At 47.5% G+C, this 105,720-nt stretch overlaps 1 protein-coding gene across 10 annotated transcripts; it reads left to right on the top strand.

Annotated features, from left to right (window-relative positions):
* The first annotated feature begins 8,978 nt into the window (after positions 1-8,978).
* LOC124015294 (rho GTPase-activating protein 23-like) lies at positions 8,979-101,288 on the top strand. Of its 10 annotated transcripts, XM_046330448.1 has the most exons (25): positions 56,547-57,941; positions 67,448-67,645; positions 70,857-70,881; positions 71,245-71,331; positions 72,163-72,241; positions 79,126-79,186; positions 80,983-82,594; positions 92,251-92,406; positions 93,154-93,268; positions 93,405-93,444; positions 93,733-93,870; positions 94,006-94,314; positions 94,533-94,594; positions 94,712-94,830; positions 94,935-95,053; positions 95,255-95,407; positions 95,663-95,741; positions 95,878-95,951; positions 96,277-96,366; positions 96,617-96,742; positions 96,896-96,937; positions 97,291-97,384; positions 97,712-97,736; positions 99,089-99,120; positions 99,370-99,511. In XM_046330448.1, exons 1-24 carry the CDS (start codon positions 57,669-57,671, stop codon positions 99,102-99,104), a joined length of 4,092 nt encoding a protein of 1,363 aa, XP_046186404.1. In that variant the 5' UTR covers positions 56,547-57,668; the 3' UTR covers positions 99,105-99,120; positions 99,370-99,511. The 10 variants fall into 10 exon arrangements, with proteins under 10 accessions (XP_046186402.1, XP_046186399.1, XP_046186400.1 ...); XM_046330446.1 differs by lacking the exons at positions 56,547-57,941; positions 97,712-97,736 and adding an exon at positions 8,979-9,407 and having other exon boundaries at positions 99,370-101,288; XM_046330443.1 differs by lacking the exons at positions 56,547-57,941; positions 97,712-97,736 and adding an exon at positions 28,939-29,213 and having other exon boundaries at positions 99,370-101,288.
* The last annotated feature ends 4,432 nt before the right edge of the window (positions 101,289-105,720 follow it).

The following is a 105,720-nucleotide window of genomic DNA, read 5'->3' as shown; positions in this document are numbered from 1 at the left end:
TGTTAAATGTAGGCGTGCCTATGGTGCTGAGGATGAGAAGTGTCCGGTGACAGAGAGGCAGGTTGCGGGTTACCAGGGTTAGAGTGGTGCAGAGGGTGTCCGATGCTGAGGCAGTGGAGAAAGTAGAGGACAATTGGTCAAAGGCGAGAGATCCTGAGAGGACCCGTGTGAGCAGCAGATCTGTGTCAGCACAGAGGTATAGGCCAACGAGTGATATAAGTTTGGCATCTTAGCGTTTAGAGCAATGGTTGGTAAACTGTACCGCGGGGATGGAACGTAAAATCGCTGAAAATGTAGGTTGTGGTGGCAGCCGCAGAGAAGTGTTTGGGTGAAGGAGATTTGAGCTGGCCTGGGCTAAGAACAGATAGGGTTAAATATTGGAATTGAGTTATTAATGAGTGTAGGGTTAGATGGCAGGGTCGTTTTTATACTTATATCATTTTTGTTGTTGTTTGGCTTGTGGTAATGCTGGAGCAGAATCATTTGGAACGGTATCAAATACAGTAAACACATAGTTTCCATGTATTTTATGCCGTTCCATTTGCTCCTGTGCGACCATTATTAGCCGTCCACTGGTGTTAGCACTCACTGTCAATCTGGAAACACTGGATAGGAGCCCAGTCCAGGAGCGCGTTCAGTTTGATTAAACGTTTGCCACTTTGCGTGACTGTTTATACTGAGCGAAACGTTTCCCCAAAACGTTCAACCCACAACCCAATCCCCTCCCCCATTTTTCAACTGATCATTTAGAACAGTACCACTTCCATTTAATTTAACGTTTCACACCGTTTCTTCATACTTAACGCAGCCCCGAATAGACGTGTGTGTTCGACCTCTTGGTCCTCCCCTGAGCATGCTGCACCCCATCCCACTTTATACATCATCACATTTATAGCAATTGCTGCCTAAAATGCTGTGGTACCTGCTTGCGCTTACTAACACAGACGTTGCATGAATCAACCAATGGTTGCGTGCCACGTCATCGACTGTGCTATCGACTGACAGATTCCTATAACATGTGATGTGGTTAGCTGATACGTAACATACCTGTCCAGGCTTCATAAGATCTGTAAGGCGTCAGCAACGCCTGGGCAGAGGAACGCGCCCAGTAGGAGAGGTTGTGGTAGACCTGAGCCATCACAGGTGAATTCACAGCTCATTCACTCTGGGTATCAATATCAATGATCCCCCCCCCCCTCCTTCAAAAGGACCATCAATACCCAGAGTTTTACAAGACTATTTAGATCATCAACTAGACATTTCAACAGCCTGGCCCTCAATAAAGACCTGGACATATATTGTTTTACCTGGCCACTGTTTCAAATGCTAACTTTTTAGCATTTGTGGCATGAAGTCAATAGTAGAGGACGTTAGCATTTTTGCGCTTCATGTTCAAATTATCCTAAAGTGTTAAAGTATTGTAGCGTTCCGCACTATATGAGCGACATTACATTTCCGACCAAGTGGGTTAACCCTATTGGCCCGATGCGTAGGATGTTGACGTTTCACGCCAGCAACCCAGATTCACTTCCTTGCCCCGTAGTTTGCTACAATGGTGTCAGAAGTGGGGTAGCGGGCATGTTAGGGGGCTGACTAGTTGAAGCATGGGGACTTGCTTTCCTGTTCGGAAAGGGGCAGTGTAGGGATCATCCCTATATGAACCAGGTTACAATTCTCACAAAGTGGATTAACGTCATTGGAACGATGTATAGGGTGTTTACCTTTCACGCTAGCGACCCGGGTTCACTCCACAGCCCTGCTGTTTGCCTCAGTATCTAAACATGTATTGTGTAACTCAACAAAGTTACTTACAGACTATAAAGCTTTGATTGCTGTCATACCTTGTCCAAAGACTGCTTACAAGATAAGGAAACCAATTTGTCATTTTACAATATGGGTGAACTATCCCTTTAATGTTATTTAGGCTGTCCAGTTTTCGTGAAGGAAATCACATTTCAACTTTAACAAACAATAAGCACATTTATCATCCCCTTTTCCCACCCACTTATCTCCCTCATCCGTCCGTTTTAATGGCATTGGCACTCAAGGTTTATCAGAACTGGTAGACAGACAGACAGACAGACAGACAGACAGACAGACAGACAGACAGACAGACAGACAGACAGACAGACAGACAGACAGACAGACAGACAGACAGACAGACAGACAGACAGACAGACAGACAGACAGACAGACAGACAGACAGACAGACAGACAGACAGACAGACAGACAGACAGACAGACAGACAGACTACATAATAGCAGTATACTATAGATGATATACGGTCCTCAAATCCAAATTGGGACCTTGAAGCCAGTTCTACTGCTTCTTTTCATTCTTCCCCTCTAATTTTGGACTGGTTTAAATCTGGGACACCATATGGGTGCAATTCATTATCAGTTAATGAGTAAACCAGCAGTATTCCGGACCTCATAGGCCAGGGTCTGGGAATGAGGGATTATCATTCAATGTGTGGGATACATCCCAATAGTCTTATAGTGGCCTTCTCTCTTTGTCTCCTCTCCTTAATTTGTACTGATCTGAAAACACAGGACAGGTAGCATCAACTTGGTGGATGTGAATTTGTTCTCACCTATCTAGGCATTTCACACAGGCATTGTGTGAGCTGAGATGCTGCACAGTTAATGACGATAGATCCTGCCACGTAGGCAGTGTAACTGTTATTTGTGGTGCTGGCGACATCTTGTGGTTAGCTCATGTAAATCCAATCGCAACCGCAATATAAACACAATATGTAAAGTGTTGGTCCCATGTTTCATGAGCTGAAATAAAAGATCACACAAATTGATAAGAATTTCATATGAAATTTACTTCACCAATCAGGCCTTTATTGTAGAGTGGCCAGACGTAAGCCACTCCTCAGTAAAAGGCATGTGACAGCCCAATTGGAGTTTGCCAAAAGGCACCTAAAGGAGAAACACGATTCTCTGGTCTGATTAAACCAAGATTGAACTCTTTGGCCTGAATGCCAAGCGTCACATCTGGAGGAAACCTGGCACCATCCCTAAAGATAAACGGAGCAAAGTACAGAGATCCTTGATGAAAACCTGATCCAGAGCACTCACGACCTCAGACTGGGGTGAAGGTTCACCATCCAACAGGATAACGACCCTAAGCACACAGCCAAGACAGCGCGGGAGTGGAAAATATATTTGAGATGAGATTTTTCAAAGTAGCCACCTTTTGCCTTGATGACAGCTTTGCACACTCTTGGCATTCTCTCAACCAGCTTCACCTGGAATGCTTTCCTAACAGTCTTGAAGGAGTTCCCACATATACTGAGCACTTGTTGGCTGCTTTTACTTCACAAATTGGTCCAACTCATCCCAAACCATTTCAATTGGGTTGAGGTCGGGTGATTGTGGAGGCCAGGTCATCTGATGCAGCACTCCATCACTCTCCTTCTTGGTCAAATAGCCCTTACACAGCCGGAGGTGTGTTGAGTCATTGTTCTGTTGAAAAACAATTGCTAGTCCCAATAAGCGCAAACCAGATGAGATGGCGCAAAATGCTGTGGTAGCCATGCTGGTTAAGTGTGCCTTGAATTCTAAATAAATCACAGACCGTGTCACCAGCAAAGCACCCCCACACCATCACACCACCTCCTCCATGCTTCACGGTGGGAACCACACATGCGGAGATCATCCGTTCACCTACTCTGCGTCTCGAAAGGCACAACGGTTAGAACCATAAATCTCAAATTTGGACTCATAAGACCAAAGGACAGTTTCCCACTGGTCTAATGTCCATTGCTCATGTTTCTTGGCCCAAGCAAGTCTCTTCTTATTATTGGTGTCCTTTAGTAGTGGTTTCCTTGCAGCAATTTGACCATGAAGGCCTGAGTCATGCAGTCTCCTTTGAACAGTTGATGTTGAGATGTGTCTGTGAAGCATTTACTTGGGCTGCAATCTGAGGTGCAATTAACTCCAATGGACTTATCCTCTGCAGCAGAGGTATACTCTGGGTCTTCCTTTCCTGTGGCGGTCCTCATGAGAGCTAGTTTCGTCATAGCGCTTGATGATTTTTGCGGCTGCACTTGAAGAAACTGAAAGTTCTGGAAATGTTCGTGATTGACTGACCTTCCTGTCTTAAAGTAATGATGGACTGTCGTTTCTCTTCTTTTGTTTGACCTATTCTTGCCATAATCTGTATACCACCCCTACCTTGTCACAACACAACTGATTGGTTCAAATGCATTAAGAAGGAAAGAAATTCCACAAATTAACTTTTAATCAGACACACCTGTTAATTGAAATGCATTCCAGTGACTACGTCATGAAGCTGGTCCATTGAGACCCAGCAAAGCTGTCATCAAGGCAAAGAGTGCCTCCATTGAAGAATTTCAAATATCAAATATATTTTGATTTGTTTAATTAACACTTTTTTGGTAACCACATGATTCCATGTGTATTATTTCATAGTTTTGTACAATGTACAATGTAGAAAATAGTAAAGATATAGAAAAATCCATGAATGAATATGTATCCAAACTTTTGACTTGTACTGTATGCAAATGTGATATTTCATTTTTGATATATATTTTTTTGTAAATGTGCACATGTCTCTAAAAACCTGCTTTCGATTTGTCATTATGGGGTATTGTGTTCAGATTGATGAGGGGGGAAAACGATATAATCAATTTTAGAATAAGGCTGTAACGCAACAAAATGTGGAAAAAGTCAACGAGAGTGACAATGGCACCCAAGATGATAATACTATATCCGGATACATTTCAAATGCAATGTTAAACCAGAATGTATATTCAGATACTGAAGAAATTCGATAGATTGGGCTTTTTTATGTCAACAACCCGAATTATAGGCCCATATAAAAACAATTTAGTTCAACATTCACCACCTAGACAGGTTTAATGCAATACCCGAAGTATCCACTAGGTGTCACGCTATTCTCAGATAATACATAACCATACAAATCGAAGTCAATGTAACCATAGATCATTATTCCATGATAATACTGCGTCTGTTAGAGCCAATTGAAAACTATGAGTATGTCAAAGAGGTCTAGGAAGATCAAAATTCCCCTGCTCTGATGCCATATTTTTCTACTGTAATTCAATCTTTTGATTGGTGGTAACATTATTGCTTAATGGCATTGGTGCTTCTATTTCCCAATTTGAACACAATCATTACATAATTATAACTCTTGTTGAAGGAAGGTAATATTATCTTGGTTGTTGTAGCTCTAATTTTATCCGTCTATTCAACAGATGATGGTGACGGTCAGAAATCACCCCACAGGACTGAGAGTCTCTAGAATCTTCCTCCCTAGAATCGTCGTCCCTAATTTTACACAAGGTCAATGAGTTTTAAAGGTTGTATTGTTGCATATTGAGGGGGTATAATACATTTCCATTCGATTATAATCTTGGATATTTATTAGCATTTTTTTCTGGATGGTTTGAACCCTTGTCTTCCTCTCAAACTACATGATCAGCTTTTAGTCCAATAAAGGTACGTTTTTTGCCCTGGTGCCCCCCCACACTGCCTCCTCAGCCAGTACTAAAGTTTCTCCCTGACATGTCCATGCCCAGCCAGTCCCTCTCTTGTCAAATATTCTGCATTCCACCGCTGATAATATAATCTAGCACTCTCACTGCAACAATACCCCCCGCTGTTCTATCTAAGAAAGGCTGGAGCTCACACACACACTTCTCAGTTCAAACAGGAATATTGGAATGGCAAGATCAAATGAAATTGAGGCTCTACAAACACTGCGGATGTTGTTCAGGGGGATAAAGGAGGTAGAGAGAGAGAGAGAGAGAGAGAAAGCATTACAGACAATCCACCCTTCCATACAAAGACAAATAACCAAGACAAATAAAAAGTCGGCCCCATCTTTTTAAAATGCTGTTTGATGCCCCCAATCGTTGTCTCCCCTACTCTCACCCCCTAGTCCCCTAATCTCACCCCCTAGTCCCCTACTCTCACCCCATAGTCCCCTACTCTCACCCCTAGTCCCCTCGGCTCACCCCCTAGTCCCCTACTCTCACCCCCTAGTCTCCTACTCTCACCCCTAGTCCCCTCGGCTCACCCCCTAGTCCCCTACTCTCACCCCCTAGTCCCCTACTCTCACCCCTAGTCCCCTCGGCTCACCCCCTAGTCCCCTACTCTCACTCCCTAGTCCCCTACTCTCACCCCCTAGTCCCCTACTCTCACCCACTAGCCTCTCGGCTCACCCCCTAGTCCCCTACTCTCACCCCCTAGTCCCCTACTCTCACCCCCTAGTCCCCTACTCTCCACCCCTAGTCCCCTACTCTCACCCACTAGTCCACTCGGCTCACCCCCTAGTCCCTGACTCTCACCCCCTAGTCAGCTACTCTCACCCCTAGTCCCCTACTCTCCACCCCTAGTCCCCTACTCTCACCCACTAGTCCACTCGGCTCACCCCCTAGTCCCCGACTCTCACCCCTAGTCAGCTACTCTCACCCCCTAGTCCCCTACTCTCACCCACTAGTCCCCTCGGCTCACCCACTAGTCCCCTCGGCTCACCCCCTAGTCCCCTACTCTCACCCACTAGTCCCCTCGGCTCACCCCCTAGTCCCCTCGGCTCACCCCCTAATCCGCTACTCTCACCCCCTAGTCCCCTCGGCTCACCCCCTAGTCCCCTACTCTCACCCCCTTGTCCCTTACTCTCACCCACTAGTCCCCTCGGCACTCACCCCCTAGTCCCCTACTCTCACCCCTAGTCCCCTCGGCTCACCCCCTAGTCCCCTACTCTCACCCCCTAGTCCCCTACTCTCACCCCCTAGTCCCCTCGGCTCACCCCCTAGCCCCTACTCTCACCCACTAGTCCCCTCGGCTCACCCCTAGTCCCCTACTCTCACCCACTAGTCCCCTCAGCTCACCAACTAGTCCCCTACTCTCACACCCTAGTCCCCTCGACTCACCCCCTAGTCCCCTACTCTCACCCCCTAGTCCCCTCGGCTCACCCCTTAGTCCTCTACTCTCACCCCCTAGTCCCCTACTCTCACCCCCTAGTCCCCTACTCTCACCCCCTAGTCCCCTCGGCTCACCCCTAGTCCCCTCGGCTCACCCCCTAGTCCCCTACTCTCACCCCTAGTCCCCTACTCTCACCCCCTAGTCCCCTCGGCTCACCCCCTAGTCCCCTACTCTCACCCCCTAGTCCCCTACTCTCACCCCCTAGTCCCCTCGGCTCACCCCCCCTAGTCCCCTACTCTCACCCACTAGTCCCCTCGGCTCACCCCTAGTCCCCTATTCTCACCCACTAGTCCCCTCAGTTCACCCCCTAGTCCCCTACTCTCACCCCCTAGTCCCCTACTCTCACACCCTAGTCCCCTCGGCTCACCCCCTAGTCCCCTACTCTCACCCCTAGTCCCTCGGCTCACCCCCTAGTCCCCTCGGCTCACCCCCTAGTCCCCTCGGCTCACCCCCTAGTCCCCTACACTCACCCCCTAGTCCCCTACTCTCACCCCTAGTCCCCTCGGCTCACCCCCTAGTCCCCTCGGCTCACCCCCTAGTCCCCTACCCTCACCCCCTAGTCCCCTACTCTCACCCCCTAGTCCCCTACTCTCACCCCCTAGTCCCCTACTCTCACCCCTAGTCTCCTACTCACCCCCTAGTCCCCTACTCTCACCCCCTAGTCCCCTCGGCTCACCCCCTAGTCCCCTCGGCTCACCCCTAGCTAGCATAATACCTATCACACAGTAACCCAGGCAGCATGTCACAGCTATGTTATGTGTCAGTTGAATCAGAATAAGCCAGAACAGGTGGCGGTTTTGTTTTTCAGATGTGGACAGACCGTGGATTCCCCCTGCTTACCAGATTAGCCCATGGTGTTTTTATGTGTAGGATGATTGAGTGGGCTATACGTGTGTTTCATGCAGTGTTGTGGCTGATAGAGAAAATGTGGAGTTTGGCATACAAATTGATGCATGGTATGATCACAAGAGAGACAGAGAGAGAGAGAGAGAGAGAGAGAACTTTTGTTCATTCAGTTTAAATGTTTTATTGTTTATGTCACTTTTGTTTATTATCTACTTCACTTGCTTTGGCAATGTTGACATATGTCTCCCATGCCTATAAAGCCCTTGAATTGAATTGAGAGAGGAGGGTGAGGGGTGGGGGGATAAAGCAGCGGGGGGAAGAGGAGGAGGGAGTGGTAAATACAATAGGGGAGAGGGAAGGGGAGGGAGCTAGACAGAGGATAGACAGAGCAGAGAAAGAGAAAGAAGTAGAGAAGAAAGGAGAGAGAGAGAGAGAGAGAGAGAGCGCGTTTGTGTTTAAGTTTAGCCATAGCCTTCGGTGAGTTGTCCAGTTCCTGTTGTTGGCGGGTGGTGGGGGGAGTTTCCCTCAGCACAGGCTGAGAGGGGAGGGAAACTATAGAAGATGTGTTTTTCCTGACTGACCAAGAATGACCGTGTTTGCCTCTGTGTTTACATGTTTGTGTATATTCACATGTCCTGTAGAATAACAGTTGACCCTTTACTCCCTGTATCACTTTCCCTTGTCTGTATGTGGCAATGCATCACCAAACATTTGTGAGGGAAGCACCATGAAAAACATGCATTCCTTAAAGGGGCACAGGGATCCCTGTAGCCCTCCCCTGCTCTCCCCTTTCCCCCAATCACGGTACCAGGACTACATGTCCCAGCATGCCTCCCCCTTGCAGTGGGTCATAAATCCTGCCAATGGTTTTGTACCAGGAGACCTCTGGTTGGTGTATTCTATAGCAACTTTGGTTTTCACAGAGGCATTAGCCGGACAGCTGGCAGAGGGTTCCTCAGACCTCTACCGGGAGTCACATGGTTTGGCCGGACCAACCCCTTTTCCTCACTCCTCTCTCGCCCCCCTCCCTCCTACTCTCTCATTTGCTCATTCTGGATCTGTGTCGCGCTACAGCGAGAGGGGGAGGGGAGATGGGAAGGAGGAGGGAAGTGGAGAGAAAGAGGAGGGAGGGAAGAGGAGGAAGGGGGCAGCAACAGAGGGGGAGTCGAGGCGAGTGAAAGAGAGAAAGAGAGCGGGAGACCTCTCCCTGTGCAATTCTGCTATCCGTGAGAGAGGTGAAGATTCCACACACGCCCTGTTTCCCCCCGCAGCTCCACGGAAACAAGCAGAACGACAGAAGACCGAGGAAGGACAAGAGAGGAGAGACTGGCAGGATAAGCACAGGCTGTCAGAGCCACAGAGAGGAGGGAGAAGGAGCGGGGTATAGACGGGGAGAATCATGCCTCTCCAGAGGGTCGCCGCCGCCCGCTGCTTGGCTGCCTTGCCTATTTGAGGAGAGGAGGATCGCAGTTGGGAATACTGAGCCAAGAACGCCGAAGGGGAGCCAAGGAGACGCCGGTGATTCTGTACCATGAGCGGGAACAGGAGGAGGGAGGAGGCTCGCTGAAAACATGGACCAGGTGAGGAGAGGAAGAGAGGAGAAAGGAGGAGCAGAGGGACAGGGAAACGCCGCGTAGTACCTACACACACAATACACGTACCTTACACACACTAAACACACAGTAGACCCTCCGATTCATTCATGACATCCACCCCACCTATTTCCGGTCCCAACACCCCCGGCCTCCGGGTAAAAACAAACAGCACAGCATGCTTCTTCTCTGCTGCTACTACCATATCTGCCCCCCCCCCCCCCCCCCCCGATACTGCTGCCTGTCTCCATCAGGCTGAGGGGCGGTGGGGTGCCGTGCCGGGGGGGAGGGAGCCACCGGGTGTGCCTGTCGTCAAACAGCCACCACCAGCATCCAGGCCTCTAGAGGGTTGACAATACCACTCAATACTATGCATTTTCTCCCAGATATGTACTGGGATCAACAATACACAGAGGAGAGCGATGACTTGCGTTGGCAGTGTAAACATATGTTTGCCGCGCCAATGAAGCCCTTTTGGATTGAATGGGAGGGAGAGAGAGACAGGGGTGTGGCTGTGGTTAAGCAGAGGCATCCTTGATGATCTCTCTTCACCCAGATCCCTGTAATTAGCGCCGTGTCACATTATCATTTAGCATGGAGGAGGATTGCAACGCTAATCAGGGCCTGACTACGGTTGTGTGCGTCACTGTGTGTGTGTGTGTGTGTGTGTGTGTAACCCATGGACTTTAAAGGAGGGTGTCACTGTGAGGACGCCATGCAACAGGGGCTCTCTGAGGAGGATGCTCAGACAGAGTGGAGTAGAGAGTAGATGGATAGAGATGAGCAAACGCTTTCTCTGAGCTATCCAACCAGGACCGCAAGTTCACTCATAAAAAAAAGAGTTGACTCCCTTGTTTTCCTACATTATTGTCCTAACAAATCACCCGAATGTCCTGAAAAGGTAGGAAAACAATAACCTTCTTGAAGAGTCGGGTCTTTTTTCAGGTCTTGAATTTGTTCAAATGCTCTTTTAAGCTTAAGGGTTACGTTTAGCGGTGAGGGTTTTGGGGGCTAGGGTAGAGGTTACGGGGTGGGGTTACGTTTAGCGGTGAGGGTTTTGGGGGCTAGGGTAGAGGTTACGGGGTGGGGTTACGTTTAGCGGTGAGGGTTTTGGGGGCTAGGGTAGAGGTTATGGGGTGGGGTTACGTTTAGCGGTGAGGGTTTTGGGGGCTAGGGTAGAGGTTACGGGGTGGGGTTACGTTTAGCGGTGAGGGTTTTGGTGGCTAGGGTAGAGGTTACGGGGTGGGGTTACGTTTAGCGGTGAGGGTTTTGGTGGCTAGGGTAGAGGTTACGGGGTGGGGTTACGTTTAGCGGTGAGGGTTTTGGTGGCTAGGGTAGAGGTTACGGGGTGGGGTTACGTTTAGCGGTGAGGGTTTTGGTGGCTAGGGTAGAGGTTACGGGGTAGGGTTACGGAAAATATGATTTTTAACGGTTAAACATTTTGACACCCCCAAAAAGTCCTACAATTTCATGAAAACAAAGCTGCGTGCACGCGTGTGTGTGTGTGTGCGTGTGTAATCTATTCATCCTGTCTATGGGGTCATCATGGTGCATGCATGGTCTGTGACAGTGTGCTTCTATCTGTGTCAGCTGCCCTATGACAGTTTGTGTGCCATCAGCCTTATAGGTGTCTGTGCATCACCTGTTCCTGTGCTCTCTCCTCTTGTTTCTCTTCCACTCCATAGGGATGTTGTGAGAATGAGACATAGGGAGGAACCCAATTAATTACTTAAAAATCATGGATCTTTGTTTTAGATTCCGTCTCTCACAGTTGAAGTGTACCTATGATAAAAATGACAGACCTCTACATGCTTTGTAAGTAGGAAATCTGCAAAATCAGCAGTGTATCAAATACTTGTTCTCCCCACTGTACACTGAGTGTACAAAACATTATCAACACCTGCTCTTTCCATGACATAGACCAGGTGAAAGCTATGATCCCATATTGATGTCACTTGATCAATCCACTTCAGTCAGTGTAAATGAAGGCAAGGAGACAGGTTAAAGAAGGATTTTTAAGCTACGAGACAACTGAGACATGGATTGTGTATGTGTGCCATTCAGAGATTGAATAGGCAAGGCAAAACAAAACATGAACAGGGTACAGTAGTCTGTGCCAGGGGCACTGGTTTGTGTCAAGAATGTTAACACTGCTAGGTTTCTCTCGCTGAACAGCTTACCATGTGTATCAAGAACGGTCCACCACCCAAAGGACACGCAGCCAACTTGACACAACTGTGGAGTCAACATGGGCCAGCATCCCTGTGGAACGCTTTCGACGCCTTGTAGAGTCCATGCCCCGGCGATTTGAGGCTGTACTGAGGGCGAAAGGGGGGAGGGGTTCTTAAATGTAGGGTAGCCTAGTGGTTAGAGTGTTGGACTAGTAACCGCAAGGTTGCAAGTTCAAACCCCCGAGCTGACAAGGTACAAATCTGTCAGTCTGCCCCTGAACAGGCAGTTAACCCACTGTTCCTAGGCTGTCATTGAAAATACGAATTTGTTCTTAACTGACTTGCCTGGTTAAATAAAGGTTCAAAAAAAGAAAATGTTCTGGTACGCTCAGTGTACCTGCTTGTGTGATGCTATCTTTTCTGCTGGCATTCACACATTTAGAGGCGTTTTACATTAGCTGTCATCTGTTTTCATCCATGCCTTAATGACCTGAGGGTGGACGGAGCAGTAGAAATCAGGGAAAGGGCCACCTATGACCCAGCCTTTACCTTGTCATCAGGTAGCCTCCATCACCCCATTAGGGCTTACAGTATAGTCACCTCATACACTTCTATGGCCCTGTCTCTGTCCCTGTCCAGTTGGGGCCTGTGCTTGGACTCTGTAGTCTGGTTGTATCTAATGTTAGGCTGGACTCTGTAGTCTGGTTGTATCTAATGTTAGGCTGGACTCTGTAGTCTGGTTGTATCTAATGTTAGGCTGGACTTTGTAGTCTGGTTGTATCTAATGTTAGGCTGGACTCTGTAGTCTGGTTGTTTCTAATGTTAGGCTGGACTTTGTAGTCTGGTTGTATCTAATGTTAGGCTGGACTCTGTAGTCTGGTTGTATCTGATGTTAGGCTGGACTCTGTAGTTTGGTTGTATCTGATGTTAGGCTGGACTCTGTAGTCTGGTTGTATCTGATGTTAGGCTGGACTCTAGTCTGATTGTATCTGATGTTAGGCTGGACTCTGTAGTCTGGTTGTATCTGATGTTAGGCTGGACTCTGTAGTCTGGTTGTATCTGATGTCACATTTATTTATAAAGCCCTTCTTACATCTGCTGATGTCACAAAGTGCTATACAGAAACCCAGCCTTAAACCCCAAACAACAAGCAATGCAGGTGTAGAAGCACGGTGGCTAGGAAAAACTCCCTAGAAAGGCCAGAACCTAGGAAGAAACCTAGAGAGGAACCAGGCAATAAGGGGTGGCCAGTCCTCTTCTGGCTGTGCCGGGTGGAGATTATAACAGAACATGGCCAAGATGTTCAAATGTTCATAGATGACCAACAGGGTCAAATAATAATAATCACACAACTAAGGGTTCCATAGTTGCAGGCAGAACAGTTGAACCTGGAGCAGCAGCACAACCAGGTGGACTGGGGACAGCAAGGAGTCATCAGACCAGGTAGTCCTGAGGCATGGTCCTAGGGCTCAGGTCCTCAGAGAGAGAAAGAAAGAAAGAAAGAATTGGAGATAGTATACTTAAATTCACACAGGACACCAGATAAGACAGGATAAATACTCCAGATATAACAGACTGACCCTAGCCCCCTGACACATAAACTACTGCAGCATAAATACTGGAGGCTGAGACAGGAGGGGTCGGGAGACACTGTGGCCCTGTCCGACGATACCCCCGGACAGGGCCAAACAGGCAGGATATAACCCCACCCACAGCCGCCACACGACTAGAGGGATATCTTCAACCACCAATTTACCCTCCTGAGACAAGGCCGAGTATAGCCCACAAAGATCTCCCCCACAGCACAACCCAGGGGGGGGGGCGCCAACCTGGACAGGAAGATCACGTCAGTGACTCAACCCACTCAAGTGACGCACCCCTCCTATGGAAGAGCACCAGTAAGCCAGTGACTCAGCCCCTGTAATAGGGTTTGAGGCAGAGAATCCCAGTGGAGAGAGGGGAACCGGCCAGGCAGAGACAGCAAGGGCGGTTCGTTGCTCCAGTGCTTTTCCGTTCACCTTCACACTCCTGGGCCAGACTACACTCGAGTTTGTGTCTCTCACGTGGATAGGCAGACCATTCCATAAAAAATGGAGCTCTATAGGAGAAAGCCCTGCCTCCAGGTGTTTGCTTAGAAATTCTAGGGACAGTAAGAAGGCTTGCGCCTTGTGACCGTAGCGTACGTGTAGGTATGTACGGCAGGACCAAATCGGAAAGATAGGTAGGAGCAAGCCCATGTAATGCTGTGAAGGTTAGCAGTAAAACCTTGAACCTTGTATCTAATGTTAGGCTGGACTCTGTATTCTGGTTGTATCTAATGTTAGGCTGGAGGCAGCCCAGGGACACAGCAGACTAGCTGCTAGGACCTGAAAGGGTGCTGAATGAGTAGGAGGAGAGGAGAGCTGTCTGGGAGATGGCAAGGAGCACAGGCACAAGTCCCTACTCTTCTCTCCCCCAGACAGTGTATTCCCCTGGTCATTGATTACCTCATCCCCCATTCTGCCCCTCCTCTCCCGAGGTGGTGTGTGTGGTTGTAAACAACATGTTTTAGGGTGGCTACTCCTCACCCCCTCCTCAAGTCAGGGTGAATGATTCATAGGGACCACTGGGGGACAACTGCACTGCGTCTCAAATGGCACCCTATTCCCTATATAGTGCACTATTTGTGACCCAAACTCATTGGGCCCTGGTTAAAAGTAGTGCACTATAAAGGGAATAGGATGCCATTTGGGATGCTGCCGTGGTGTACTTTCCATGCCCATCCTGTCAGTCTGCCAAGGTGACGCTAGCCCCCCACTCAAGTAGAGGTGACATCATCACTGCCAGCCAGCATCCGTGTATGTGTGTGCGTGCAAGCGTCCAATTTAATTGAATGTGTGTGTGTGTGCCTTCCATTTGTTAGCCTAGTTTCTCATTTCAGAGATTGGCCTGGGGCAATCACACAGCATGCTTCTGTACTGTGTCCCACGCAGCAGAGGGAGCTTCTCGTTGTACTTTACATGTACAACAACAGAGCTTACTACTACAGTGTTTGCATCAGTGGCAGGGGGTAACTTACACTACCACAATGAAGCAAACAGGAAACAATACTTTTTCTAAGAGTCTAAACTGAGAAATGCTGACATGACATGGCCTTGGTGTGGAGCTCGGCTCTGATGTCATTGTCATGGATAGTCTGTTTTCTGATTTAATTCAATGATGTGTCAATTCTATTTCTACATTCTACCTGTACTTTTCTTTGTGATGGGCTGTCTCTTCAGTTGCATGGGTGTGGACTCTTTGAGATGACATTGGACATTTTAGAGTTTCCAGAGGAGTCATTTGATCTCGCCGATGGTTGTGTCCCGCTTCAAAGTTGGGGAACACGTTGGACCCATCACGACTTCTACCGAAGTCGATGCCTCTCCTTGTTCGGGCGGTGTTTGGCGGTCGACGTGGCCGGTCTTCGAGCCTTCGCCAATCCATTTTTCATTTTCCATTTGTTTTGTCTCGTTTTCCCACACACCTGGTTCTAATTACCCTCATTATGTGTTGTTTATTTAACCCTCTGTTTCCCCCCCATGTCTTTGTGTGGTATTGTTTGTTGTAAGTGCTTGTGCACATTTGTTTAACTGGTGCGCGTCGGGGTATTGTGCCCATACTTTGTATTTCTTATGCCGTTGGTTTTGCTATTAAACTGCTCCAGCTATTATCAAGTTCTGCTCTCCTGCGTCTGACTTCCCTGCCACCAGATATGCATCCCTTACAGGACCCTTAAAATAGGAAGAACATCGGAGAAGCTGTACCCACGTTTGTCAATATAAACAGTGGCGTGATGGAAATATAAACAAACGTCAACATGTGTTTACTATGGAGCCTCAGTGGAATGACACGTAAGTCACATTACTGTGGTCTCCTTTTCTGTTTTTCTCTCTCACACACACACACACACACACACACACACACACACACACACACACACACACACACACACACACACACACACACACACACACACACACACACACACACACACACACACACACACACACACACACACACACTCGAAGAAAAACACACACACATACATACACACACACTCGAAGAAAAACACACACACACACACTCGAAAAAAACACACACTCGAAAAAACACACACACACACACACACACATACACACTCGTACACACGCGCGTACACACATTTCCATGAGTGAGTGATAAGGAGGGTAGTGGCCCACAGAGGGACAGGAAGAGGCTGGTTATATAAAGAGTGTGTGTGAATAGATCGTGGACAGGCAGCAGTGAAGGGCTAGGGCAACACTCCTCCCTCCCCGGCAGGAGGAGACCTATCTGTGTTTGATGTTTTGCCCCGAGAGCAGAGGCCACACAGGACACTTTACCGCGTACACACATCTCGTCGGTGCTCCTCGGTAAGTGTGTGTGTGCATGTGTGTGTGTGCCTGTATGCACGTGTGTAAAGTGTACTCTCTTTACTCTGCACGCTCTGCACTGAGAATGAGAACCCTGCCTGGGGGCACGCTGCTGCACAGCCAGACCCACTGTAATGCACCGTTGGTAGGGAATCAATAGTCATTGAGGGAGACCTCAGTAAACCCTGTGGGCTCTGCTCAGCTCCGCTCAGGTCTGATCAGGGTTGTGACTGTGCATGTCAATCCCAGCTCAACCGGCCCTCAGAGTTGAAGCTGGTTCAGACTGCTCGTAACAGCCTCCGCTCTTCTGGGAAGGCTTTCATCTAGATGTTGGAACATTGCTGCGGGGACTTGCTTCCATTCAGTCATGAGCATTATTGAGGTCGGGCACTGATGTTGGGTAATTAGGCGTTGAGGTTCTGCACAAAGCTCTGTGCAGGCCAGTCAAGTTCTTTCACACCGACCTCGACAGACCATTTCTGTATGTTTCTCGCTTTGTGCACGGGGGCATTGTCATGCTGAAACAGGAAAGGGCCTTCCCCAAACTGTTACCACAAAGTTGGAAACACAGAATCGTCTATAATGTCATTGTATGCTGTAGCGTTAAGATTTCCCTTCAATGGAACTTGGAGGCCTAGCCCGAACCATGGAAAACAGCCCCAGACCATTAGTCCTACTCCACCAAACATTACAGTTGGCATTATGTATTGGGGAAGGTAGCGTTCATCTGGCATCCACCAAACCCAGATTTGTCCGTCGGACTGCCAATTGGTGAAACGTAATTCATCACTTTTCCTCTACTCCAGAGTCAAATGGTGGCGAGCTTTACACCACTCCAGCCGACGCTTGGTATTGTGCATGGTGATCTTAGGCTTGTGTGCGGCTGCTCGGCCTTGGAAACCCATTTCATGAAGCTCACGACAAAAAATTATTGTGCTGACGTTGTTTCCAGAGGCAGAATGGTGAGTGTTGCAACTGAGGACAGGCGATCTTTACGCACTACACGGTGAGTAGTGCGTAGTGCTGAGCCCTTGTTGCTCCTAGACGTTTCCACTTCACAATACAGCACTTACAGTTGACGTGGCAGCTCTATCAGGGCGGAGATTTGACGAACTGACTTGTTGGAAAGGTGGCATCCTATGTCGGTGCCACGTTGAAAGTCACTGAGCTCTTCAGTAAGGCCTTTTTACTGCCAATGTTTGTCTATGGAGATTGCATGGCTATGTGCTCAATTTTATACAGGTGTGGCTGAAATAGCCACTAATCCACTCATTTGAAGGAGTGTCCACATACTTGTGTGTATGTATGTGCATGAGCCAGTTGCAGACACTCCTAATATGTCCTGTAGATACATGGAATGGAATGTATGAAGACCCACACCATCTTATAAACAAGACTGAGGCTCTGTAAAGGACATACAGGACATACAGTATGTCCTTTACAGAGCCTCAGTCTTGTTTATAAGATGGTGTGGGTCTTCATACATTACATTCCATGTAAGCACAGATAGAAAGAGAATGTGGCTAGGGTGTAGGGAGGGAGTTCCCTCCTGGCCCAGGTACTGTTATTGCTGTGCCAAAATGGATATACTAAGGCGGCGTCCCAAATGCCACCCTATTCCCAACATAGTGGAGTCCATCGGGCTCTTGTTAAAGGTAGTGCACTATGTAGGAAATAGGGTGTCATTTGGGATGCACTCTAGCTCTGTGTTTACTCCTCGGTCTGTACACCACTCCCTGGAGGCCGGCTTTTAGACACAAGGTGACACGTGTGTGTGTGTGTGTGTGTGTGTGTGTGTGTGTGTGTGTGTGTGTGTGTGTGTGTGTGTGTGTGTGTGTGTGTGTGTGTGTGTGTGTGTGTGTGTGTGTGTGTGTGTGTGTGTGTGTGTGTGTGTGTGTGTGTGTGTGTTTCTGTCTTTATGTGTGCTGCGGCCCTCTGCCAAAGTTATCTGGCAGATTGTTTTGTCTGTTTCCCATAGATGGAATGCAGTCAGTTTGGAGCTAGGCAGCCAGACTGAAAGGGGTGAGATTGAGGGAGAGAAGACAAGAGTGGGTAGTTTATAAAAAGATAATAAGAGAGAGCGAAAGAATGAGAAGGGGAGAGAGCGTGATAAAGGGAGGGAATGAGTGTGTGTTTTCCACAGTGGAACAGGTGGTCTAATCTAACCCTACCAGGCAACCCCCCCCCCCCCCCCCCAATCTCTGCAGTGTTAGGAATTTCTCACTCCTCCTTTTGGGCCATAGAGAGAGATGAGTGCTGTTACTGTTCTGGAGTGTGTGTTTTTATAACAGAGATATACATTGTGTATAGGCCTATTTTGTGTGTGTGTGTGTGTGTGTGTGTGTGTGTGTGTGTGTGTGTGTGTGTGTGTGTGTGTGTGTGTGTGTGTGTGTGTGTGTGTGTGTGTGTGTGTGTGTGTGTGTGTGTGTGTGTGTGTGTGTGTGTGTGTGTGTGTGTGTGTGTGTGTCTTTACCGGGCTGGGCTGGAGAGAGTGAGATCAGCCTCAATTCATTGGGGCATGGACTCTACAAGGTGTCAAGCGTTCCACAGGGATGTTGGCCCATATTGACTCTAAAGCTTCCCACAGTTGTGTAAAGTTGGATGGGTGTCCCTTGGGGGGTGGACCCATCTTGATACACACAGGAAACTGTTGAGCATGAAAAACCCAGCAGCGTTGCCGTTTTTGACACACTCAAACAGTTGCGCCTGGAACCTACTACCATACCCCCTTCAAAGGTACTTCAATATTATTTGTTTAAGCCTCAATTGTCTCGAGGCTTAAAAATCCTTTTAACCTTTCTCCTCCCCTTCATCTACACTGATTTGAAGTGGATTTAACAGGTGACATCAGTAAGGGATCATAGCTTTCACCTGGATTCACCTGGTCAAGTCTATAACATGGAAAGGACAGGTGTTCTTAATGTTTTGTACACTCGGTGTATATGAATCTAGTGTTGTCGGTGAACAGTGTGGCCTGATCAGTGCGCTGTGTGAAGGATGTCAGTCTGCAATGAGCAGCTGCTGCTTCATTACTGTGATCATTCTTGAGGCCAAGTAGCAGCCCTGGCTTCTCTGAGGGCCGGACAGAGGCACCACAGCTGCATCCTATCCTAGGTGTACATACCACTAACCTCCTGGCCCAATTACTGAACCACCGAAGGCTAACGATGCTCTCATTACCAAGGAAATGGGGATACTTCATACAACCAGTGTGTGCTATAGTGTTCTTGAAGTTATCTTGAGTAGTGTGTGTGTGTGTGTGTGTGTGTGTGTGTGTGTGTGTGTGTGTGTGTGTGTGTGTGTGTGTGTGTGTGTGTGTGTGTGTGTGTGTGTGTGTGTGTGTGTGTGTGTGTGTGTGTGTGTGTGTGTGTGTGTGTGTGTGAGAGTCTGGGCTGCGTTGGAGATGGTTGAATGTCCACCTGCACTCATCACTCCTCTCCAGTATGTCTCCTCTCCCTCCATACATCACTATAATGACTCATTAGGCTGATCGTTACGCTGGTCCTTTAAGCATGGCTCAAGCTCTGTCTGCTCTGTGCTCTGGTTCATATGCTCTGGACTAGTACATATCTACTGTGTCTTTACAGCTCTGGGTAGCAATTGCCCAGATCTATGATCAGTTTACCCTCCCCAAATCCTAACCATTAGGGGGAAATGCTAAACTGACCCAATATCAATGTTTAGGGGCAACTTTATCCAACTTTCTTTGTCTTTACATGCTAAGTGCCTACTAGTTTCCCTCTCTTTTCTGTGCTTCACCAGCCCTGCATGCGCCCTCCGGTGGCCATATGGTGAAATGAAACTCAATGAATTTCCATGTTGAAGGGATTATTCAAAAAAAAAAAATTTTTACCTTTAACTAGGCAAATCAGTTAGTAACAAATTCTTATTTACAATGACGGCCCACCCCGGCCAAACCTGGACGACGCTGGGCCAACCTATGGGACTCCCAATCACAGCCGGATGTGATGCAGCCTGGATGGATGATATATTTAGGGGAATTCTCCCTACTGTGTTGTAACTGAACAGATGGCCTTCCTTTTTATTAATCTCCACGCCAACACAAGGCAGATGTTTATTTATGTGGATTTATCTACTTGAATTCTATTTTGCCCGTTTGTGTTAAATCCAAGATCATTTCTAATCTGTCCCAGTGGGGCTGGTTCTTTGTTTCAGTGTTGATCACAGCTATTGGGTGGCTCGGGTAAAGTTCATCACAAATGAATAAACTGTTGTTACTGAACTGAATGTTAAATATTGCCTGGTTTAACATACAGAGGGGTCTAGGACTACGCTGTTTTATGGCCCCTTGTTTAATCCGTGTAACTTTTATTCGTATAATTCGCTAGCAGGACAAGCATACAAGACATGGTAAGGGATGTCTGTGTTTGGAAGGGAGGAGATATCTCCATGAGATAAGACCCCCTACACCAATCTCCCTCATGCCCCCCTTCTCCCTTCTCCCTTCCCCAAACCCAAGGAGTGAGTCCCTCTTCTAAGCCCCGGTCTAGACAAGCTGTCCCCCTCTGTTATTAGGAAAGGGGACACTGGGGAAATGCCAGGATTAGGATATGATGACCCTCTGACAGAGATACAGTATTTTAACACACATGTTCAATTGTTTGTACAGTATAATCCTTCTTCTGCTGTCAAGATGTCTTTAATCCTTGACATTCTAATAAAAAAAATATATAATATCTGGTCCATTATTAGTGAATAGCAGGAAATGGGGTCAGTGGAAGGTCTTTTATGATTAGGGACGTGAACAGACTATATTTGTACTACGGTCAAATCATGACTGTGATATTTCATTTTAGATCCACAGCTACCTAACGGATGCCATTACTCAGCCTGGCAAACAGAAATAGAATCTGACGACCAGAGTGAATAAAACAGGCAGAAGCGACAGAAACGGTTTACCGTATATGGGTCACTCATCTCTGGGTCCTTAGCAGGGCGATTTCTATAACCTACCTTTTACTCATGACTCCTACGTGTATATGCACTTGCATATAGGTCTGAGGGTCAGCAGCGTGAGTAGGTTTTCCATTGTCTCTAGCTCCAGGAAGTAACATCAGAGACAGGAAGCAGAGCGGTGGAGGTAAAGGGGGCAGCAGACATATGTGCATGTGAAGTGACCGGCAGAGGAAGGAAACAGGGGACCTACTGGAACTGTGAGCCCCTGTTTACCCCCCCCCCTGTCTGTCTCCCAGATTGGGGGTAGAGTGCTGGGAAGAGGAGGGGTGGAGGGTGCAGCACAGTGGGTATGTCTTCTTGCTGAGGAATGTGTACCACTGCCAAGCAGTTATAGCAACAGTTGAATTACCTGGATGTGATGCACATGTTCCGGCTCAGTATATCGGAGGGGGGGGGGGTCTCATATTTTCCTTATTATTCACACACGTAAGAGGTAGGAGCCACACTGGAAACAAAGTGGATATGACTGTGAATTGATTACCAATTGTGACACTTGACACCCCTCTAATCAGCAGCCAGTGTGTAAAGGCCATGCATTTATGTATCTCAGGTAATGGGGAATTGATATGTATGTGCATTTATACAACCTCAGATTGTGGTGTGTGTGTGTGTGTGTGTGTGTGTGTGTGTGTGTGTGTGTGTGTGTGTGTGTGTGTGTGTGTGTGTGTGTGTGTGTGTGTGTGTGTGTGTGTGTGTGTGTGTGTGTGTGTGTGTGTGTGTGTGTGTGTACACATTCTCTGGACTAATGCCAATGTGACGTACCTTGGCAGGGGTGTGCCGGTCCACCACGCCCAGTGCAGGGTACACAAGCTGGTGACACTGCTGGAGGCCCTGAACCATGATCCAGTGAGTCACTCTCTCTAGAGTCACACCGCAGCCAGCCAAACGCCCCCCACAGCCTCAAACTTGACCTTAGCCTCAGCCCCAGACACAGTCTCAGCCTCAGCCCTAGACACAGTCTCAGCCCCAGACACAGTCTCAGCCCCAGACACAGTCTCAGCCCCAGACACAGCCTCAGCCTTAGCCCCAGACACAGTCTCAGCCCCAGACACAGTCTCAGCCTCAGCCCCAGACACAGTCTCAGCCTCAGCCCCAGACACAGTCTCAGCCTCAGCCCCAGACACAGTCTCAGCCTCAGCCCCAGCCCCAGACACAGTCTCAGCCTCAGCCCCAGACACAGTCTCAGCCTCAGCCCCAGCCCCAGACACAGTCTCAGACTCAGCCCCAGACACAGTCTCAGCCCCAGACACAGTCTCAGCCTCAGCCCCAGACACAGTCTCAGCCTCAGCCCCAGACACAGTCTCAGCCTCAGCCCCAGACACAGTCTCAGCCTCAGCCCCAGCCCCAGACACAGTCTCAGCCTCAGCCCCAGACACAGTCTCAGCCTCAGCCCCAGCCCCAGACACAGTCTCAGCCTCAGCCCCAGATACAGTCTCAGCCTCAGCCCCAGATACAGTCTCAGCCCCAGACACAGTCTCAGCCTCAGTCTCAGCCCCAGACACAGTCTCAGCCCCAGACACAGTCTCAGCCTCAGCCCCAGACACAGTCTCAGCCTCAGCCCCAGACACAGTCTCAGCCTCAGCCCCAGACACAGTCTCAGCCTCAGCCCCAGACACAGTCTCAGCCTCAGCCCCAGACACAGTCTCAGCCCCAGTTCTGAGTCTAATCTGTCTTTACAGACATCCAGTTATTATGTATGTCTGACAGGGAGTTTCTCATCCATTCTCTATCTGGCTGAACAAGCCTGGAGAAGAGTGGAGAGGAAGGAGTGAGATGGGCAGCTGCAGAGAAGAGAGGGATTGTAACGATATGGAGTAAGAAGAGAGGGAGCGAGGCGACAGGGGGAGGTTAGAGGAAGGGTGGAAGAGAGGAGAATGAAGACAGACAGCTAGAGGAAAAGGGAATGGCAGGGGTGAGGAAAGGGGTTGGGCAGTAGACCAGGGAAAATGGCAAGGGGGTGAGGAAAGAGGTTGGATATTAGACAAGGGATAAGGGTAATGGGATGAGGATGGTTGGGGGATGGGTGGAAGGGCACAGAAGTTTGAGGAAATTGTCCAGTAGAAGTGGTCCTTCTGTAGCTCAGTTGGTAGAGCATGGCGCTTGTAACGCCAGGGTAGTGGGTTCGATCCCCGGGACCACCCATACGTAGAATGTATGCACACATGACTGTAAGTCGCTTTGGATAAAAGCGTCTGCTAAATGGCATATATTATTTATTATTATTAAGTGACCTAGCAGGGGCTGGGGGAATGAGAGATGGCCGCTGGGAGGAATTTTAGCAGAGGAGTGGAGAGAACCCTGTGCCTCCTGCAATAACATACCAGCCTAAATACTTTAACCAATGGCACTAACACAATACCATCATAGTGGTTTCACCAGAAAAGGACACCACCATGTGATATATTTGTGTATTTTATTACCTGGTTTATTAATAACAGTATCCACATGAATTTTATGAAGTCCAGACAAGGTTATGTAACAAAACTTCACCATGCCTGCCTGTGTGTGTCTGTGTCAGTCTTGGCTTGCAGGTTATATATTTTTTTGTCATGAATCTGGTTCTGGAGGGAGCTCTGCAGAGTGCTCACTCGCTGGTTCAAACCATAAATTAAAATCAAAAAGCTATTTTATTTTTTATTAATTTTTACAATATACAGAATTTTGATTTTGCAGCTGGCCTATCTAGCAGAAATCAAGGGTTGGAACCGAAATTATTTTCTCATCTTTTAATTCTGAACAGAACCATATATTTTCTGGTTCCGTTCCGACCAGCAAAATATAGTTCTGAACCGTCTGGAACCCCAAAAAGTACCGGTTTATATCGTTCTTTTGTTCCTTTTAAAACTTGCTGTGGAGTGGGTAAACAATTTGATCTGTATAGGAAAGTCGTTAATTAAGAGCAATTGTATTTTGCCGTAAACGGCATGTTTTAATCATAATGAAAGCACACACACACACTGCTGCCAGTCACATTGTAGGGCGTGAGATTTAACAGAAATGTTGCGGTTGAGGGGAGAGCGATAGAGGATGGAGGAAGCTTGCGATGAGGCGCTGGGCATCTTGTTATGACATGCATTATCTGAATTAGGATAACAGAATTATACCGAGGAGGAGCAGATTCTATGGAGAAACTTTGAATGTCTGAATTTCCCGAATTGGTTTAACGTTGGACCAGAGCAAACGTTAGCTAGCTAACAAGCTTGTGTGTGCAGAGCAGGACTATCATTACAAACACGTATTTTTGTAGTTAATACATCCAATGTGAAACGTGATAACTATAGTATCCTTAACTAGCATTGAAAAAGTTAATCCATTCTATTAAACATCTCCCTAATTTCTGAATCATGTTTGTAACATAATCAGTACGCTACAGTAACCAAAGGTTCAGAGGGGCGGGGCAGGTAGCCTACACACACACACACACACTGGCAGAGATTTCCAGCTGGCAGGCAGAAACTCGAATACATTTCTGAGTAACAGAGTGAGAGCTTTGCATAGGTGCTTTGTTGCAATTTTTGTGAGACCAAAAAAAAAGCCCAGAACTCAAAATAACGCTATTAACCGGTTCCCTTGCTTTTAAAATAAAGGTTCCCGAACCATATTGTAACGGCTGTCTTGGGAAGAAGGTGAGGACCAATGTGCAGAGTGGTATCTGTTCATCTTTTTTAATGGAAACTGAACACTGAATAACAAAACAACAAAGAAAACAACCGAAACAGTTCTGTCTGGTGCAGACACACAAAGACAGAAAACAACCACCCACAAAACACAATAGAAAACAGCCTCCCTAAATATGGTTCTCAATCAGGGACAACGATTGACAGCTGCCTCTGATTGAGAACCATACCAGGCCAAACACAGAAATAGCAAATCATAGAAAAACTAACATAGACAACCCACCCAACTCACGCCCTGACCATACTAAAACAAAAGACAAAATGAAGGAACTTAGGTCAGAACGTGACACATTTGGATCACTTTTGGTTCAGGTTCTTTTACTCAAGTAATAATGTTATTTTCTGGTTTTATTTTCTGTTCCCTGAACCAGTTCAAACCCTGGGCAGAAATCCCTCAGGTTTGCCTCCAGGACAAGACTCATCCCAATGAACGTCAACCTGTGTTCTTACTGGTCAGCTGTCTCCCCCTCTCCATGCCAGTTGTCCAGGCAAACAAAGAGAGGACCCCCGCCCCATGCCCCTACTCCTCAATACTGCGAGTGGGGAATTTATGGCTCACAGTGGAATCTGGACATGGAGAGGTCACCACACTGCACCTCTTCCCACAGCCCCACAGCCTTACCCCCTTCAACGGAGTGCCCCAGGATCCTCTGTGTCAACAGGCAGCACAGCCACGACAGACCAGGATGTCAGACTTACTGCATTCTATGGGACATGGCATTCCGTCATACACACAGGTGTCTATGTTACGAAGATGACACTATGATCACACAGGAGGATCTCTCAAACAGTGCCTGTCTCTCTCTATCTCAAACACACACACTATCTCTTCATTTATTTAGCCAGGATACTCCACGCGGTAACATTTGCCCCACACACACACACACACACACACACACACACACACACACACACACACACACACACACACACACACACACACACACACACACACACACACACACACACACACACACACACACACACACACACACACACACACACACATACTTGAACTAATCCACATTTTGTCAGAGACCCATCTCTCCAGCTCTCCTCTTAACAGAGCACATTTTGTGCTGTGGGACCAAGACCGCTATTAATGGTCTTCAATTATTACACTTGAGATGGGGGTCAGAGTGAAGGTCACTGTTTATGTTCGATGAACAGAGAGGGGGAGAGAAAGAGGGGGAGACGACTTGGCTGGACTCGAACATGGTGTCCATTCAGCTCTTAGCAGGGCTACAGATGCAGTCCAAGCAGCAGCGGTAAATGTAGTTGTGTCCGATGGAGGACCGAGCGAGAGAAAGAGAAAGTGAGAGAGGGCTACTGTGCTGTGACAGGCCTGACAGAGTAGCAGTGTGTGCTAATGCGCCACTCCATACTGAGGAGGCCCACTGTGAATGATGTTGAAAGGGTATGACAACAAAGCTTAGAACCAACAAAAGTGTGTGCGTTTGGTTTGTGTGTGTGTGTGTGTCATGCATCTACTCACACAGAAAGGAGAGCTTCAATCTCAGGACTAGAGGGAACTGGAGGGAAAGAGGGCGAGAGAACAGCGATGGGACAGGCCTTGAGACGAGCAGTGTGACTGCAGATATCCGGCTAATTGGAGTGACCGGAATTGATTGTAACACACAGTGAGTGCAGAGGCATGGGACTGTGGACTGTGATATCTAGCATGGCAGTTTTTTCTTTTTCTTTCCTAATTTTTTAAATCAAATTTGGCACAGTTGGCATCTCGTTAATGCGTTGGTTGGTTGGTTCAGGGTAGGACCGCGAGCTGACCCTGTGAGCGGGCAGCAGCAGCGGTGGGGCCCATCCAGGGGGGTTTGAGATGGGGCGCAGTGGAGCGAGTGAACGTGATGAACGTTGATTGTTTGTGGGTTACCCTCCAAAGTGATCCCTCTGCTGTGCGTTGTTATGTAATGACCGCCGGGGAGGGGGGGGGCTGATGGTCTTTTGGTGCTCTCCCCCCTATACACCCCCCTCGAGGAGAGAGATAGGGGTGTCAGCACCCATCAGGGTCAAACTCTGTCTCGCTCAGTCAGCCAGGGGGACCCTCTCTGGACCGTGGGCTGTGTACCAATGACTAAGGCTGTCCAACAGACCCAGAGAAAGACGAGAGGGAGGGAGGGAGGGGGCGACAGACAGATACACATACTGAACAGCGCTCAGACTTACAATAGTATAGTAAATACACTACTCACACACAATGGTAAATAAGATAATCCAGTCACCAGAGTAACAATGTAGTAGTATGCAAAATCTAAGTCTGCCCACTCAAACACCTGACAGACAGACTTCCTCACAGACGGCTTCCCAGTGGCTCCTTGGCTGGGCTCCTCGAGTCTCCCCCTCGTCGATAATAGAGGGGCCATTTTGCCGGGCTGACAGGCCAGTTGACTTCTGCTGCAGAAAACCCGAACGGTGGAGTTCTGTGGCACTGTATCGCCCCACCCAGAGCAGATACAAGTGATTTTACTCCTCTGTCTGTTTGAACTGAAAACACACGTAGCCTACTGTAGGGTCAGGCTGAGTCAGAGATTGGGGCTGCATCCTCATCGCACCCTATTCCTTATAGGCCGCGGTCAAAAGTAGTGCACCACATAGGACATAGGGTGCCATTTTGAGTGCGAGAGAGAGAGAGCCTACAGACTATAGACAGTGCTCAATGGTCACAGGGGACACGGAACAGTTCAGCTCACCAGCGGCCACGGCCCTCACGCTCTCTGACTCCCACCACGGGACCTTAGTCCCGCCTCCCCCTCCTTCCTCATATCCCCTCACTCAGGGACCACGTGACCCCTTCCAGACAGCCCACCCTGCTCTGCTCTCCCACCTTAGGAGCACAATCACCTAGATAAAGACCCCGGTCTCTCCCTCTCCCATGGAGGACTCAGACTGACCAGCTATAGGCTGACCCTCTGGCAGCAGGATGGAGCAATGGGTGTCGAACAATGTGCTCACTGGCAGGGCCTCGCCGAAGCCTCGCAGACTCTCATAGATCTCTTCGGGAAGTGAGCTGAGGTGGAAGTAGTTGAAGGTCGTGGTTGAGTTGAAGATGTGTGTTCAGGTGCCGAGCTGCCCTTGACACGGCTGGTGTATCAACACAAGGTGGGCGGGGGGGGGGTCTGCAGCCATGTGGAGAAAGGGAGGAGGAGAGGAAGGCAGGGAGGGCAGCTGTGTGTGGCTCTGTGCGTGGGAAGTATCTTTCTCCCTGTGACTCGACTCCGTATCCCCCGGCAGTCAGGCAGACGGCTTTGAAGTGGCTCTCCCTAGCCTGCTCCCTGCACCCGTCTCCCACTGCACACTCCAGTGTAATGGCAGCCACATGGGTCCCCAGCCACGCCTCAACCCCACTATATTTCTCCTTACACCAACAAACTCACTGCACCCTTTCCCTCTCTCTTCTGCATCCTCCTTTCCCCCTCTCCCCTCATTCTCTGCATCCTCCTCCCTTCCCCCTCTCCCCTCATTCTCTGCTTAAGTTATTCTCTCTCTCTCTCTCTCTCTCTCTCTCTCTCTCTCTCTCTCTCTCTCTCTCTCTCTCTCTCTCTCTCTCTCTCTCTCTCTCTCTCTCTCTCTCTCTCTCTCTCTCTCTCTCTCTCTCTCTCTCTCTCTCTCTCTCTCTCTCTCTCTCTCTCTCTCTCTCTCTCTCTCTTTCTCTATCCTTTCTCTTCTTTATCCTTTCTGTTCTTTACTCCTCTTTATGGTCAATACCAGTCCAGAACACATGTAATAACATTGCAGTAATATATATTTAGTTACAAAAAAACATACTAATCGGTCTATCCTGCAACCTAATGGGCTATAAATACCACTTTAGTCACACTTTCCACAAATTCCCATCCATACAGTATACAATCATCTGGTTTAAGCGTTTACCAGAAACGGTTTTGTTTCTCTCAACCCATGCCTCACTAGGCAACAGCCCCGTGGTTCCACACCTTCATATATACCTTCATTTATCCTCTTATAAGTCTGTCTCTGTATCTGAGTACAAAAGGGCTTTGTTTAAATGGCATTGGGAACGCCGTGGCATGCGCGACCCCCACACGTCGCGGTTTCCGAAGAGACACGAATAGTAGTGTGTACATTCCCGAATTGAACTTTTTGGCACAGCCAGAGGGAGCCCGTGCGCTCCTTTACGGCAAGCCGAGTGCTCCGTAATGGGAGGCAGGCGCTTTGCTCCATCGGCGCGCAGATTTTCCCAACGCGCCCCAGGCAGACCGAGCAAGAGAGGGATTTACGCTGAGCCAGTCTGGCGGAGGAGGGGGAGCAACACCAACCAAACAGCCCAAACAACGGAAAAGAGGGGGGTTGGAAAGGAAGGAAACTGGATAGGTGAATACCACAGAGCATCGCCACCAGGCTAAGCTATAATAGTCTGTTCTTCACAGACTATTCTGTATTTTGCCGATTTTTACGTCTTATTTTTGTAACTTCTTATAGCAGCAAATCTCACTCTATTTTGTACTGCTGAACAATCCCAGCTGTCCAATGAATGGAGTTGCTTTCTGCCTTGTTGGAATCCCACCATTCCCAGAGAACGAAGTAAGTGATCGATCCCACTGTGTTGTCATCGATGTATTCTCGTCTCCTATGTTTAGTCTTCAAGATTTACCCCAGAAGCTCTTGCGTTGGACAATCGCGTTGGTCAGAGAGCATGATTTCCTAAGAGGATTAGTTCACATCGCTACTGTGTACACACACAGACATGTGATACAGAAAACCCGTCATTTTAACGAGTTCTCTGCAACTTTGTCCACACCCCAACGTTTGAATATGTTTTCTGCAGGTGTTGATTGTTTATTTTGCTATTACGCGGTGGTCAGTGTCGGAGAGAAACAACTGAAACTGCTCCTGAAATCGAATTGCGATTTCAAAGCCACCCTGACTGACACTTGGACGATATAATGTAATTGTGTCTGTCTGACCATTGAGTGAAGCTGTCATACACTGAACGGGACGTCCGGTACAGGGATGGAACTCACGTCATTACATTATCCAGCGATACCCGCCATACCCAGATAACGGTTTTAATAGGCAATTTATCCAACCTTTTTTTATTTGAAGTTTCTCGGTTTGTTGCAGTTTGTTTCCATTTCAAGTAGTCGACATGATTGGTTCATACAATTCACTCACAAACGTGTTAAACAGCATGATTGAGCTTTAATCTTAGGACTCTCTTCCCCTGTCTTTCCGGTTCGTGTTCCTGCAAGTCTTTCCCTATCTACTTTGGGTATTCAAGGACATGTGTTCCCTCTCCGAAATGTTTCTCTAGCCACTTGATAATACCAGACAAAGCTATGTACAGTGTAACGGTTTCTTGATAAATTGTTACTTTGAACTACACATGTTGCAACATAGTATCCCAGCAACGGTCGACTGAACACATTGCATTAGGGATTCGCCTTCTAAATGACTTTTTATGACCACGGACACAAAACAACTGTCTGACAATGTTTGCATACACACTATTTAGTTGTTTTCTTTGCATAAAGCTGTCGAATAAAGGATTTTATGTTTCCTTTCAAGCCCCAAAAGTACTGAGGCTTTAAATGTAAGGTTATCCCACATTATTACCCCACGTTTGCAATGCTGTCCATCCCTCCATCCAGTGTTGTGGTCGAGGCCTCTGAAGGTGATGTGACATTGCTCAGCTATAAGATAAGAGTAGAGGTTCTCCTCGGCCTCCCAGGTGGTCTGTGTGTTTGGAAGAGGAGGGCTCAGTGTTGCTGTTTGGAAGTCCTGGCCGCAGAGCGCTGTGTCTGGGTGAATCTGTTTTAATTTAGCCTTTGACACTGTCTGGCACCTCTCTCTCTCTCTCTCGCTCTCCCTCTCTCTCTCTCTCTCTCCTCTCTCTCTCTCTCTCTCTCTCTCTCTCTCTCTCTCTCTCTCTCTCTCTCTCTCTCTCTCTCTCTCTCTCTCTCTCTCTCTCTCTCTCTCTCTCTCTCTCTCTCTCTCTCTCTCTCTCTCTCTCACTCTCTCTGTATGTGTGGTGTCTATATCATGTGTTTGTGACACACAGTGTTTCACAACATCACCTGGGTCTTATCAAGTTCTGCTTTCAAACTTGGAATCTCCTTACTCCCTACGTCTCCCTAATTTCCGGTGCCGTAGACAACTTCTCTGAAGCACTCCTTGCTGCTCCTGCAAAGTTCATCTTCCATTTTCCTCAAAACAAGACAATTACTTTGTTTAGCGAGACTACATCGGGACAAATGATGAAAAAAAAGTCAGGAAGAAAATAAAAGGTAATAAACATCTTCTGAACACCAAGCGTCTCTAACCCCCCCCCCCCATATCAACAGTGACAATGTCCTCCATTTTTAAAGGTCCTAAGAGTCAGCACATGACCTTGGTCACAGCCTCCCGCCCCAACTTCCGACTTGACTCCTGCCCTGCCCCACCCTCAGCTCAGACCTCACCCCACCTCTAACCCTGACACAAGTGTCAGCCCCAATCCTGACGTTCTCCCTGGAGAGGGAGATTGAGAAGCCATTTTGTTTCTAGAGACTCTTCTGGAGACCAACAAGCATTCTGTTACCACAGAGCCTGGTGTCTGTCTGTCTGTGTCTAAGGAGGGGAGAAGTGGCCCTGCGCGCTTCCCCTCTCCTTCCCCTCCCCTGGTCAGGCAGCCTGGCCTGATTGAACACTGATTCAATTAAGAGCAAACCGACCAGCAGAAAGAGAGCAAACAGGGAGAGGGAGGACATCCAATGTTACATTTGTTTTCGGTAGCCGTTTGAATGAGAAAATATAGGCCACAGTCCGAGGAGTCTGTTGTCAGTTGGCTCAGTGTGGAGTCTGATGGGAGTCTGATGGGAGTCTGATGGGAGTCAGTTGGAGTAGGACAGTTCTGACGTCCAGTGAGGACTGCATGTTGATCGCAGGGTCGGATGGTTGGGCGTGGCAGTGAATTGGTGTTGCAGCAATGCTGTAGCTGTAATCAATAGGGATGACTGTACAGTACAGGGGGAGATGGGTGGCTGGGCTGGGAGGAGGCAGGCCCATTAAGAGCGCAATGCGTCATGTGATGCTACAGTTTATCGATAGGAAATATGAGAGTCCTGTTATGAAAACCATCTCTGCTGCTAAGCTGGTCAATGATGCAGCTGCCCATGTGTTATAGCAGCACGCGGTTCCCATTGGGCTCTGTGCATGTCAGTCAGGCATATGCTTTCTCTCCTTTCATATATGTATCTGAGGAACACTTCCCGATGTGGCGTGTGTAAGCTCACTACTTGATAACCATCGACATGACAATCTTTTATTAACCACTATGTTCTAACCATTTATTTCAGATGTATAAGCTAACCGTTCAAGTAACGTGTTTACTGAGGTGTCGGTCAAATCTTCTTTGAAAGCCCCTCTTTTGCACGCAAGCAGAGCGTCAAACTGTGGCGCTCAAATGGGCCTGCCGATTCAGCTGATCCTTGATCAAATCAAATTTATTTATATAGCCCTTCGTACATCAGCTGATATCTCAAAGTGCTGTACAGAAACCCAGCCTAAAACCCCAAACAGCAAGCAATGCAGGTGTAGAAGCACGGTGGCTAGGAAAAACTTTAACAGATTATAGAAGATTATAACGGAACATGGCCAAGATGTTCAAATGTTCATAAATGTTCATGTCCAGCAGGGTCAAATAATAATAATCACAGTAGTTGTCGAGGGTGCAGCAAGTCAGTACCTCAGGAGTAAATGTCAGTTGGCTTTTCATAACCTATCATTAAGAGAATCTCTACCACTCCTGCTGTCTGTAGAGAGTTGAAAACAGCAGGTCTGGGACAGGTAGCACGTCCGGTGAACAGGTCAGGATTCCATAGCCGCAGGCAGAACAGTTGAAACTGGAGCAGCAGCACTGCCAGGTGGACTGGGGACACCAAGGAGTCATCATGCCAGGTAGTCCTGAGGCATGGTCCTAGGGCTCAGGTCCTCCTCCGAGAGAAAGAGAAAATTAGAGAGAGCAAACATAAATTCACACAGGACACCGTATAAGACAGGAGAGGTACTCCAGATATAACAAACTGACCCTAGCCCCCGACACATAAACTACTGCAGCATAAATACTGGAGGCTGAGACAGGAGGGGTCAGGAGACACTGTGGCCCCGTCCGATGATACCCCCAGACAGGGCCAAACAGGAAGGATATAACCCCACCCACTTTGCCAAAGCACAGCCCCCACATCACTTGAGGGATACCTTCAACCACCAACTTAACATCCTGAGACAAGGCCGAATATAGCCCACAAAGATCTCCGCCACGGCACAACCCAAGGGGGGGCGCCAACCCAGACAGGAAGATCAGTCACGTGAGTCAGGTCCCTGACCTCAGACCCCAGAGGCATGCTGATTCAGCTGTTCTGAGATCATTTCCTGGTCAGGGCAGTTACTCAGGATCAAAAGTGTTGTGCGTGAGGCTGCAGAGGAAAACCCCCAGTCCTGCATGATTCTTAGCAGATGCCTTCACCACCTTGGAAAATGTGACATCAAGACAAAGCATTTTACCAGAGGTTGTTGACATGAGCATGTACAAAACTCTTACGTACTGCTTATAAATTCAGTGTATGGGTTATGCATGTGTTCTTGTGGGTACCATTCAAAAAGGTTGAGTATAATGCAACCCAGGAAGTATGTACTTTCAGTAAATCCTATTTGTTGTCATGTTTCCGGTGTGTCCACCTGTGTAGAAGCGGCTGCATGGCAGAGAGGGCAGTGGGTAGAATTGCACATGGGAGTGGAGAGAGGGAGGGAGGGAAAGTAAACCCAGTGTTACAGACCTGTGCTGTGTGAGTCCATTTAACGCGGCTACGACGTCTCCTCACACCTTAACACCAGCACACCGCCCCTCGGGCATTCCTCAAGGCCTCTACGCCAGACGGCAGCCACACTCGCACCTCACCTCTACAATCATTAACCTACCCTGGGAGAGTGGGTGAGGGTGTAGATACAACCCTCTTCCTGGAAACCTACTGTCCTGTCGATTTTCGGTCCAACCCTAATTTAGCATATCTGATTCAACTAGTTAAGGTCTTGTTGAGCAGCTAATTGGTAGAATCAGGTGTGTTAAATTAGGGTTGGACTGAAAACCTACAGGAGGGTAGATCTCCAGGAAGACGGTTGAACTGATAACCCACAGGAGGGTAGATTCTCCAGGAAGAGGGTTGAACTGATAACCCACAGGAGGGTAGATCTCCAGGAAGATGGTTGGACTGATAACCCGCAGGAGGGTAGGTATCCAGGAAGAGGGTTGGTCTCCAGGAAGAGGGTTGGACTGATAACCCACAGGAGGGTAGATCTCAAGGAAGTGGGTTGGACTGAAAACCCACAGGAGGGTAGAACTCCAGGAAGTGGGTTGGACTGAAAACCCACAGCAGGGTAGATCTCCAGGAAGTGGGTTGGACTGAAAACCCACAGCAGGGTAGATCTCCAGGAAGTGGGTTGGACTGAAAACCCACAGCAGGGTAGATCTCCAGGAAGAGGGTTGGACTGAAAACCTACAGCAGGGTAGATCTCCAGGAAGTGGGTTGGACTGAAAACCCACAGCAGGGTAGATCTCCAGGAAGAGGGTTGGACTGAAAACCCACAGCAGGGTAGATCTCCAGGAAGAGGGTTGGACTGAAAACCCACAGCAGGGTAGATCTCCAGGAAGAGGGTTGGGCTGCCCTGAGGTAGACACACTCTAGGATGTGTATATCCACACACAGACTCATAGTCATTCATTCGACACGTTCTCCAAAACACAGATGTATGTGTACTTCTGCAGCCCTAGGCTGTGTGGTATGCACTGCTTCTACGCCTGATGTGGTGACAGTGATAGGGGTGAACCTGAATTGAAGAGCATGGGGGAGAGAGAGAGCGAGAGATGCTGTTGTTTTGAATGCTTCAATCGCATCTAGTGGAAGTGGAGAGTTCTGAAGTGGAGAGTGAGAACCATGGATCTTTTACTCTATCCATGGCTTAAATGTCGCTAAAGCATTCCTATCCCAAGTCTCATTCCACGCAGCTAAAGACTGAAGTTAGAAATGAGATCCGTTCCACGTTTCAATGTAGCCTTCCAGTCAAGGAACGTCCGTGCAACTTTCACGTCTCTGTCGTCGTCCAGGACGCCTCAATCTGCAACGCTTTGGATGTTTTACCCCACTGATCAAACCTCTCTGCACAGTATGGACCTAGTACACACTGGTAGACACTGCTGGAGCATTATGGACACTGACCTCACTGGTCACACACACACACACACACACACACACACACACACACACACACACACACACACACACACACACACACACACACACACACACACACACACACACACACACACACACACACACACACACACACACACACACACACACACACACACACACACTATTTACTCTACTTTTGACTTTTACACATCATTTACTCTACTTTTACTTCTGAAATGTCTTCTCAACTGCCATTTTGCTACTTGAGTTTTCCTGTAGAACTTGTGCATGGCTATCAGGCTATGAAAACATATAGACTGAGAGTAGGAGTCATCATTGAGTAGGTTGATGTTTGTCATGAATCTTTACCTGGAGGCAGAACTGAGCGATTTCCCCTTAAGATGGGTGCCTCAAATTTGGCTTTATTGCAAAAATTCATTAAAACATAATTTCGCTTTTTGGTCTTAATTTAGTGTTCGGAATTATGGTTAGCAATGTGGTTAAAGCTAAGGTTAGGGTTAGGTTTAATATCAGATTTTCTGACATTGCGGCTATTCCAGCTAGTGACCACTCTGAAAAAAGCTAACCTGCTATCATTGACCTTGTTTACCATGGCAATGAGGGGTGTGGCCCCTTTAATGCAGCTTTGCAGCGCAGGGCAAACTAACATACTGTACTCCCCCTGCTAATGGTTGTGTAGAGATTCTCTTCACTCACTCACTCACTCACTCACTCACTCACTCACTCACTCACTCACTCACTCACTCACTCACTCACTCACTCACTCACACACACACAGTCACACTCTCACACACACTTCCCGTAAAGGAGCACTTTCAAGGGAACCGTCTGGGAGAAATGGGGGGTCCTGTTTTCTTAGCTGTCCTTAATGATTGCCTGCCTAAAATAGTGATGGTTCCACAGTGGACTATCCTACCCCGGTGCTGGGTGGAGGGCCAGATAAGTTGGGCAGCAAGGCACAGATCCTCTGTCTCTATATTATGTTGGCATCTGATGGTCAGGAGTGCAGTGGTTTAGTGGAAAAACAAAAAGCTCTCTCTCAGTAACGGAGCAGGGCTAATTTGATTTAGCCTCCTGACAGTCTGGCCTTTCAGTGTGTCTGTGTGTGTGTGTGTTTCAAGTGTGTTGTTCTTGTACAAGAAAACATGTGAGTGTGTCTCTCTGTCTCTGTGATTGTTGTTGTGGAGGGCTCTCAAATAAGTCATTGGGGACCGGTTACATCTTGTGCTGCGATGCAGCCTTGACTCTGTCTGTCTGACTAGATAACTGTCTATCTGTTTGTGGGATCAGCCTGAAGCCAGGGGGCGGGGCCCACACAGGGTTCAGAGGTTAGGGGCCCCTCATCACACACTTGCCCCCCAATAAAGAGAGGGTAAGGAGGCAGGAGGAGACCCCTGTCACTGGGTCCAGCAGAGGCCAGGGGGTTAAGTAAGGGAGGCCTTTGAGTAACCCCCCCCCCCCAGTCAGATTATGTATACAGATGTTTTGTGTGTGTGTCGATATGCATATTCACATCCATGATCTATGAATCAAACTTTTTCAAGATTCTGTTTGGTGGTGCAAATGTAATAACAGAATACCGTTTGTGAGGGAGATGAGAGAGAGGCGGGTGTGTATTTGTTGTTTTAATATTGTGCATATCTGTTTGTGTGTGCGTGTCCCTGTGTGTGCGAGCGCGTGTGTGTGGCTGCAGTGAGCCGAGTGGTGCTCTGTCTCCATGCTCCTGTCAGATGTGGGAGCACATTGCCCACTCAGCCTTTAGTGAACAGCAGGGTATTGTCAGGAATGTGTGGAACACAGAGAGAGGGAGAGAAGGAGGCAGAGGGAGGGGGAGGGAGAGTGCTAGGGGAGAGGGAGACTTGGTGAGTCAGAGAGAAAGAGGGGGTCCTTCTGTAGCTCAGTTGGTAGAGCATGGAGCTTGTAACGCCAGGGTAGTGGGTTCGATTCCCGGGATCACCCATACGTAGAATGTATGCACACATGACTGTAAGTCGCTTTGGATAAAAGCGTCTGCTAAATGGCATATATAAAGAGAACGAGAGAATGACAGCTTAGTGACAGACAGGTAGCCACAGACACGTTCATCTCAACAGTTTGAGAAGGAAAGTAGATGGGAACTGCAGCCCCTCTTGTTACCCGGTAACATGGCATGTACCTTACCACCTCTTCCCCTGCAGCACCTACTGGTAACAAAACACACATGTGGCTCAAAGTGTGTTGGGCTCAGTTGGTAGAGCATGGCGCTTGCAACACCAGCATTGTGGGTTCGATTCCCGGGGACAACCATACATTAAACTCTTAAGTTTCTGCTAAATGGCATATATTCAAGAGGGTTTGTTCTTTCTGGGTGTCGTGACCCGGAGGTCCTGTTAGTCCCACATTTGCAGTGACCAGAAACAGCCCTCCCGGTATGTCCCATAACTGGCAGGTAGAAGACCTTCCAGTAGTCATTGTGTACCACACAGATCAGGGAGGATCCTCCTGGTTTGTGAACGGCAGAACATCAAAATGCTGTTGGAAGCGGATGAAGTGTGCGCAGTGGACAGTGAATTACTCTCTGTCTGTGCGACGGATTTCCTGGCGGCTGGTGGACCCACTGACCCCAATCAGCGTTTCATCCATTGGTCAGGCTCTAACACTCACACAACACTGCCGCAGGACGTCATTATGTATACCGCATGTGTGTAAACATAGAACATGCTCATACACTTTCTCTCTTTGCCTGTCTCTCAATCTCTCTCTCGTCATGTGTTCTGTAATGGTTGTTGCCCCTGCAGTTAGCCCAGTGAGCTTGTTCTGACAGGCCGGTTGACAGTGTGGAGCAGGGGGCTGGGATAGGCAGGCAGGCTGATGAGGAGATAAGGAGGCTGGGCAGAGATAGTGTACTGAGCTGGGCTGGTTGCCTGAGGGTAGGGAGGATAGGAGAGCCTTCCAGGCAGGCCGGCAGGCGCCCCAGCAGAGCAGACACACAGGCAGGCAGGCGCCCCAGCAGAGCAGACACACAGGCCCCGGGCACACCGCAACTACTCAATGTACTTCTCTCACTCTCTCACTCACTGTTTTGTCTCGTTCTTTGCCTGTGATTGGACCTACAGAGCCACACTCAAACCGTCAACTTTGATTGCCTCTGTACTGCCTTATTTGGTCAGCTCTAAATGCCCACATTTTTCAACTTGGTGTCCTTGTTTGTGTCGTCCCGAAAAGTCTCTTCTAAAGGACTCAGTTGTCACAGTCTAAACGGCCTTTTAGGTGGATGTTGTCGACGGTATTCCATCTTTCTGTTCTGTGCTCAGTGTTGAGATGCTTCCGTTTTGGAGCTGTACAGTATTCTGTCTGTCAGACTCAGGGTTATGCATCGGTCTCTCTCTCTCTCTCTCTCTCTCTCTTGTGCTCTGTTAGAACTGTGCGTTACACACACACACACACACACACACACACACACACACACACACACACACACACACACACACACACACACACACACACACACACACACACACACACACACACACACACACACACACACACACACACACACAAACCTAACCACAAGGAAATGAGAAAGGAGAAACGGCGTGTTGATGTTTATTACTCTCCATTATCACAGCATCTCTATCCCTTTCGCCTGAGAGCGAGACAGAGAGAAGCCGTATGTGTGGATGTGACTGGTGTGTCAACAGCTATGTTTCTATGGTCTCTGTGCTCCTATAATGGGCTTCAATTATTACATTTGAGATGGGGTCAGAGCGAAGGTTACTGTGAGTGAGTGAGTGAATGAGTGAGTCACGCCCTGACCTTATAGATCCTTTTAATTCTCTATTTTGGTTAGGTCAGGGTGTGACTAGGGTGGGCAATCTAGGTTATCTATTTCTTTGTTTGGCCTGGTATGGTTCCCAATCAGAGACAGCTGTCTATCGTTGTCTCTGTTTGGGGATCATACTTATGTAGCTTTTTTCCAACCTTAGTTTGTGGGATCTTGATTTTGGCCAGTTACTGTGTAGAACCTGCATCTAATAAAGAAAGATGTACGCTTACCACGCTGCACCTTGGTCTCCTCATTCCAATTTGGTGAGTGAGTGATTCCAAATTGAGACACCAATTTGAGCAGAGCAGAAATAGGCCAATACCTGCTAATGATTCAAATCCAGAAAAGAGACGTTAAATTTTACAACCACTAAAAGAAAGGGATTCCCAAACCTTCCATAACAAGCCATCATCTACAGAGAGATGAACCTGGATAAGAGTTCCTTAAGCAAGCTGGTCCTGGGGCTCTGTTCACAAACAGACCCCACAGAGCCCCAGGAAAGCAACACAATTAGACCCAATCATGAGAAAATAAAAATATACAGTTGAAGTGAGAAGTTTACATACACTTAGGTTGGAGTCTTTAAAACTCGTTTTTCAACCACTCCACAAATGTATTATAAACAAACTATATGTTTGGCAAGTCGGTTAGGACATTTACATTGTGCATGACACAAGTCCTTTTTCCAACAATTGTTTACAGACAGATTATTTCACTGTATCACAATTCCAGTGGGTCAGAAGTTTACATACACTAAGTTGACTGTGCCTTTAAACAACCTGGAAAATTACAGAAAATGATTTCATGGTTTTAGCTTCTGAAGCTTCTGATAGCATAAATTACATCATTTGAGTCAATTGGAGATGTACCTGTGGATGTATTTCAAGGACTACCTTCAAACTCAGTGCCTCTTTGCTTGACATCATGGGAAAATCAAAAGAAATCAGCCAAGACCTCAGTAAAAATAAATTGTAGACCTCCACAAGTATGGTTCCTCCTTGGGAGCAATTACCAAACGCCTGAAGGTGCCACGTTCATCTGTACAAACAATAGAACGCAAGTATAAAGACCATGAGACCACACCGCCGTCATACCGCTCAGGAAGAAGACGCGTTCGGTCTCCTAGAGATGAACGTACTTTGGTGCGAAAGTGCATATCAATCCCAGAACAACAGCAAAGGACCTTGTGAAGATACTGGAGGAAACAGGTACAAAAGTATCTATATCCACAGTAAACAAGTCCTATATCGACGTAATCTGACAGGCCGCTCAGCAAGGAAGAAGCCACTGCTCCAAAACCGCCATATAAAAGTCAGACTACGGTTTTCAACTGCACATTGGGACAAAGATCGTACTTTTTGGTGAATTATCCTCTGGTCTGATGAAACAAATATAGATTTTTTTTTTTTTTTTTTTTTTGGCCATTATGTTTGGAGGAAAAAGGGGGGAGGCTTGCAAGCCGAAGAACACCATCCCAACCGTGAAGCATGGGGGTGGCAGCATCATGTTGTGGGGGTGCTTTGCTGCAGGAGGGACTGGTGCACTTCACAAAATAGATGGCATCATGAGGATGGAAAATGATGTGGATATATTGAAGCAACATCTCAAGACATCAGTCAGGAAGTTAAAGCTTGGTCGCAAATGGGTCTTCCAAATGGACAATGACCCCAAACATACTTCCAAAGTTATGGCAAAATGGCTTAACTTCTTGCGTCGAGCCATTCCGGATCCGGGATCGTGACTACAGTCTCAAGCCAATTACCATAACGCAACGTTAACTATTCATGGAAATCACAAATGAAATGAAATCAATATGCAAGCTCTCAAGCTTAGCCATTTGTTAACAACACTGTCATCTCAGATTTTCAAAATATGCTTCTCAACCATAGCAAAACAAGCATTTGTGTAACAGTATTGATAGCTAGCGTAGCATTTAGCATAGCATTTAGCGTTAACATTCAGCAGGCAACATTTTCACAAAAACCAGAAAAGCATTTAAATAAAATAATTTACCTTTGAAGAACTTCGGATGTTTTCAATGAGGAGACTCTCAGTTAAATAGCAAATGTTCAGTTTTTCCTGAAAGATTATTTGTTTAGGACAAATCGCTCCGTTTTCTGCGTCATGTTTAGCTACGAAAAAAACCTGTATCCAGGATTGTGTAAATCTATCCGCAAGCTCATTAGCATAACACAACATTAACTATTCATGAAAATCGAAATGAAATTAAATCAATATGCTAGCTCTCAAGCTTAGCCTTTTGTTAACAACACTGTCATCTCAGATTTTCAAAAATATGCTTCTCAACCATAGCAAAACAAGCATTTGGCTACCAAAAAACCCCGAAAATTCAGTCATCAAAACGCCAAACTTTTCCCCAAATTAACTCCATAATATCGACTGAAACATGGTAAACGTTGTTTAGAATCAATCCTCAAGGTGTTTTTCACATATCTCTTCCATGATATATCGTTCGTGGAAGTCTCCTCTCTCCCCCTCTCTCCCCTGAATCACATGGATGAATGCGTGCAGCTTGGAGATTACGCACCAATTTCGACAAAGGACACCGGGCGGACACCGGGCGGACACCTGGTAAATGTAGTCTCTTATGGCCAATCTTCCAATGATATGCCTACAAATACGTCACAATGCTGCAGACACCTTGGCCAAACGGCAGAAAGGGTAGGTTCGTTCAGGGCGCATTCACAGCCATATAAGGAGACAATGGAAAACAGAGCCTCAAAAATCCTGCTCATTTCCTGTTTGAAGTTTCATCTTGGTTTCGGCTGTAGCATCAGTTCTGTGGCACTCACAGATAATATCTTTGCAGTTTTGGAAATGTCAGAGTGTTTTCTTTTCAAAGCTGTCAATTATATGCATAGTCGAGCATCTTTTTGTAACAAAATATTGCGCTTAAAACGGGCACGTTTTTTTATCCAATAATGAAATAGCTCCCCCATAGCTTCGACAGGTTAAGGACAACAAAGTCAAGGTATTGGAGTGGCCATCACAAAGCTCTGACCTCAATCCCATAGAAAATGTGTGGGCAGAACTGAAAAAGCGTGTGCGAGCACGGAGGCCTACAAAGTTGACTCAGTTACATCAACTTTGTCAGGAGAAATGGGCCAATATGCACCCAAATTATTGTGGGAAGCTTGTGGAAGGCTACCCAAAACATTTGACCCAAGTTTAAACAATTTAAAGGCAATGCTTCCAAATACTAATTGAGTGTATGTAAACTGCTGACCCATTGGGAATGTGATGAAAGAAATAAAAGCTGAAATAAATCATTCTCTCTACCATTCTCTCTGACATTTCACATTCTTAAAATAAAGTCGTGATCCTAACTGACAGTGAATTTTTACTAGGATTAAATGTCAGGAATTGTGAAAAACTGAGATTGAATGTATTTGGTTAAGGTGTATGTAAACTTCCGACTTCAACTGTGATTACTTGACACATTGGAAAGAATTTTAAAAAACAGAGCAAACTAGAATGCTATTTGACCCTAAACAGAGAGTACACAGTGGCAGAATACCTGACCACTGTGGCTGACCCAATATTAAGGAAAGCTTTGACTATGTACAGACTCAGTAAGCATAGCCTCACTATTGATAAAGGCTGCCGAAGGCAGACCTGGCTCTCAAGAGAAGACAGGCTATGTGCACACTGCCCACAAAATAAGGTGGAAACTGAGATGCACTTCCTAACCTCCTGCCAAATGTATGACCATATTAGAGACACATATTTCCCTCAGAATACACAGATCCACAGGCCACACATTTTGATAAACTCCCTTATCTAATGGGTGAAATACCACAGTGTGCCATCACAGCAGTAAGATTTGTGATCTGTTGCCACAAGAAAAGGGCAACCAGTGAACAAACACCATTGTAAATACAACCCATATTGTATATATTTGAACTATTTGCACATCGTTACAAAACTGTATATAGCCATAATATAACATTTGAAATTACTTTTATTATTTTGGTGTGTTATGTTAACTGTTCATTTTGTTTAGTTTATTTCACTTTTTGTTATCTATTTCACTTGCTTTGGCAATGTAAACATATGTTTCCCGTGCCAATAAAGGCCTTTGAATTGAATTGAGAGAGAGCCTTGTATGTGACCTTTGTCTGCTGTGTAGAACATGGAGACCTTCACAGTCTGGAGGGGCAGACTGCTGGAGGGACCCGTCTCGCCGAGTCTATGCCAGCCTCCATCTTCTACCCACAGCTCTCCTCTGGCATGCAGGAAAGGCCACTAACACACAGTGACAGAGGCTAAAGACACAGAAAGGCCATCAGGCCTGGCATATGTAGCTCATCAAATTACACATGGGGATACAAGGCAGAGCCTGTGGCGTGTAGAACCGGCAGGGGTGGTGTGTACTGGTCTAGAACACACGCACACACGCACACACACACGCGCGCACACGCACACACGCACGCACACGCACACACACACACACACACACACACACACACACACACACACACACACACACACACACACACACACACACACACACACACACACACACACACACACACACACACACACACACACACACACACACACACACCTCCCCGGTTGGCTGGCTGGGCTGCACAGCGTTCATTCTAACCGCAGGAAGGAGCGTGCAGTTCAACTGAAGATGAGACGATAGGGAGGACAAGGAGGGCTTATCCTGACGTTTTCAAAACATGCCCAGGGAGAAGGACCTATCTGGGTGTCATCTCTGTGCCAGTGGAGGATAGGTCACATCTGGACCAGACGTTGGCTCAGGGGGGCGGTGCCCCGAAATCTCTGTGTTATCTCTGCATCGTCTTATCACAGTGTACAGTGTGGGTAGTGGGAGCCGCAGCAGCTCAAGTCCAGACGGGCACAGCGTAGCACGACCACGTTCTTCTCTGTCCTGGCTGACCTTTCTCCGTTTTCTTCTCCCTTGGTCTGCTGTGGGGTCTCTTGTGAACGACAATGAAGCTCCAGCTCTGGGTTTTGGCGGATATGTTGACGGGTCACTTAATTAGAGACTGAGAGAACAGAATGTTGAATGGGGAAAAGCCCTGTGAAGAGAAAGGGCAGCGGGGTTGTTTGAGTTTAGTGGTGTGTTCTGTTCGTTGGCTGGGTGCTGCTGTAGCTGTCCCACACTCCCTGGGAGGTTGTCCTCCACTCCAGCAGAGAGAGAGAGCTCACTGACTCTTAAGGGCTGATAGAGAGAACGTGTGGACTGGAGCAGTGATGGAACACAAAGAACAGGGGGAGATGGGAGGATTGGGTCTGGTAGAAACAGACAGGGAGAGATGGGAGGATTGGGTCTGGTAGAAACAGACAGGGAGAGATGGGAGGATTGGGTCTGTTAGAAACAGACAGGGAGAGATGGGAGGATTGGGTCTGTTAGAAACAGACAGGGAGAGATGGGAGGATTGGGTCTGTTAGAAACAGACAGGGAGAGATGGGAGGATTGGGTCTGGTAGGAACAGACAGGGAGAGATGGGAGGATTGGGTCTGTTAGAAACAGACAGGGAGAGATGGGAGGATTGGGTAGAAACAGACAGTGGGAGGATTGGGTCTGGTAGGAACAGACAGGGAGAGATGGGGGAGGATTGGGTAGGAGAAACAGACAGGGAGAGATGGGAGGATTGGGTCTGGTAGAAACAGACAGGGAGAGATGGGAGGATTTGGGTATGGTAGAAACAGACAGGGAGAGATGGGAGGATTGGGTCTGGTAGGAACAGACAGGGAGAGATGGGAGGATTGGGTCTGAAACAGACAGAGAGATGGGAGGAAAGAAACAGACAGGGAGAGATGGGAGGATTGGGTATGGTAGAAACAGACAGGGATGGGAGATGGGAGGAAACAGACAGGGGTCTGGGAGGATTGGGTCTGTGGTAGGAACAGACAGGGAGAGATGGGAGGATTGGGTCTGTTAGAAACAGACAGGGAGAGATGGGAGGATTGGGTATGGTAGAAACAGACAGGGAGAGATGGGAGGATTGGGTCTGGGAGGATAGAAACAGACAGGGAGAGATGGGAGAGAGATGGGAGGATTGGGTCTGTTAGAAACAGACAGGGAGGGAGATGGGAGGATTGGGTCTGGAAACAGACTAGAAACAGACAGGGAGAGATGGGAGGATTGGGTCTGGTAGAAACAGACAGGGAGAGATGGGAGGATTGGGTCTGGTAGGAACAGACAGGGAGAGATGGGAGGATTGGGTCTGTTAGAAACAGACAGGGAGAGATGGGAGGATTGGGTATGGTAGAAACAGACAGGGAGAGATGGGAGGATTGGGTCTGGTAGGAACAGACAGGGAGAGATGGGAGGATTGGGTCTGGTAGGAACAGACAGGGAGAGATGGGAGGATTGGGTATGGTAGAAACAGACAGGGAGAGATGGGAGGATTGGGTCTGGTAGAAACAGACAGGGAGAGATGGGAGGATTGGGTCTGGTAGAAACAGACAGGGAGAGATGGGAGGATTGGGTCTGGTAGAAACTGACAGAGAGATGGGAGGATTGGGTCTGGTAGAAACAGACAGAGAGATGGGAGGATTGGGTATGGTAGAAACAGACAGAGAGATGGGAGGATTGGGTCTGGTAGAAACAGACAGGGAGAGATGGGAGGATTGGGTCTGGTAGAAACAGACAGGGAAAGATGGGAGGATTGGGTCTGGTAGAAACAGACAGGGAGAGATGGGAGGATTGGGTATGGTAGAAACAGCCAGGGAGAGATGGGAGGATTGGGTACGGTAGAAACAGACAGGGAGAGATGGGAGGATTGGGTACGGTAGAAACAGACAGGGAAAGATGGGAGGATTGGGTATGTTAGAAACAGACAGGGAGAGATGGGAGGATTAGGTATGGTAGAAACAGACAGTGAGATGGGAGGATTGGGTATGGTAGAAACAGACAGGGAGAGATGGGAGGATTGGGTATGGTAGAAATAGACAGGGAGAGATGGGAGAAAGAGATGGGACAGGGTAGACAGGGAGAGATGGGAGGATTGGGTATGGTAGAAACAGACAGATGGGAGGAGGGTATTGATGGGAGGACAGGGAGAGATGGGAGGATTGGGTATGGTAGAAATAGACAGGGAGAGATGGGAGGATTGGGTACGGTAGAAACAGACAGGGAGAGATGGGAGGATCGGGTATGTTAGAAACAGACTGAGAGAGATGGGAGGATTGGGTATGTCAGAAACAGACTGAGAGAGATGGGAGGATTGGGTATGTTAGAAACAGACTGAGAGAGATGGGAGGATTGGGTATGTCAGAAACAGACTGAGAGAGATGGGAGGATTGGGTATGGTAGAAACAGACAGGGAGAGATGGGAGGATTGGGTATGGTAGAAACAGACTGAGAGAGATGGGAGGATTGGGTATGGTAGAAACAGACTGAGAGAGATGGGAGGATTGGGTATGGTAGAAACAGACTGAGAGAGATGGGAGGATTGGGTATGTTAGAAACAGACAGGGAGAGCGTGAGAGAAAGCAGAGAGGTAAGAAATGTAAACAGGCCTTTCCCCACCTGTGTGTGTGTGTGTGTGTGTGTGTGTGTGTGTGTGTGTGTGTGTGTGTGTGTGTGTGTGTGTGTGTGTGTGTGTGTGTGTGTGTGTGTGTGTGTGTGTGTGTGTGTGTGTGTGTGTGTGTGTGTGTGTGTGTGTGAGAGAGAGTGTGTTGGATATATGTCTTCCTGTGTATGCAGTAAGGTTAAGGAACTCTCCTCTCATCTGCTCCATCTTCCTCCTCCAGTCTTTGGTGCATGGTAGGAATGTAAAAGCCATCTGACGTTCGAATGGAAACTCCAGTGGTGTATGGTGTGATTGACAGACCATGTAGCTTGACTGTATTAACATTCCGACCCCGCCTGGCTCAGAGTATTATACACTCCATCCACCGGTGCGAGTCCTCCTCCATCTTGGCTCAATGCTGGCTCCACCACGCCCATGCTATTGGCCCACTGCCCAGTGTGGCTCCGTGATGAGCCTAGCAGGTCCAGTTTCAGTCTCTGCCCATACCGCGGAGGGAAACAGAAACGTCATCCCAAGCCCAAAGTTATAATTTTCATCTGTTAATTACATAGAGGCTCAGATGGGCTAAATATACCAGCAACTGGGGCCTGGATTTGGGGGGGGGCAGGATCCCAACCCTCTTTCCAGACACAGAGGGGGGTGGAGGGGGCACAGAGGCCTGCTGGAGCCGTGTGGTTTCAGGAGCTCCACTCTACTTCTGAAAACATGCTGGGAAAAAAGAGTGAGCGAGAGAAAGAAAGAAAAAAGGAGAGGTGGGGGCTGTCATCGCAGCGGGGGCCAATCGTGACGCTCTCTCTGATTGCTCCCAGTGGTTGTGGTTGTTGCGGGGGGGGGGGTAGCTCTTTGCCAGATGTTGTCATTCCTCTGTTTAGGTTACATGGCACATGGAATACACACAGGGAGACGGATGTTAATGCTGAAACATAATCACGGCAAGACGAAGTTCTGTACCTGACAAGACCCAGCCGCTGCCTCTCACAGCAACCTTCAAACAGACACCACTAGATGTAGACTGTAGTGGTGCAAGGGTTCTGGAAGAGAATGACCTGTAGACTGATTGACGGCTGTCATGGTGACTGGCGATAGTGAACGCTAAGGTGGGAGAGTGGTAGAGTTGGTAGAGGTAACGTTATTGATGGTGGTTGGGGCTGAGAATCGCCATATTGCCTGTCACTGTTGCTATGGCGACTCTCGAGATTGATGGCCTCCAGAGGTGTAGTAGCAAGAAGTGATGTTGATGGTCGTCAGGCGAGATGGTCACCATGGTGATGGGCAGGGGTATGCAACATTGGCGATGGCGACAGTGAGAAGAGTAGCTGCTGCACTCATGTGGAAAAACAAGAGCACGAGAGAAACCGAAAGAAAAAAATACATGCTCAGAACATGGGTCTATTTTTAGAGCAGAATAATTTCACAGTTGAGTAAAAACAGGTCAATTTGGACACGTCTCGTGCCTTTCCGGTTACCCCTTCATCTCTTGGATGTGATTGTCTTTGTGAACGTGACCAAACTCTCCTCATCAACGAGCAGCTTCAAATGAGGAACCAGCCACTCCTTAAGTAGGCTAAAGTGTATCACTCTCTCTCCACTTAGTGTGTGGTAGTTGTTGGGGAGAGAGAGGGAGAAGAGGAAGAGTGAGACAGGAAAGCCCAGGAGGGCTGTAAGGGGAGAATTAAATTCTCGTATCATCTGTCTGTCTGTCTGTCTGTCTGTCTGTCTGTCTGTCTGTCTGTCTGTCTGTCTGTCTGTCTGTCTGTCTGTCTGTCTGTCTGTCTGTCTGTCTGTCTGTCTGTCTGTCTGTCTGTCTGTCTGTCTGTCTGTCTGTCTGTCTGTCTGTCTGTCTGTCTGTCTGTCTGTCTGTCTGTCTGTCTGTCTGTCTGTCTGTCTGTCTGTCTGTCTGTCTGTCTGTCTGTCTGTCTGTCTGTCTGTCTGTCTGTCTGTCTGTCTGACTGTCTGTCTGTTTGTCTGTCTTGTGTCAACTAAAATGACCGTAACCAGATAGAAAGCATGCATAAAATAGATGAACTATATATCTTTTTAAATAATATCATCTTTGAGAACTAACAATCAAATCAAATCTAGAGAGTCAGGGAGAATCGATTGGTTTTGTTATGATGTTTGAGCAGAGGAACACATTTACATTTACATTTAAGTCATTTAGCAGACGCTCTTATCCAGAGCGACTTACAAATTGGTGCATTCACCTTATGACATCCAGTAGAACAGTCACTTTACAATAGTGCATCTAAATCTTAAAGGGAGGGGGGTGAGAAGGATTACTTATCCTATCCTAGGTATTCCTTAAAGAGGTGGGGTTTCAGGTGTCTCCGGAAGGTGGTGATTGACTCCGCTGTCCTGGCGTCGTGAGGGAGTTTGTTCCACCATTGGGGGGCCAGAGCAGCGAACACAGCATTAGCCATGGTAAAATGCATGGTAAACTGTGCCATTGTCTCTCAGCTCCATGCCAAACTGTGTGGAATTGCTTGAAATGAGCTTAAAAACTGCAAAATGTTCTCATCTCAATTGAATTTATTTTAGAATTGCTTTACAACTGCAACATTTTCTTAACACTGCCAAGATACCTCTTTAGCTAATATGCTAGTTTAGAGTTTACACGTCCTTTATAAAACTGTCTACCAAATCTATTCATTTTTAAAATGTTGATTACTTCTACTTGCCAATAGCATTCTTCTGATGATAAGAAAATGCGTAATACATTTTTTTTCTAAAATATAATGGGGGTCTCTGGGTCGCTGGTATGGGGGGGGGGTGGCATGCTTCCTCCAAGCTCTTCTAGCCCCTACCCCTCATGCAGGCCTCTTCCAGTACAGTCGGTGGAGGAATTCTGACCACACTGAAGGTTATACTTAACAAACCCAGCCACAGGCTAACTCCATATTTAGGGATATTAATGCCCTGTGTGTGTGTGTGTGTGTGTGTGTGTGTGTGTGTGTGTGTGTGTGTGTGTGTGTGTGTGTGTGTGTGTGTGTGTGTGTGTGTGTGTGTGTGTGTGTGTGTGTGTGTGTGTGTGTGTGTGTGTGTGTGTGTGTGTGTGTGTGTGTGTGTGTGTGTGTGTGTGTGATCATATCTGTCTCATTCTGCTCTCCATCTTTTTCTCCATCTTTTTGTTTCTGCTTTACATCTCTCTCTCTGCCTTCATGTTTATCCCTCATGGTACGCTTTCTCCCAGTTTGAACCCTTTCCAGCATCTGTCTCTTTCTTTCTCACTCCCCTCATTCTTTCAAAAGAATAGAAACATTTCAAATGTTATTATGGCTATGTACAGTGTTGTAACAATGTGCAAGTAGGGGAAATAAATCAACATAAATATGGGTTGTATTTATAATCTCTATCTCATTTCTCTTCCTCTCTCGGTCTCGGGCCTGCTAGGTTTCAGGCTGGCTGGCTGACTCATGTATCCCATGTCCCCCTGGGGCATTAGTGGGCTGATGAATGTTCACTGAAATATATATTGGACACACCCACCTCCTTGTATCCCACCAATATCCACATTCAGCCAATCAGCTCTCTCTGAGCTCCCCACTCAGCCAATCATCCTCCGCTATGAGTCTCACCCCAGTAGTGCAATGGTCCCTGTAATCGCTGTATATGTGTCAATGCGTGCATGTGGTGGAGTGTGTTGGAATATGTGTCATTGTTTTTATGAGTAGGGGGAATCCGGGTCGGATGGGTGTGTCTGTGAGAGTATGGATCAGTCCGGGGTTTGCCCACGTTAGAACTCACATGGTCTCACATGGTTAGGCAGAACAGCATGAGGTCACACACACACACACACACACACACACACACACACACACACACACACACACACACACACACACACACACACACACACACACACACACACACACACACACACACACACACACACACACACACACACACACACACACGTAGAATGCATCCATAATGTGTTGTCTGCGTTCCTCTGGGGGGAGGTCGAGGGCCAGGTGGGTCTGATTTGTTTGTTTCCAGTCTGCTGGAGAGATGGGGCGTGTTGTGTCAGTCAGACAGTCATGCAGTCAGACAGGGCCAGGCGTGGAGGGACCACCCTGCTCCTCTCAGCTGTGTAGAGACGGGGGGTAAGGGTAAGGGGGGAAGAGGTAAGACGACCCCGCTATTGTTTCACCCAACTCCTCCTGCCACTGGCCCTCCTACGACTCTTTCCTCCTCACAACAGGTGTGGCCTCACCCCTGATCTCCTGTCAGAGTGCCTTGCCCCAGCCCAAGCCATAACCATTAGAAGGGGGACCAAAAACTGACTGTAGACCAGGGCTTACATCCTGTACATTACCTCACACCTTCAGACTAACACCATCTTTTCCAAGCACATCCAACCCCTGCACTGAAACCCCTATAATGACACAGCCATCCTACTACAGTAGCACTAAATGTGTGTGGGTTTCCACTTTGTTCTCACAGACCCGTGTCCCCGTCCGGTCCGTACACATCTGCCATTGAGCTGCGTGGTATGTCTGCCCTCTAGTGGTCAGAGATCTGTAACTGCGCCCTGCGGACTCTCAGCCTTTGGCCTCTGTGTGTCGTGGATTTGCAGGAGATTAGAGTTAAAATTAACCTGCTTAAAAAGAGACCGGCCCTTTTCTATCCATCCACTGCTTTTCATAGGATCCACTGCTGGGAGTAGTGGTCGTCTGTCTAGGCTGTTCTGCTATCTAATGTTTTCTGGGCTGATGGGCAGAGTCAGCCAGCCTCCCTCGTTCTGTCCTGCTTACTATATGTGTCTCTAGCTACGCACAAGGAGTTATAGTGACAGTGGAAGGTTGTGTAGAGTGAGTGTGTGTGTGTGTGTAGTGTGTGTGTGAGAGATGTGGTCGATGGCCATTCCCTGGGAAAGCCACATCCTGTGGAGATTACTCCGATTTCTGTCTGTGTGTGTTTGGTGGATTCCTCTGGGCTGGCCATGACTCTGACCTGGAAACATAAACTTAGAGGGAAAACTCACCACACACGCACACAGTGCCCATACACACTATACTGTACATCCTCATGGCCACCTTGTCCTCAGTGACCCTAGTTTCCTCTTGTTGTCATTGTCTGTGTTTACTGCAAACATCCCCTGTTATGTCTGTGTAGTCACTTGTTTGATCTCTCACGCCGATCTCTCACTGACACAGAACGTCTCACTCTCTCTCTAAAACACACACACACACACACACACACACACACACACACACACACACACACACACACACACACACACACACACACACACACACACACACACACACACACACACACACACACACACACACACACACACACACACACACACACAGTTGATGTCTCTCTGTATCTCTCCAGTGGTGGAAAAAGTACCCAATTGTCATACTTGAGTAAAAGAAAGTTACTCAAGTAAAAGTGAAAGTCACCCAGTAAAATACTACTAAAAGTGTTTGGTTTGACTCATACTTAAGTACCAAAAGTACATTTTTTGCTAAAATATACTTAAGTATCAAAAGTAAAAGTATAAATCATTACAAATTCCTTATATTCAGCAAAGCGGACGGCACCATGTTCTTGTTTTTTAAATGTGCGGATAGCCAGTGGCACACAATTTGTGTTTAGTGAGTCAACCAGGACATAGGCAGTAGGGATGACCACGTGTTCTTGTTACGTCCGTCGGCGGAATGAGACCAAAGTGCAGCGTGGAAAGTGTTCATCCAAATAGATAAATTAAAAAACTCTCTAAGGTCAGGGTGTGACAGTAACGCCCCCCCCCCTTTCCCCCAAAGGTGCGGACTCCGGCTGCAAAACCTGACTCTATAAGGGAGGGTCTGGGTGGGCATCTAGCCTCTGTGGCTCCTCCGGTTTGGCGCATAGACCCCGCTCCGCTTGCTGTCGCCGGAAGCTCTGGACTGGGGACTGTCGCCGGAAGCTCTGGACTGGGGACTGTCGCCGGAAGCTCTGGACTGGGGACTGTCGCCGGAAACTTTGGACTGGGGACTGTCGCCGGAAGCTCTGGACTGGGGACTGTCGCCGGAAGCTCTGGACTGGGGACTGTCGCCGGAGGCTCTGGACTGGGGACTGTCGCCGGAAGCTCTGGACTGGGGACTGTCGCCGGAAGCTCTGGACTGGGAACTGTCGCAGGAAACTCTGGACTGGGGACTGTCACCGGAAGCTCTGGACTGGGGACTGTCGCCGGAAGCTCTGGACTGGGAACTGTCGCAGGAAACTCTGGACTGGGGACTGTCGCCGGAAGCTCTGGACTGGGGACTGTCGCCGGAAGCTCTGGACTGGGGACTGTCGCCGGAAGCTCTGGACTGGGGACTGTCGCCGGAAGCTCTGGACTGGGGACTGTCTCCTGAAGCTCTGGACTGGGGACTGTCGCCGGATGCTCTGGACTGGGGACTGTCGCCGGCAGCTCTGGACTGGGGACTGTCACTGGAAGCTCTGGACTGTGGAGGCGCACTGTAGGGCCGGTGAGTGGGACCGGTACAGGTGGCACCGGGCTGATGACACGCACCTCAGGGCGAGTGCGGGGAGGAGGCACAGGACGTACTGGACTGTGGAGGCGCACTGGAGGTCTGGAGCGTAGAGCTGACACAACCCGTCCTGGCTGGACGCTCATTTTAGTCCGGCAACTGGAGACCAGATGCGTGAACCAGGTGCACATGACACCAGACTGGTGTCACGCTCCTCAGCACGCCCGCTCTGCAGCGCTCTAAACTCCAGCACCTCTCTCCTCCCATGTCCATGATGTCCTCCAATCACTTTCCTCCCAGGCCCAGGATCCCTGCTCCTCCTGGCCACGCTGCTCGGTCCTTTGGTGATGGGATGTTCTGTTACGTCCGTCGTCGGAAGGAGACCAAAGCGCAGCGTGGAAAGTGTTCATCGTACTTTATTAGAATGAACACCAAAAACAACAAAGGGAAAAAAACAAATGTAAATTTGTGCAGCTACTGTGCAAAAACAACATCCCACAAACTAGGGTGGGAAACAGGCTGCCTAAGTGTGATTCCCAATCAGAGATAACGATAGACAGCTGCCTCTGATTGGGAACCATAGCCAGCCAACAAAGAAATAGAAAACTAGAATGCCCACCCAAATCACACCCTGACCTAACCAAATAGAGAAATAAAAAGGCGTGACAGTTCTCTTGATAAGTGTGTGAATTTCACAATTTCCCTGTCCTGCTAAGCATTCAAAATGTAACTTTTACTTTGGGTTGTCAGGGAAAATGTATGGAGTAAAAAGTACAATATTTTCTTTAGGAATGTACGGAAGTAAAAGTTGTCAAAAATAGAAATACTCCCCAAAACGACTTAAGTAGTACTTTAAAGTAGTTTTACTTAAGTACTTTACACCACTGCATCTCTCTGATATAGATCCTGCCTGATGTCTTGCTCAGCTAGCTGTGTGTATGAGGGTTATTATGGCTGGTGGTTCTCAATCAGTCAGTGAAGAATGGGAATGGACTGTGTCTCCATCAGGCTGTGTTAGTTAATCTGCTGGCCGATGGTGTCGGCGTCACTATGAAGGGGATTATCTACCAACTAATCTGTCTGTGAGCAGAGGTGTAGATCAACCGCCTCGACCCGCTCTCTCTCTCTCTCTCTCTCTCTCTCTCTCTCTCTCTCTCTCTCTCTCTCTCTCTCTCTCTCTCTCTCTCTCTCTCTCTCACTCTCACTCTCACTCTCTCTCTCTCTCTCTCTCGCTCTCACTCTCACTCTCTCTCTCTCTCTCTCCCACTCTCCCTCTCACTCTCCTCTCCCTCTCCCTCTCTCCTCTCCCTCTCCCTCTCCCTCTCCCTCTCCCTCTCCCTCTCCCTCTCCCTCTCTCCCTCTCCCTCTCCCTCTCCCTCTCCCTCTCCCTCTCCCTCTCTCTCTCTCTCTCTTTCTCTTTCTCTCTCTCTCTCTCTCTCTCTCGCTCTCGCTCTCGCTCTCGCTCTCGCTCTCGCTCTCGCTCTCTCTCTCTCTGGTGTGCATGGCAGGGAGGGGCCGGGGCGGCGGTATGTTTTGGTGGGGGTAAGAGGCGAGCAGTATGGCGTCTCTCCAGAGATTAGCGGCGTGTGCCGTTTGAATCTCACACTCTTTGATCTCAGGGCTTCAGGGGCTTTAGGGGCGGATGAGAGGTTATGGTGACGTTGAGCCACAGACAGACAGGTGTTCACATTCTCCCGGGATGAGGATTGTTTAGGATGTAATGTTCAGGACCTAGTGGTGTTTAGGCCTCATCCAACCACAACGTAGCAGGCTCCCGAGTGGCGCAGCGATCTAAAGCACTGTATCTCAGTGCAAGAGCCGTCACTACAGTTCCCGGTCCGAATTCAGGCTGTATCACATCCGGCCGTGACTGGGAGTCTCATAGGGCGGTGCACATTTGGCCCAACGTCGTCCGGGTTTGGCCGGGGTAGGCCGTCTTTGTAACTAAGAATTTGTTCTTAAAACTGACTTGCCTAGTTTAAAAAAGGTTAAATATATATATATATATTTTTTTTTAAACCTGTGCGCGTGTATGGACATGTCTCTGCCAATCAGCAGCCAGCATGGGTCACTGGAGGCAACGGTGGTTTTGTGACAGCACACGGTGTGTGACTCCTTTGTCCTCCATGTGAACTGAAACTCAACACCTTTTCTCTCCGCTCTTTTGTTGCTTACTTCTCCTCCTCCTGATTTTGTAAATATGGCCGTAGGTCACTAGAGGGGGAGAGACCGGGATCTTTCCCCAATTGTGCATGTCTGTTATTGGCAAAACTCCACGGCAAAACTCAATGTGAGTCTTCCTCAACGCTGCGCTTGTGATAAGCAGATCGTTTTCATTGATTGAACCAGGAAGGCTCATCGTCGGGTGGTGCCAGTTTATGATGTCATACACACAGTGTCCCCTATCAAGGCCCGTCCCCTTCTGAAGCTTCCATCTGTGGTCTTTTTCTGAATGGGACGTCCCCCCTGAGTGATCTGGTCCCGGTGTCTCTCCATCCGGTCCTGGGCGGGTTCGGCTTGGCGGTCTGTTAGAACCCAAACCTCCGGTCTGACCACAGGCTGAACACAACCCCTCACAGTCACAGCCCATGGTCACAGCCCACGGTCACAGCACAGCCCACAGCCAATAGGACTTAAGTCTTTATGAGAGCGTAATTACACCCCAGCAAGTGTATTTATACACGTGTGTGACTCAACGGGCCATGTGTATGTCTGTGTGTGGAAGGAGCGTTCCCTTTTGTGTAGTGTGTTTGTGTATAGTACAGTTTGTACGTCTGCACATTTGTATTGGGTATAGCTGGTGGGTGTTTATCACAGGGGGTTGGTGGCACCTTAATTGGGGAGGACGGGTGGTAATGGCTGGAGCGCGAAATAGGTGGAATGGTATCAAATACATCAAACACATGGTATTTCAACATACACTAGGTGAGCCTGCAAAGTGTATTTTCTGTGTGTGCCTGGAGGGCACGGTGTGCGTGTGTGTACTATGTGTGTGTTCAGATGTTGTGGTCGTGTTGGTGCTTGCCCTGCTTGTATGGCAGCAGGTGAAACCAGTCTAACCTCATCAGTAACAGGTCTGTGGAGTGCGTTTCTAGAGAGAGGATCATGAAGCCTTAGCTCTGTCAGACTCACCATGGTCACCTGCCTGACACTTTCACACACACTCAGGACCCCTGGATGTTTGGTGAGAACTCTGCTGTGTGTGTGTGTGTGTGTGTGTGTGTGTGTGTGTGTGTGTGTGTGTGTGTGTGTGTGTGTGTGTGTGTGTGTGTGTGTGTGTGTGTGTGTGTGTGTGTGTGTGTGTGTGTGTCACTGTTTGTTTTAGTGTTTGTATGTGTGAATTCATGACTTAGCGTGAGGGGGGGGGGGGGGGTCAGTGTCAAATGAATGTTCAACTGCAGCTGTTTTATTCTGGTCTGCCTGGCTGGCGACGGGGCTGCTGGAGTGAAGCGGCAGCCTGTTGCGCTCTCTCTCTCTCTCTCTCTCTCTCTCTCTCTCTCTCTCTCTCTCTCTCTCTCTCTCTCTCTCTCTCTCTCTCTCTCTCTCTCTCTCTCTCTCTCTCTCTCTCTCTCTCTCTCTCTCTCTCTCTCTCTTCTGCTCTCTGCAGTTGTTCCACTGCGTCTGCTCAACTTTATCCTATGTCCTGTCGATTTTGCTGGAGAGGGCGAGAACAGGAGAGAAAAGGAGAGAGAAACTGTGTGGGTGGGTACAGTGGTGGAGCATGTGTTTTCTTTGTGTTTGAAATCAGCCTTTTGGGGGGGGGGGGGGGGGGTTAGTTTAGTGCCGGGATCATAGCGGTGTCACTGTGCCTGTGTCTCTTTCACACATACACCAAGCGCCACTCAACTCCCTCTACAATCACAGGGCAGGACAGAGCCACAGGGACCTGCTGTTGAATTTAGGCCTACCACATCATCAGCCTACAGTTGAAAACTCCATCCGGACTTCAAGAGTGGAGCACGGTGTCGAGGGCCCGGCCCTCAGTGTTCACATTGTACATGTTGGATGTTGTGTGTGTTTTTGGCTCTCTGTCAGAAAAGTGGATTTTGAGTGACAGATTGGAATGGATCCCACTGAGCGGAGGGCAGAAAGGAGGGAACAGAGGAGTGAGAGCGCGAACGAGGGACAGAGACGGAACGAAGGACGAATTGGTAGAAGTGAAGTCGGACAACGAGCTGGAGGCTGACAAAAGGAGGAAAGAGAGAGAGAGAGAGTCAGGAAGAGAGAGACAAAGAGAGAGAGGGAGGGAGGAGAGACAGAGGAGCCAGCCCTCTAGCTGTGACAGTTTGTGTGTTAGGGGGGTTGACAGACACAGTGGCTTTGTGTCCTGCTGAACACCGCTGGACAGGACACTGCTGTGCTGAGAGAGCAGAGGCACTGTCAGTTAGTCTGTCAGTCGCTTTGTCAGTCAGTCAGTCAGTCAGTCAGTCAGTCAGTCAGTCAGTCAGTCAGACCGTCTGTCTGTCTGTCTGTCTGTCTGTCTGTAGGGAAACCAGACCTCTCTGCTACCACACACTCCGGCGTACATCTGCTTTCCAGGACTTCTTTGATATCTTCTCAGGGCACAGGACGCCCCACCACGGCCCCTGCCAGCGTGTGTGTGAGTGTGTGTGCCTTGGAAAGCTCCTTTACGTCCTTGGAGGTCAGGAGTTTGAGACTGGGATATGGGACTAAAAGCAGGTATCTTTGGAGACGTGCCAGCATCGGGATGAGAGGAACACAGAGGAGAACAGGGGACTAGACTGAACTGGTTGGAACTATTGGTTGATTTTTTTCTTCAGGGATGATCTTGGCCCATCTGAAGAGCTACTCAGCCCTCTTGATTTCTGCTTTTACTGCTTGTTTTATCTCCATGGATTGGTGCTGACAGTAGGACTTGGCCAAAGAGGATGCATGTGTTACTCTGACACCTGCGTCGTGTACTTGTAAAATAGCGTGTTTGTGCGATAGTGTCAAGACTTTGCCCCCTCGTGTGTGTGTGGCCCATGTTGGCATCAGGTCGGCCCGTGTCGGGTAATCTCTGCGCCCCAATGCCCGCGGCTATGCCCCCCTACCCTACTCTTCCAGCTGAGTCAGAGTGGTGCTTCCAGAATCCCGTAGGGGTGGACTGTAGTGCCGCCGAGCCTCGCTGCATCTGGTTGGCAGTGCTGCGTGGTGCCCCCTTGCCCTCACCTTCGCCCCCCACCATGAGGCCAGTCCTGGTCGGCAATGGGCACGGCTGCACCAGCAGGGCCCTGCAACGTTCTCACCAGCCCAGGGTAAGGACTGTGCCCAGTGCCCACCACACCTGTGGGCAGGGAGTCTGTAAAGGTGGAGGTTTGTGGGTCTACCTCAGAATCTCAGTCCATAGCGTTATGTGGAACTGGTGTTTTGCTAATTGCGCAGTGTGTATGCTTGCTTGTGTGTTTGTGTGTCAGCGAGAAAGATGCTTCTCCTAATGTGTTTTCTCCATGTCTGTCAAAGGAGGTTTGGTGGCACCATAATTGGGGAAGACGGGCTCGTGGCAACGGCTGGAACGGAATGAGTGGTTTCCATGTGTTGGATGCCATTCCGTTTGCTCCGTTCCAGACGTTATTAAGAGCTGTCCTCCTCACAGCAGTCTCCACTGGTGTCTGGCAGTGTGGTGCTGAATGTGAGCGGCAATAATGCGGTAATCATTAAGCATCAGCTATAGTTGTGTTGTCCTCTTCCCCCTGGAGGAGCGGTACTAATTAGTGAGTTAAGGCAGGCAAAGGAGCTTGTTATGTGGCAGTTAAAGGGGGGAGAGGCAATGCGCCCTCCAGGCCTGCAGAATTCAGGGCATCTCTCATCCATGTGCACTCGTGTGTGTGTGTGTGTGTGTGTGTGTGTGTGTGTGTGTGTGTGTGTGTGTGTGTGTGTGTGTGTGTGTGTGTGTGTGTGTGTGTGTGTGTGTGTGTGTGTGTGTGTGTGTGTGTGTGTGTTGAAGCGCAGTGTGTGTTTGCTCTCTCTCTCTCTGTCTCTCTCTCAGACACACAGTTGAGAGATGGCGGCTTGGGGAATGTGGGCAGGCAGGGGAAAGAGCGGCCAGGCTATAGTATATGGACACAGCTGGCGTAAACACACTGTCTGTGTACAGTAATGGCCTCTCGCAATACTGTGGACAGCATCAGTCCTGGAATCTCAGCCATCTCCCTCTGTAATTGTGTTGACCAGGATAGTATAACAGCAGTAATGTGCACTGCATCAGTCCTGGAATCTCAATCTTGTGTTGACCAGGATAGTAACACCAGTGCAACAGTATGTGGCTAAAGGCCAGTTAAATGCCACAGCGATGATGTCATTCTAATGTTGCTCTAATGGCCAGGTTGGTGAGGCCTTAAAGCACATGACTCTCAGTATCTCTCTCTGACGGGACGAGACACATTTAGATACAGCCAGTAGCCTGTGAGACTTTACTGTTGCCTGTATGCCCACTGGGTGTGGGCCTTTAAGGAGCGTTTGGGTTATTATGGTTAGGATCTGTGGATGCATGCTGAACAAAAATACAAAACGCAGCACGCAACAATTTCAACGATTTCACTGAGCTACAGTTCACTTGGCAGCCAGGCCCCGCCACAAAATGGCTTTATTACAGACATGGGACTAACACTTTACATGATGCGTTTTATGTTTTTTTCCAGTGTAGACTGAAAGCTCAGGTTAGGCAAACAATAAGAAGATACTTACACAGATAGTTAAGTCGTGCTGTCCTCGGCCTCTCCAGTCCTACCTATTTCCCCCTGGGGTGTAGGTTAGAGACCGTTTTTGGGAGGATGGGGGGGGGGGTTACTGGAGATTCATATTCAGCGGAGTTGCTCAAGGAGAAAACCCTGTTTAACTGACAACTGACTTGATCTGACAGAGGGCTCGGACAGGTTCTTGAGCAAACAAACACACACAACACGCACACAGACGGAGGAATTCAGGCGGTTGTGTAAAAGACAGAGACGTTATTCTTGAAGCTGTGCGTCAGGTATGCTGAATGACCGTTTATCCTCTATTGTGAAATACTGTTTGTACAGCGGCCGGCCTTTCGTCTGTACCGACAACACAGTCAGACGTTGGCTGTCATGCTAGTTTGAACTAGGATGCATTCCGGCTTGGAAAGGAGCTGGAGGAGAGACAACGATACAGGTGGTAGGGCCTTTGATGTACAGTAGATGATGTGGTCGCGTCCCTGGGGTTTTTCCTGACGACCTGATTTGACTAGGAAGAACTATTGACCCTTAAAGTAGCAGTACTTAATCACTTCAGTTTGTGTCCCTTTCCCTTCTCCCGTCCCCCATACACCCATCCGTCCAGCTCTCAGCCCAGTGCTACGGAGCGGACAGTGGATCTCTGGATTAAAAGCGTGTCAGCGTTTGTAACCTCTCTGTAAAGCTCCACTTTTGAAATGGGATGCATCTCTCAGCTGTTTGAAAGACCATTGTTCCCCCAGCGGCACTAGCGCCGGGCGCCAGTGTGTGTTTGTGCATTCCTATCCTTCACCATCAATTTCAATCACTCTGAACTAATTATATAGCTTAATAATCACTTCATAACTGTGTCATCTTTAGGCTGGTGATGTCGTGGTTCATACGAACATGGCTCACATTAACACCATCATCCCAGAAACCATAGACCCACTCCAGTTTGCATACCACACCAACAGATCCATACATGATGCAATCTCTATTGCACTCCACACTGCCCTTTCCCACCTGGACAACACAAACACCTATGTGAGAATGCTGTTCATTGACTACAGCTCAGCGTTCAACACCATAGTGCCCTCAGAGCTCATCAATAAGCTAAGGACCCTGGGACTAAACACCTCCCTCTGCAACTGAATCCTGGACTTCCTGATGGGCCGCCCCCCAGGTGGTAAGGGTATGTAACAACATATCCGCCACGTTGATTCTCAACACGGAGGCCCCTCAGGGGTGCGTGCCCAGTCCCCTCTTGTACACCTGGTTCACTCATGACTGCAAGGCCAGGCACGACTCCAAAATCATCATTGAGTTTGCCAATGACACAACGGTGGTAGGCCTGATCACCAACAACGATGAGACAGCCTATAGGGAGGAGATCAGTTGGTAGAGCATGGCGCTTGTAACGCCAGGGTAGTGGGTTCGATCCCCGGGACCATCCATACGTAGAATGTATGCACACATGACTGTAAGTCGCTTTGGATAAAAGCGTCTGCTAAATGGCATATATTATTATTATTATTATAGATCAGAGACCTGGCAGTGTGGTGCCAGGACAAGAACCTCTCACTCCTTGTGATCAAGACAAAGGAGATGATTGTGGCCTGCAGGAAAAAAAGTACCAAACACACCCCCATTCTCATCAATGGGGCTGTAGTGTAGCAGGTTGAGAGCTTCAAGTTCCTTGGTGTCCACATCACCAACAAGCTAACATGGTCCAAGCACACCAAGACAGTCGTGAAGAGGGCACGACAAAACGTATTCCCCCTCAGGAGACTGAAAAGATTTGCCATGGGCCCTCAGATCCTCAAAGGGTTCTACAGCTGCACCATTGAGAGCATCCTGACTGGTTGCATCACTGCCTGGTATGGCAACTGCTCGGCCTCCGACCACAAGGCACTACAGAGGGTAGTGCGAACGGGCCAAGCTTCCTGCCATCCAGTCCCTCTATACCAGGCTGTGTCAGAGGAAGGCCCTAAAAGTTGTCAAAGACTCCAGGCACCCTAGTCATAGACTGTTCTCTCTGCTACCGCACGGCAAGCGGTACCGGAGTGCCAAGTCTAGGTCCAAGAGGCTTCTAAACAGCTTCTACCCCAAAGCCATAAGACTCCTGAACGTCTAATCAAATGGCTACCCAGACTATCTGCACCCCCCTTCCCCCTCTTTTACACGGCTGCTACTCTCTGTTGTTATCTTCTATGCATAGTCACTTTAACAACTCTACCTACATGTACATATTACCTCAACTAATCGGTGCCCCCGCACTTTGACTCTGTACCGGTTTCCCCTGTATATAACCTCGCTATTGTATTTTACTGCTGCTCTTTAATGACTTGTTACTTTTATTTCTTATTCTTATCCGTATTTTTTAAAACTGCATTGTTGGTTAGGGACTCGTAAGTAAGCATTTCACTGTAAGGTCTACTACACCTGTTGTATTCGGCGCATGTGAGTAATAAAGTTTGATTTGATGTAGTGGATAGTTGGACACCTGTCTGCTACCCACCACAATAGAAAACAATGTGGATGTGGTTATATAGACTAATAGGAATGATGGGAAAATATTGTGTATGGTTTCCTGGGGGCCCCATGTGGCATTTTAATAAGAGTTTTCATTATGGTGCCTGTAGATGTGATAATTAGCCTAATTCATGGCATGTGGCTTAATTTGCATATCACGATTAGCCTATTGATGTGAGCTTGTCCTAGATATAACTACTATATAACTACTGCTGTACACACACTTTCTGTTCATATACTGTCCATACTGTCTTTACACACCACTAGATGTATATGCAGTACATTTGTATACATATGTATATAGATTTATATTCTGACATTGCTCATTCTGATATCTTCATTTCTTTATTTTTCTGAATTAATTGTGTATTTCTGTATTATTGCTAGGTATTACTGCACTGTTGGCGCTAGAAGCACAAGCATTTGCGATAGCATCTGCAGATCTGTGTACACGGCCAATACACTTTGATTTGATTTGATATATCTAGGCATTTCAGAGAACTGCAGAGTGAAATGCCAGTCGTCTGAAATGCCAAATGTTCCCCTTTTGGATTGGCTAGACTGGAGAAAGGTTTTCTCATCTAGAAGGTTGGTGAGAGAGTGGCCATGGAAAGGAGAGTCCAGACTAGACTATCAGGTGTAGCCTAAATACAGTCTGGTTTTACATAAGCTGAGAGACAGATGTAAGTGTAACCAATGTTGTTAGATCTCATGTCTGGAGTGTAACCTAGAGTCTGGAGTGTAACCTAGAGTCTGGAGTGTAACCTACTGTAGTTAGATGGAGACTAGTGGGGTCGGGGGAGGGGGGGGGGTTGGGTAGTAGAGAATAACCAGGCAGTCACAAACGTCCCACACACTCAGGAACAGGCAGGCAGGCAGGCTGACAGGCAGTGGGAATCATCTCTGGCCCAGAGCTCCAGTCTCTGTGTGTTTGGGGTAATCACAGGGTTTGGTATTCCGAGCGCCGGGAGGGGCTGTGCGGTTAAAACCAGCGTGCTGGAACCTGTCTCGCACTTGGCCCAGCCTGCTCTCACTCCATTCTTCTCCACTCGCTCCTTCCCTCTCTCTATCATTCTCTTCCTCCCTCGCTCTCCTCACCCCCCTCCTTGCCAGGCCCCGTCAGTATGTGTTTCAACATGTCTCAATCCAACTGCTCCCTCTGTGGAATTCCCTCTGGCCAGTCTCTTTCTTTCTTTCTCTCTTCAGATCTTAAGCCTACTCTTTCATTTTCACTCTCCCTTTATTTTCCTCCCTTGTCTCCCCCCCTCCCCCCCACTTTCATGCATCTCTCATTTAAACGTTCTCCCTTGTTATTCCCATTTTATTCTCATGCCTCTCGTCTGTTCATGTGAGAATTTCTTGGGCAATGTGAAACGGTGAGCACACGGTTACATCAGTGGCTATATGGAGAGCTGTGCATCGAGCGGGAAAGAGGAGAGGAGGACAAAGAGAGGATGTGTTGTGAAGGTCACTCCAGCTGGATCATATGGCAAGAATGTATATGTGGTGATGGTGGAAGGGAGGAGAAGGGAGAGCGGTAGAATGGAAGGAAGAACAGAGGAGAGAGGTACTGTATTGTAGACACAAGGGATATTGAGAGAGCTGACCCCCTGTGTTTTTTATTTATTTCTGGGTGCTCTGTATGCCTGGTTATCCCTCCTCTACGGTACCATATTTCCTGTCCCCAGCCTGCCACTTCCTGTTGTTGAGCGGGCCGGGTGATTGGCCCTACGAGGTCAGAGTGTGTGGAGGGGGGAGGGGGCACAGGAAGGGAAATACAGTGCCTTCCAAAAGTATTCACCCCCCTTGGCATTTTTCCTATTTTGTTGCATTGCAACCTGTAATTTAAATAGATTTTTATTTGGATTTCATGTAATGGACATACACAAAATAGTCTAAATTGGTGAAGTGAAAGTAAAAAAGAACTTGTTTAAAACAATTTCCCCCCAAAATTAACGGAAAAGTGGTGCGTGCATATGCATTCACACCCTTGGCTATGAAGACCCTAAATAATATCTTATGCAACCAATTACCTTCAGAAGTCACATAATTAGTTAAATAATGTCCACCTGTGTACAATCTAAGTGTCACATGATCTGTCACATGATCTCAGTATATATACACCTGTTCTGAAAGGCCCCAGATTCTGCAACACCACTAAGCAAGGGGCACCACCAAGCAAGCGGCACCACGAAGACAAAGGAGCTCTCCAAACAGGTCAGGGACAAAGTTGTGGAGAAGTACAGATTGGGATTGGGTTATAAAAAATATCTGAAACTTTGAACATCCCACGGAGCTCCATTTAAATCCATTATTAAAAAATGGAAAGAATATGGCACCACAACAAACATGCCAAGAGGGGGCTGCCCACCAAACTCACGGACCAGGCAAGGAGGGCATTAATCAGAGGCGACAAAGAGACCAAAGATAACCCCGAAGTATGAGTATCTGTCCATAGGACAATTTTAAGCCATACACTCCACAGAGCTGGGCTTTATGGAAGAGTGGCCAGAAAAAAAGCCATTGCCTTAAGAAAGAATATAAGAAAACACATTTGGTGTTCGCCAAAAGGCATGTGGGAGACTCCACAAACATATGGAAGAAGGTTCTCTGGTCAGATGAGATGCCAATTTAGCTTTTTGGCCATCAAGGAAAATGATATGTCTGGTGCAAACCCAACACCTCTCATCACCCCGAGAACAACATCCCCACAGGGAAGCATGGTGGTGGCAGCATCATGCTGTGGATATGTTTTTCAGTGGCAGGGACTGGGAAACTGGTCAGAATTGAAGGAATGATGGATGGCGCTAAATACAGGGACATTCTTGAGGATAACCTGTTTCAGTTTTCAAGAAACTTGAGACTGGGACGGAGGTTCACCTTCCAGCAGGACAATGTCTCTAAGAATACTGCTAAAGCAACACTCGAGTGGTTTAAGAGGAAACATTAAATGTCTTGGAATGGCCTAGTCAAAGCCCAGACCTCAATTCAATTGAGAATCTGTGGTATGACTTAAAGATTGTTGTACACCAGTGGAACCCATCCAATTTGAAGGAGCTGGAGCAGTTTTTCTGTTGAAGAATGGGAAAAAATCCCAGTGCCTAGATGTGCCAAGCTTATAGAGACATAACCCAAGAGATTTGCAGCTGTAATTGCTGCAAAAGGTGGATCTACAAAGTATTAACTTTGGGGGGGACAGTTATGCACGCTCATGTTTTCATTTTTTTTGTCTTATTTTTTTTGTCTTATTTCTTGTTTGTTTCACCCATCTTCAAAGTGGTAGGTATGTTGTGTGTGAATCAAATGATACAACCCCCCCAAAACTATTTTAATTCCAGGTTGTAAGGCAACAAAATAGGAAAAATGCCAAGGGGATGAATACTTTCGCACGCCACTGTATAGGGTTTGTGTTGGGGGTTAACCCCTTCCACACATGGGAACTAACCTATATGAATAGGGATACATTGACATGTTTTTACGGAAGAAATATGAAAAGCATATGCATAACCATGGTAGCAATTAAAAGAGAACAGTTTGGAGATTATGGGAACATTATTAGGCTAAAGGTGAGAACCATTTGTCTGACACAAGACTGAATACAAACATTACACTATTGATTTTATGTGCATTTGACATTTAATGTACTTTTTCACACATTTGTTGATAAAGAAATCTGATAATACTCTGAATACATTCAGTAACATGATAAGAATATTCTTAGAGAATGTGGGGTAGGTACAATATAAGATTAGGGTTTGAGTGAGAGGACCAACTGGTGTCTCCAAGTGGCCACACACCACTTCAAAGTGTGCACAGTTCCAAAGTAATTTTAATGCCATTTTTATGACTCAAAGAACAGTCTTCAACTATAAAGTGCTTTTTTTAAGCTCTCCTAGCTGTGCTGTTGAGGAACTAGAGCAAGTGCACTTGTATTTTGTATTTTTTTCCCCCACAATTACCGTTGTTTACGCAATCCAAAAACGGGCCATTATAAATGCCAAATGGAAATGTGAAGTGCACATTTGGACTGACGGGTGTTTTGTCTTGCTTGTATGACGCCAAAACGGTATTTATTATAACTTTCAACCTCTCATCTTTCGAAATACATCGGGACCTCTTCATTTACCGCACTTCCCTCATGCAGACGACAACAACATTTGCAAAAGTTGCCCAATTAGCGGGAGAGACTTCATCACGTGGCGCACGTAGTTCAGAACGTCTGTCAGTCAAAACCCTTAAAGCAATGTGAAGTGGAGACCCTGGGCTCTGATGTCATGTATAGCTTGTTACGGTACAGCCACTGCATTCCAATATAGGCACTTATCAGTGGTCAAATCTGCCATTTTCAACCCGTATTCTGGTACGAGTATAAAGTGCTAACACACACACACACACACACACACACACACACACGCACACACACACACACACACGCACACACACACACACACACACACACACACACACACACACACACACACACACACACACACACACACACACACACCCTCAGAGTTGAGAGTCAGGAGGAGAGACACCGGTACAATTAAGTAACTGTACTTCCATAGAGAAGAGTCAATAGGTATTTTGACCAAACAGGCTAATCTACATTTAGGAAGACTGTGTCTCCCTCCCATCCCTGTTTGGTCAAGTGGTTGTGTTTGAAATGTGGGTTGTGGCAGCAGCATCAAAGTGTTAGTTCTCGCGTGTATCTGTCATGTTTGGTATTTGCCTTCTTTGGGGAAAATGAGTGGAAATCTACTCTGAATCACCCTGACCCTTTCACAGCACTCTGGTGCACTATGACCTGACCAAGGTCAAACCTGATTGGTTACAGGCATTCCTTAATTGTCTAGAGTTCCATCCTGAGCACTCCTGAGTGTGCTAGGAATGTAACCTCTCCCCCCCCCCCTGCTCCACACCGTCTAGACTTGGGCTCTTCCTGACAGCGGTCGTAACCCTCCAGGACCCCCTAGTGGTTTATGGGACATTGTTGTGGTGCTGGGTGCCATGTGGGGACTGCCTGGCCCTTTGGGCCAGCCGTACTCACCTCTCCCCATACTAACATTAAAACATATGGATACACACACACACACACACACACACACACACACACACACACACACACACACACACACACACACACACACACACACACACACACACACACACACACACACACACACACACACACACACACACACACACACACACACACACACACACACACACACACACTCATTGTCCGCCAGTCTCCCAGGACAAAAACAGACACATTCCTATTCCTGCCTGCAGGGGAAGACTCTAATGAAGTAGCCAGCAGCCCATTAAATGGTGATGTCACTCTGGGGTTTCTCTTGTTGTTATGGCTCCAAGTATAGCATGGATCTGTGCCAGTTCCATAAAGTTCTGAAACTTTTTCCTGGGAATACTTGGTGGAAGGACGAACTGGTTAAATACTAATGGAGTGTTGACCGTTGGAGGGGTGACATAAGTGATTGCTTTGGGGATATTAGCTGAGTCTCACATGTTTTTATTCTCTCTCTGTTCAACAGGCAAAGGGGTGGAGAGATGGGCTCTCCTCGGCAGGCGACAACCCTCGGCCTGCGATGGGGGCGCGAGGAGAGGGCGTCGGCGTTGGCTGGCAAGGCCCCCGGACGCTACTACTCCAGAAGAACTCACAGGGCTTCGGCTTCACGCTGCGCCACTTCATCGTCTACCCACCAGAGTCTGCCCTGCACACCAGCCTCAAGGTACCACCACTGGACACGACAACATGGGGCTTTAAAAAGAGTAATCCACTCAAATCTACAAATTCCTATGATTTACATAGTTAAATAAAGCTAATATCTAATCGCAACATATGTTGTGAGGAAAAATGTATAACAAATTAGGAAGGAAAAAAATCATACTTGTCGAAATCTGCAGAGATCAAGTCGCCTACAAAACCCATAATGCAATGCTCTCTCCAGAAAGGCTGGCTGGCTAGCTAGGCAGCTAGCTAGAAAAAATTGTTACACACCATAATACCAAAGTCAATATCAGCATGTAAAGTTAGTTACATTAGCTAGTTGTAAAATCCCAGAAACAAACTGCACTATCAATTTTGGCATTTTATTAGGATTCCCATTATCTGTTGCGAAAGCAGCAGCTATTCTTCCTGGGGTCCACACAAAACATGAAACAAGACATAATACAGAACATTAATAGACAAGAACAGCTCAAGGACAGAACTACATCCATTTAAACATGGGGCATACGTAGTCTACATATCAGTACATACACACAAACTATCTAGGTCAAATAGGGGAGAGGCGTTGTGCCGTGAGGTGTTGCTTTATTTAGGAGTTACAATATCACCGTGTTCGACATGGTAGAGATGGCTTTTCTAGCTGAAAGCTGTGCGAGTCTGGCTGCTATGGCAACTCGCAGGGAGACAAGAGGAGATAACAGGTTTGTGCCATGGTAGTTGAAGGAAGAAAATATATTAAAGAGACGGTGCACATTATGAAAGGTTCTCGTCTCCAGTGATGAGAACCGTATCTTGATGAAGTATCACGTCACATTTCATCTCTAGGGTGGATTATCCCTTTAAGACTGAGCCAATCATATCACACGGGCAGCTAGGCGGAGTGAATCAGATCACTGGAGCTGTAAGGGGGCAGTAAGATGGGACCAATCAGATCACAGGGCAGGAAGGTCCATTGGAGCAGTAAGGTCAAGAGAATCAGGACACAATGGGGGGGGGGGGGGGGGGAGCATAGCCAATTAAATGCAGGGACTGAACAAGCATAGCCAATTAAATGCAGGGACTGAACAAGCATAGCCAATTAAAGTGTTGGGGTAGACTCATATGAGTTAATCAGATTAGGGACATAGACAGATGGATACCATAAGTAGAGCCCTGTCATTAGAGTAGAGATGGATAAACAAGCGAAGGACAGAAGGGGATGCAACTCCGGTGATACACAACCTCCATACTCCTTCCTGTATGACCGATTTAAGGAGAGAGAGAGAGAGTGCCATTGGCAGCCTGTTTTACCGTCTGTGGACAGACAAAGCTACCACTGCCCGTGTGCCTTTTGGTTCACGTTTTCCTTTTTCCAAAAGGAGGGCACTGCTGTAAGAAACGGTACAGGGACAGCAACCGTGTTTTACTGAAATATATGTTCCGTCTTAACTATACAGCCATTCAGCATCATAGATAACAATCTCCTCAGAAAAAGAATCTCCCCGGTGGGTGTTTTTGTTTTGTTCTCTGAGGTGTGGGGGAAGACAGAGCTACAGATGTGAAATAGAGGGACGGGGGAGGGGGGACAGGGGGGGGGTTACAGCCAGCCGAAACAAGGGCCCTATTATGATGAACCCCCTCTCCCCTTCAGCCCCCAGCCCAGCAGCTGCAGTAAGGACAGGACACAGTGGGTGCGTTCCAAAAAAAATGGGACCCTATTCCCTACATAGTGTACTACTTTAGACCACAGCCCAACGGGCCCTGGTTAAAAGTAGTGCACTATAAAGGAATAGGGTGCCATTTGAGAGACACCCAGTGTCAATAGGCTCTGTTGTCCTGGCCTGCCTGGTACCACTCTCACATTACCCCCAGCCTGGACCGACAGTACCATGCCCTCTACCAGGACCACCACAGACAATGGGCCCACTGCTGCCTGTCCTGTCCTGTCCCCAGGGTCACATGCTGCTGTGAGGGGCAGCGAGTGGCACAGAGAAACCAGCCCTCTGTCCCTACCCATCTGAAGGGGCCTCAGGGGTGACTGCCCCTCATTAGGGCCCCATCAAAGACCTGTATGATGTGACTCCCTTCATCATGGACACATGCCTGATGATTGTCCAAACGGACATAGCAGTGCATGCATGACAGCTGTCCCTAACCCGACATCTATATCCACAGGGAGAGAGATAATCTGAGAGAGATGTAGAGATGAGGATAGTACACCTCCATCTCTCGGTCCTCAGCCCCACCCCAGACAGGGGTGGTCAGCTCAGCTGGGGAGCGTCCCTGGCTCCTGGCTCTATTCTGGGGCGGCAGCCCTCCTTTCTCTGGCCATAAACCCACACTATTGTCTGTGGAGTCAGGAATGAGCCCACTCAGCTCTGCCTAAAGCCAGGCAGGAGCCAGTCAGTCCACCCTGCCCCTCACTCACCCCAAACTGTCCACTCAGCTCAGTGTGTGTGTGTGTGTGTGTGTGTGTGTGTGTGTGTGTGTGTGTGTGTGTGTGTGTGTGTGTGTGTGTGTGTGTGTGTGTGTGTGTGTGTGTGTGTGTGTGTGTGTGTGTGTGTGTGCTTGCGTGTTCGCGTCTACATCAGTCTATCACCCTATCAAACAGCACCTATGATAGACAGACTGTGTGCTCAGTGCTGCCCTCGTCTGTCTGACGCAGACAACTACACGTGTTTGGCTCTGTGTATGACATCACCACCTGCAGACAGTCAAACCCGTCTGAGTGTCTCTGCTGTGTGTGTGCTGAACGTTAGGTGCTCATAAACCAGAACAGGTCTGTTTGTCTGAGAGACCTGGCTGGGATACCAGTGAAGTCACTCCTCACATACTAATCAGCTTGTAAAAGAAGAGCTACATGGTTGAACTGCCATTTGTTTTGCGAAGAGACAGACACTGCATGAGCAAGAGTTTAGGGGACTCTGAGCGTTTGGCAGCTTCCATTCACACTAAAAACCGCACGTGCACACCAGTGTCCCCTGAGCTCTTGTTCATGCACAGTGTCTGTGGTGCACACAGATACACTTCTGTTGTACACTAGTTTAAGGTGTCATGGCTGTTTCCTCACCCAACTCCACCCTTCCTAATATCCGTGTCATTCTGGTTTCCTGGAAAGAGGTGGACGTTCTGTGAACAGGTGTTTAGGTTGCCATGGCACTTTGTTCCCTGGGCAACATTGTCTGTATGGGCCTGGATATCAGTGTTGATGTGGTTTTTCATTGTCTTCACAGGACGAGGAGAACGGGAATGGGAAGGGTAAGTCACCTCCCTCCGTCTACACCATCACCACTAGACTCTGGTCTCTCGATGACGTCACCGCCACTCGAGCCACTTGGACCTGTGCATAGAGTTGTCCTTTTATTGAGTCTCAGTTGGATTATTGGCGGTATTTATGTTCACGTCATATTGACGTGCATCGTATATTCCCACTAGACTCACACTGGTTGAATCAACATTGTGTCCACGTCATTTCAAAGAGACTCGGTCGAACCAACATTGAATAGACGATGAATTGACGTCTTTGCCCAGAGGGCAATGATGTATTCAATAGTTATCACCAGTTCCTAGTTAATCAATTGAAGAATGAAGTGACAGTAACATACTACATGTTCCATGTAGGGAGAAGTAGATTGGAGCCAATGGACACCATATTTGTCAAGAATGTGAGAGAGCGAGGTCCCGCTCACCAGGGTGGCTTGTGTACAGGTAAGGAAAACGTCTGTCTGAAAGAGAACGAGAGGGACGGGAGATTGAGTGTGTGCGGGAACTGTCTGATTTGCAATGGAATTAACCCTAAGAGCATCAGACATGATCACACATAGATGATGAGAGGGAGCGGGAGTCAGGTGCTGACAACGATTCAACAAGGATACTAAGCAGACCATGTTCAGCAAAAACACACACACATTAAAGTTGCATTATTGTCTTAGGAAATTAGTAATGATACTGATGAGAACAGAATGACACAGACTGACAAATACCCAGCAAACAATTTCCTGTTGTGTCTTGCAGGCTAAGCTGGGCAGCATTCCTCTCCCTGCAGCCCAGCCAAGCTAAACCATTACTCCTATATGAATATATACGCATAGTCTCAAACACACACACACTTGCACCACCAAAACACATCCATACACTAACACATAACGAATGACTCAGATACAAGCATTTTGCCTCAGGCTTATGATCCGGTATGTCAACACACGACAAACCCCTAGGTGACACCTTGTCCTTCCCGACTTCACAGCACCTACTGCAAGCACATAGTTTTATATTTCCCTACACGAATCCCCAGTGCCTACCAAACTCCCCCCTCAGCCATCCCATACCCATCCCCCAGCAGGAAGTCTGGGTCTGGGGTCTCCCTGACCTGACCTTCCCTCCCTGACCTGACCCACCAGGATATCCCTCTGCTGGTGTCCTGTGTCTGGGGGTGGAGCGGTTGCTCCCTTTTTATTTTGTAATTGAGAGTGTATCACTGAATATCTGTGCAGTGTTTGGTCCTACTGTGATTTAAATATGTATGTATGTGTGTTGCAGGGGATCGGCTGGTGAAGGTGAATGGAGAGAGTGTCCTGGGGAAAACTTACTCCCAGGTGATCGCCCTCATACAGAACAGGTAAGAGTGTGTGTGTGTGTGTGTGTGTGTGTGTGTGTGTGTGTGTGTGTGTGTGTGTGTGTGTGTGTGTGTGTGTGTGTGTGTGTGTGTGTGTGTGTGTGTGTGTGTGTGTGTGTGTGTGCCCACAGTGTGTAAAATGCATTCGGAAAGTATTCAGACCCCTTGACTTTTTCCACATTTTTGTTACGTTACGGCCTTATTCTAAAATGGATTAAATAGTTTTTTCCCCCTCATCAATCTACACACAATAGCCCATAATGACCAAAAAGTTTTTTTAGAAATGTGTTCAATCCATGTCAATCAGTTTAGATAAAGGGGAGGAGACCGATTAAATCATTATTTTTAAGACTTGAGACATGGATTGTGTGTGTGTGCTATTCAGAGGGTGAATAAAAAATATATTGAAATATAACATTTACATAAGTATTCAGACCATTTACTCAGTATTTTGTTGAAGCACCTTTGGCAGCGATTACAGCGTCGAGTCTTCTTGGGTATGATGCTACAAGCTTGGCACACCTGTATTTGGGGAGCTTCTCCCATTCTTCTCTGCAGATCCTCTCAAGCTCTGTCAGGCTGAATGGGGAGCATCACTGCACAGCTATTTTCAGGTCTCTCCAGCGATTTTCAAGTCCGGGCTCTGGCTTGGCCACTCAAGGACATTCAGAGACTTGCCCCGAAGAAACTCCTGCGTTGTCTTGACTGTGTGCTTAGGGTTGTTGTCCTGTTGGAAGGTGAACCTTCACCACAGTCTGAGGTCCTGAGCTCTCTGGAGCAGGTTTTCATTAAGGATATCTCTGTACTTTGCTCCGTTCATCTTTCCCTCGATCCTGACTAGTCTCCCAGTCCCTGCCACTGAGAAACATCCCCACCGCATGATGCTGCCACCACCATGCTTCACCATAGGGATGGTGCCAGGTTTCCTCCAGACGTGATGCTTGGCATTCAGGCCAAAGAGTTCAATCTTGGTTCATCAGAGCAGAGAATCTTGTTTTCCATGGTCTGAGAGTCCTTTAGGTGCCTTTTGGCAAACTCCAAGCTGGCTGTCATGTGCATTTTACTGAGGAGTGTCTTCTGTCTGGCCACTCTACCATAAAGGCCTGATTGGTGGAGTGCTGCAGAGATTTGATTTGATTTGGATCTCTTTTAGTCCTAATTTGGAGTTTCCAAGAGTCCTTAAACATTAAAATACAATGTATAATACAAGCACATTTTCACATATAACACACTGTTACAAACAGACATAATACACTAACATATATATTGATTCTTCATCTACCATAGTCCAGCACAACTTTCCTGTGTATTATATTGAAATGGTTTTAAAGTATTGTTTAAATGTATATATTGAAAGGTTTCTAGTTTGCTCAGTTAAATGATTACATTTCTTTATTGCTCTAAATCGAAAAGTTATTTTGCCGATTTCTCTTGTCTGTCTGGATAACACAATCTATGGACAATCTGTTCCTAGTATTAACTGAATTATCTGTCTCTTACCAACTGAATACCGTTGGGAATAGAGTTTGGCTGTTTTACACCTACACACCTGCCATTATCCATAGCATTGAGCCACTGGTCAGTAATGTCAAACAATGCAGTGGTAGAGGAATGTTTTTTTTGCGATAAGCATGCTGATTGGATGTAATCAGATCATTCTTTTCCATGTACTCCCATATTTGTCTACTCACAATACCCTCCAATATCTTACTGAGTGAAGGGAGGTTACTAATTGGTCGACTATTGGCAGGGGTAATGGGTTCTTTGCTGTCTTTCGGAATAGGACACAGTTTAGCATGCTTCCATACATTTGCCAACATCCCCTGTTCCAGTGACCAAATAAGTATGTATTTCAGTGGAGCTGCAATCTGGGGAGCAGCATAGCGAAGTAAAAAATTGTCCATAAGATCATAACCTGTAGATTTACCATCAGGTAATGACTTCAATACGTTTAACACCTCCTCTACTGACACCATTTGTAGACTAAAAGAGCAGGTCTTGTTGCTCATAATATGATCATCAATCCATTGGACAATAGCTTGTTTGGAAGAATGTGTGTTTACATTATTGCTCAGTAAATTCATTGTCTTTGTAAAAAAAATCTGCAAAATGATTGGCAATGTCAGCTGGTTTTGTTATTGTTCTTACCGTCAACCTCCACACTAGATGGGCATGATGATATAGATGTACCAAGTAGGCCCTTAACTGTATTCCATACCTTTTTACAATCATTTTTACAATCAATAAAAGCATTGCTGTAAAATATTTGTTCTTAGATTCAATGCATGATGGTCCATTACCTCAGTGAGCAAATCAATAAAACATTCTGTAGTGTGATTTAAATCCTCCTCTAGATACATCAGCTCCCAGGGTACAGCAGCCAAATCATTTTGAAATAGCTCATGATTAAATATTTTTTTAAATTCTGTTGACCACAATCCTTGGGGGTTTCCTTGGAACCTTGGTGTTCATGGTTATGGTCACAATATTATGGTCTGTCCAGCCCACTGGCATTGATCTGGCTTTTAAGCATTGCAATGGTATATTACAGAAAATCAGATCAATGCATGTGTCTGAACGATGACCCAACTTAGTTGGTGATCTAGTAGTATCATTAACCATTTGTTTCAAACCACAGTTCTTAGCATATCTCATCAATTTAGTTCTATTCGAATGATTATGATCCTTGAAATGTATATTAAAATCACCCAAGATAAATACATCTCTGTTGCTATCTGTGGCCTGGTCAAACCCAGTGCATAAGTCATCCAGATAGGACACCTTAAAGCTAGGAGGTTTATACACACATCCTACCAATATGGCTGCCTGGTGAGGCAGATGTACTTGAGCCCATAGTGCCTCTATTTGACATACATTATGGTCATCCCTCCTCTTAAAAGGTATGTGATTCTGAATGTACAGTGCTACACCCCTACCATTCCTAATTCCTGTCCCTTCTCAGTAGACTATATCCTTGAATGTTAATTTGCCCATCATTTACAGATGCATCAAAATGTGTTTCAGTCAAAGCCAAAATATGAATATTATTTATGTTGACCAAGTTAAAAACCTTCTTATGGCTGAAATCCCGTTAACGGGATCGATATGACAACAGCCAGTGAAAGTGCAGGGCGCCAAATTCAAAACAACAACAATCTTATAATTACAATTCCTCAAACATACAAGTATCTTATACCGTTTTAAAGATAGAATTCTCATTAATCCAGCCACAGTGTCTGATTTCAAAAAGGCTTTACAGCGAAAGCACCACAAACGATTGTTAGGTCACCACCAAGCCACAAAAAAAACACAGTCATTTTTCCAGCCAAAGATAGGAGTCACAAAAAGCACAAATAGAGATAAAATGAATCACTAACCTTTGATGATCTTCATCAGATGACACTCATAGGACTTCATGTTACACAATACATGTATGTTTTGTTTAATAAAGTTCATATTTATATAAAAGAATCTGAGTTTACATTGGCGCATTACGTTCAGTAGTTCCAAAAACATCCAGTGATTTTGCATAGCCACATCAATTTACAGAAATACTCATCATAAATGTTGATGACAATACAAGTGTTACACATGGACTTATAGCTATACTTCTTCTTAATGCAACCACTGTGTCAGATTTCAAAAAAGCTTTACGGAAAAAGCAAACCATGCAATTATCGGAGAACAGCGCTCAGAAAACAAATACATTTATCCGCCATGTTGGAGTCAACAGAAATCAGAAATAACATTAGAAATATTTACTTACCTTTGATGATCTTCATCAGAATGCACTCCCAGGAATCCTAGGTCCACAATAGATGTTTGATTTGTTCGATAATGTCCATCATTTATGTCCAAATAGCTACTTTTGTTAGGGCATTTAGTCACAAATCCAAACGCGTGCAGGTCCAGCCGAAAGTCGGACGAAATGTTCAAAAAGTTATATTACAGGTCGTAGAAATATTTCAAACTAAGTATAGATTCAATCTTTAGGATGTTTTTATCATATATCTTCAATAACGTTCCAACCGGAGAATTCCTATGTCTGTAGAAACGCAATGGAACGCAGGTCGCTCTCATGTGAAATGCGCGTGACCAGTGTGTGGCTCTCTGCCAGACACCTGACTCATTCAGCTCTCATTCGACCTCACTTCACAGTAGAAGCCTCAAACCAGTTTCTAAAGACGGTTGACGTCTAGTGGAAGCCTTGGGAAGTGCAACTTGACCCATATCCCACTGTGTTTTCGATAGGGGCTGAGTTGAAAATCGAACAACCTCAGATTTCCCACTTCCTGTTTGGATTTTTTTCTCAGGTTTTTGCCTGCCATATAAGTTATTTTATACTCACAGACATCATTCAAACAGTTTTAAAAACTTCAGAGTGTTTTCTATCCAATACTACTAATAATATGCATATATTAGCACCTGGGACTGGGGAGCAGGCCGTTTACTCTGGGCACCTTATTCATCCAAGCTACTCAATACTGCCCCCAGCCATAAGAAGTTAAAAAACCTCATGTATTTTGTTAGGGAAGCTACATACAGTTGAAGTCGGAAGTTTACATACACCTTAGCCAAATACATTTAAACTCTGTATTTCACAATTCCTGACATTTAATCCTAGTAAAAATGACCTGCCTTAGGACAGTTAGGATCACCACTTTATTTTAAGAATGTGAAATGTCAGAATAATAGTAGAGAATTATTTATTTCAGCTTTTATTTTTTTCATCACATTCCCAGTGGGTCAGAAGTTTACATACTCTCAAATAGTATTTGGTAGCATTGCCTTTAAATTGTTTAACTTGGGTCAATTGTTTTGGGTAGCCTTCCACAAGCTTCCCACAATAATTTGGGTGAATTTTGGCCCATTCCTCCTGACAGAGCTGGTGTAACTGAGTCAGGTTTGTAGGCCTCCTTGCTCGCTTACGCTTTTTCAGTTCTGCCCACAAATTTCCTATACGGTTGAGGTCAGGGCTTTGTGATGGCCACTCCAATACCTTGACTTTGTTGTTCTTAAGCCATTTTGCCACAACTTTAGAAGTATGCTTGGGGTAATTGTCCATTTGGAAGACCCATTTGCGACCAAGCTTTAACTTCCTGACTGATGTCTTGAGATGATGCTTCAATATATCCACATAATTTGCCCTCCCAATGATGCCATCTATTTTGTGAAGTGCACCAGTCCCTCCTGTAGAAAAGCACCCCCACAACATGATGCTGCCACCCCCCTGCTTCACGGTTGGGATGGTGTTCTTCGGCTTGTAAGCCTCCCCCTTTTCCTCCAAACATAACGATGGCCATTATGGCCAAAAAGTTATATTTTTTTTCATCAGACCAGAGGACATTTCTCCAAAAAGTACAATCTTTGTCCCCATGTGCAGTTGCAAACCGTAGTCTGGCTTTTTTATGGCAGTTTGTGATTGGAATTGTGATACAGTGAATTATAAGTGAAATAATCTGTCTGGAAACAATTGTTGGAAAAATGACTTGTGACATGCACAAAGTAGAAGTCCTAACCGAAAAAACTACAGCTTGTTAACAAGAAATTTGTGGAGTGGTTGAAAAATAAGTTTTAATGACTCCAACCTAAGTGTATGTAAACTTCCCACTTCAACTGTACATTAACCTATACGCAGCCCTTTCCTTGTCATGTGGAGATCAATAGAGCATGTATTCATTATAGTTGAAGTTGTTATGATACACTACAACACACAAACTCCGATTTGAACATTGAATTAAAATAGCCAAGGAGTTACTCTAGAGTCCCGATACAATTGCCCGTTGATGTAAAGTTTATCCATCACCCTGGAGACTCGTTGATTCAGGCAACACTTTTCCTTCACGATGGGCTAAAAAAAAATATATCCTTTCATTGATCTCGGTGGGGGAAGTGATCATTCATTCCAAAATCAGTGTTTCTGAGTTCTCTGCACCTGCTCTTCGTCATTTCCTTTTGCTTAAATTTCTCAAACCATGCAATAATAGCCAGTGGCCTATTCCCCAGAGGCCTTACCCATTCTATGGACTCTGGACGAAGTGACATGTTGTCATTCTCCGGTATCCCTGAGAACATTAGATTGTTCCGCATTGAAGTTGTTCAGTTGTTTGTTCTCCCTTTGTACCACCTCCACCTTGCTATGAATACAGTCTACAGTACATTTCAGCATCGTGTTCTCTTTCCTTAGATCATCCATCTGACATTGGCTGAATTCTGCACGTAATGCATTTCTGTTAGCGTTTTTTTTAATACATTTGCAAAAATGTCACTTTGTATTTATGAGGTATTGTGTGTTGACTGATGAGGAACATTTTTTTTATTGAGTCCTTTTTAGAATAAGCCTGTAATGTAACAACGTAGAAAAGGTCAAGGGGTCTGAATACCTTCCGAATGCACCATTATGTGTGGGTGTCGTTTATGTACGAGACATGTATGTTTTACGTATGTACAGCATCATTCTGGAATGTGGAACATGTTCCAGTTGTGTAAAGTCTTCCTTGACTTGTGTGAGTACAAACCTCCTAAAGGGAATAGCTTGGCTCAACGAGTGTCCAGAACACATCCACTGAGAGCAGTAGAGTCACCAGGGTCATCGTCAACAGGGTCATCGTCAACAGGGTCATCGTCAACAGGGTCTCCTGTGACATGGTTGCTGATCAACTCATCTCAAAGCAAAACAAAACCCTTCGTCACAACTGGGGGGAAAGTGTTTTCTTACTGTAACACGATGAGTTTGGGAAAAAATGTGGAATTATAATTGTTTTTCTATCGTTCCATCTGTGTTCCTTTTTCCCTTCTCCCCTTCCTCCTTCTCTCCCCTCTTCGGTTCCCCCTCTCTTTGCCCTCTCCCGTCCTTGTCCCTCTTCTTCTTCTCGATCCCTCCACAGTGAGAGTGTGTTGGAGCTCTCTATAATGCCAAAAGATGAAGACGTGCTGCAGCTGGTAAGTGTGAGTATGATATTTCTGCCACACTACACCCTATTAGAAATACTCAACTCTCTCTTGATAACTGAATTGATTTAGGAATACTAATACTTACGGAGAGATAACATCTTGGATATAGTCGTTCTTGTCATTCCTTTGCTTTGAGTTGAAATTCTCAACTCTCAGGAACTAGCTTCACACTGACCTCACTGTCACGCAGATGCTTTCTCGCCTGTAGCTGGATTACAACACACATTCATTCAAGCTATTATCCAAAGTTCTGTAGAAGCGTCACATGACAAGCAGCTACCCACATACTCTCACACACACACACACACACACACACACGCACGCACGCACGCGCGCGCGCTTTGCCTCAGTCCATAAATTGCTCCACACACACATGACCAGACATGCAGAGCAGAGCAGAGCCTCTCCTCTGGACCAGGAGGCGCAACCCAGGGGCAAGAACGCTGACACAACCTCCCAGACCTGGGTGCCCGACTTGGGCCTTTCTCTCTCTCTCTCTCTCTCTCTCTCTCTCTCTCTCTCTCTCTCTCTCTCTCTCTCTCTCTCTCTCTCTCTCTCACACACACACAAACCCCTACCCACCAAGCACCCTTTCTTTCCCCTTCCAAATACTGTCCTCCTTCAACCCCACTACCACTCCCCTACCCCTCCACTCCTCCACCCTCCTCTCCTCTCACTCTGCCCCTCACTGCACCACGGGCATCGGTTGCATTCCAATGGTGACATCACCAGCACTAGTTACGCCCCCTTCCACCCTCCCACAGGGTAGAGTGAGGGAGAGAGAGAGAGAGAGAGAGAGAGAGAGAGGGAAGAGGGACTTTGGAAAGGCTTGTCTGAGGACGGCATACTGAACGAAGAAGAAAGTTCGACAGATAGCAGAAAAGAACAGCGAGAGACAAAAAGAGGAGTGTAAAGAAGAAGTTGAGACATAACCTCGAGAAAGAAGGAAAGAGAGTGGTAAAATTGTAGCGGCGGGAGTGTTAGTGTCTGTGGGAAGCAAACAGACTGGTGCATTGAGGAGTTCCCCTCCTCTCCTCTTCCTCTGTGAGTGACTTCAAGCCAGTATTGAGCCTGAGAGACACTGCCAGACTGAGTGTGGGCCTGCCCTGCTCTCTGAGGTGAAGCCTGAACACCAGCTGAACACTTCATCTGTAAGTGTTGCCTTTTGATGTGAATTCATTTCGGGCAAAGATGTTTTAAGTCTGTGGCTTTGTCGTTTCTTAATCGGTGTTGCGGCTGTAGCTTGGGGGGCTTGAACGCTGAACGATGCTTCAGATGTGTGTTGTTGTTGCGGGTATATTGGATCAAGCTAGCTGTAGCAGTGAGACTCTGTGCTGGTTTTGATAGATCCAGATTTGCTGCTGTTTTAAGTCAGTGTTTTGTTGAAGTGCTGTATTCGGGAACATTGCTGTGGGTCTGTGCGGCTGCAGACGGTTGCTGTGCTGTGGCTCTGGCTCAAGGCGCGTGCTAGTGCCTGCAGCTAACGAGTAGCTGTGTTTGTGTTGGAGGCTGAGTTGGGGCCCCTGAGAGTCACTGTGGCTGAGCAGACTGAGGTGGTAGGAGGATGAACGCAGATGATTCTCGATGTCGCTTGCGAGTGCAACATCATAGTTAACAAGGAGCTTTAGTGGAATGCTGTGCCGGTGAAACCTGTGACTGTCAAAGCAGTTGTATTGAATCATTGAGTCCATCTACTGATCCCGCTCCTTCCTCCCCTCTGACCTCTGTTCGTCACCTGAACTCCTCCTATTTGTGTCTCAGCTCTCTCCCTCTCTTGTCTCCACCTACAGGCATACTCCCAGGATGCCTACCTGAGGGGCAACGAGCCTTACACAGGGGGAGCCCGGAACCTTCCGGTACCCCCGCCCCTCTGCTACGCTCCCCGCACCAAGTCCCAGCCTCCCGCCGGGGCCCCGGCCCCCATGGGCCAGAACCAGCTGGACAACTGGAGCCGCTGGGCAGGCTCCGCCAGCCCCTTGTCCCCCCTGGACAACCGCTCCACCGTGGGCAGCCCGGCCAGCTGGCAGGAGGGACTGGGCGGAGAGCCGGGGGGCGTGTGCCACAGTAGCCCCCCCTACAGGACAGAGGAGATCCAGTACGGTGTGACCGGGCAGCAGCCTACAGGACAGACCAGGGGCCGCTCCTACTCCTCATCTTCTTCTTCAGGAGGGCCCCTCAGCAGCCCTCTGCATGTCCATTATGTCAACCACAATGCTGCTAGCACTGCCACCACCGCCTCCTCTCAGCCCCAGAAAGGCAGCCAGGCCTGGGCCAGCCCTCCCCAGCCGAGCCCCAGCCGCAGCCAGCATTGCCAACAGGCCCTGTCTGAGTGGTACTACAGCCAAGCTGCTGAGCAGCGTCAGGGCCGCAGTGGCAGCATGCACCAACGCCACCGCAGCTACTCTCAGGACAGGCTGTGTGAGACAGGCCCTGGGTGCCACCGCCGGGGTCCGGGCGGCTGGCCCCACAGTGCCTCCCAGGATACCCTGATGCTACTGCAGCAGTCGGGCCCCGGCCCCCACGGGGACCCTTCTTGGACCTACGGAGACTGGGAGGGGGCCCGGGACCAGAGTCACCCCTCCTCCTACGGCAGCAGAGCCCGATCGGAGAACCTGCTGGTACAGTACGACCGCTATGGCCGTTCGCTGGAGATGTTGGAGTCGCCCCGTTCCGAGAGGCCCGCCTGGCTGCAGCAGGCCTCACAGCAAGCACCCAGGACTGAGGCCTACCAGAGGCAGGGGAACCATTACGGTGTCGCACCGGCCCCCTCTATGGGCCGACAAGCACAGCCGCACCACAAAACCACCCCCCAACCCCACTCACAGTCTCACCCACTGCCCCAGCCCCAACAACCAGCCCCCCAGAGCAGACGTCTGCCCACCGGACAGAGCCTGGATGACCAGCCAGTAGGTTACCGCAGCTACAGCCCCTCCTTCAACCGCAAGACAGGCCGCATCATGCAGCAACCCTCCTTCAGGGACCCCTCCTACCTTGGCCCCCACCTCAGCTGGGCCCCCACCCCCAAAACCAGCCCCCCAGAGGGTGTTGTCCCCTCAGTTCCATCACCCCTGGCCTCCGCCACCCCCGAGCCCCTTGACAGGGCCTACCGCCCCACTAACCATGAGAGAGGGGCAGTGGAAGGCCAGGCGGAGGTGCTAGCTCAGACCCAGGAAGTCAAACTGAGACAGAAACCCCCACGGGACGAAGGAGCACCCACGCCATGCGCCACCCCCACACTACACCCTGCCTGTAGATGGCACAGAACCCCCTGTGTTCCCCCTGACCCCCACGACACTGCCCCTGCCCCTCGCCCCTCAGGAGATGGTGCCCCGCACCGTACCAATGGCAACCTGGCCCCCCTGTCTGTAGAGGATGACGCAATGGCCTCCATTCCCTTTATAGGTAAGCACCTCCACCACCACACACTCCTCCTCTTCCTCTCCCAACCCCTCCATGTGACTTGAATACCCCCATCACTCACACTTCCGTTTAAGACACAAACATATTCCTCCTGATTGATCTTACTTTAACTTACTGGAAACTAACTGTTTGTAATAATAAACAAGAAGCTTACCAGAAACATTAACCAGAAAGGGGGGGGGGGGACATAGACTATTTACTTGGCCTCTATTTAGAGAATAGAACCATTCTCTCTGTGCCCTTCATTTCCTCTGTGAGTCTACCTGTGTGGCCAGGCTCCGGGCTTCTCCTCACTCTGTCTCCAGTCTGTTTCTTTGTTTGTGTTGGGTAATACTGTCACTTCCCACAGACATGCAGACAGTATTAGTAGTGTTTGATTGAATCATATGTTACGGGACTTCACTAACCCCCCCCCCCCCTCCTCACCAAGTCTCTCAGATCCCCTTTCCATTCACAGGAGAGGAGGTGGAAGCTGACTTTATGTCTCTCACTAGCTTTCAGTCTGTCTGCCTTGAATATGTTTCTCTCTCTATGTCACTGCCATGAATTCCATTTGAATTCCAGCCAAGTTGGGTGACAGGTAGCCTAGCGGTTAAGAGCGTTGGCCCGGTAACCAAACGGTTGCTGGTTTGAATCCCCGAGCCGACTAGGTGACAAATCCGCCGATGTGCCCTTGAGCAAGGCATTTAACCCTAAATGCTCCTGTAAGTCGCTCTAGATAAGAGCGTCTGCTAAATGACAACAAAAAAAGAGAAGAATAGTATAAATGAATTGGTTGAAACTCTAATAATAACCTTAACTTTTGGCATGCATGTATGTATGCATGTATGTATGTATGTATGTATGTATGTATGTATGTATGTATGTATGTATGTATGTATGTATGTATGTATGTATGTATGTATGTATGTATGTATGTATGTATGTATGTATGTATGTATGTATGTATGTATGTATGTATGTATGTATGTATGTATGCATGCATGCATGCATGCATGCATGCATGCATGCATGCATGTATGTATGTATGTATGTATGTATGTATGTATGTATGTATGTATGTATGTATGTATGTATGTATGTATGTATGTATGTATGTATGTACAGTGTGTGTTTGAGAGAACAGAACAGGAGGTATCTGGCCGTGTCTCAGCTTGTTGCCTCTCTTCTGCTGCTGAAAGAACACATGATGAACATAACAGGGCCTCAGTAAATAGCCAGCTACTCCTACATCCTGTACAGTACTGATCAACAGACCATAGCCTCTAGCCCTACAGTCAAACCACAGGTAAACCAACCAACCACAGCTAAGGCAGGACCAGGCCAGGGCCACATGCAGTACCTATAGGAAGTCTACACCCCCTTGAACCTTCTTCACATTTTGTTGCGTTTACACAGTGGGATTGAACAGTTTAATTATGTCATTGATCGACACAAAATACTCCATCATCTCAAAGTGAAAAGAAAATTCAACAAATTTGAACAAATTAATCAAACTTGAATAACTGAAATAGAGTTGTTGCATAAGTATTCAGCCCCTTTTTTTAGACAAGCCTAAATGAGTTCAGGAGTAAACTGTGGCTTAACAAATCACATAAGTTACATGGACTCACTCTGTGAGAAATAATAGGGGTTGATGTGATTTATAAATGACTAACCCTTCCTCTGTCCCCCATACATACCACATATGTAAGGTCCCTCAGTCAAGAACTGAATTTCAAGCACAGATTCAACTACAAGGACCAGGGAGCTTTTCAAACGCCTCATAAAGAAGGGCAGTGATTGGTAGATGGGTAACAATAACAAATCAGACATTGAATATATCTCTTTAAGCATGGCCAAGTTAATCATTATGCTGTGGGGGATGTATTTACATCACCCAGACACAAAGATACAGTCGTCCTTCTGAACTGAGCTGCAGGACAGGAATGAAACTGTGTGTGTGTGTGTGTGTGTGTGTGTGTGTGTGTGTGTGTGTGTGTGTGTGTGCGCGCGCACAGGGATGTTACCATGAGGCCATTGGTGATTTTAAAACAGTTACAGAGTTCAATGGCAGTGATGGGAGAAAACTGAAGATGGGTCAACAACATTGTAGTGACTCCGCAATACTAACCTAAATGACAGAGTGAAAAGACGAATACAGATATACTGAATAAAAAATATTCCAAAACATGCATATATATGCGATAAGGCACTAATGCAATATTGCAAATAAAACACGGCAAAGGAATACACTTTTTGGCCAAAATGCAAAGCCTTTTGTTTAGGTCCAAAACACCACTGAGTAACTGCCTCCTAATTCTCAAGCATGGCGGTGACTGCATCGTGGTATGGGTATGCTTGACTTTGGAAATAACCAAGTTACAGGTTTTGACTTAAATCTGCTTGAAAATGTATGGCAAGACATGAAAAATTGCTGTCTAGCCATGATCCCCAACACCTTGACAGAGCTTGAAGATTATTATTATTTTTTTTTTTAAGGATAATGGGCTAATATCTCACAATACAGGTGGGAGAAGCTCTTAGGTTTACTCACCAGACTCACAGCTGCCGTCGTCTGCCAAATGTGCTCCTAACATGTACCGACTCAGGGGGGTGACTAATCATTATTATTATTATTCATGAACTAATCAAGGCATATTACTCTTTTCTTTTTATTTCATCTTTAACTTTAGAGTTTAGAGTATCTCGTGTAGATCGTTGACAAAAGAAATGACAGTTAAATCCAGTTTAATCCCACTTTGTAACACAATCAAATGTGACGAAATCCAAGGAGTATGCAGACAATCTATAAGCAAGGTAGGCTACTCCACACCCTCAGATGGTCAGGACAACAACTGAGGTCAGCAAAGTGGCAGAGCGGATTCAAATGAGCTGCGTCGGAGACTTGAGCCTCCGTTAAAATGGAGAGATGGATAGATGCCCTCAATGTGGGGCCAAACCTTGAGGAACACAGAGAGCGAGAGAGACCTATAAAGAAAGAGATTTGACAAGGAAGAAAACCAGGGAACGGAGAAAATTCTTGCTGCTTCTCTTCCTTCCTGCTCAAGAGTCAGGGACGCAAGCTGAGGCACGTTTAATGACCAAAGACTTCAAACTCCTGTCTTGCTGTTTCTCTATCTCTCCATCTTTTCCTCTCCCTGATAGGATCTGTGATCTGGTTGTTTGGGAACATGATTTAATAGGCTGTAGAGGATGAGGCTGTGTAGTAGACAGACGCACAAAAGCACGGAGTCTGTGCGGTCCAGGGTGGTGGTTGGATTCTCTTGCCCTCTAGTATCGGTTGTTTGATTTAGCGTTTCTCTATATGGTGCTTTCACTCACTGTAGTCCCCTTTTTGAATAGTGTTGGTAGCTTGTGGTAGCAAAACCGGTGAATGCACCAATTTGTAAGTCGCTCTGGATAAGAGCGTCTGCTAAATGACTTAAATGTAAATGTAAAAAAACAATGAAAGGAATTACGTATTGGAGCGTTTATACTGTAAATCCTAGGATTGGGTCTTATTAGGATGAGAAGCCAGAAGTCTCGATGGTGGGACAGGGGGCCTGGTGGTAGTGGGACCCCCTGTGAGTCACAGTACAGTAGGGGTCCAGACTGTCTCTGTCACACTGCCAGCCTCAGGCATTGCCCTCTCTGCCCACCGCCCTCAATGCTGCCTTTGTGTACCACTGGGAGATGGAAGGGGTACTCACCAGTCCACAGCCCCTCCACACTATACCCTCCCCACAACAGACACACAGAGCCACTACCCTCCACACAACGCACGCACGCACGCACGCACGCACGCACGCACGCACACACGCACACACACACACACACACACACACACACACACACACACACACACACACACACACACACACACACACACACACACACACACACGCATACTCAGCTAGCCAAAACATGGCCTATGCTCTCAAAGGCATCTCTCTTTCACCCTCTCTCTGTGTCTCTGTGTGAGCGGGTGAGGTCATGGCGTCTCCTATGGAGAAGGGGAAGTGGTAGTAGGCTATAGGAGTGTGTTGTACTAGTATAGAGCCTTGCTCCATTCTAAGTCCTGTAGTGTGGTGGCTGGGAGCTCCTCTCTCTACTGGCGCTGCTCTGCTGCTGCTGGCTCTGTTAATGATGGCCTTTGTTAAACCCACAGGCAGCGAGAGCGGCTATTTCTGGGCTCGGCTGTAAACAGGCAGATTCCACATCCCAGATTGGGAATGTTTCCGCCTCTTCTCCTACTGCCTCTGTTGGGCTGGCCCTAGCACCCGAGACGAGAAACGGACGGATACGGAGAGAAGAGGAGGTTGTGAGGGAGAGACAGAGGAAAGCAGGTGGAAGGCAGTGAAAGTGGAAGCAGAGATGGAATAGAGGGGAGAATACCTAGGATAGGATAAGTAATCCTTCTCACCCCCCCCCTTTAAGATTTAGATGCACTATTGTAAAGTGACTGTTCTACTGGATGTCATAAGGTGAATGCACCAATTTGTAAGTCGCTCTGGATAAGAGCGTCTGCTAAATGACTTAAATGTAAATGTAATATGTCTGTGGAGAGGTATGGTGAGAGAAGAAACAGACATGGGGGAGAGAGGGATGAGTGTTGCATGAAAAGTTACGTTTTGAGCACCTTGTAACGACACAAGAAAGCATGACATTCCGTTTCAAAAGTTCAAGTCAAGGCTATAGGGGTTGCTTTCGAGTTGAGAGCCAAGTCGTCTTTGAGCCATAGCTTCCATTTGAGACTGAAGATCTGCTGCCCTCTGCTGTTTAGTGAAGGTACTCACAGACAGGCGCAGCAGCCATGGTTATTAGTGAGGCCAGCATTAGGACCTGAAGCTACAAAGGTTAAACATGGGCAAAACCCTACCCTTCCATCCCTAAATGCAAACAATAGTCTGGTCCATAATCCTCTGTGTCAGTCAGAAATTGTGTTGTGGCTGGCTGGTTTCACATCCCCTTGTGTGTGTTTTAGAATGGTTGAGGTGAACGTGGTAGGGTTATCTTGGACAAGGTTGGGTAGGTTACTTTCTAACTGACATCTGCTAGAGTTACTAGTTACCTTTCCAAAATTGTAATCAGTAATGTAACTTTTGGATCACCCAAACTCAGTAACAATCGGATGACTTTTCAGTTACTTTTAGATTACTATTGCAGGATAAATCAACGTTAGAGTTTACATAGCCGATGTCGCACTATGGTGTATGTAGGCTTCTTTTAACCCATCGCTTTGTACTTTAATGTCACGCGTAACAACAGGGAAATGCCTTTCCTGCGAGCTCTAAACCCAACAATGCAGTAATCAATAATTAGTGCGAAAAATAACAGACGGTAGAACAAAAACAAACAAGACATTTTTTCAATAAATAATAAGAATACGAGAAAGTAAGAAGCTGTATACAGGGTCAGTTCCAGGGTCAGTAGCTATATACAGGGTCAGTTCCAGGGTCAGTAGCTATATACAGGGTCAGTTCCAGGGTCAGTAGCTATATACAGGGTCAGTTCCAGGGTCAGTAGCTTTATACAGGGTCAGTTCCAGGGTCAGTAGCTATATACAGGGTCAGTTCCAGGGTCAGTAGCTTTATACAGGGTCAGTTCCAGGGTCAGTAGCTTTATACAGGGTCAGTAGCTTTATACAGAGTCAGTTCCAGGGTCAGTAGCTGTATACAGGGTCAGTTCCAGGGTCAGTAGCTATATACAGGGTCAGTTCCAGGGTCAGTAGCTGTATACAGGGTCAGTTCCAGGGTCAGTAGCTATATACAGGGTCAGTTCCAGGGTCAGTAGCTTTATACAGGGTCAGTTCCAGGGTCAGTAACTATATACAGGGTCAGTTCCAGGGTCAGTAGCTATATACAGGGTCAGTTCCAGGGTCAGTAGCTTTATACAGGGTCAGTTCCAGGGTCAGTAGCTATATACAGGGTCAGTTCCAGGGTCAGTAGCTTTATACAGGGTCAGTTCCAGGGTCAGTACCTATATACAGGGTCAGTTCCAGGGTCAGTAGCTATATACAGGGTCAGTTCCAGGGTCAGTAGCTATATACAGGGTCAGTTCCAGGGTCAGTAACTATATGCAGGGTCAGTTCCAGGGTCAGTAGCTATATAAAGGGTCAGTTCCAGGGTCAGTAGCTATATACAGGGTCAGTTCCAGGGTCAGTAGCTATATACAGGGTCAGTAACAATATACCGGGTCAGTTCCAGGGTCAGTAGCTATATACAGGGTCAGTTCCAGGGTCAGTAACTATATACAGGGTCAGTTCCAGGGTCAGTAACTATATGCAGGGTCAGTTCCAGGGTCAGTAATTATATACAGGGTCAGTAGCTATATACATGGTCAATTCCAGGGTCAGTAACGATATACAGGGTCAATTCCAGGGTCAGTAGCTATATACAGGGTCAGTTCCAGGGTCAGTAACTATATACAGGGTCAGTTCCAGGGTCAGTAGCTATATACAGGGTCAGTTCCAGGGTCAGTAGCTATATACAGGGTCAGTTCCAGGGTCAGTAACTATATACAGGGTCAGTTCCAGGGTCAGTAGCTATATACAGGGTCAGTTCCAGGGTCAGTAATTTTATACAGGGTCAGTAGCTATATACAGGGTCAATTCCAGGGTCAGTAACGATATACAGGGTCAGTTCCAGGGTCAGTAGCTATATATAAAGGGTCAATTCCAGGGTCAGTAGCTATATACAGGGTCAGTTCCAGGGTCAGTAACTATATACAGGGTCAGTTCCAGGGTCAGTAGCTATATACAGGGTCAGTTCCAGGGTCAATTCCAGGGTCAGTAGCTATATACAGGGTCAGTTCCAGGGTCAGTAACTATATACAGGGTCAGTTCCAGGGTCAGTATCTATATACAGGGTCAGTTCCAAGGTCAGTAGCTATATACAGGGTCAGTTCTAGGGTCAGTAACTATATACAGGGTCAGTAGCTATATACAGGGTCAGTTCCAGGGTCAGTAGCTATATACAGGGTCAGTAGCTATATACAGGGTCAGTAGCTATATACAGGGTCAGTTCTAGGGTCAGTAACTATATACAGGGTCAGTAGCTATATACAGGGTCAGTTCCAGGGTCAGTAGCTATATACAGGGTCAGTTCCAGGGTCAGTAGCTATATACAGGGTCAGTAGCTATATACAGGGTCAGTTCCAATACCACATTTACAATGTGCAGGGATACTAGATTGATGGAGGTATATATGTATAGGGGTAAGGTGAGTAGGCATCAGGATACATGATAAACAGTAGCAGCAGCGCAAAGGAAGATTGTATGTACGTGAGTGTGTGTGCGTGTATAAAGTCAGTATAAATGTGTGTGCATGGTATGTGCGTGTTGGAGTGTCAGTGTGTGTGATTGTGTAGACTCCTGTGAGTGTGCATAGTGAGTGCAAAAGTAAAGAAATAAGAAATACAAAGATATACAAGGGTCTATTTAGCAGTCTTATGGCTTGGGAACAGAAGCGGTTCAGGAGCCTGTTGGTGTCAGACTCCGCTTGCCATGCGGAAGCAGAGAGAACAGTCTATGACTTGGGTGGCTGGAGTCTTTCCCGGGCCTTCCTTGCATACCGCCTGATAGGGAACTCAGCCCCAGTGATGTACTGAGCTGTCCGCACCACCCTCTGTAGCGCTATGCTGTTGTCATACCAAGCAATGACGCAGCCCGTCAAGAAGCCGTAGAACATGGATTTGAAGGCCCCGTGCCAACCTTTTTCAAACTCCTGAGTGGGGAAGAGGCGCTGTCTCTTCACGACTGTGCGTGTGTGTGTGGATCATTTTAAGTCCTGAGTGATTTGGATCCCGGGGGACGTGAACCCTCGGAACCTGCTCCTCTACAGCCCCGTCGATGTGGATGGGGGCGTGCTCGGACCCCCATTCCCTGTAGTCCACGATCAGCTCCTTGGTCTTAATGAGGTTGAGGGAGAGGTCGTTGTCCCGGGACCACACTGTCAGGTCACTGACCTCCTCCCTGTAGGCTGTGTCGTCGTCGCCAGTGATCAGGCCTACCACCGTCATGTCGTCATCCCACTGGATGATAGTGTTGGAGCGGTGTGTGGCCTCGCCGTGGTTTGTGTACAGGAAGTGCTGTGTACAGGAGTTGTTTTTGACAGTATGTGGAGCACAATACCACATAGTTTAGAATGGAGGAAGTCCCTCAAAGTGTTATTCCATAGACTGGGATCTGCACTATGCTGCGGTTGCAAGAGTGAATTCTTCACTCGTGGCCGTCCACCGGTCGCAAAAACAATACACGATAGGCAGCTTAAACCTCTTAAATTCAACCATTTATTGGGTTCAAAATGCACAGTCGTCGACAAAAACGACAATCCGTAAGAAAGAAAAAGCCCGAGCAGCAGTGTGAGTCAGTGCGCCATGTATGTAGATGTCAACAATACGTGATATCCGTGTCGCCCGTAGTCTACACCACTGCTGTCGTCCTGACCTCCATGCCTTTGTTCAAGTAGGTTGTGGAATCTTTGGATGCTGACAGCAGTCTCACCATTGGAAGACCGCTTGGACTGTAAGCCTACCAAAGCCTATTCCTGCTCTTTTCCCGCTACCCATCAGACGGTCCCTGACTTGTGGTCAGACTCGCTCAGGTGGAACCAATTTAAACCTGCTCCTTTTTTTTTCAATGCTGATTTCAATGTCTTTGAGGAAACAGAAAGGTGTCAACAACAACAAAAAATCGGCAACATCCTTTATGAATTTAAAAGTTATCTAGTTTTTCAACGGAATCTGGCATCTGATTACAATGTTTTTTGCTGGTAACGTAACGGATTACTGTTCGTTTTTTTTTGTGTAATCAGTTATATGTAACACATTGCATGTAATCCGTTACTCCTCAACCCTGATCTTCGATATATTACTTATGGTTGTTTTATGTATTTCTGTCATTCAACTTTGAAATGACTGCTTTCATTTTGAAAATGCCTAGCAGCTAACCAGTGTAGTGCGCTCACACAAATGAACACACTGAATCACACACCGCCTTACACATTCTTCCCGACCCGCTAGTTGATAAAGAACTGAAACCGAGCGTTATTACATGGTACTCGAAGCCTTTTTCCGTTTCTATTTGAAGAACTGTTCTCATGGAGGCCGCAGGGCGTTGTTTCAATCTCTCTGTATGTCGTTTTACTTTCCACCTTATTAGTTTGTCTATTGTCCGTGTGTGTGTGTGTTTTTGTAATGCAATAGAGCTGTAATATTGCTCATTTACAGATACCTTATTGAAGTTCTAAATTGCATTTCTGCTTTGTTCTTTCCTGACCATTTTCATCCACTTTCTCGTTGAAGATGCTTCATAGAACACATGTTATAATCTGTGTGTACGGTGTTTGTGTGTTAGAAGGACAGAGAAAGTGAGTACATTCCCTTTTGAAAACAGTATCTCTGTCCTTTATGGTCACCCTCTGGTGGTACCTCATCGCTCTCCCTTCCTTCAAATCCTCTCCCCTCCTCCCTCTATCCTTCCCTCTCGTCCTCTCACCCTTGATTCTGCACTCTGCCCTCTTCCCTTTCCTAACCTTCCCTCTACTTCCCTTCCTCCCTTCTTCCTCTCCTGTCTCCCCACCTTTGCCCTTTCCCTTCCCTCTGTCCTTCCCTCTCCTCCTCCCTCTACCCCCCTTCTACCCCCCCCACACACACAGATGAGCCGACGAGCCCCAGCGCTGACCTCCGTGCCCGCCACGTACCCGCCTCCTCCGTGGTGTCCAGCGGCATGAGCTCAGCGCCCGCCATCGTCACCAGCCCCGCCTCCCCCACCTTCACCTTCCCCCTAACCAGGCTCTTCTCACACGACTGCAGTGAGTGTCCCCCTTGAGCCGGACTACCCCGGACCGACCCCCCCTGCATGCAGCCATACCGGAACCCACCCAGCACCCCTCTCTGCGGTGTCTGGTACCATGCGAGCAGACATGCCACCTCCACATCTATGGAGAGAATGGCTTACTGTACACAGCATGCTCCTTTGTCTCTCTGCATGAGTTGATTGACAATTTTTCCATGGCGAAGAGGTCAATTAGCCTCCAGTGAATAGGCCTTGTGTACTTCTTTGTGCCCGGTAAGATGCATGCGCACCCTAAAGCAAATGTAGTCTCTCCTCGGTGGACTAACCGCCTAGGCAGATGCATATGCGTCACTGAAGTGAATGTGGTTACTCTCTACCTTTGGTAGAAAGTGTGTTTTCCTCTGTATAGACTAGAGCATGAAGTCCAGAAAGTCCAGAGGTCCTCGTACACCCAGCTTTAGCCCAGTCTGACAGACAGACTCCCCTTGCACGACAGTAGTGAGCGAAGTGACCTGAGAAGATCTAACCTAACCTGAGTCCATCCTGCCAGCCCACCTCTTCACCCGCTACCTCACCCCAACCACCTCACCCAACCACCCTCCAGCTCTCTGTCAACCGCTCACCCTCGTCTCTTAACCCCACACTCCTTAACCTTCTCTCATCCTCCGACTGCCATTACATCTACATTCTTCTCTTTCCTTCCTTCTTTCCTTCTTTCTCTCTTTATTTCTTTCCCTCAATCGCTCCGTCTCCCACTGAGCAGGCAGTATTAAATCCAGTCGCCGTTCCTCCTATCTTCTAGCCATCACCACGGAACGCTCCAAGTCATGTGACGAGGGACTCAACACCTTCAGGGGAGAGGAGGGCCGCGTCTTCTCGTGAGTAACGGAACACCGGGGGGAGACGTGGGAAAGCGATTTAAGAGGGATTCGTCTGGAGCATATGATCAATTCAATTCGTAGGAAATCTTGCGGAAGTCATTTTAAAACTAACCCTCCGTTTTATTCTCCATAGGAGGCTGCCAAAGAGAGTGAAGAGTTTCTTCACTGATGGGGTGAGTTTTCCCCCTGTTTCACAACAACAGTAGGCTGTACCCTACACGTGACCACACTGCTGATTGCAGAGGACCTGGCAGCTTGGGGAGTGTGTCTGAATCCATCTGGGTTTTTTTTCAGTGTGTTTATCCTAAAAACTTGTTGTGGAGTGGTGTGTAACTTTTGACCCTGTGTGTGTGTGTGTGTGTGTGTGTGTGTGTGTGTGTGTGTGTGTGTGTGTGTGTGTGTGTGTGTGTGTGTGTGTGTGTGTGTGTGTGTGTGTGTGTGTGTGTGTGTGTGTGTGTTAGTCTCTGGACAGTCTGGGGGCAGCGGAGGAGGTGCGCTCCAAACGCCACTCCACCTCAGAGCTGGGCAGCATCAGCTACAGTGACATATGGAGAGAGGGATGGCTGCACTACAAACAGATCCTCACGGAGAAGGGCAAGGTGAGAGAGAGGGAGGAGAAAGCAGGAAAGAACGAGTAGAGGAATAGGACCTGCTGCAGTTTAATGAACCATTTCCTCTCTCTCTCTCTGTGTCCTCTCTGTCTCTCACTCTCTCCGTTCCGTTCTGTGTTGCAGAAGGTGGGCAGCGGCATGCGTCCGTGGAGGCGGGTCTTCTCGGTGTTGCGCTCCCACTCGCTCTTCCTCTACAAGGACAAGCGGGAGGCGGTCCTGCGGGGCGCCACTCTGGGAGGCGATGCCGACGAGGAGCAGCCAATCAGCATCCGGGGCTGCCTGGTGGACATAGCGTACAGCGAGACCAAGCGCAAGCACGCACTGCGTCTGACCACTCAGGACTTTTGTGAGTACCTGCTGCAGGCCGAGGACAGAGAGGACATGCTGGACTGGATCAAGGTCATCAGTGAGAACAGCAAGACGGACAATGAGGTGGGTCAGAGGGCACCACTCTCACCTCTCAACTGACCTCTCAACTCTGACCCTAGAACCCTTTCAACTCTGACCCTAGAACCCTCATATATTATGTCACAGACTGCCTTCTATTTATGTATCTCCTGCAACATTGTTGCACATGTCACCTTTCTTCACTGGTGTTGTTACATTGTAAGCCTGTATTGATGAGGGAGTGGACTGTGTGTTTGTCTCAGGAGCTGGGATTCTCAAGACAGGCTCTGATCAGTAAGAAGCTCAATGACTACAGGAAACAGAGGTGAGGGACACATACCTGTCACTATACAGCAGTAGTGTTTGGTACATCCATCTTGCTTGCCATTGGCTGGTAGAGTCCGTTTGTAACATTCTTCTCTCTGTCTCTCCCTGCCTCCAGTCCAACAGGCAACAAGCCGGACTCCTCGCCCAGGGTGTCCCGTGCCAAGCCGTCCTTCCTGCTGGCCAAGATGGAGAACGCTGCCGGGGCGCCGCGCTCACCCAAACCTGAGGGCAAAGGTCAGAGACAGGAACCAGCCAGCAGTGGTCATTCCAGGTGGATGTTTGCTCGGACTCTGTGTCTGTCTGACTGTCTGACTCGCTGTCCCTCTGTCTGTCCCCAGATGAGAGCAGCCCCCCTAAGTCACCATGGGGGATCAACATCATGAAGAAGTCCAAGAAGTCAGCGCCCAAGGCTTTTGGAGTGCGGCTCGAAGACTGCCAGCCAGCCGCCAACAACAAGGTCAGCCAGAGTCTCTAATCTCATCTTATCATATAGTGTACATGTATCATTCTGTGTGTGTGTATATGCCCTGTTAAAGTATTTACTGAAAATGAATGGCATGTGGACATGTATGGGTCAGTGTGTGTCTACTGTTTACTATGATGTATCTGTGTGCTGGTAAGGTTATGTGGGTCCACTCCTGTCTGTCTGTCCTCCCAGTTCATACCTATGATCGTGGAGATCTGCTGTGGGCTGGTGGAGGAGATGGGTCTGGAGTACACCGGCATCTACAGGGTCCCAGGGAACAACGCAGTGGTGTCCAGCCTTCAGGACCAGCTCAACAAGGGGTCGGACATCAACCCTGCAGAGGAGGTGAGCAGAGCAGGAACCCAGTCGCACGGGCACACACACACACACACACAACCTAACGTACAGTAAGCAATAGGCTCAGTACACAGTGACTGGGTTAGATAGACACAGTATATCTAGTCATCTGTGGGATGGTGTTAAACAGCATCAGTGGGGTATACAAGTGTTCAGCATAGGGAAAGGATGATATGAACATCAACGATTCGATCCAACCCTGTCTCTAAAGACCCCCCCCCCCCTGTTCTTACCGCTTCACAGAAATGGCAGGACCTGAACGTGATCAGCAGCTTGCTCAAGTCTTTCTTCAGGAAACTTCCGGAGCCCCTCTTCACTGACGGTGAGTCCCCGTTTTGGTAGAAGAACCGTCAGTAAAGGCAGGAATCAGCTCACATTCATCCTCCTTTTTAATGTTTTTTAATGTTAGTTTTTATTTCAATGTACTGCAACTATTCATATTACTCTCGTCCTCACAGATAAGTACAATGACTTCATCGACGCTAACCGGATGGAGGATGCCGGGGACCGGCTAAAGACTATGAAAAAACTGGTATGTTGTCTGAGCGTGTTCCTCTATTGGCATATCCGATGTCGTCTTTCCCTGGAAGGATGATATGTTCAAGGGCTAGCAGATTACACAGGATACTCAGAGGTGTTGACATATTTCTCTCTCTCTCTCGCTCTCTCTCTCTCTCTCTCGCTCTCGCTCTCTCTCTCTCTCTCTCTCTCTCTCTCTCTCTCTCTCGCTCTCTCGCTCTCTCTCTCTCTCTCTCTCTCTCGCTCTCTCGCTCTCTCTCTCTCTCTCGCGCTCTCTCTCTCTCTCTCTCGCTCTCGCTCTCGCTCTCGCGCTCTCTCTCGCTCTCTCTCTCTCTTAGATCCGTGACTTACCGGACCATTACTACCACACTCTCAAGTTCCTGGTTGGCCATCTGAAGACGGTAGCCGACCACTGTGAGAAAAACAAGGTCCGGACACTGCTATGGTGGTGCTCTAACGTGAACGGGTTACTATTGGCTGCGCGTCCCAAATGGCACCCTATTCCCTATATAGTGGCCGACTTTTGTCCCGCACCCAGTGGCACTTTATTCCCTATGTAAAGTGCCCGACTTTTCACGGTGTTACTGTTCGGGTGTGTTAACACGTGGTCGCCACAGCAACGCGTTATTGTTAAGGAAGACTGTTTTTTGAGGAGATGTGTTGTTTCTGTGCGTGTAGATGGAACCTCGTAACTTGGCCCTGGTGTTCGGGCCCACGCTGGTGCGGACGTCTGAAGACAACATGACAGACATGGTGACTCACATGCCTGACCGCTACAAGATAGTCGAGACGCTCATCCAACACGTGAGTGACCCTCTCATCCCAACCAATGACAAACCTGTTCACTGGCTTCATGTTAACGCTCCTCCAGTGAGCTGGCGCTACCCTGTCGGGAATATCTTCTCACAGATCTCCTCTTTCTCTCTGTCTCCTCTCGCACTCTGTTTCCTCCCACAGTATCTCTGGTTTTTCAGTGAGGACCTGGACAAGGATGAGAAGGTACAGTGGGACTTACCCTGCAAACTGTGGAGACTATGTGTTGTTCAGTTCACACGGTCATGTTGGAGCTCACTGTGTAATCTGCTCCAGTAACCAGCCCAAATAGAATCCTGCAAGTCAGGGGATGTGATATGATACAGTATATCTGATCTATGTGTCATTGCCTGCGTCTCATATTGCACCCTATTCCCTTCGTGGTGCACTACTTCTTACCAGAGCCCCATGGGCCGGGGAAGAATAGCGCATTATATGGAGAAACGGTTGCCATTTGGGACAAAGTCACCGATTCTGATGCAGGACTTAAATCCAGTGTTAATGTGTTGTTTATGACACGATGCCCTTCTCCCCTTCAGACTCCAGTAGACACGAAGGACCTGGTGCCTGCCCCCAATATCGACCACTTGCTCTCCAACATTGGCAAGACCGCTCTGCTAGGGGAGGCGTCAGGTAAGGGCCCGCCCACCACTGCCCAAATGCACCAGTCACAACCTGCCCTGAGCTACAGACAGCCTGTGCAGACCAATCACGGTTCACACTGTGGCCAAACTGGCCAATCGGCGACTGGCAATAATTATTGACAGCCACACAGTTGAACCAATCCCATGCAACCAGGAAATAGGCATGACATACATTTGAAATGATTTGCCCTTGCCGAGTTTCTCTCCTTCCTGATTTGATCACTAGACTGTGCTTCTTTCCTCTCACCTGGTTTTCTTTTCTTCTTTATTACTCATCCTTCACTGTCTCTTCTACATCGCTGCATCCCTCTCTTAGCTGAGCCTGTGGAGCAGCCACTGCGGTAGGATGGGACTTCCCCTGCCAATTCCTGTGTGTGTGTGTGTGTGTGCGTGCGTGCGTGCGTGCGTGCGTGTGTGTGTGCGTGTGCGAGCGTGAGAAATGGTGAGTTTTGGTGTGATGGTGTTTGTTAGTGAAAGATGGGTGGGTGTGGTGGGTGTGTTTGGTATGTGTCACCATCTTCAGAGGAAGTTGCTCTCGGCTCCCTTTGTGTCAGCTTGACTAAGGCAGGAGGTGTGTGTGAGGATGACCCTACACTTTGTGTACTCTGTCACTGAGAGAGAAAGCCCCTCTACAGTGGTCTGTCCATCTGTCTGTCCTGTCTGCCTCACCTGCTCCACTCATTCTCTATGGGCCCTCTCATGTGTTACTCTGGGTGTGTGTGTGTGTGTGTGTGTGTGTGTGTGTGTGTGTGTGTGTGTGTGTGTGTGTGTGTGTGTGTGTGTGTGTGTGTGTGTGTGTGTGTGTGTGTGTGTGTGTGTGTGTGTGTGTGTGTGTGTGTGGTATAGTAGACAAAGAATAGAAAAAAGTAAACAAACAAAAGATTTGACCAACTGGGGACATTTTCTTAGTACCGACAAGGTCAAATGCTATTTCCATGGGGTTAAGGTTAGGGTTAGGAGCTAGGGTTACGGTAAGGTTTTCAGGTTAGGGTTAGGGAAAATAGGATTTAGAATGGGACTGAATTGTGTCTTCCCACAAGGTTAGTTATGTGAGTGTGAGCGTGTGAGTGACAGAGAGTGTGTGTGTGAGAGCGAGGGAGTGTGTGCGAGGTGGTGTGACTAAGTGTGTTGTGATTGACAAACCCTTTACTCAACCTTGTATTCTGCCTTCCCTCCTCCCCGACGCTTCCTTCACCGGTTGATGTCATCAGTGTTTGCCGTGATGTCATCAGTGTGTGCTGCGATTCCTTAATGCTGTTGTTTATCCCCACCCTCGCCCCTCTCTCCAACAACCCTGGTCACATACCAGTCAGTATGATCAACTCCATGACAATCGGTGGTTTGTGAGGACACGTTGTCCTGTGTGTTAATGGTGTGTGACCAGTGTCTGTATGGTTCTGTTCCCCAGGGGAAGGTGACGGGTAGAAGGTAGGCACAGAGGATGCACAACTCTCTACTAATTGGATTGGTGTTACATTAGAGCAGTCATATTTCCTGTGTTATAACAGTGTCGAAATAGTGTGTTTTAAAAGCTCTAGCTAGCTAGATAACAGAAAGGTTTATTGTCTTCTGAAGCGGCAGCTCTGTGCCCCCCCATCGCTGCCATTCACGCTCCTCCTCCCCTCCCATGTAACACAGACCAGCTTTACAGTGTACCTTTCTCCTCTGATCCTCTCTCTTTGTCCTCTCTTAGACTCAACCAACAGTGACTCAGCTAAATCTAAGGTAAGGTCTCGTATAGCCAACTATGCTGTTCTATACTTGTTATTGAACTTCTGGCCACTCAACGTCTGGTCACACATATAGCAGAAGCTGGGGACAGTTTCACAGACGTAAAACAATCTTCTTCACGACCATAAAAATACTTTCAAAGAGCTGAAGCAAGTCACAAAATGTAGCTTCACACTATCTAGTTATGGTTGAGGTTGTGTAAATCGTCCCACCTTTGACCTATGTGACTTTGTTTTGCCTCAGGGGTCGTGGGGGTCAAAGCGAGACCTCACTGCCAAGGACTTTCTGACCCTGTCCATCATGTCCGCCGTCACCGGACGCAAGCGCAGGAATCGCCACAACGGCCGCCTCGTGGGCAGCAGCACAGACGACGACTCGGAGCACGAGCCAATCAAAGCCAGCCACCTGGGGGTGGAGGAGGGAGAAGAGGCGGGGTTGGTGGTGGCAGGAGCAGACACCGCCCCACGAGCAGAGGGAGAGGAGGAGGAGGAAGATGATGAGGAGGAGGAAGAAGAAGAAGAGTCTGTAGTAGAGAGAGTGAGAGTGCAGGTGGAGGTAAAGGAGGGGGTAGTTCCCAGCATGCCGTTCGGTGGTGAGAAAGAGAAAGCAGGGCAGACGGTGATGCTCCTCCCTGAGGAAGAGGCGGTGACGTCGGAGGTGAAGGGCAGGGCGTGGCGGGGGCCAGAGGACGCTCGTTCTATCGTCTCCGGTTACTCCACCCTCTCCACACTGGGGCGGAGCCTGGCATCTGAGGGACGGTGCGATGAAGCTGACGACGAGCGCAGCGAGCTGGTGAGCGAGACGGACAATGAGAGCGGATTCGCCTCGCGCTCCCTTACCCAGGAGAGACCTGAGAAACACCCCCCTGCATCCATTACACCCACACTCACACCCCCTATGCCCACACAGCCCCCCATACAACCCCCCACAGCAGGACAACGAAGCTTCCTCTACACACACTACAAACCCCACCCTGTCTCCGCCACACCCCAGCACACCACCCCCACCCCCTCCACACACACTCAGGATCCTGGGGAGAGGAGCGAGGGTGGGGCGCGATCCACCACCCCCTCCTCCTCCTCCTTCTCGTCGTCCTCCACCACCCACAGACTGCACACCCGGCCCTCCTTCAACTCCCACAAGCTGATCCAATGTGACACGCTGGCCAGGAAGAAGCTAAAGGACAGAGGGAAGACCAAGGCTCGTTCTCTGGACCTGCTGGACCTCCCTGGGCCTTCAGGAGAGGAGGAGGGAGCTGGGGCACCAGGGGCCCAGAGGGACCGATCCAGGACCAACCCTTCCACAGGGAGCAGCCAGGAGAGCCTACGTCCACCCCGGCCCAAAGAAGCCCTGCCACCCAGCGAGGCTGCCTCTTTCACCCCCAGCGGGACAGGGCAGGGTCAAGGGCGAGGGTCTCTGGCTGACCAGGTGCGTGCGCGCCTGCTGGGCTCGGCTGATGACCTGCGTATCGTGGGGCTGAGGAAGCCACTCTCCCCGGAGACAAGGAGGAAGAGACGGGCCTGGAGAAGACACACTGTGGTGGTCTCACCTACCGAGACCGGCGACAAGAGGCCTGCGCTAGCCACCAACATGTTCCCCATGTCGCCGGCCACTTCCAAACCACAGGAGTCACCCCTCGACCCCCAGGAGCTTGACCCAAGACATCCTCTTCCCCTGGGCCAGAATCCCGCCGCCACACGCCGAGCACCAGCCTCCAGGTTCCATCAGTACCTGTAACTATGGACAGAGACTGATAGGCCTGTAAATTACAAGGCCTCTGGCCTCCCTCTCAAAGTCTCCCTCCCCTGAGCTGCTGAGCCAGGGTCTACTGTCTCAGAGGGTCAGATAGTGCTGACCGACCCCAGGTCAGTTGCATGACGGCAGTGAGTAGTGGACAGCAGAGCCACAGACAGACACAAGGGATCTTATGACAGGTCTGATAACAGTTTTCGGCCTCCAGTCTACTCACGCTCCCTTTTCATTTGTTTCAGCTCCGTTTGCATGGCAAAGGGAATTCCAGTATTTGCCAAAGCTTTTTTTGTGTGGTTTAAATAAAAAATAAAATAATGCTAAACTGCAATGGGACATTAGACAGACAGACAGACAGACAGACAGACAGACAGACAGACAGACAGACAGACAGACAGACAGACAGACAGACAGACAGACAGACAGACAGACAGACAGACAGACAGACAGACAGACAGACAGACAGACAGACAGACAGACAGACAGACAGACAGACAGACAGACAGACAGACAGACAGACAGACAGACAGACAGACAGACAGACAGACAGACAGACAGACAGACAGACAGACAGACAGACAGACAGATTGTTGATGTTAATGCCAAGAACTCGCCCTCATGCAGGCAGCAGACACTGTGTTGCTGAATACTCGGATCCTTCCTGTCCTCTCTGTTGCTTCCTGTCTGACACAGGAAGTGGGCTGTACTCTCCCAGTGCACAGGGAAAAGCATGCCAAACCAAGCCTGCCCAGGGTTCCTCACAGAGTAACACTTTCAACAGGGCTGTGGGCTCTCTCTCTGTCTTTCTCACAAACACACACACACTAGCTGAGAGATCAGCAAGTACACTATAAGAAGAGTACAGGCAGTATTAGAATGTGAGTTTTGAGGGAGAACTCTGTCTAACCTTTGGCCCCAGCACTGACTTCTATATCAGTCTTCCTTAATATTCTGTTACTGTGACGACCACAGAACAACTGACTCTAACACTCCTCTAGTTGCCAACACACATAAATGACATAACTCTCTCACAGACACATGCTCACACAGCAGTAGTGGTCTGTAACCCAGATGTTTGTCTGTCTGTACATATGTGTGTTTGCCTGACAATACCCGCGAGTATGTTTGAGTGTGCAGGTGTTTGTGTGTTGAACTATTTTGTAACATTTGTACAAAGCCTTGTTAAGTTAATCTTGTAAATATATATATATTATTACATTATTATTATTATAATTTCTTTTGTTGTTGTTTCTTTTTTATGGTTTACATAAGTGCACACAGGTGCACCATCATTTCCTTCAAGATGTTACTTGAAATGTTCCCCTTAATATATTGTTTTTTGTTTTATATACAGTGTATATTATATATATTTTTTGGTATGAAAAGGAATAAGTACTTTTATTGTGATTTGACTTCTCGCATCCTAAACGCATCCTACTAAAGAAGCATCCTAAACCTGACTTAATTCCCGTTCCTTGTTTCCTCATAGACGGCCTTTCTCTGTGACTCACAGTGCTATGCAGAAATACTTTCTCTCTCTCGTTTAGCAAAGATAGAATAACTCATCCCACATGCAAATTCTCCAGTCAAAATCCCTAGGCCGGGCCGTTAAAATGCCTCCCCATTTCATGGCTGGATAACATCCATTTCCGCATTTGAAGAAAGAAACGTACTCTCCCCTTGCTGACACTACTATCTACGTTATCTATTTTGCAGCAAGCAGGGCTTTATCTACTTAAATCAGAATCATGTTTGTAAGCAACTCAGCTCTCTTATCAAAGAACGGTCACATACTGTACTCTCGCATCAACGTTATCATAACTGTCTTTTCAATTGGATGAAGTATTAGTTGGTAATCATTTGCTTGACCAAACCTGCATATGTACCAGAGGAAACATTTGCTTTCATCTGATAGGTGACATAGAAAGCGCAAAATATCGACAACATGCCGTTAAAACGTCAAGGATTATAAATGCAACCTGCATGGATACACAAAGTTACGTTTGGTATACGTCTGTCAATTATATTTGATTTGTTATATTATCAGGAATCGTTTTAGTGTGACACCACCTGCACATGATTTTTCATGTCACATATTACATTTCCATAAGTTTAGACTCACTCAAGTGAATGACCACTGTGAGTGGGGTGCTTCAGAATTCCTGGATACAAATGACTGATTGCAGAAATGTGGTTACCATAAGTAGGCATTTTGGGGTCTGCTGTGTTTCTAGATTTGCATGCCATTCTCTTGGCCATGGTCCAAGATGAGTTTCCATTTCCCAAATACTCTTTATTAACTGTTCCTCAACCAATGTCATATGGGACTTATTCTTCGGGTTTGCCTGACAAGATTTTTGTCATCATTAAATGTAATTGACTTTTTGTTAGTCTTGTCTTACCTCAAGAGTTGCCCTACAAGTGCCTGATTTCTGGGGTGTTTTTGTTCTGCAGTGAGTGCCATGGTCAGTCCTCATCTCCCCCATTAACCCTCATTATTCCAGACTCTCAAAGCCAAAAGCTTCAACCTTCACATCTAGTTATAAGCCAGACTGAATCCATGATCTTGTCGTTGCTGTGCTTACATCTTAGCCGCTGACCCAGAGACGTGTTTAAGAGCAGCCTCTCTGGGAGGCCATTAAGAGCAACACTGTGTCTGGCCAAGGACTTGTCTATGCAGTCTGTTTGCATCTAACAAGCACTAACAAACAGCAGAATACCTGACGCTGCAAAGGCGAGGGAAAGTATATTGCTCTCACCTGCTTTTCTCGTACACAGGGGTTATTTCATGTGGACAGTGTTTTCTATGGTATACATAACAAGCTCTAAGTAAGGGTAATCAATACCTAAAACATGGGAATATAGTACCAACTCATTTGCATTAGATTTTGTTTGGTGAACTAACTGTATAAATGTCATCTGTAGGAGACATACAGCTGAGCGTAACAGAGCTGATCCAAACTGCTCATGCCTTCATCGAAAAGATCAATACAAAAATTGTGGAACATTCTGACAACACTCAATGTGTGTTTAGGTGTCCGTCATATCTCATGTTTGTTATTATGTCTGATAATATTTTGTACATATTGTCTTGATGTGTAACATATTGTATTGTGTAAAGTACATTTTGAATTGCTTTGAGTAAACAATCTTATATAAGAAAATGGACTGACTAAAGGTTATCCACCTGGAACCATTTTATTTGATGGCTTTTTTTCCTTCAAAAGCAAGGTTATATGATGTAAATAAACAGAATTACGTTTTAAAAATATAATTTCTTTCAGTTGCTTGAAAGTTTTGTGAATGTTTAATGTCAATAGTATTCTGTTGTCAATGCTGACATGCTTCATTCTAGGCAAACGTTTCAGATATGTCATTGAAATGGGGTAGGATGTCAATCCACATTAACAAAATTCATTCACAGGTTTGTGAAGAACCAGGTTTGTGACACCACTGATTGGCATCCACCCAACGCATCCTGCACCACAGTAAAAAAATACTGTATTTTTTTTAAATGTATCCCTCTAGCAGCGCAATTCACAGATTAATCTTGGAACTACATTACCCATAACTATTCTGCTGTAGAGCACTCAATCTTGCGCCACACTTCCCTACATGCGTTTTGCCTGCACCCAGGGAGGACCTGACAACTAGAAATTGGTGCAAATTATATCACTACAATCAATTAAGATTCCTAAAGTCTTGCATACATTTGGTTGTGTATGTATGTCGGTAAACCACGTTTGATTTGGGAAATTTAAGTGTTTAAATCTGCGTAAAACCTAGCTATCTAACAAGTTAGCAAATTCCTGCTAAAAACAAGGAAATCGTTAGCTTGCTAGCTGGCCTAGCTTGATAAATAAATGCATATTTTGACCAGCTATATAGCTAGTTACCTAACCTGCATTTTAAACTAATAACCAACTGCTCTAGCTGGTTAAGCGATTTCATGTGCTCTGCCAACCGCGCACTTTGAACCACTGCTATATTTTTCAAATGCATATAAACTAAGCATGAAAATGAAATAAACGTCCTACTCATTATCGTGTAGCCCTCACTGAAATCAAAATGCTTAGCTGCAGCCAAATGGCTGCCAGTATGAACTTGAGACATTGGGATCAAGACAACGTCGAAAGAGGAACTCAGGAAAATCCGTGGATTCCAAGTACGCCACGAGAAACGCTCGAATTAAATCATTTCTTAATCCAAGAACAATTTATCACTGCAATCTTGGTATTTAATCATAGTTTAAACTTGCATAAGATGTATCATTTTGGAATAAATATATTGACACAAGTTTATTTGCAACTTTGTGTCAATGTTGACAACATGTCTGAGTCTGGAACCAGGCTAAATGGGTCAGCGTTGCTTATCTATTTTTCATTATTAGCTTCTCTTTAAAGGGATAGTTCACCCAAATTACATAAGTTTCCTTACCATATAAATCTATGGACAAGGTATGGTAGAAATTCATGCATTGGTTTGTTTCACCTGGCCACTGTTAAATACGTAATAAGAAACTTAATTGAGCAACAATCAATGTTGGATACTTTAGAATGAGTTGGACATGAAGAACAAATCATGCTAATATCATTGACTTGCATTGGATTTGTGCCACAAAAGTTTGGAAACAGTCGCCAGGTAAACAAAGCATTGATTTAGGTCATGCCTTGTAACCCTGCATATGGCTATGTACAGCCTACTGTAGATTCTATTGTTTTTATCAAGGGTTACATTATGCAACCTGCATAGGATTTCTGCAGTGGCAATCAGTCATGAGTGAAGCAGTCACAACTTACCTGATTTGGTAGTGGCTAATCTAAGAATAGGATAGTATGGACACAT

The sequence above is a fragment of the Oncorhynchus gorbuscha genome, linkage group LG26 (assembly GCF_021184085.1).
Source record: "Oncorhynchus gorbuscha isolate QuinsamMale2020 ecotype Even-year linkage group LG26, OgorEven_v1.0, whole genome shotgun sequence".
Classification (NCBI taxonomy): domain Eukaryota; kingdom Metazoa; phylum Chordata; class Actinopteri; order Salmoniformes; family Salmonidae; genus Oncorhynchus; species Oncorhynchus gorbuscha.
The sequence above is the reverse complement of the archived record's forward strand: the minus strand, read 5'-3'. Positions and strand labels throughout refer to the sequence as shown.

Bases quoted from the DNA above. Each gene is read 5' to 3' on its own strand.
- LOC124015294 (XM_046330438.1), top strand. From the start codon at position 57,669: ATGTTGGCATCAGGTCGGCCCGTGTCGGGTAATCTCTGCGCCCCAATG. The intron at 95,952-96,276 runs GTATGTTGTCTG...TCTCTCTCTTAG, and splicing joins TAAAGACTATGAAAAAACTG to ATCCGTGACTTACCGGACCA. The intron at 96,743-96,895 runs GTGAGTGACCCT...TTCCTCCCACAG, and splicing joins TCGAGACGCTCATCCAACAC to TATCTCTGGTTTTTCAGTGA.